The 140138-nt window shown below is 34.2% G+C and overlaps 17 protein-coding genes and 1 long non-coding RNA gene across 27 annotated transcripts in view; 7 read left to right on the top strand and 11 right to left on the bottom strand.

Moving 5' to 3' along the window:
• Window positions 1-42: 42 nt before the first annotated feature.
• LOC101249805 (CBL-interacting serine/threonine-protein kinase 1) lies at window positions 43-7122 on the bottom strand. Of its 2 annotated transcripts, XM_004252906.5 has the most exons (12): window positions 6703-7122; window positions 5275-5337; window positions 3494-3565; window positions 3007-3114; window positions 2835-2915; window positions 2356-2535; window positions 1813-2034; window positions 1229-1336; window positions 1028-1144; window positions 746-808; window positions 586-660; window positions 43-403 (listed from the first exon to the last, which is right to left on the bottom strand). In XM_004252906.5, exons 1-12 carry the CDS (start codon window positions 6922-6924, stop codon window positions 311-313), a joined length of 1404 nt encoding a protein of 467 aa, XP_004252954.1. In that variant the 5' UTR covers window positions 6925-7122; the 3' UTR covers window positions 43-310. The 2 variants fall into 2 exon arrangements, with proteins under 2 accessions (XP_004252954.1, XP_019067111.1); XM_019211566.3 differs by lacking the exon at window positions 1813-2034.
• A 6661-nt stretch (window positions 7123-13783) lies between these two features.
• Window positions 13784-15869, bottom strand: LOC101250584 (late embryogenesis abundant protein D-29). Its single transcript, XM_004252908.4, has 2 exons — window positions 15487-15869; window positions 13784-14507 (listed from the first exon to the last, which is right to left on the bottom strand). The coding sequence occupies exons 1-2, from the start codon at window positions 15773-15775 to the stop codon at window positions 14011-14013; spliced, it is 786 nt and encodes a 261-aa protein (XP_004252956.1). The 5' UTR covers window positions 15776-15869; the 3' UTR covers window positions 13784-14010.
• A 1846-nt stretch (window positions 15870-17715) lies between these two features.
• On the top strand, window positions 17716-20898 carry LOC101250874 (50S ribosomal protein L18, chloroplastic). The gene is made up of 3 exons (NM_001366384.1): window positions 17716-17975; window positions 19599-19760; window positions 20559-20898. Exons 1-3 carry the CDS (start codon window positions 17799-17801, stop codon window positions 20706-20708), a joined length of 489 nt encoding a protein of 162 aa, NP_001353313.1. The 5' UTR covers window positions 17716-17798; the 3' UTR covers window positions 20709-20898.
• Window positions 20899-21416: 518 nt separating this feature from the next.
• Window positions 21417-22363, bottom strand: LOC112940500 (uncharacterized). The gene is made up of 2 exons (XR_003244800.2): window positions 22163-22363; window positions 21417-22010 (listed from the first exon to the last, which is right to left on the bottom strand). It is a non-coding gene; the product is annotated as an uncharacterized lncRNA (long non-coding RNA).
• Window positions 22364-24628: 2265 nt separating this feature from the next.
• ABCB17 (ABC transporter B family member 17) lies at window positions 24629-30672 on the top strand. Its single transcript, XM_004253109.5, has 12 exons — window positions 24629-25010; window positions 25641-25695; window positions 25805-25980; window positions 26053-26274; window positions 26364-26602; window positions 26810-27335; window positions 27445-27718; window positions 27858-28732; window positions 28815-29081; window positions 29174-29437; window positions 29612-29905; window positions 30030-30672. Exons 1-12 carry the CDS (start codon window positions 24687-24689, stop codon window positions 30381-30383), a joined length of 3870 nt encoding a protein of 1289 aa, XP_004253157.4. The 5' UTR covers window positions 24629-24686; the 3' UTR covers window positions 30384-30672.
• A 610-nt stretch (window positions 30673-31282) lies between these two features.
• LOC101251457 (uncharacterized) lies at window positions 31283-43625 on the top strand. 2 transcript variants are annotated; one of them, XM_004252910.5, is made up of 24 exons: window positions 31283-31659; window positions 32237-32297; window positions 32402-32529; window positions 32613-32668; window positions 33591-33666; window positions 33862-33928; window positions 34740-34806; window positions 34924-34990; window positions 36010-36093; window positions 36167-36208; window positions 37648-37803; window positions 38720-38797; window positions 39376-39444; window positions 39557-39622; window positions 39712-39840; window positions 39914-39970; window positions 40366-40455; window positions 41160-41225; window positions 41865-41933; window positions 42001-42105; window positions 42248-42373; window positions 42936-42994; window positions 43099-43135; window positions 43226-43625. In XM_004252910.5, exons 1-24 carry the CDS (start codon window positions 31486-31488, stop codon window positions 43370-43372), a joined length of 2076 nt encoding a protein of 691 aa, XP_004252958.1. In that variant the 5' UTR covers window positions 31283-31485; the 3' UTR covers window positions 43373-43625. The 2 variants fall into 2 exon arrangements, with proteins under 2 accessions (XP_004252958.1, XP_025884482.1); XM_026028697.2 differs by lacking the exons at window positions 43099-43135; window positions 43226-43625 and having other exon boundaries at window positions 42884-42990.
• A 155-nt stretch (window positions 43626-43780) lies between these two features.
• LOC101251763 (thioredoxin (TRX)-like superfamily protein) lies at window positions 43781-45702 on the bottom strand. Its single transcript, NM_001366383.1, has 2 exons — window positions 45300-45702; window positions 43781-44807 (listed from the first exon to the last, which is right to left on the bottom strand). Exons 1-2 carry the CDS (start codon window positions 45654-45656, stop codon window positions 43935-43937), a joined length of 1230 nt encoding a protein of 409 aa, NP_001353312.1. The 5' UTR covers window positions 45657-45702; the 3' UTR covers window positions 43781-43934.
• A 1207-nt stretch (window positions 45703-46909) lies between these two features.
• On the bottom strand, window positions 46910-53188 carry ABCB16 (ABC transporter B family member 16). Of its 2 annotated transcripts, XM_069292285.1 has the most exons (13): window positions 53142-53188; window positions 52256-52605; window positions 51740-51794; window positions 51464-51639; window positions 51158-51379; window positions 50832-51070; window positions 50229-50754; window positions 49846-50119; window positions 48661-49517; window positions 48313-48579; window positions 47957-48220; window positions 47568-47861; window positions 46910-47442 (listed from the first exon to the last, which is right to left on the bottom strand). In XM_069292285.1, exons 2-13 carry the CDS (start codon window positions 52568-52570, stop codon window positions 47089-47091), a joined length of 3843 nt encoding a protein of 1280 aa, XP_069148386.1. In that variant the 5' UTR covers window positions 52571-52605; window positions 53142-53188; the 3' UTR covers window positions 46910-47088. The 2 variants fall into 2 exon arrangements, with proteins under 2 accessions (XP_069148386.1, XP_019066857.1); XM_019211312.3 differs by lacking the exon at window positions 53142-53188 and having other exon boundaries at window positions 52256-53079.
• A 3504-nt stretch (window positions 53189-56692) lies between these two features.
• LOC101252067 (uncharacterized) lies at window positions 56693-68871 on the top strand. 5 transcript variants are annotated; one of them, XM_069292284.1, is made up of 18 exons: window positions 56693-56846; window positions 57546-57645; window positions 59668-59762; window positions 60511-60630; window positions 61202-61291; window positions 61364-61479; window positions 61711-61810; window positions 62345-62416; window positions 62492-62539; window positions 62615-62692; window positions 62898-63017; window positions 63277-63382; window positions 65998-66161; window positions 66554-66688; window positions 67132-67262; window positions 67532-67594; window positions 67712-67790; window positions 68531-68871. In XM_069292284.1, the coding sequence occupies exons 2-18, from the start codon at window positions 57636-57638 to the stop codon at window positions 68582-68584; spliced, it is 1581 nt and encodes a 526-aa protein (XP_069148385.1). In that variant the 5' UTR covers window positions 56693-56846; window positions 57546-57635; the 3' UTR covers window positions 68585-68871. The 5 variants fall into 5 exon arrangements, 4 of the variants coding, with proteins under 4 accessions (XP_069148385.1, XP_010314732.1, XP_004252960.1 ...); XM_010316430.4 differs by having other exon boundaries at window positions 56727-56846; window positions 57537-57645; XM_004252912.5 differs by lacking the exons at window positions 56693-56846; window positions 57546-57645 and adding an exon at window positions 58269-58931.
• Window positions 68872-78166: 9295 nt separating this feature from the next.
• On the bottom strand, window positions 78167-85841 carry LOC101252374 (PTI1-like tyrosine-protein kinase 3). 2 transcript variants are annotated; one of them, XM_004252913.5, is made up of 8 exons: window positions 85172-85841; window positions 83500-83677; window positions 81505-81758; window positions 81274-81400; window positions 80910-81183; window positions 79320-79452; window positions 79098-79181; window positions 78167-78631 (listed from the first exon to the last, which is right to left on the bottom strand). In XM_004252913.5, exons 1-8 carry the CDS (start codon window positions 85208-85210, stop codon window positions 78509-78511), a joined length of 1212 nt encoding a protein of 403 aa, XP_004252961.1. In that variant the 5' UTR covers window positions 85211-85841; the 3' UTR covers window positions 78167-78508. The 2 variants fall into 2 exon arrangements, with proteins under 2 accessions (XP_004252961.1, XP_004252962.1); XM_004252914.5 differs by having other exon boundaries at window positions 85537-85803.
• Window positions 85842-87745: 1904 nt separating this feature from the next.
• LOC101252859 (chitinase-like protein 1) lies at window positions 87746-90981 on the bottom strand. Its single transcript, XM_004252915.5, has 3 exons — window positions 90341-90981; window positions 88567-88726; window positions 87746-88374 (listed from the first exon to the last, which is right to left on the bottom strand). The coding sequence occupies exons 1-3, from the start codon at window positions 90750-90752 to the stop codon at window positions 87960-87962; spliced, it is 987 nt and encodes a 328-aa protein (XP_004252963.1). The 5' UTR covers window positions 90753-90981; the 3' UTR covers window positions 87746-87959.
• A 2419-nt stretch (window positions 90982-93400) lies between these two features.
• LOC101249447 (uncharacterized) lies at window positions 93401-101446 on the bottom strand. The gene is made up of 5 exons (XM_069292266.1): window positions 100126-101446; window positions 98446-99956; window positions 95434-96595; window positions 93884-95304; window positions 93401-93780 (listed from the first exon to the last, which is right to left on the bottom strand). The coding sequence occupies exons 1-4, from the start codon at window positions 101318-101320 to the stop codon at window positions 93923-93925; spliced, it is 5250 nt and encodes a 1749-aa protein (XP_069148367.1). The 5' UTR covers window positions 101321-101446; the 3' UTR covers window positions 93401-93780; window positions 93884-93922.
• A 3620-nt stretch (window positions 101447-105066) lies between these two features.
• On the top strand, window positions 105067-108670 carry LOC112940454 (extensin-2-like). The gene is made up of 3 exons (XM_069292282.1): window positions 105067-106363; window positions 106693-108188; window positions 108303-108670. Exons 1-2 carry the CDS (start codon window positions 105172-105174, stop codon window positions 108147-108149), a joined length of 2649 nt encoding a protein of 882 aa, XP_069148383.1. The 5' UTR covers window positions 105067-105171; the 3' UTR covers window positions 108150-108188; window positions 108303-108670.
• A 1271-nt stretch (window positions 108671-109941) lies between these two features.
• On the top strand, window positions 109942-112986 carry LOC104645209 (extensin-2-like). The gene is made up of 3 exons (XM_069292283.1): window positions 109942-111159; window positions 111262-112700; window positions 112799-112986. Exons 1-2 carry the CDS (start codon window positions 110061-110063, stop codon window positions 112659-112661), a joined length of 2499 nt encoding a protein of 832 aa, XP_069148384.1. The 5' UTR covers window positions 109942-110060; the 3' UTR covers window positions 112662-112700; window positions 112799-112986.
• A 1694-nt stretch (window positions 112987-114680) lies between these two features.
• Window positions 114681-118115, top strand: LOC112940431 (extensin-2-like). Its single transcript, XM_069292281.1, has 3 exons — window positions 114681-116032; window positions 116155-117719; window positions 117817-118115. The coding sequence occupies exons 1-2, from the start codon at window positions 114790-114792 to the stop codon at window positions 117678-117680; spliced, it is 2769 nt and encodes a 922-aa protein (XP_069148382.1). The 5' UTR covers window positions 114681-114789; the 3' UTR covers window positions 117681-117719; window positions 117817-118115.
• Window positions 118116-122399: 4284 nt separating this feature from the next.
• On the bottom strand, window positions 122400-131592 carry LOC101253169 (clathrin interactor EPSIN 2). Of its 2 annotated transcripts, none has more exons than XM_004252916.4 (13): window positions 131396-131592; window positions 130655-130730; window positions 130277-130328; window positions 128755-128834; window positions 128585-128663; window positions 128284-128367; window positions 128031-128176; window positions 126203-126565; window positions 125743-125838; window positions 125430-125659; window positions 124362-124564; window positions 123296-124253; window positions 122400-123216 (listed from the first exon to the last, which is right to left on the bottom strand). In XM_004252916.4, the coding sequence occupies exons 2-13, from the start codon at window positions 130687-130689 to the stop codon at window positions 122753-122755; spliced, it is 2790 nt and encodes a 929-aa protein (XP_004252964.1). In that variant the 5' UTR covers window positions 130690-130730; window positions 131396-131592; the 3' UTR covers window positions 122400-122752. The 2 variants fall into 2 exon arrangements, with proteins under 2 accessions (XP_004252964.1, XP_069148380.1); XM_069292279.1 differs by having other exon boundaries at window positions 128755-129724; window positions 129811-130328; window positions 131396-131548.
• Window positions 131593-134430: 2838 nt separating this feature from the next.
• On the bottom strand, window positions 134431-136123 carry LOC101261798 (phospholipase A1-Ialpha2, chloroplastic-like). The gene has a single exon (XM_010316435.4). The coding sequence runs from the start codon at window positions 136026-136028 to the stop codon at window positions 134637-134639; it is 1392 nt and encodes a 463-aa protein (XP_010314737.1). The 5' UTR covers window positions 136029-136123; the 3' UTR covers window positions 134431-134636.
• Window positions 136124-139686: 3563 nt separating this feature from the next.
• LOC101253466 (uncharacterized) overlaps window positions 139687-140138 on the bottom strand; it is a 3696-nt gene continuing 3244 nt past the window's right edge. The window contains exon 4 of the mRNA XM_004252917.5: window positions 139687-140097. Coding sequence (XP_004252965.3) covers window positions 140031-140097 — 67 coding nt within the window. The 3' untranslated portion in view covers window positions 139687-140030. The remainder of the gene's footprint in view (window positions 140098-140138) is intronic.

Below are 140138 nucleotides of genomic sequence, written 5' to 3'. Positions count from 1 at the left end.
GCAAGATAACACCAAGTATAAAGTAAAGACATGATGTCTATCTAAGTTAACTTTTTTTGCCCTTTATTGATAGTTCCATTGTGCCTTCTTTAGCAAAATTATGTGTACAAAATAACAGCTGCTTCAGAGTTAGCAGAGGGGGAAAACAAAAGAAACTTATATTTACTGCGGAATTTTCTTATCCAACACCAGTTATATGAACATTACAATAGACTTATATTTATAGTTGCATCTCATTTGCTGTCTTCTACTCTGTTACTCTCAGTTGTTGAGGTAATTCTTGCTTCTCCGACGATAAAGAATGGGCTTGCTAACTGGTATGATTTCCATCTTTCACAATTAGATTAGTCAGTAGTTCTTCACTTTGCTGGACTCCCAGTTCATCTGATAATTTATTACACAACTGTGAAATGAAAAATATATTGATTAGTGTCTTGAGGTTTGAGGATAAGAGCAGATCTAGGATCTCGAGTCTATGGATTCAATGATCGAGCTGAAAGCAATGAGTTTAGTTGAATCCATAGAACCTGTCCTGGATCCGTCTCTGATTGTTACTAATGTTGACGAGGGTGTAGATATATGTACCTGTCTATATACTGCAGAATCCCCGGAAGATTTCTGTAACTCTACAACATACAAGGATGTACTAATCTCGAAAACCTGAAAATTTTGTAAAAATGTTGGATTTTTGCTACTTTGGTGTTCATGAAAAAAAGAGGAGTTGAGTATCTTAAATGTTACTTACCTCTACTACTATTGAAAGACTTGCTTGTGTTTTTTGACCTTTGTTCTCTAGCAATACTTTTAACTACAACAAAACACATAAACAAGGTTTTACAACGATGACAACAACAACATATCCGGTATAGTCCCACAAGTAGGGAATGGGGAGGGTAGAGTGTACGTGGACCTTACCCCTACCGTGACAAGTAGAGAGGCTGTTTTTGATAGACCCTTGACTCACGAAAGCAAAGACACAACATTTATGAAGACACAAGAGACAACATATGAACATATATGTACTAACCTTTCCAGGTTTTTTCTGGACTTGAAATCCCATTTGAACAGCTAGATTCTCAATCCTATCTAGCAGTTCTTTTGGAGAGAGATTAGATGTGAACCTGATCTTCCTCTCAGAAACATCCTAGATGAATTCCAAGTAATTATGTCTAGGTATTTTATCGATCGATCATCGTATGATTCGAATAAATTAAGGTTAAGAGCTTACCTCATTTTCAAAAAATCCAGATAGATCAAGGCATGAGGACATTCCTATAAGTTGAAAGGCATTATTGATGACAGAAGGTGATTCTGGATTTCTTTCTATGTCAAGTGGCTGTCCAAGGATATAAAGAAAGATCAATTAGTCAAAAATCACGACACTGTTGAAGATATAATTAAGTAAATAAACATGTTATCATAGTGAAGTCCAAGGTTCAAATCTCACGGTCAGCCATATCAAAAAGAATTTTTACATGCTCGGCCATCAAAAAGCGTATGATCAACACATGATGGAGGTGTGAGATGATCTTCTTAAACGAGATGGTCACACAATTCAACAGACACGAGCATAATGAAATAACGAAGTAAATGAAATTGTATCCTCTCTACCATGTATTTAATAGTAGACACAAGTCTTGGGATTCAAATTCTCATGGTCATGCATTATCAAAAAGAATTTTAACGTACTCAGCCATCAAAACTGAGCATGTTGAAGATATAACTAGGTTTTTAGATGAGATAATCACACAGTTCGATAAACACGAGATAATGCAAGAGATGGACAAACTATGTAAAGATCAAAGATCATACTGCTTCATGTATTGTCAACACTTCATCATCTGAGGATGTATCATCACTTTCCACTTCTTCTTCATCAGGATTTGTAGGAGTATAGTTTTGTTTAAACCATTCATCTTCTTTAATCTCTGCCATTGTTATTCTAGTTTGTGGATTTGGATCAAGAATCCTCTTTATAAGATTCTTTGCTCCTTGTGATAACCACTTTGGTATTGGAGCATCCCCTTTAAAAATCTGATTCACAATCCCTAAAAACAATATTAAAAACTTCTCTACCAAAGACGACTCCATATAAAACACATAGCAACATGTATAGTAGCAGATCCAACAAATAACAATACAGAACTTAGCTAGCGTTTGTCCATAGATTTTGGACTTGCTTCAGAAAAATTTCAAGTTCAAAATATATGGCCAAATGGGAGTTGGTGTTTTAGGATATATCTCTCTATATGTGCGCGAAAAACAAGTCAAACGCATACATCATCAAACTCACAACGTCTAAATTCTGGATTTGCCACTACACGCGTGCACGCACTAGAGAAGAAAAAAGCTAACCTTTTGATAAAGCACTGCAAGATTTCTATCATCAAAGGGTAAAAAGCCAGTGAGGATGACATATAAAATGACACCACAAGACCAAGTATCTGATGTTGCACCATTATAGCCTCTGTTAGAAAGAACTTCAGGAGCAACATAGTTGGGACTACCACATGTTGTATGCAACAAGCCATCATCCTACAGATGAATAAGAAGAGCTAACTTAGCTTGACAGCAAAAAAAACATGTTTTTATGGTAAAGTAAATGAACAAGAGGGTCGCTCAACTAATAGTCAGAGGCGGATCAAAAGCTAGTCAACAAGTTATGATTTGTGAACAACAAGTGTATATATTACAACAAAGTATAACGAAGGTAAAATTAAGACATTTCGTATTAGTCCCTCTAAATATATAATTGATTACATTCATTCTAAAAGTGTTGACTCTAAACGCTAGATTCGCCTCAACTATTAGTAGTCACAAGTTATGTACCATACCCTAAGATGTTGAGGCAATGCACTTAGTCCAAAATCTGTTATCTTTATGTTTCTGCCTCCATCAATGAGAACATTCTCTAGCTGCATTTTGTGAAAACAAGTATTAATATATACAACATGAAGAAACTATAATTTTAAAAAAGAAATGTTACATTTTTTGTTCTATATTTACCTTGAGGTCCCTATGGAAGACACCTTTGTCATGGCAATAACTAACACCATCAATTAATTGTTGAAATAATTTTCTGCCTAGTGTTTCTGAAAGTTTACCTTTAGTAGCCTATCAATGAGGATCAATGAAGATTAGTTGATTTAATGCAAAAAAAAAAAAAAAAACAAGCTAATGGCAAATTAAGAAAGATATAATACATAAATATGTATTTTAATTTGATCTCAACTGACATTTATGTCTTTCAACTTTCAGTATGCACAAGTAGACATTAAAACTTGTATGAAGCTGAACAAGTGGACACATGTATTCTACGTGGCATAATACACATAGGATGCAAATTGCCACGTAAGGCGCGTGTCTAATTGTTTATCTTTATACAAATTTAAGCATCTATTTGTGTATACTCAAAATTGAAGTGCATAAATAGCAAATCAGACGAAGTTAAATGTTACGTTAATGTATTATGTCATTAGAAAAATCTACTTACTATTCTGTCAAATAATTCACCACCATTTACATATTCCAACACCATATAAATCTTGGTTTTGCTCGCTAATACCTGTTTACACATGTCAAAGAAAAAAATATTTACACAATCATATCACTTGAAAACTACAATAAATTTGACTCGTATATTTACACAATCAGATCACTTAAAAACTATAGCAAATTTGACTTGTAATACTTATTTTTACATTGTCATTTTCTGAAACTTAAAAATTCCCACGCTCTACCAAAAAGAACGATACAATTCACAAATAGTCAATTTTCAATCCCGTGATAAAAGAAGTCATTATCATAACGTTTTACATGTGAAATTTGAAACTCTAGATAGATCATATTGCTACTAAAAAAAGTAAAAATGTAGTCAATGCCAAAATTAAATATAGCACCCCAAGTTGTTGGGCCTTTGATTATTGTGTGGCTAAATTTGTACCAAATGGTCTATTCTCATCTTAGAGATGAGAGTGGGACCTAATTACCCTTTTTTTTTTTAATAGACCTAATCACAAATAACCAATAAAGACTTTTATAGATAAAAAAAAATAGGATATTTACATAAAGTCAAAATGTGGATGATGATGGCTAGGGTATCCTCATCCATGTTTTTCTTCTCTCTAATCAACTAGACGAAGTGTCCGAGCCAGCTTATAGATAAAATTAATTAAATTTGACGAGAATTTTTGTCAAGATTGTAAATTTATTAATGATTTTTTCTAATTAAAAAATTAAGCTAAGTGAATTTCAGAATTTAATATTTTCTTCATTTTGAAATATACGATGTTGTATGTCGTATAAGAAAGAAAGAATTTTTTAAAAAATTTTGATTTAAAATAAGTCATAAATGTTGTATGACTATAATTTATGAATCATTTTATAAACAATAAATTTGAAGTTATAATGTTATTAAATATAAAAGGAATCATTTTTTTAAAGATGGAAAAAAAAATTGTGTCACAAAAATTGAGACAGATAGGATACTAATTAATCACTAAAGAATGTGGTGGGATAAATAAATTTCTATCGTTTCTAATAAAAAATCTCGTGTTCAAGCTTAGAGTTAAATAAGGGAGATATTTTTTATTTTTCACTAAAATAATATCCTTTTTATTAATATACAAAACACTCATTAATGTAAATACGAAATCGTTTTACAATTCAAAAATATATAAACCTTCTTAAATTCAAATTCAAATTATATTTACCTAATCCAATCATCTATTTTTTAAAGAAAAAAATTGAATAATCCAAACACAAATATATTTTTATTTATTTAAAAGTAGATTTTACTGCGCAAACAAATTTCTTTTTACGATAAGATCAATATAAACACGTATTACAAGGCACAATATTTCTATTTCAAAATGAAAAGATTCTTTCCTAATTAACTTCAACATTAAGTAATGTATTTTGTTAGTATTAATTTTTATCTATTATAATAATAAATATATTTTATTTCTAAGATTTTAAATTTCATATTTTAAATCGATTTGAAGTAAAGGAAGAAAAGAATCTCTTAAATGTAAAGTTGTGAACAAGTTATTCTTTCCTCAAAGCAAAACATGAATATTTTGCATTTTGTATAATATTCAAATAGAGAATAAAAAGATAATAATAAAAATAATATTCTTTTTATAAAAAAAAAAAAAAAGAAGAAGAAATAAACAAGAAGATAGAGATGACTTATTCAAATTCAAATTTGATATGAAAAATAATAGGATCGTAAAAATTTATCTGTATTAAATATTACTGCTAAAATTAATATACCTCGTATAATCTAACCACATTTGGATGCTTGAGAACTTTTAAAGTTCGGATTTCCCTCTTTATCTGTACAAAAAATAATATAATCATAAAGATTTAAAAGCTAACTAAATCGAAGAGAAATAAATAACAAAAATCCTATTAGATAGTGACAATAAAATCATTCTACCACTTACTATTTTAGTGAATCTATCATCATTTTTCCCCTTTAGCTACTTTTCATCAAAGAACACAAAAATAGAATCTTGTTCTATAATTTTTGTGGTTTCATTTTATATCTTTGTTCGAATATACAAATTAATTTATATTTGTGAATCGAAAGAGACCAATTATCTACCCCATCTTACCTAAGTAGTAGAGACAAAATTAGTGTTTAATTGTCAGATCTTATGTCTACGTGCATAAAATTTAATACAAATTAGCCTTTCGATTCTATTTAGCGTCATCCCAATAAAAATTTAAAATATCTGACTATTCAACTCGCGAAAACAAAAATGGAAGAATAAAGAAGGGAAAGAAAAAATTTCCCTCGTATCGAAGTTATATTATTCAATAATTCATATATAACCAAATAATTTCGATTTCTTCCTGCAATACGATTTTTGAACAAAGAGAATCCAGCTAAACCTCTTAGCTCTATCCAACTTCATCTCAATCAAAATTAACAATAACTAAATTTCGAAATTCTCATATATGATGAGACTAAAATTTTCATTAAAAAATTTAAAATATGAAAAAAGATAAATGCCCGAAGAAGTTTGATATATACAACAAATAATAATTAATTATATATAGTATATAAATAATGTAATTTTTCACATAGCTCAAATGAATCATCGGTTCTTCATGGATCCACTCGTGGACAAATACACAAAAAATATAAAATAAAAATAAAGGACAAGATGATTCAAACTTGACCCCTCGATTCTACCTAAATTCGACGCTAACCTAATAAAATCTAGAACAATGTGGAGTAAAGAAGAGCCAAAAAAAACTAATAATTCAACTAAACATCCCTCGACTCCACCTAGCTCTGCCCCATCAAAACTCACAACGTCTAAAATTCAAATCTAACACAAAAAACAAAGAGAAAAAGGACAAAAAGAAGAATGATTTAAACTAAATCTCTCGATTTTATCTAATTCTGATCGAATAAAATCCACATAAACAATCCGAAGAGAGAAAAACAGAGCAAGAAAGGAGAAAATGAAGAAAGGATTCAAACTAAACCCCTCAATTTTACATAGCTCCGACCAATAAAACCTAAAATAAACAATTTAGAGAGAGAAAAAACAGAGCAAACAAAGGAGAAAATTAGATTCAAACTAAACCCCTCGATTCTACGTAGCTCCATCACAATCAAAATTCACAACGTCTAAATTCAAAATCCGATCGAAAAAAACAAATAGAGAGAGAAGAACGATAACAGACCTGATCAGTAATTCGAAGATCCTGGATCCGATTCTTCTCCAAAATCTTAATAGCAAAAGATTTGGCTGAATCTGTATGCTTAGCGAACTTCACTTTCCCAAAATTACCTTCTCCTAGTGTTCTTCCAAGCTCGTATTTCCCTACTCGCATTCCCTTTTTCCCTCTTTCTCTTCGTACTATTTCTTCTTCCTGCTGCTGTTGTTGATGCTGAATCAGTACCATTTCCCACTGAATTCGAAAAATTGCAAAAAAAAAAATTGGGGGGATTTGTATAAACCCCTTTTGATTTTCTGGGTTTTTTTTTTGATTTGATTTTGAAGAAATTTGATATGAAGATAGAATGAGATGCACGATTTGGATTTTTGTGTTTTTGAAGTTTGAAGTTTTCTTCAATGGCTCATTTCGTCAATGGAGTGCGTTGAGGTTTTATACTAGTTTAATTGGGCCACTATTATAACGTGGAAATTTTTGCGGAATCTACAAATGGATAGGTCTTTAATTTTTTCGTTTTATCAATTAAAAATCTATTTTTAAGAAAAATACGGGATATATCTTGTGAAATATTGTAATGCATATATTGATGGAAAAAAAATTTGCCTTGAAAATTTTTAATTAAAAATAAAAAAATACGATTTGATCTAAGTTCAATCAATATGAGTTTTAATATAGTAATGGGACTGCTAATCCTAAACCAGAAGTCTCCGAGATGGGTATGGAGAAAAATTTATTAGAAGCGCTATACTCCCGAATATGTGTGATTTGAATTTAGCACAACCTCGAATACAGACTCTGAACATCATTGTGGAAAATAAAAAAAAATCTATATTCATGATATAAATTAGTATTTTTTTTATTTGTCATTTAGGTTGTGGTACTACATCGAGCAAAAAAACCGCATGTATTTAGCGAATTTGAGATATGCTTTATGTGAAATTTGTCTAAATTGTTATGTACTTTGTCAGGTTAAATCTGTTTAATTTATGCTCGATTAAAAATACCATACTTATCATTTTATCAAACTTTTATTGATACTATAAAAAGCCTCATCTTACACAATACAATAATGGGTAAGGAATAAACTATAATAAATACAATATATATTTCTTTAATGATCATGCACAATATTCATAATCAATATGGACCTAGTAATAAAGAATATTAAAAAATTATTAAGAATCAAACTACGAATTTCGATCTTATACGTAACGCAATACACTAATTTATTTATTTTTACTCAATGTCATTTGGACCACACCTTTATCCCTATGGATATAACCTAATGTTATGGCTATAGAATTGAAACACTAAAAATTTCATAAAATGAGTCTAAAATTTAAACTCTCAAAATTTAATGTTATTTTTTAACAATAAATACTTCTAGAATGCTGATTATTAGGAATGAGGATATATACTACTAACTATATTAATAACACATGACTTTTTTCGTGCCAATTAATTTGATTCTGAGATAACTTCTCCTTAAAAGTTATAAATAAATATTTTTTAAAAAATAAATGTAATTGTAGTAAATAAATATAATTTTTTTTCTCATATATATGACATTTGTGCACACACATTTTTATATATTATATATATAGATGTTTTGTCATATTTATATGAGGCTTTATTTAAGGATTCGTACTGGAATCTAATTATTTTAAATTCACGCTACGTAAGATTCTACTAATAAAAAAAGTGTTTTCTATGAAGTCCATATTCAAGACTCATTTTTGAGGCCTTTAATTAAAAAAAAAATTCACTTATTTCATCACATCGATTGACGATTGATGATAATGTAGAAAATTTCTAACAACTCATGGGGAAATAAATGGTCAAGTCAAGGAAAAGTGGCGGTACGTAGCCAAATAGTTTGTACTATTCTTACTATTCATTAGCATATATTTTATTTGTTTTAAATTAATTATCGTATTTCATTTTTACACGCTTCTTAATAAATAATTATTAATTAGGGAAAATTATGACTATTTTACTCTTACGTCTGAATAATATATATTCTTTCTTTATTAATTGTTTCCACTCTATTGACGTGTTTATAATCTTCAAGAATAATTATAATAATAATAATAAAATAAAAAAATAAAAACTTTATTTTATTTAAAACTTTTAAAATGACAAATAATTTTAATTAATCTACGATTTATCAATCGATAAAGCTCTAATTTTTATCATCTCGTATTAGATACAATATTATCGTCAAGAACTATTTTTAGAAATGAAACATAAAACATGAAACATGTGGCCATGAATAAACTATTATGAATCTTGACAATTTTTTCCCTTTGTTTTTTTTATAAAATAAAGTCAAATTGTTAGTATTTTTTTTGAATTTTTGTTATCAATGCAATGACATCACGACCCTACATGCTATTTTCCGCATATTTTTAATGAAAAGGAAATTTTATGTTGATAAAATATCATTTTATATGACAATATTTGGTTAAATATTAATATTAATAAATGAATATATATCTAGCTTAGATATTACTAGTATATATTTATTAATTGATAGTGACTGAAAATATTTATTAATACTAAAAAAATATCTCAAATCATTTAAAGAAATTAAATTAGGTTGAGGATTATAGCTCTTTAAATCGAGTAATTTTTAGTAGAAATTGTCATTTTATCGATAAAGATAGATTTTTTATTTTAATTTCAAGAGCCTCAAAATTAATACCAGGTGGGAATAAAATAAGAGTAATTATCTTGTTGTATGAAGTTATTTTAACTGGAGATTTTTGGTACAAGTTCTGAAAATAATTAAAAAAGTTATTGAAAATATCGTTTAGAAGTGGATCTTGCAACACACGAATTTAAAATCGAATTTCAAATTAGATTTAAAAAAAAGTGATATAATATTTGGACATATTAATGGAGAAAATGACTCCTATATTATATAGCACAATTAATTACAATAAAATGGAAGAAAACGACTATAAAAATATCTCATTACTTTATTTTCTAATTTACTTACGTGTTATATTTAATTTATTTAACTATAAACACTATATGAGGTATCCTTTTGTGGCCAGCTTCTTAACAAAAATTTCGTGTGCAAAATTTGCATAAAAATTATTTTTCAAATTCAAACTAATAATAAACGGAATTTCTTTTTCTAAATAATATTTTCTTATATTTAATTTTGTATTGGACAAAAAAATAGTTTCTACCAATGACGGTTTTGGTAGGGACTATAGCCTTTTAGGCCGCGGAAGTTTGAGACAATAGCATGTTTATAATGTATTTAGATTAAGACGTTCTTGATTAAATGTTCTAAACTCCACATACACATATCTATAAAAAAAAATACTGTAAACGCTACTATACATGATCGATTATATGTTTAATAATGACTAATTACCTACTCCCTTCGATCCCAAACACTTGTTGATTTTGTAAATTGAATTTATTTCAAAATATTTGATATTTTAAGAAAATAAATATATTTAACTCTTTTTTTTTTGTGGACACAATAACAACCTTATAAAGCAAGCATGGGCCAAAATGATTTCACTAATACTTTTACTCTATCTTTTAATTTGATATATAATGGCACATACCAATTATTACATTAAAATTGAGGAGTGGGACACATTCATCAAATGATGTTATATAAAATCAAATTTTGAATTTAAAATTTATGAATTTGTGTTTGAGGTATATCGATTTTCATCCGATTTATCAAATTTGAAATATATGACTAATTATTTAATAATCAAACACAAATAGATATATATTTAACATGTTTGAGATGAACTAACAATTTGTACACTATATCGACTCCTACAAATAAACTTTCGTCCCAAAACACTTGTTATATTTCAGTTTTCGATAGCCAAATATATATATATTTTATCTTCAAATTGATATAGAAGAATTGTAATTTTCCGTATTTTTCGTTAAGTTTGCAAATATACTCTTAAAATACTATTTAAAGTTCACATGTTGTGATTTGCTTTGATTACATTTTTTGAGTCAAAGAGTTTTTTATTGTTATTATTATTATTATAATCAAAGTTCACTTCATTTGATTTTTGAAAAATAAAATACGACAATTATACGTGAAAATGACAATAAGACACAGTGGAACATGACAGAGTTGCACTTAACCTGTTAATATTTTGTTATCCCTATTAATTATACTATCTTCGTTCGGTATTGTTTGTCATAGTTTTTATTTTTAGAGTTAAACTATAAAAACTTTAATTAACATTTTAAGATGCATTTTTTATCATATTAATATACAAAAAATTGTAATTTATAGTGCTTTTTATATAGTTTTAGAATATCTATTTTTTTAAAAAAAAATATCGAATTAATGTGGTCTAATTTACCTTTGAAAAATAGTCAAATTAACTTTTGATAAGTGTAACGTGACAAACATTTTCGGACGGAGGGAGTGTGAATGAAGATATTGTATCTATGTATGTGCTATATATAGACTAATTAATATGAATTGGATAGATTTGTCCATAAAGTATTTGCACATGGAAAAAATATCTTTTTTTTAATTAATAAGCAACTAATTAAGCTACTTAATGAATGTCTCTGTAATTGATTTACTGTATTGCTTAATATTATTACTTATTTCTTAATTAATGAGATTAAGATTCATTTAGTAAGCAATAAAAGTTGGTGTAATATTGAAGCCATTTCTTTTTGGTACTTTGCTTGCAAGTTGTAAAAATATTGGCGTAGAGTTAAGATTTTTTTTAAAAAATTTTAAAAAATTCATGCTCTAAAATAAAATTAATAGAAATTTAATATTATATAAAAATTAGATCTTGCAATTTTAACCCTTGTATTATTACATAATTTCAATATTTATGTTATATGACTATGCACATTTAAGCTTTAATTATTCATAACATTTCAGATAATTGAAAGTTAAATGTGCATAGTTAAGTAATGCAAAGGATTAAAATCGGATTTATGCATAAATATAGGAATTAAAATTGTTATTTTCCTTAATTTTCAAGGATAAACTAAAAAGAATGGATAATTGCAAATTTTATTGCTTTAGTGTTCCTTAAAAAAATCAGATATATTTTATTTTTGTGAAATTTTATTAAATATATTATTAGTTACATTAACAAGGAGCTCGATTCAACTCTTTACATTTAAAAACGATAATTTCAAGAATGAATCATTATGCTTCTTCGATCCTGACAGCTCAACCTGAAAGCGAACGTCTAATATCCAAAGAAAAAAAAGTAAGCGAAGAAAATAAAGAATGGTGGAGCACATATAATTTTGTGGAATCGAACGAGTTGCATGTCATTATATAGGGTCAATAAAATTATATATCCATATCACTTTATTTATTTCAGATGTCATTAAATAAATATCGTCGTATTTTTATTTTCAAGTAATTTATTAAACGAGAAAATGCTCAAATATACGATTGAATTTTAAAAAAAGACTTATTTATGTAATCCATTAAAAAATTATTTTATCTATATCATTTTCGTTTGAGAGAGCGAGCATTCATACATTAATTATGAATGAGCCGAACTTTTAATGAATGACTTAATAAGTCTTTTCTCAAAGTTTAATGACATATTCAAACCTTTTTCCTGATTAAATTTTAAATCCAGCGACTCAAACATTTAATGAATTAATGTCTCACCAATAAAATTAAATTGTGAATCTATCTGACTTGTGAATGTGAATGAAAAAACTTAATAAAAAATCATTTTTGCTTAAATAAATGGACACCATGCGATGTGATATCGATAAAATAATAATAATAATAAAGTGATATTATCTATAGAATTAGTCCCATGCTCATGTTCTAAGATCCAACTACTATCTTCTTTTTTTTTTTTTCAATTATTCAAATCTCATTTAAACCACAAAATGGGAAAAAGATGGGTGACCACGGAGGCACCAAACTTTCGTCATTTTAATTTATTTGTCTGATTTTATTTTGTTATGAAGGTTTAAAAAGTAAAAAAAAAATAAAAGTAGATCTTATATGCTTGTAAATTAAAAATATATAAAATGTAACTTTTGATCTTAAATGACAGTTATTCACATTATTGAAATACCTGCTTATATCAACGTAGTATATTTCTCCTAAGAAGCCCAAAAGATAAAAAATATAAACAAAATTCTATTCAATAATTTATAATCAAGGGGCCATGTAATTTTCAAAAGTCGTCTTTGTATAATATCAAGAGAAACTATATACGAGATAAAAGATCATGCATATTCAATTACTATCAAAGTTAGTGGCCAAAAGGTATTTTTTGAAATTCATTCGATACGGAGTGTTCAATTCGATCTACTGAATCTATAATTTGTACGAAATGACTTATTCATCACTTCAGTTTATCGTTAAAATTTATATAATTTGATGAAAATATCAAGACGGACTCTATTGTTTTATTTGATAGTGAAACTTACCAATTTCCTCTCAGCCATTATACATTAAAGGGAGTAATTAAATACACACATAAACTTGACCGAAGGGAACTGGTCACCCAAAAACTGTCCCTTTTGTATAATTAGAGATCTCGAATTTAAATTCTGAACGAAATCAGCTTTGATATAGAGTGTCTTATTCTTCAAAGTAAGATCTTCTTATGCAAATCCGAATTAGTCCAACCACAAAATGAATAGCAAATATCGAGAGAGAGAGAGAGGTGGGGGGGGGGGATTTGTATTGGGTCCCTATCTAAATGTAACTACCATTTTAAAAAATATATATGTATATATAATGGGATCTCAACCACTAGTTAAATTTCACTAAAAAAATAAATAAAACAAAGATCTTCAAAAAAATCTAATTTTGGGATAGAATTAAATATTATGAGATATGGATCACAAGTCACAAATAGATCTCTTTGTTGCATGGATAAGTTTCAATTACTAAATAATGTATCATTCTCTATACTATAGATTAATATTTATAGAACTAATATCCACCTCGAGCTTCAAAAATTCCGTAATATTCTATCGTTATGACTAAATCAAGCGACAAATAACTGAATCTCAGTGAATCAAAACAGCAAAGCCACTCGGCCGCTTAGCTTTATCACCCAAAGATAAAGTAAACTAAGGCCAAACATACTGTTATAAAAGAAAGAGTCCAGTTATACACAAAACAAACAAAAAACAACAGCTTTCTGGTTTACTTATTACATATATAAAACCTATGATACTCCACAAAATACAAACATATAGCAAGACAAACTCGAACTCTTCAAAAATATCAAACATTACGTGTAGTAAGTAACTATCCAACACGACGTGACGTTGAAAGTAGGGAGTCTGCACAGTTGATCATAACTCTTCATCTCTATTTTTCCCTTTTACTTTCTCCTTAGCTGATTCCAAATTTGAAGCTACACTTTCTTTGGCTCTCTCCAATGTCTCTCCCGCTTTGTTTTTCGCGGTTTCGTATCCTTCTTTCGCCCAATTTACATGTTCCTCTGCCTTTTCCTTCATTTTCCCCTTCGCTTCCTCTGTTTTCTCCGCGGCTTTTTGCTTTGCTTCCCCTGTTTTATGGTAAGCTTCTTGTGCTTTCTCGGAGGTGGCGTGTTTCGCCTTTTCAGCGTCTGAACAGGCCTTATCTTTCGCCTTCTCCGCTTCTGAGTAGGCTTTTTCTTTTGCTTCCCCTGCTTTTGAGTAGGCTTCCTCTGATTTCTCAGATGCTTTTTGTTTTGCTGCTTCCGCAGTCTCGTATGCTCTGTTTTTCGCTTCTTCACCTGTTTCGTGTGCTTTGTTTTTCACTTCTTCCGCTGCGTTCTTCAGATTCCCTGCTACGTATTGTCCGGTCCCTGACAATGCAAATTCAAATAACTATCATCTCAAAGGGCACCAGCTACTTACGCGTCAAAGTGATTGTCCACTTGATGTTCGCTAGGCTCGTGGCCTAATGGTTAGGCCTCGAGCTTTGAATGGCACAAACTCGAGGCCTCAGGCCACGAGCTCGTGTCTCACCTAAATGCGAGTGTGCCTAGGGTAATGTATATGAGTGCAATTAAAATTCTTAGGGAGTTCATACATTTAGGTATTGATAAGACCGTTCACCTGAACAACTAGCCCTTGAAATTTCGTCAATAATTGACGACTATACAAGTATATCCACTTGAATATGTATAAAATTGAACCAATAAACGTATTCATCCTGCCTGACACCCTACCTAACATCTTAGGTGTATTATACACACGTAAAAGACTTGTGTCATACTTGTTTAATTATCTACTTATGCATATTCATATTGCAAGGACATAATTGTTCATTGACGCTAAATTTAGATTCATGTTATTTATATTTCAAGGGCATAATCGTTCATTGACGCTAAATTTAGATTCATGTTATTTTAAAGGGCATAATTATTCATTGCCGCCAGATTAAGAGTCATATTATTCATATTTCAAGAGCATAATCGTTCATCGACACTAAATTAAGGATCATATTATTCAAAGTTAAAAAGGGCATAATTATTCATTGACGCCAAATTAAGGATCATGTTTTGCCATAAAAGAACCAACACCACCACTCTCGTAAGTGAATATTTCATAGTAACCTCATTGAACCGTACATCTTTCTCGATCACGAGTTCAAAATGAGCAACGATAGACTAGCATACATTAAAACAACAAAATATATGAAAGAAGGAGTATATAATAACAAATAACATTTGGTTACTTCAACATGTACACCAGAAAACTACACAAACTCTGAATTCATAAACTTAAAATTCTGACTCTGCAGCGCTGCAGAGAACGTATAAAAGAAAGCAAAGTACTAACCTGAAGCAGTATCAGTAATCTTATCTTTAGCATTCTTAGCAGCATCCATAGTTGAATCAGAAGCATATTTAACACTTGAATCATCATGATCATTAGATTTCAAACCAAGTCCTTCTGAAATCTTTTTAGCCCATCCTGCCCATGATGATGACTCTGAATTTTCATTTTCTTTACTAATTTGTTGTTCAACAACAACTTCATCACCATGTTTTTCTTTACAACTACTACTAAAATTAAACAAACATAACACCACAAGTAACAACACACAAATCAACTCTTTTGAACCCATACTATTGTTTTACTACACACAAAATCAACCTAATGTGAATTGTATTTGTATTTGAAAAATATGTGATTTTTGTGTGGAATTGTTTTGTTGAGATATATATAAGAAGAGTTGTGATATGGTTAGTAGACATGTGGCATTATACGTGGGTATACGTGTCATCTTTTTGTGTTTTTGCAAAAGAGTATAGTCAATATATGGGCTATACGTGTCATTCAATATCAAATTTTTATTTTTTGTTGGCTTTTTGGATAGCATTATTTTTGTTCTTTGTGCCTATGTTTACCCTTACCCTTTGCACTGTGTTTGGATGGTTGTTTGAGATTAGGTGATATTGTATTGGGATAATCGTATATAATAGTAAATTAATAGATTAAAATAAATAGTGTAATTATGATTTAATTTAACTGTGCTTCATAATAAATGTTTGTCAAAATTTGTCAGTCGTTTTTTTTCAAAAATCTCGCTCGCCACTCTCCCTTGCTCGCCTTTCGCTTTATACACAGAAGTGTATAAATTATGTTTATGTTTTGTATAAAGCGAGATAAAATTGTATATACACATGCAAAAACATATATCTTCGTGTTATACACTTAATTATTACAATTTACAAACATTTTACTTCAATTCAATTGTAGACAAATACAAATTCTATACAAATATATACAGTGAAAAAAGGCCAACGAATTATACAATTGCGAATTATATAATTGCAGTGAAATACAATTTTCTCTCGCTTTATACAACAGAAGTGTATAAATTGTGTTTCTGTTTTTGTATAAAGCGAGAGAAAAACATATATCTTCTTCATATACACTTGTAATTATGCAATATACGTACATTTTACTTCGATTCAATTGTATGCAAAGCAAATTTTACACAAATATTGCAGCGAAATAGACAGCGAATTATACAATTGTATATGTATAGCGAATTATACAGTTTTATGTTTGATATGAAGCACAATTATACAAACTCTGCTGTAGCATATAAATATAAATTTTTTATTTGCTATATGTAAAAGTTGCCTTATTATATTATATCGTATTGTTTTATAAAAGTATTATTATATTATATTATTTTATTAAAGTATATAATATATGAATAGTTTGTGATACGAGACTTTAGTCGATGTTCAGGTATGGTGGGAAGGGTTGAGAAATGTCGAAGAAGGAGAGAGCAGGCAGCAGTGTGAAATTTATTCTTTTCAATAATATCTCCATCTATTTCAATAAATTTTTAATTTTTTTTTAATATATTCGATTTACATATTAATATATTGAGTCAGTATAAAATTTATTTGAGTTACATATTTATTCTTGATTTATTTTATAATGTATTTGAGCTAGATTTTTAATATATCGGAGTTAATTTTTAATAATTCAAACTACATATTATGTATCTTGTTAATGTTATAATGTATTCAAGATACTCTTTAATGTATCTGAGCTACATTTTACGTATTCGATTTGTGTTATTTTTTAAGAAATCTATGCAATTACAAACTAAAGAGAGGTAGATTGTAAATTCATATTAAAACTATGTGATACCTAAAGTATATAAAAAAATAATAGGGTAAGTAATTCTTAAATTTATGAAATAATACGTAAAATGAGTAGAAAATATTAAAATATATATATAAATAACAATATGATTACACCAAATTGGTTGTTACATAAAATGAATTTCTTCGTCGTTATTTTATCACAATAAATTTTAAACGATATGATATAATAAAATTAAAATAATAATCAAAATAAATATTATATTTAAACTGACAAACGAAAACAAGGTGTTATATTTATTTTTGAGCTATATATTATAAATATGTTTAATATTCAATATTAATAAATACTTTTATTTAAATTAGTACAAAAAATTATTATCATCATTTATTTTTTTTTAATTTCATATATAAACTCATTCTCCCTCTTATCTTATCCTTTTTATTATCTTCAAAAAAAAATTCAAAAGAAGAAAATACAGTGACACTCTTTGAAGAAGAAGAAGAAGAAGAAGAGAAGCCATGTCTTGTGCTTCATTTTCACTTTCGTTTCTTCACAACGCTTGTGGTGATAGCAAGAAGATTGATTTTCAATTTCGTCCCAAATTGGTGACACCAATTAGGGTTCTTACAGTTGAAGCTAAGGCCAAAACAAGAAGGGAGGACAGAACTGCTCGACATATTCGTATTCGCAAGAAGGTAAATTCTATTTACAGTGTTGTTTTTTGGATTATTGGGGTCTTGAATTTGATGTTTATGCATTCTGGGTTGTGAATTCGTGGTGTAATGTAGCTAAGTCAATTGGGTTAATCTTGTTTTTTAGTGATATGGGGGCAATGATATCTGTTTGTGGGGTTTTGAGTTTGAGTTTTAAGCATTCTGGGGTGTGAATTGGTGGTGTAATGGAGCTATGTCAATTGGGTTAATCTTGTTTTTTAGTGACATGGGGCAATGATATCTGTTTGTGGGGTTTTGAGTTTGAGGTTTAAGCATTCTGGGTTGTGAATTCACGGTTTAATGTAGCTATGTCAGTTGAACTAATCTTGTTTCTACCAACATGTGGCAATGAAATTTGTTGGTGGGTTGAATAAAGTTGAAGTCTTTAATAATGAATTTGTGGTATTATGGAGGTATTTAACTAGTAGAGGAAACGAAAAAAGCCACCTTTTTCGATTGGGGGTTCTCTTTTGGTTTGGTTAGTCTTGTCTTTTGCTTAAATGGGGCAACATGGTAAATGAGAATTCATATAGCCGGCTTCAACTTGCTTGTGGCAGAGTAGTCGTTGTTAAGGTTAATCTTGTTTACCAATTGGCAATGCAATCTCTTCTTGGGGTCCTGAATTTGTGGTTAAATGAAGGTACTTTACTGGCTGAGGTAACCAAAAAGACCCGCCTTTTTCAGTTTTGCTTTTGTCGGGGTAACAATCTTGTTTTCGCTTATATGGGGTTGACATGGTTAGTGTGAATTCCTATAACCATCCACACTTGCTTGGGGTTGAGGCATAGTTGTAGTAGTCTTATCATCGAGGTTAATCTTATTACCAAAATGTGAGGATACGATCTCTTCTTGGTGTCTTGAATTTGTGATCTATGCATTGAGAGTTGTACTCCCAAGTCCCAAATGATGTTGTTGTATAGTGGAGGTATTTAACTAGCTGCGGAAATGGAAAAGGTCACCTTTTTCAATTGTTTTTTTGGGGAATAAGGTTAATCTTGTTTTCGCTTAAACGGAGTGATATGGTCCGTGGGAATTCATGTAGCCAACCGCAACTTGCTAGGGGTTGAGGCGTAGTTGTAGTCGTTTTCATTAAGGTTAAACCTGTTTACCACTATGTGGCAGTGCTATCTCTTCTTGGGGTCTTGAATTTGTTCTCCGTGAATTTACAGTTGTACAAATCACAAGTCCCAAATAATGTATTTGCTGCACGGTAGAGCTATTTAACTAGCAGAGCAAACAAAAACCATGAGGAAAGGAGAGAAGTAAATAGAGCATTGTGTTGAGATTGAAACCCAAAAATGTGACTAGGAGGGGAAAGAAAAATTGATAACCTTTCTAGAACTTTTAGGAATATGTTAGATTGACCTCCTTCTAAGAATTCCACTGTAAGCGCCTTCTTTACCATAGATTATGGGCAGAGGGGATAGATGGATCCTCTTTAATGTTTACTGTTATATGCTTTCTGGTTCGTTTTTTATTTATGTAAATTCATGAATTCTATTGCATATATATTAAAGGTGAATTCGTTGTTACCGTTCTCAAAAGAATCTTAAAGGTGCATATATCATTAACAGTCGATTCTACAACACATTTTTTGACTTTCAGGTTGAAGGGACACCTGAAAGACCAAGAATGTGTGTCTTCCGTTCCAACAAGCATATTTATGTTCAAGTTATTGATGACTCCAAGATGCACACACTGGCTTCAGCTTCAACGATGCAGAAACCAATCTCTGAGGAATTCGACTACTCTGCTGGTCCCACTGCAGTAAGTTCTCAAATATATTTTCTCAAAAGGGTTTAAGACCTTTTTTAGGAGTAATGATTAGCAAAGTTAATGAGTTGAGTTGTTGGGTCCTCATTATCCAGTTTTTGTATTTCCCTGCAAAGGTAAGCAGATATTATTGTAATCTTTGTTGAGTAGGTCGACTGAAATTGTTGCTCTTGTGCTTCGAATTCCCCGAGGCTCCATGCGTCACCCAACCTTTAATAGCTGCAATACTGATCAATTGAAGTACACCTACCCTCGTGAATGTAACTTCACATTATTTAGCCCCCGTCACACTTTATGTTCCTATATAGCTTGAGCTGAAATGTGTTATATCAAACAGTATTTGGCACCGTTTGTCTTGGTTATCATCTCTTGATTGCTCTTTCGTGGCACACGTAATAACATTTGCATTATCTCTCCGATGTATACATACGCTTTGCTATGTTCATGATGGAGTTCTTTCCACCTATTAGAATCGTGTTGATGCTATTAGATATTACGCCATAAAACATATATGAACTATCATCACATGATGTGGTCAGTTGCAGCATTGATAGGAAGATCTTATGAGGATTTTGTTGATTTTCTAATTGCATCTCTTTTCTGAACCTCTGAGGCATATCGCAACCATTCTTCCAGACGGAAATGATTAAATGAACTAAGAAACAGCAAACAGCAAAGAGAGCGTGGATATGTGATTCCCCTGGCAATTTTCTTGCATCAATACAGTTTCTTGAATACTTGTTATGCTGTTAGTTAACAGTAGGCTCTATCATAACAACCTTTTGTTTGCAGGAAGTGGCAAAGAAAGTAGGGGAAGTCATAGCTAAGGCGTGTCTAGAGAAAGGGATCACGAAAGTAGCCTTTGATCGCGGAGGTTATCCTTACCACGGAAGGATAGAAGCTCTTGCAGATGCTGCACGAGAACACGGCCTTCAGTTTTAGAAAGCGGTTTTCGTTGTTCCTAATTTTTTGTTGTGCAAATGTCCTTTTCCAATCTTCCTATTTGTTCCAGTTTGTAAAACTCATGACTAACAAGAGAGATGAACTGGAGTTTTAAATGTATGATCTGCAATTTTTGTCTTAGATGAGAACTTTGATTCCTTTCTTCATCAAATTTTTTAACTAAAACAACAAGATAATGGTCTAACTATTATTTTTTCGCGAGTTTTACACTCATTATTGGTCGTTCCCTTTATTTACTTTAACTATCACCAATTGGTCCGTCTTCGTACTTGAAAGATCACCATTTATGTATTAAAACACATTCAGCTGAATAGATGGTGATATTTCAGATAGAAAAAGCACACAACTAATCTATGGTAGTGTGAAAGTCGCAAAAAATGACAGTTCAGGTGTATTTCTGGTTGACTATGAAACAATAATTGTTATATAATGCAATGTTTGGTTGATCATATATATCAGAAAAATAGTATCTAAATAGCCAATTCAGTGTTTGGTTGACATTATTAAATAATATATCTATCAATTTATGCAAGAATCTGTATGTGAAAATAAAATATGAAAGAAGAATGTCTATTATGATAATTTCTTCAAATATCATTAATCATTACATAATAATTCCTTCATTATTTGACCACATCATAATAACCATATCATTGATATTTCATCACATAAACAATTATTGCATAATTTGTTTGTGAATCAAAACAACCCTTTAATTGTAAAATTACAATACAAATCCAAATACAATTGAAATCTCTCCATGATATTTATTGATCATAGGGATTGAACAAATTGGCATAAAAAACAAGTTAATAACTTGAATAACAACCAATTTGTCACTTGTTTTTTCTACCTAACCAAACTAAGAAGCATTAACAAATTTTACCAAATCTTGCTTTTGGGTGTCAAAGAGTATAGCCACACCACATCCACGAGACAATTAGCAACTAAAAAAAAAAAAACAGACAGTTCGGTACACAGAACATCCCGTTTTACAGAAAATTCAGAAAAAGGGTCGTATCAACTTGCACGGCTTGAACCCTTGACGTATAAATCACACGGAAACAAATTTATCGTTGTTAGCAAGCTCCCTTTCAAGACACTAGCAACTATGTACATAAATTGCTTGATTCTTGATACTTGATATATTGTCCAACAACAACAAAAAAAAAGTTCAAGTTCTTGTGTTTGACTAGTCTAAAATTGACCACATCACTTGAACATCATCATATGAACAAGCCATTACTTCCACTTGCAAATTTACCATATGGTTCTCCGGCCCTGAACAAGTTGATCGAGAATTTAAAGTTAGCATGATCGTAATGACTATAATTTTTACGTCTTAACATAGTTATTTATGTCTGAGTTAGTCGAACTCACAAAACCGAAATAAAAAATCGAACACATTACTATATAAATGTAAACATACATACCTTCTTGATGTGACTTCTTATCCCTCGATGATTCTTGATTGAATAAAGTTCGAGCTTTTCTAAATGGAGAAGTGATTGTTCGAACCCATGATGTAGATTTTCTATCACGATGATAAGTTGCCATGAAATTGTAAAAAATATTTTCTTTTTGTGTTTACTATATGATCTTATTCTATATGTGATATATCTAAATTTCTATTGGCTAACAACACAAAATTTGGTTGGTTTATATAGAATTTACGTGTCACATATAGATACAATACAATATTTTTTTTAAAGTAAAGATATTATATTGCCCATAAAAGGCAGGCAAGATCCGTGAGAATAGCACTGTTTCATTATGTAATCTCTTTTTCACTTCCGTTCAAGTTTACGTGACATTTTTCAAATTTCGATATTCAGATGAGTTAATCATATTTTTATTATACATCTTGAAGATCAATTATTCTGACTTATAATACTTCATATATGTAAAATTTATTTCAAAAAAGTTAGAAAATCATATCCAAATTCACAAACTATATATTTACTATCGAAATTCAAACAACGCCTGAGACAGAGCGAGAGTAATATTTTTGATCCTTTAACTATTCAAAAATTTTGAGTTTGGACTTCTTATGATATATTGACTTAACACATTATACTTTCAATCGGTAAAAATATATCCTTTTTGATCTCTTTTTTAATATACCGCGTTATATAATAATAACAACAGCATACTCGATATAGTCTCATAAAGGAGTTGAGGAAGGACGGTTTACACGTAAATCTATTCCTACCTTTGTGGGGTAAATATGTTGTTTTCGATAAATTATCGACTCAAAATAATCACCATCCACCCCACACCCCATTCTTTTTATTTTAAATTTGATTAGAAGTATTTGTGCACATGGCATTCACGCTCCATTGATGGCCCCTTCCATGTGAAGTTCATTAATTTGGGCATATGACGTTGACGTAAAGTTGATGAGTCCAATTATCAAAGTTATATAACTAATTAAACTAACAAATTATAATTTTTATTATTATTTAATTTGACTTTTTCTATAGCTTTAATATAATATAAATTCAATTATTTTTTTCTAGGATTTTAGTTTAGTACTTAGCAAGAATGCAACACGCGATGTATGTGTGAGTTAGATAGACGTGTATAAACATGCATGGTATAAACTCGGACTATAATGTTTTGATTTATGTACATTACATGTTGAAATTTCGTGTGTTTTGGTTTAATAAGAATGTAACACGTGACATGTGATCATCGATTTGACCGTCGAGAGGTTTTGGTTCTATCGTAAAAATACAAACATGTGGTTGGTGTTATGTAATACGTGTTAGGTGTTAGATGTATGTTACGAGTTCGAATTTCAAGGTATTTTTATTTAACGATAACGAAGCAAACATATGTGACGTGTGTTGGGGGCACAACTAGCTATTTATTACTAGGTTACTTATTAAAAATATTATCAAAAAAATTATTATAATTTTGCCACACTTCTTGTTTTTATGTTTCGAATTTTAAGGTAAAAGGTTTACTTTTTTAATTTTAAATTTCAAGTTTGACTTTTATTAAGCTCAATTGGTGGAGAAAATGGGATCCACAAGAAGAGAAAACAAGAAAGTTAATATAAACAAAACGGTCATGACTAATAGTAATGATTGACGATATATTATAATTGTTGATAGTAATGATTGACGATATTTAATGGTTAATGATACATAATAACTGTGGTGGTGACTGATAATGATGGTTGACGATACATAATAACGTTGATGTTGAATGTTAATTAATAGTGATAATTGACGATACGTAGTAATAGTTGATAGTAATGATTGTTGATAGTGAATAGTGATCAACACATTGATGTGATAATAACATTTCTTCTTTTACCTTCAATGAAACATTGTTTGGATTTCACTTTCATCCTAAAAAAACAATTAAATAAGAGATATTATTGAAGTATTTTAATTTTTTTGTATAAAACATATGAATTATTTTAATATGTTTGAAAGAGGAAGTGTCATCTATTGGATGAACAATGACAAATATATTTTTACTATACAAAATTTATTGATATCTGGACTATTTGTGTAATGGTAAGCGTAACGAGGGTGTATAACTCTAAATCCCAACTTTGAGAGGTACATCAGACTTTTTTTCCCTTAAAATAAAGACGTTGTGTTTTGTATGGGATAATTGTGCAAAAGACGAGTTTTAATAAAAAATGCGTTATTTTTTGGAGGATCCGACATACACCTGTCAACATTTTTGAAGAGTCCGAGCAACAGTCTTCAACTGCGAGAGCAGCAAGTAGTTGGAGTTGATTCATTTTTCAATTGTATGCATTTTTTTCATTTGACATAGTCAAAATAATCCTTATGTTCTTGTTATTATGCTCAACATGTTGCCATCAGATGGATATTTTTATTGTTATTAGCTATTGACCACATTGCTAAAGTTGTGTTCTTTTCTGACCATATTGCTAGTAATAAGCTAATAGTTGGAGAATCAGGCTGAAGTAGGATGATGGAAGAAGAGAATGCTACTGAACGAGGCACCGATAACATTAAAAATAAAGTTTTAGAATCCTCAGATGGCTCGAGTTGTGCACGAGGACAGGACAAGACAGAGAAACAGAAAGTGGCTGCTGCTGCTGCTGCTGAAGTTCCATACTATAAGTTGTTATCTTTTGCTGATACAATGGATCATGCATTGATGATTATTGGTTCGATCACAGCTGTTGGTAGTGGAATTAGTTTTTCTATGATGGCTGTACTGTTTGGAGAGATAGTTGATTCGTTTGGAATGACTCTGGATAACGATAAAGTTGTTGGTGAAGTTTCTAAGGTACAATGTATTTTCAATAGAATGCTATTCTGGTTATGTTTTCTTGATGATCTATCGACCGTCTGTCATAGTCCAAATTCTAGGAATGTATGGTCGTTTTGTCCCTTAGGATATGACACATCGTTTACTTGTCCTCTGTCTCATATAACACTTCAATTTTCATTTCATTTCCGATGTGTGATTTACCTAAGGTGTTATTCTGTTCCCTTTCTTCAGAAGCTTGCCAATCCTCTTCTCGACCCGTCCTCATTGGGCATCATAAACCCCCTTAAGAACATAGTATCCTAGTTTTCCCCCACCATAATAGGAGTCTAACTTTGATATCATATTTGTAACATCTCGAGTCCATGACAGGTAAGGAAGTGACGCCACATTGAGCCTGAAAGTGCTTATACCATGAACATTTGTATCTGGTCTTATATATATTGCTCTTCACTTTCCTTTCCCCTTCTGATATTGGATTTGCGTAAGGTGTTATATGCACCCTTCTTCGGAAGCTTGCCATCTTAAAATGTCCATATCAATCCATCTGTCATGAATAGATACGGGCGTTTTAAGCTGAAGAAGTTCTGATGAATTGACAAAGTGTTATGTCATTGTAATGCTTGCTTCTCTGTCCTGTTTTTTCAGGTAAGCCTTAAATTCATTTATCTGGCTCTGGGTTCAGGTCTTGCTACATTTGTCCGTACGTATACTTACCATGACGATATACTTGCTTCTGTTATCATGGCATTGTTAAAGTAGTTTCTCTTTAAGACCAAGAAAACTCAATACTCATATTAGCATCTTTTCAGAGGTGACTTGCTGGACGGTCACGGGGGAAAGGCAGGCTGCTCGAATCAGATGTTTATACCTGAAAACTATCTTAAGACAAGATATTGGATTTTTCGATCAGGAGACCAACACTGGTGTCATTATCGAAAGACTGTCTAGTGATACTCTTACTATTCAAGATGCCATTGGCGAAAAGGTATTTCTTCAATACAGGCTCATGTGTATCATTACCATTTGATATATAGCCTGCATTCACATTAAACTGCAGGTTGGAAAATTTATCCAGATATTATCTACATTCCTCGGAGGATTAGTTATAGCTTTTATTAAGGGGTGGCGTCTAGCATTGGTCTTGTCATCTTCGATTCCTCCACTTGTCCTATCTTCTGCTGTCTTGACTATTCTTCTGGTGAAACTAGCATCGCGTGCACAGACTGCTTATTCAGAAGCTGCAACTGTGGTTGAACAGACAATAAGCTCAATTAGAACTGTATGAAGAATTGGAAAAAAGACACTTCCTTTTTCAATTTCAACTATTTCAAAAGTTCTCATTCACTAAGCTGCGTTATGATCATGCAGGTTGCATCATATACTGGGGAGAGAAGAGCTATTTCTGAATATCACAATTCTCTGAACAAAGCTTACCATTCTGGTGTACAAGAGGGTTTGGTTTCAGGGCTTAGTATGGGTGTGTTCTTTTTTGTTTTCTATTCAAGTTATGCTTTAGCAATATGGTATGGTGCAAAAATGATATTGGACCACAAGTATACTGGAGGAGATGTGATGAATGTCATGATGTCTACGCTGACCGGCTCCTTGTAAGTTCTATTTGGATCTTCTTTGTTGTATGTTTAGTTTCTCTCGCTCATAAGACAGACTGGAGGCTACACTGACAGATATGGTATACAAACCAATAAGTTACCGAACATGTATTGATGACACTGATATGTATACTAAGCCTTACTTTTCTAAATTATATCTGCTTATTATTGGTCTTTTATTCTTTGTTTTCCTTGTAATTGCAGTACTTTAGGACAGGCATCTCCATGCTTGCATGCGTTTGCTGCTGGAAAAGCTGCAGCATTTAAAATGTTTCAGATAATAAACAGAAAGCCGGTCATAGATCCTTATGATATGAAAGGACGGAAACTTGTTGACATTAGTGGTGACATTGAACTTAAAAATGTTCATTTCTGTTATCCAGCAAGACCACAAGAGTTCATATTTAATGGTTTTTCTGTGTCGATACCTAAGGGAACAACGACAGCTCTAGTAGGACGAAGTGGAAGTGGAAAATCGACTGTGATCAGTCTTATAGTGAGGTTCTATGATCCACAGGCTGGTGAAGTTCTGATTGATGGTATAAATATCAAAGAATTTCAGCTTAGGTGGATCAGGGGGAAAATTGGCCTTGTTAGCCAAGAACCTGTGCTGTTTGGTTCAACGATAAAGGATAATATTGCCTACGGGAAGGATGATGCAACACTTGAAGAAATTAAAGATGCAGTTCGACTTGCCAATGCATCCAAATTCATTGATAAATTACCTCAGGTCAGGCTCTAGTGTTCTTTCGTTTTAATTTCCATCAAGTTATAGCTATCTAAAGTTCTTCTCAATAGCTTATAAAAAATGTTTTTGGCCATTATTCCTTCTAATTCAGGGACTAGACACCAGAGTTGGCGATCACGGAAGTCAGTTATCCGGAGGCCAAAAGCAAAGAATTGCTATTGCAAGAGCTATACTGAAGGACCCCAAAATTCTACTTCTAGATGAAGCTACAAGTGCTCTTGATGCAGAATCTGAGAGGATTGTTCAAGAGACATTGGATAGTATCATGATCAACCGAACTACAGTAATCGTCGCACATCGCTTGAGTACAGTAAAGAATGCAGATGCAATAGCTGTACTTCAGGAGGGGAAGATCATTGAAAAAGGTGTGTTGAATATTCAATATTTTCCAGCAAATTGGGTTGCAGATGATAAAGAAGACAGTAGAAATGCATGTATGTTTGTTTACTGGCGAATCTTGTCTTATTTTAGAATGCTGATTTCTTATACCTTCCAAACTTTTAGGTTCCCACTTGGAACTGATGAGAAATAAGGAAGGAGCATATGTTCAGCTTATACAGTTGCAAGAACTTAGCAAATATTCAGGAGAGGAAGATTCAAATGAATTGGATAGAGAAGAGATCATCATAAATCCTAACAACCAATCAAATCACCAGATTTTCGTGACACGATCATCAAGTAGGCACTCATCGGAAGTTGAGAATAGCAGCCATCATCCGTCATCCGTTTCAGTTAGTGCAGTAGAGAAAGCAGTTGGTGAATGTCATGATCCTAATTCAACAGTTGTATTGAGGAAGGATAAAGACAACACGTTTTATCGTTTGGCCTTAATGAACAGATCAGAGCTTCCAGAATTATTACTTGGTTGCATAGCTGCAGTGGTCAATGCTCTAATATTACCTATTTACGGGGTACTTCTTTCTCATGTTATTAAGACTTTCTATGAGCCAGCTCCTGAACTCAGAAAGCATTCAAGATTTTGGTCATTGTTATTTCTTGGTCTAGGATTCACATCTTTACTAGCAAAACCCTTGAGGACGTTCTTTTTCGCTGTAGCAGGATGTAAGTTAATCAAGAGAATTCGCCTAATGTGCTTCGAGCAATTAGTTTACATGGAGATTAGTTGGTTCGACAGAAAGGAGAACTCGATTGGTGCAATTGGCTCCCGACTATCTACAGATGCAGCATCTGTCCGAGGTATGCTTGGAGAGTCACTTGCTTTGCTTGTTGAGAATACTTCAACAGCTATAGCTGGTTTAGTTATTGGACTTGAAGCAAGCTGGCAAATGGCACTCATAATGATAGCTATGGTGCCGTTAATTGGACTACATGGATATCTGCGCATGAAATACACTAATGGCGGTGGCGCTGATGTTAAGGTTTGCTCCAAACTTCTGTTCTAACAAAATTTTATAAGTAAAAGTAGCAATTAGTGCTTATGCAAGCAAAATTTTCTTGTAGAAACTATACGAGGATGCAAGTCAAGTTGCTAGTGAAGCAGTTGGAAGTATCAGAACAGTGGCTTCTTTCTCAGCCGAAGAGAAGGTGGTGCAATTGTACAAAAGAAAATGCGAAGGTCCAGTTAGAGCTGGAATAAAAGAAGGGCTATCGTGTGGTGCAGGTTTTGGTTTTTCGATGTTCTGCTTGTACTCTGTCTATGCTGCCAGTTTTTATGCTGGTGCTCGATTGATTGAGTCCGGTAAGGTCACATTTGCTGAGGTTTTTCGGGTAAGTCTCGAGAGGTAAACAGAGAACTCTTTTCAAGTCTCTCTTTATAAGTTCCTTCTCTGTCATTTAACTTTCCTACTTCTGAATTTCAGGTTTTTTATGGTCTTAGCTTGACAGCTACCGCGATTTCTCAATCAGGTAGCCTTGCTCCCGACTCCTCGAAAGCCAAAACTGGTGCATCTTCAATCTTTGCACTTCTTGACCGACAATCCAAGATAGACTCGAACAATAACTCAGGAATGATATTGGACAATGTGAAGGGAAACATTGAGTTTCAACATGTCAGTTTCAATTATCCAAGTCGACCTGAGGCTCAAGTCCTAAAAGATCTATGCCTAGCCATTAGCTCTGGCGAGGTAAATTCTAATGCATTATTCATAGAACCACTTAGGGAACAACCACAACGTTACACCCCAAAACTATACGGAGCCCTTCCGAATGACCTAGAATATAGTCTACCTCACTCTTTCTTGGCTAGTCTACGCGATTTGACAACAATTGTGATGAAAAAATGTTATCTTTCATGTTAGACGGTTGCTCTGGTGGGAGAAAGTGGGAGCGGAAAATCAACAGTTATTTCCCTGTTGCAAAGATTTTACGATCCGAATTCAGGCCTAATCACATTAGATGGACTAGAAATTCAAAAGCTGAATGTGAAATGGTTGAGAGAACAAATGGGACTAGTAAGCCAGGAGCCTATATTGTTCAATGACACAATCAGAGCCAATATAGCATATGGAACAGAAACTGATGCCACAGAAGCAGAAATATTAGCTGCTGCTGAGTTAGCAAATGCTCACAACTTCATCAGTGGCTTACAACAGGTACGCCTCAGTCTCAAACAAGTGAGATCGACTATATAAATCTTCATTTCTTCAGTTAAGCTCAACATTTTCTAGAATTTGCACATATCAGACAGATAAAGAATCATCATGTAACAATGTGCAGGGCTATGAAACAGTAGTTGGTGAAAGGGGCATACAACTATCTGGTGGACAGAAACAAAGAGTTGCAATTGCAAGAGCTATAGTAAAATGTCCAAAAATACTACTACTAGATGAGGCTACAAGTGCGCTTGACGCGGAGTCTGAGAAAGTAGTTCAAGATGCACTTGATAGAGTTAGATCAGGCAGAACAACAGTTGTGGTGGCTCATAGATTGTCAACAATTAAAGGAGCTAATGTTATAGTTGTAATCAAAGATGGAGTAATTGTGGAGAAAGGAAATCATGAAACTTTGGTTAATAGACAAGATGGTATTTATGCTTCTCCAGTATCAAAGTCTTCTAGCACTATGAAGTAGCAGCTCGGTGCACAAAACATCCCGCATTCACACAAGTTCCAGAAAGGGTTGCAAACCAATGTTATGCGATGTGGCGGCAGTGACTGATTCTACGGCTTGAACTCGTGACCTACAAGTCAGATAGAGACAAACTATGAAGTAGTACATGTTATATAGAGATTGATGACTTTAACTTTTCCCGATGATTTTGGCTCCCTGAAGTATGACTTAAATCTAAAGTACATGTTTGTGTTATATAGGTGGAAAAAAACATCGTTGCATTATTCAAAAAGTTGCAAGATTCATTCTTCTATCTAGTTTAAGAAACTCACGCCACCAGAAAAAGAAAAGTATCAAATCGAATGAATATATATACACATGGTTAAGTTAGTCAAGTCGGGTGATTTTTCTATCTTTTACAAATTGCGGATTTAAATCATATTCATACAAACTATATTCAAATTCAAAATATTCTTTGTAAAAAGTATGACTAGATACAATTTCAGCTTCAAAAATTTTAAATAATGTAATTTATTTTTTATTTTTCATAACTAAACACCTACGTAATTTCACTAAATTTTCATCGTTTTTGCACATTGTATATAATGTACATACGTACTGAATATTTTATGAAAGAAAAATCTTTAAATAGTTGGACGTAATATTTTTTTAAATGAATTCTTTTACATAATCTTTCTAATATATATATATATTTCGAAACTTACGTATTGTTGCAAGTGAATTTACTTGATGATGAAAAAAAAATATAAACTAAAAACACACAAAATTTAAATTTTGAAAATGAAAGATTTATTTCCTATTCATATCCTTATTCTTAGTAGTAACTTTGATCTTCTCGTTATATCTAAGACATGATCAAATTAAAAAATATTTTTTTTTATTGGTTCAATAAATTTCTTAACAAAAAAATAAACCGGACGATGACTCTTGTTATTTTATTAAGGATGTTTTTTTTTGCCTATAGAAAGATGTATATTATTTGAGTAGTAGTCAAAAACTCAATATCTATCTCAAAACCCCCAAAATTTGGGGGGAAAAAACGCGGGCAGCAGTTCTTGAAATTCAAAAAATTGGAGTTTTGGAGAAGAAGAAGAAGGAAAAAATGGATTTTGATGATTGGGAATTGAGTGTAGAGGAATTGGATAAACTTGAAAGAGATGCCCTAAGGCAAATTGCTGAGCGGAATGCATCTTCTTCTTCTGCTACGACGAGTTCCTGTTTGCAATCATCTCGCCTTCAAGGAGATGTTAATGGTTCTGGGGTTTCATATAAAAGGGTCAGTTTTCATTTCTACTCATGTTTTCGGTGATACCCATTTGGGATTTTTCAACTTTGTTTGATTTGTGTGAAGTGTGTATTGTGTTTCGTAGTTCGATTATTGCACTATTTTGTTATAGTTACTGTTCTTTTTTTCTTGTTTAGAATGGTTTATGATTCTTTCTGGAGTATTTTGCTGTGTTCTCTTCAATTTCGTTATTTAGTTTTTCCATTTGCGTTGATATGCTTTTCCTTGAGCAGTGAGTTTATGGGAAGCAACCTCTTTTATCTCTGTTGGAGGGGTAAGGTCTGCATATCCTCATTAGATCCCACTTGTGGGATTATTACATTGGGTATGTTTTTGGAATTATTCCACCTACGTTCTTAAGGTTTCAAATTGAAAGGGTTGATTGTTTGACACATTACGTTACGGATATTTGCATGTTTTAGTGTGTTTTTGTGGTATCTTTGAAGAATTCAGCAACTTTGGCATCCATATTATGTAACTGTATTTATGTGTTGGTGCAACTTGAGCTAAAGTATTAGGCTTTTTCTGATAAGTAACTAAATTATTAGCTTTTCGGGTTCTGTTGCAGGAAGATGTGTTATCTGCTGCATCTATAATAAGACCTTCATCAGGATATGATAAGGGCTCTGGTGAGTTTCTTGCATTTTCCATCTTAAGGTGCTTATATCTGATTTTTCAATCTTTCTGACTCTCCTGTATGCCTGTCCTCCAAAACCCCATGACAAATAAAAAGGGAAAAGCTCTGTTGGAAATTCTGGGCCTCATAATGACAATCACTTGAAACAGCTAACAGAAAAGCGCTATGCTAAATTTTTCCTTCATGCAAGTGGAAATATTGCTGCAAAGTTTTCATATGACCAGGTAGCTATTGGCCTACTTGCATTATTTTGTTGAAGAGTTCCATTTTGGATTTTTGAAACAAGGTGGACCTTATTTTCTACCAGATACTTGTTGAAGCTTGCCGTAAAATCCCAAAAGCTAGTTGGAGTGCAAAAGAGAGGTATTCTTGTCCTTTTCTTTGTTATGCTTCCTCCACCCTCAGTCTTGATTTTCCTTACAAATAGGTGTAGGCAGGCAACAGAACTGCTGCTACACCCCCCCCCCCCCCCCCCCAACTTAAGGACAACAACACTACCAAACTAGTTAGTGTCAGCAAATGAATCCTCATTTCCAATAAACCCCGATAAAGAAGAGATATGGGAATTTAAAGTCTAAAAGGAACAAAAAGCAATGTTTTCTGCGATTCTACCCAAGTACACAAACTGATAACAAATACTTTTTCATTTTATTCTTTATTCTTGTGACCTGAAACTGCCTTATTGTTGATGTCCAAGTATATTTGCAATCAGAATCGTAAAAAAGGAGGAAAGGCTAAAGAATATTTGTTTTCTGGGAAGTACTACTCTCCCATCTCTTGAATAGCTTCATTCTTAACACAATGAATATTTGTTAAGTTTGTAGGTCGAGGATTAGGTAGAAGGGTAGCAGTTAGTTGTGTCTTTTAGTACTTTCCTGAATCCTGAGGGAGAGGCAGGGAGCTAGCCTCCTTTTCTCATCTTTTTCTTATTCAGTAGTCTTACCTTGTATTTGCATGCTATCTTTTTCTTCAATTTTACTACTAACTGTTACTTCGATTGTTTTGCTAATCTTGTTATTTGTTGTTATTTTCCTTTCTATCCTGTTATGATTACACTTCTTTTGACCCAAGGGTCTATTGAAAACAACCTCTCCACTCCACAAAGGTTGGGGTAAGGTTTGCGTGCATTCTACCCTCCTCATACCCCACTTGTGAGATTACACTGGGGATGTTGTTGTTCTGGTGCTATCCATATTAGAATGTGGGTTGGCCAAGAATCTTAAATTATGTTATTCAGGGATAATTTCGAAATTTAAATGCAGTGACGACCTCTTAAATGTTGCAGGTTGTGGATGTTTCCTTTGTCATCGTTGTCTGAAGCAGAAAAAGTTTTCCATGAAATTGCTGGCTCCAATCTAGAGGTAAGGATTTTAAATCCTTTTGGTCTCCCGGAATTACAGTTTCCCAACTTCAGATGAGACTATAAAACTATTAGGAGTTAGCTTCGGTGGACCTTGTGCATATTTTTCTTCCCATAGAAGCTGGAACTTAAACGTTAAATCCTTTTTTGCTCCTCATTCAAGCAAGCTAATTTTGGTTCATCTTTTACCTGCAAGTTGGAGAATTTAGATCCTCTGGTGCAACGTGCCATCGCTGCTGCTTCTGTGATGCCTGACCTTCGAGGTAAAATTCACTGCTACTCTGCTTGATTACTACCATGAAGATTATATGGCGATGCTTATCATTTAACAGGTTAGCAAAGAAATACCAGAAATTGCACCATCTTTCTTCTAGTGCTTGGAATGAGATTCCTGATCAGAATAGGGAGAGTAAATTCAAGAATTAGACGCTGCACAGGTTGAACAACTGGTTCAACCATTTTAAACAAATTCTTGTATGCTGGTTCTTGTGTCATTTTAGGCCCATGTATTTGATGTTGGTTTGCTAAATGTATTGCTCTCAATACCTATAAGACATTCCTTCTGATGGTATATATTGTGAAAGAAGTTGAGCATCCAATCAAAACATTAAGGCAATGGTTGGGTTTCTCAAGATCTTTATGCACCTTTGGAATCCCAATCCTTTACCCAATCCATTTAGGTCAATTTGTGACTCAACTCACTTCTGCAAGTATAAATTGATTTCTGGGTTCACAAGTTAGCTTCAATTTAGACTTATGAGAGTGAGAATTGACTTGGCACAGATTTACCATGATTCCATGTGAAAGAATCTTAATATGTAATCAAATGCTGAAGGCAACCAGTGGAATATCGTTAGACCTTCATAAACATCCTTAGTAGATCTTATCCAGTTCATATTGGAAGGGTCATGTTAGCATATTTTTTTATCACGCTCTTGTTTCCTAGAATTTTATAGAAGGACATCTTATCCTCATCTATGTAACACCTGCTTTTATATATCACGAAAATGTTCATTTTGTTTAAAAGGACAGTTCGTCTAGTATGCTTATTCAATTCCTCTTTTTTTTTACCAGATCATTATGAATTTATTCCAAATAGTATTGAAACAAAGCTGTTGCCTTTTCAACGGGAAGGGGTTAAGTATGTTGTACAACTCTTTTAAAGTTTTCAAGTTTTTCTCTCTATTAGTCAATATGACCAAGAGAAAGGGCACATTTTTCTTTGACTAGAAAGAAAGGCTAACGTTTTCCTATTTAGATTTGCATTACAACATGGAGGGCGTATCCTGTTGGCTGATGAGATGGGACTTGGAAAGACTCTTCAGGTTGTGGCTAAAACTATGTCAAATTGGATGTTAGTTTATAGTATTACCTGCTACATCATGATGTTTTCATATAATGACAATATCAAGTTTGTATTAATTATTTACTTAGGTTGCAGCCTTTCACTATATTTGATATGGAGTTGTTTTTTCCTATGATGTCCTACTTTATGTCCTAGTTCTAGCTTGATAGCTTGTTGTCAGCCTGAAAGGCCATATTGAAGTTCATGTGTAAACCCCAAAATGAGGTCGTAAGCACTGAAGGGTTTGAATTATGTAAGGGCTTCCAAAGGGTTTGTAAAGGTCTTGGGCCTTTCACCCATTGCCTTAAGGTTTCAGGTTGGTTGCTTAAATTATTTCGCATAACTAGTCGATATTTGATCCCGTGGAGAAATGGTGTTATTCGTTTCCTGACGTCTGTATGAGCACTTGCATTGCTTTTATCTAACCATAAGAGATACCTCGAGATGACATTGCTGCATCCAAATGACTAGATCTAACTCACACCAGCTAAACAGCAGCAACAAAGAAACCCAGTATAATCCCAAGAGCAGGGACTGGGGTGGTAGGAAGTACACAGACCTTACCCTTTCTTGAGGAGGGGGGGAGGTTGTTTTGGATAGACCCTCGGCTCAAAGAAATATGGTAGAAAATTAGGAAGATTCGAAGTAAACAAAGCAACAAATAGTAATACACATTTTCAACATTATCTTTGTCAAAAAAAAAACTATTAGTAAACACATTGGAGAATAAGAAACTATGCGGTTACTATATACTACCTAAGTATGCCTTGGCAGAAGATTATTTTTGTTTCTTTCAAATCACAACTATATGTGACATAGGTAGTTTGATTTTCAGCTAGCATGTGCTTATATTCCTCAATCCATAACTGAATACACATAGACCAAAAGTATTGACATATTTTATAATCAAGTTCCTGTAATCAGAATTTTCTTTGACATGCATATTTGGCTACCCTATCTCTGTATACCGTACATGCTGAATTTCTGCTTACATTGCAGGCTATCGCTGTGGTTTCATGTGTCCGTGAATCATGGCCAGTTCTTGTTCTTGCTCCATCTGCCTTACGGCTTCACTGGGCTTCGGTAAGTCATGTTAATATTTGTAAATTATCAGTAGTTTTGCTTTTTTCTCACCGTCTTTGGTGCTTTAATGCAGATGATTCAACAGTGGATGAACATCCCGTCATCAGAAATACTTGTATGGTTCAATACCTTTTTTACTTTTTTTGTGAAGATGGAGTGAGTTGTTTGATGTTTTAGAATTATCAATGATCTTGAGATCTAAATATAATGATTTTCACAAATACATTTAGTATCATGTTGCCTGCATTAGTCTTTACAATTCGGTCTGGGAAGTCAGGTGTACTTCAAAATTTAGCTCTACAAAATCCTTGTTTTCTCATGAAAAAGTTCACTCGAGTTCCCAGATATCCTCAATTTCATTTCAAGTAAAAATTTCACATTTTTGTTGTTGCACAAGGAAAAAAGATGTATATAATAAATTAGTTTAATTTGGTGGTATAAATATTTAGTATATTGCAGTTTTGTGATAATTCATACCATGGTGAATACTTAAGGATGTTGAATCATTAGAATATCTTGTTCTTATGTTTTAAATGTCAAAACTTTCTTCAGATATGATTAATTGGTTGATAGATTATGGAGAAGTTGTAATAGCAAGAAAATGAAGCAAAAAAACACAAAATGTTAAGGATAACTGAAAGTCAAGGACAGCAATAAGGTGCCAATCTTAAAAAAGTGTTGGTCAACCTGATTAATATGGCTTAATTTGTTGTGTTTCCGTGTTATTAAATGAGTATTTCCTTGAATTCATGAAATCAAGTTTTACAGTACACAATATTTGTTCTCTTCATTCTTTTTACCCTTCAGATTTTCTACATTGTATAAAAGCATTTCCTATTAGAAACCTCAGTTGCCTCGGCATATTAGCAATGAGTTTTATGCTTCTCGCCTAGCCACATGTTGCTCCTCTAGCCTTTATGTGGCTGATTTTGAAAGAGAGGAACAGGAGAACATTTGATGGGGTTGAGAATATCATTCTATACTTGAGGAACAACCTCATGTTTTTAGTTTCTTTTTGGTGCATACACCAGGTCCCTACTAGCGTAGATGATTGGCATAGATGCTTTCTTCATTTGGTATGAGCAATCTTTTCTATTGACAAATCTCTTTTAAGGCAGATGCTGCCTTCTAGTCTTTTAAGTTCATTCAATAAATTGGATTGAAAATACTACTTTTCCCTCTAAAAGAAACATTTATTGCACCCTATCTTCTTTGTCTACCATATTGTTTTATATGGAAAGAAACTAATTTCTAAGGGGCAGTTTTTTGATGTTTTTGTGGTGCAATAGTTTCTAATGGACTACTTTGCACGCATAATTCATCACCATAATCTCATTCTCTTACCCAGCCTACTTTGATGTGGATTATGATTTATGAGAAGCTTTTTGTTGCTATTCAGTCACTAGGTTAGTATGAGTTGATTAACATTTTTACCTATCCATGCAATGGAACCTGCAAGAGTTGATGCCACTAGAAGTGCATTTACTGTAATATTACAAGCTTTTTGCATTTCTAGTCTCCTGATAATTAATTTTTTTCTTTTATTTTATATAGGTAGTTTTATCTAAAAGCAGCGGTTCAAATAAGGGAGGATTCAAAATAGTTCCTCCAAACACTAAGAAGTCCATTCACCTTGATGGTGTGTTCAACATAGTATCATATGACACTGTACCTAAGCTTCAAGATTTACTTATGGCATCAACGTTTAAGGTAATTGTAGTACATTATATACATTATATACAAGGTTTGGCATCAGCTATATTCAATCTTCTTATACCTGAACAACCTGAACCCTTCGTAACTTATCTTTTGATAGACCGTGATGCATGGATCTATGTGTTTGTCTATTTCTTGTAAGTGATATAACAAGACAGAAAAAAAAGGGACCATTGAGTTATCTGGATTTTGCTCCATTCTTACTTGTTTGGATACCCTTTTGTTATATAACGATTGCAATGCGGTGGACATAAATTGCCATTTCATTTTACTAAGTTGAGGCTCGATGAATTTTGTTTGAGGTGTTTCCTTGTTATGTTGGGTGGACTACTTAGAGGAAATGATAGATGGCTTTGATGGGCTGTAGAACCCTATCCAGGAAATCAAAGAACCTTTTTGTTATCTGGAATTTTTTTCTATTCTTATTTGCTTGGATACACTTTTATTGCTTCAGTGGCAACACTTGATTGGTTCACTTTCATGTGCTGCTTTTACACTTTTATATTAACAACTAATGTCTTGAGCTGTCAAAAGACAATTGGAAAATCATGATAGTGTCAAGCATCCCTCATGATGCAGGAAATGGGTTATTGTTCAGCTCGAGTCATGCAGGGGGTGTTATCCCACATTGATAGTGGAAGTGGATTGTTGTCACCTTGTATGGTCTTGGCTAGTTATCACCTCATGAGCTAGGTTTTGGAGTTGATTTAGATCCTGGACCCATTTCTTAACAGATAGTAAATACAAGAGGCTTACTGGTCCCGTACTGTTACTTCAGTTCGATGTTTGGATATTGATACTTATCTATGCTCTTGATTATTTTGTTTAGGGTAAGTTCATTGTGTTGGATGTCACGGTTGTATTTTCATGCTATTTAATGATTGTTATCTATGATGATTTGTTTATTCAGGTTGTTATAGCAGATGAATCACACTACTTGAAAAATGCCCAAGCAAAAAGAACCAGTGCTTCCCTTCCCTTATTACAGGTCTTTTCCTTTATTCTATAAAGAAATGGTCTGCATGCATTTTCTCTGTGTTCAGGGGTGGGAGTTGGTCCATATTGAGATCTTATCCAACGGTAAGTCAATGGAAGTATTACTTTTCAGAAAAAAAGAAAAAATGTAGACGGCCATATCACCACAGTGACCTGTGTACGGTACATGTAAGGCATCTCTTGATACTTCTTACTGTTAACTTCATCCATCTAAATAGAAAGTAATTGGATGTATCACTTGTGAAAAGAGGCACACATCAATTAGTCTGGTGCACCACCCTGAACTGTATGCAATATATATTTCAAGATACAATTTACAGCAGAGAATTCCACACAACCTCTTCCTTTGTGACTTTGTCTAAAGCTATCTCCAGTATAGAACACATCGAAATGAACAAGAAAAGAAAAGAAACAAAAAGTATCAGTTGGACCATGGACAAATGGATCTTGAATAACGAACTTGCAAAACAAAATTGGTTTGATATTCCCATCCAAGTTGATCAGCATACATTTTCACCATATGTATAAGTTACGAGTGGTCCTGATGAACTTACACGTTGACTGCTGCAGAAAGCTCAGTATGTGATATTGCTCAGTGGAACTCCTGCTTTATCAAGGCCAATTGAACTATTCAAACAGGTATATGTTCAGCTTTTATGATCAATTAAGTATTAGGCTCCGCATACAGTTTATAATGGCAGTCGAGTTTCAAATTGAAGTTCTTGTGAGCTAAAATTTTGTGCTTTCACAGCTCGAGGCCTTGCATCCTACTGTATATAAGAACGTGCACGAATATGGCAACCGCTATTGCAAGGGTGTAAGTCAAAATTCTCCTGGATCAGAAGCCGCCTCCTGAGATCTTACAATAATTAAGAAGTGCTCTAACAGGTTAGCTGAACATTCTAGGGCATCTTTGGAGTTTATCAAGGTGCAAGTAATCACGAAGAGCTGCACAGTTTAATCAAAGCAACACTGATGATTCGACGACTGAAAAAGGATGTCCTTTCTGAACTCCCTCAGAAGCGGAGGCAACAGGTATAAATTTTAGGCTTACATTTGATGGTTCTAGCTGCATGACTTCATCTCATTCTCTCTCACTTTATTGCAGGTTTTCCTAAACTTGGGGGAGAAGGAGATGAGACAAGTTAATGCTCTATTTCGTGAGGTACTCCTGATTACCTTTGTGATTGCGCTTTTGTATAACCCTGCCCACCCTAAAATTTGAATGGGCTTTTAACCAGAAGTGCTGTTTCCTCTGCGTTCTTTTATCGTCTAAGTTTATGCGTTGAATGACTTCAATTCTTCCGGAACCTCTTTGACTTTTCAACTGTGAATACCTTAACACTTGCTGTGGTATTTTTCACAGTTCACTTAATATTCTATTACTCATTTCTGAAACTTCCTTTTCTTAATTTGAATTTAAAGATTGGAATTTAGTAAAGTAAATGATGTCTGATACTCCCTGTCCAAAGATTGTACTGAACTGTCTTCAATAATTATGCCTGATTTTCCTTGATTTCTGAGGACGATATGTACTTAATCTAATGTTGTGTCCTGTAGTTGGAGGTCATTAAGGCGAAAGGCAAATCAGCTCAGTCCGAGGAGGAGGCTAATTCTCTTAAGTTTGCAGAGAAGAGCCTCATCAGTAAGGTACATTTGCAAACTTCTGTCCTGATTTTTTTTTTAAATCAGTTTGAGAGTTGATCTCTATATCATGGACTCTTGAAAATAGTATGTCTGGTTTTTCTGCATAATATGCTTCTCTCTGTCTCTTGATCCTTAAGAATTGACTCACAAAATATCCCTTTCTCCAAAAAAATGCTGTTAGAATAGTGCTCCTGTGTGCAGGCGGTTTGAAAAGCTTTCCCTCTTTTGAGGCTAGTGGATCACATTTCCATGACTAGTCTCATGCATGTCTTACCTGTAGGTAGAAGATTCAAATAAGGAGGACCCTAGATCATAGAATCTCTTCTTATCTATAACTTATTTCAATTGGGAAGTTGAAAACCAGGTTGAAGGAAAAGCTATGACTTCTCTTCCCCCAAACATTAAAAGATCTGTTTTCGAACAATTCGTGTTCAATGCCAGCAGATACCAATGCTTCTCCCATATTCCTACTATCATTAATATATTCCTTTAGAATCTTCTAGTATCTTGTAAGTATATTAAGTATGATTTACTCCCTGTAATTAACTACTTATGTATTTGATTCTCTTTTTTTTCTTAGAACATGTGCACTTAGCTTTTTGGATTATTTTCTTTTTTTTTTCTAAAGCTTGATTTGCTGCTTTATTGCTAGAATTGATATATTTTACTAGAGTTGTAACCCCTATACTTTGCTTGTTGGGCTGCAGATTTACACTGCCTCCGCTGAGGCCAAAATTCCAGCAGTTTTGGATTACCTAGGAACCATGGTTGAGGTGAGATGATTTTTTGTGTCTTCTACATCCTAGATATTCAGAATACAAAGTGAAAGCATCTCCAACTTCTGTATTGAAGTGTTCTTTATTTATATCTTTCATCATGTTGGTTTAGAAAACAATATCATCTGCGAGGAAAGGGAATATATTGTTCTCATGTTGAAGAGCAATAGAGAAAGATAGCATCAGAAAATGTTGCATTTAGTTAGATAGAAGAAATAAACTACAGTACCAGATACATAACCTAATGACCTATAGATAAATTAGGATATAGGGAGCATTGTTGTAACTCGATGAGTTCAAAGCAACTAAGTTTCAACTTGAGTTTTAGGTGGCTAATGACAACAGAGGTCAACTAAGACTTGTCTAAATGTACAAATTCTATAAACTACTTTTGAGTCAAGTGCGAGGTTCAAGCTGTTAAGCAATGCTTGGAAGGTCCTCATATCAGTTCTATCATTTAACCAAAGAGTGCTCTGACATGCAAAATGCTACTGCCTTTTTTCTGACAACGATTTATGCTGTGTGTAGAGCAGTCGCACATCTTCTCCAATATGCTCACATCTTGCTTGTTCATATGAACTTTGATACTCTTTTTATGCTTCTTAATGTGGTAACATGGTTTCTTCAAACATGCAGGCAAACTGCAAGTTCCTGATATTTGCACATCATCAATCAATGATTGATTCAATACATGAGTATTTACTTGTAAGTTTTTCATATTTTAGTAGATTTTGAGAATTATAGACTACTTGAACATTCCCTTGTTTTGCAGAAGAATAAGGTTGGTTGTATTAGGATTGATGGCAGCACTCCATCAGCATTACGACAAGATTTGGTGACAGATTTTCAGAAAAAAGAAACAATTAAGGCTGCAGTGGTAATGTCATTAATGTGTTTATAATTAGTCAAAACAGTGTAATTTTACTGTCGGAATGATTTCCTTATCGATCCTTAAATACAGTTGGAAAGTGATATTATGTAGGATGGAAAATAATATTGTTATAACTATTGAATTGTAGCTTTCCATCAGAGCTGCGGGAGTTGGGTTAACGTTAACAGCCGCAAGCACAGTGATATTTGCAGAATTATCATGGACTCCAGGTGACCTTATTCAAGCCGAGGATCGAGCTCACAGAATTGGCCAGGTGAGCTACAGAATGTATAATTATTTCAGGATGACTTCTCTGCTTGAATTATTTTCAAATCTGCTAGGATTCCTGGCTTGGCTTGTTTTTTGTTGCTGCAAGCTCAAATATTCGATGGCCAGTATTGACCACACTATACTTAAAGAATCACCCTCTCCAGGACTCTCTTTCCACTTGAGCTTTGTATATTAAGAATGCGTGTGTGATTAAGCAGTCTTAGCCATGAGATTCATTGATGTCCAACTCCAGCTTCATCCATTACAATGCTCGTTTGCAGAGTCCTTAAATTCATCTTTGACATGCTTACCTCGTGATGGTTCCTTAGCACTTAATGCACCCAAAAATAGAAAAATAAAATGAGCATAAACAGCAAGACACTGATTCATTTGTCTTTATAAATAAAAAGTAAGACACTGATTCATTTGCGGTGTTTTGGTATTACCTGTCTGGATTCCAATACTTTTGTTTAACTACTGATTTTATGGGTGCCCCTGTGTGTCCATTTATCAGAAGAGCTAACCAAGAATTTCAGAGTCAGAACTTAAACAAACTTCCTTTCTAGGTGTCCTCTGTCAATGTGTGTTATCTGCTGGCGAATGACACTGTTGATGACATAATTTGGTATGTTCCCTTGTTACTAGTAGAGAATTCCGATTTATTCAACTCTGAACGGATACCAAATTAGAAACTACGGTGTAATGGTTATGTTTACGTCTCTTGTGCAGGGGTGTCGTTCAGAGCAAGCTTGACAACCTTGGACAGGTCTTCTTCTGTTTAATTCTTTATGTGCTTGAATACTTGAGGTACAAAACTGACACCCTAAGCTAATAAATCTACAACTGTATATAACAGATGCTTGATGGCCAGGAGAAATCATTGGATGTTTCGACTAATCAGTCCCACAGCAGCTCTTCAAAACAGAATACCCTCGACTCCTTCATAAAGCGCTGTAATAACTCACCACCTCAGGATCCCAGCAAAAAACATTGTCTTCAGTAAGCCACTCAAGAACAAATATTGAACCCCCATCTTGTATGCACATTACTGTATATTCGACTAGTGGTATGATACTGTTTTTGCAAGTAGTATGGTGTATTCCCTCATTTTTGTCTGATAGATGTAGGCTGTTAGAAATGCAGCTTTATGGTAAACACATTTTTTGTTTCAACTATTTTATCGCCTTTTTTTTTGTGTATGTTTTGAATATCAGATGATTATTGATATCGATCAATCAACTACGCCTTAATTTCAATTTTGGGTGTACATTTTCATGTCTTCAAATGAGTGTGTTTAGTCCCTTTCTATATGTTATATATGATATTTAGCATTTGTTAAAGATTTACATGCAAAGTTCAAATCATTTGTAGATTAAATCATACATCACAAGGACAAAATTATACCAAATATAAAAAGAACCATCTCACTATATAATGATAATATTCACATAAATAGCAAACTTTATCTATATTGCTGATATTTACATTACAAAAAAAGATTCAAACTCATTGCCAAAATCCCAAAAAAACCTACCTACTATATTGCTAATGAAAGAAAAAAAGATTTAAGGCAAAGCATTGGCCAAGCCTACTTCTTGATATCTGCCAAGTAAATTGGCTGCAATTAGACTCACATCCTCTAAACCAACCCCAATACATAGAGAGTTACTTGTAGTTGGAGCAGAGCTAACAGCAACCGAGTCACCGGCTTGGAAGGCGTCCGAGATGCTGCTGCTGCTACACCCTGAAACTTTGACATTAGGACCAACTTTACACTTTCCCATGCATTTGCAACCAGAGACTGCAGCTTCAATCCCAGCAACGCGTTGGAATTCTTCTAGTAACGCTCCAGCGCCCAATCGCTTGCATTTACCACCCATACATACTTCGATTCTCTTTGTACCCTCTGCTGTTGTCGTTGTAGCTGCTGCTATAGATGATACATTAGACCTAGTGCCTGGTGTGATACTGCTGCCTACATTGCCAATGTGACAATCACTAGCTTCCAAGCAGCATTCGCCTTTTTGTTCAGGGACTGAAAACTCAAAACTTGTCGTCTTCCCAGTTGATTCCTCCGTGGTAGTTGATGGCATGCTTGAGATCTCTACTGTTGTATCGACTTCTGGAGTTGAAAGGGAAGGGTTTAGTGTTGCATTATCAAGTGCTCGATCACACGCTTCAGGAATTGTTTGAGCAAGTGTTCCGATTTTCAGGCTTTTCATGTCAACCAAATTTTGACATTCATCATCACTTGAATCACTCGATTCTGAAGACGAGCTTGAAGATGATGACATTGCACAGCTCCTTGTGTTGCTCTGCACTTCACTTGCTGCTACTTTCATCTTCATTTGTGCTTTTTCTTCTTTTCTTTTCCTCTTCAACTCCTTCTCCTCTGCCTTCAACTGTTGAAGCTGTCCCAACAATAGCTCCGCCGCCTCCTACATAGAGATAAACAACAACATAAATAAACTAGAAGAGCAATCACTAAATGTACTAGCACGAATAGCCGCGCGCCTCTACAAAAAAATCACAACTCCATTGTCTTCCTACTAACTAAACTTAGCAAATCAACAGGGGAAGGAGTTAAACATTGGAGGATTAACCAAAACATGCTGTTAAAAGTGCTAATCATGTTAAAACAAAATCGATTACACTGCAACAATCATCCAATGTACCACTTCAAAAGCTTCAATCTTTTTGCCAACAATGTCTAGTAAGATCTAAGCGTTTACAAAATTGCTATAAGTTTCAAATGAACTTCAACATATAACAAAGGCTAAACCTATTCAGAGACGAATCCAGGATTTTTAAACTCTAGTCTAATCCTACATCGATCGAAAGTACTTGATTCAGATGAACCAGATATAACAAACAAGGCTATGTATAATTGCTAAAGCTAGTAACCATAATTCATAAAAAGAAAAACTTACCGAAATTGTCTTCCCTTGAACTTGATCAACCAAATCAACATCACAACCGAACCCTAATCCCATCCCATTCAAATTCGACAAATTCTTCGTCAAACCCTTAAGTAATTTCATCTTCTTCTTCGTTTTCTTCAACTCCGCCATATCCTTCTCTTTGTTCTTCTTCTTCCCACACCTAATAATTCCACCTCTACCAGATGAATAATACTCCAAACAACCCTCATCGTAAAACCCACAACCCATTGATTTCAAACTAACACGTGAAACACTACAACTACGATTCAACGGATTGCTGCTAACTCCGACACCGGCGCCGGTGACTGAAGGAAATCGGCGTAAAACTCCGGCAGAGGCTTCCATTATGGATGATCAAATTCTTGTTCAACTTTACACTGAACAAGAATTTTTTTTTTCTTTCCTATAAATTTATAATTTTTTTTTTGATTATATAGTTTGAATAACTGACGTAACTGTTTTCTGACGTGGAGGATTTTGATTGGTTAAAGATGAGGTGGATGATGATGTGGCATGTACACCCGCTAAATTGTGACAGTTTTAAGTTTCCCACGTTTTTACTTCTTCCCGCCACGCGTTTGTGGTGTTCGTTGAACCGTTCGATTGAGGTTTGGAAGAATCGACGGCTGTGATTGTGCCAGATAAGTGACACGTGGTGATGTGAAATTGATTACGTGGCATATTCTGCGGTCTCAGTTTTTTTTTCTTTTTTCATTTTGGGATGTTAAGATAATTATCATAGCAAATATTTTATCAATAGAAAATATAAAATACTTCCTCCATTTTACATTTTTTAAATAGATGTTATTTCTATATTTTAATTTTATTATTACCGGGAGATTTGAATTTGAAAGTTTTAATTAAGAGCGGAGGGGTTTTAATGATTTTATTACATATTACGTTGATAAATATTTATATCACCTTAGTGTAATGTTTATATACACTCTACTAAAAGAGATATTTAAATGCGATAATTTTTTTTAAATTGCAGTGTTTATGATCGTGAAAATATTTAGAGATTTTTAATTAATTATATGCATATTAAACCATAATAAACGAAAAGGCTAAAACATAAAAAAGAAAATTGTTGATTGTGTACATGTTTACTAGCAAAGTTTGAAAAATAAGATATTAATTAGAGATTTAAATTATTAAATTATTAAAATAAAGATAAGGTATTAAACTAATTAGCTTTAGAATTTGTTAAAAGTTACTGTAGGAGCAAGCAATTAATATCTTTTTGGGGTTTCTTTGCTTGGACGGCTTAAAAATTCTCCAAATTGAAAAAAAAAAGATTATTTATTCCTTTCCTTAATCAAGTGTGAAATTAACAATTTACAACTCTTAATTCTTTTTTCTTTAGTTAAGCTAACTTTTATTTTACGTCACGTAATTCTTTGTATCGAGCCTAATATGATAATTTAATTAAGTCGGTGTAATGCAATAATAAAAAATTACAAGTAATATATAGAACCAACCAATGATACTTGCACTATTCATGTTTTCGTGTGAGTTATAGATCACAGGTTCAAGTAATAGAATCAATGGTACTTGCATTATTCATGTTTTCGTGTGACTTAGGTCACAGGTTCAAGTAATAGAATAAAAAATACTTGATTTATTCATGTTTTCGTGTGACTTATAGGTCACCGATTCAAGTAATAACGTGAATGATGCTTGTATCGGAGTAAACTATCTACGTTACAGCCATTGGTTTGCGACCCTTTGGAACTTGCTAAATGCGAGATGTTTTGTGCATCGGACTGTCCTACTTAATTCAATTCATAGTGCTGGCAGACTTTGATACTAGAGAAGCATAAATACCATCTTGTCTATTAACCAAAGTTTCATGATTTCCTTTCTCCACAATGACACCATCTTTGATCACAGCAATCACATCAGCTCCTTTAATTGTTGACAATCTATGAGCCACCATAACTGTTGTTCTGCCTGATCTAACTCTATCAAGTGCATCTTGAACTACTTTCTCAGACTCCGCGTCAAGTGCACTTGTAGCCTCATCTAGTAGTAGTATTTTTGGACATTTTACTATAGCTCTTGCAATTGCAACTCTTTGTTTCTGTCCACCAGATAGTTGTATGCCCCTTTCACCAACTACTGTTTCATAGCCCTGCACATTGTTACATGATGAATCTTTATCTGTCTGATATGTGCAAATTCTAGAAAATGTTGAGCTTAACTGACGAAATGAGGATTTATATAGTCGATCTCAACGTGTTTGAGACTGAGGCGTACCTGTTGTAAGCCACTGATGAAGTTGTGAGCATTTGCTAACTCAGCAGCAGCTAAGATTTCTGCTTCTGTGGCATCAGTTTCTGTTCCATATGCTATATTGGCTCTGATTGTGTCATTGAACAATATAGGGTCCTGGCTTACTAGTCCCATTTGCTCTCTCAACCATTTCACATTCAGCTTTTGAATTTCTAGTCCATCTAATGTGATAAGGCCTGAATTCGGATCGTAAAATCTTTGCAACAAGGAAATAACTGTTGATTTTCCGCTCCCACTTTCTCCCACTAGAGCAACAGTCTAACATAAAAGATTACATTTGTTTCATCACATTTGTAGTCAAATCGCGTAAGAAGAGTGGAAAAGGGTTCTATGAATAATGCGTTAGGATTTACCTCACCGGAGCTAATGGCTAGGGATATATCGTTTAGGACTTGAACCTCAGGTCGACTTGGATAGTTGAAACTGATATGTCGAAACTCAATGTTCCCCATCACATTCTCTAATGTCATTCCTGAGTTATCGCTCGAGTCTATCTTGGATTGCCGGTCAAGAAGTGCAAAGATTGAAGAGGCACCAGTTTTGGCTTTGGTGGAATCAGGAGCAAGGCCACCTGATTGAGAAATCGCGGTAGCTGTCAAGCTAAGACCATAGAAAACCTGAAATTCAGAAGTAGGAAAGTTAAATGACAGAGAAGGAACTTATAAAGAGAGACTTGACAAAAGTTCTATGTTTACCTCTCGAGACTTACCCGAAAAACCTCAGCAAATGTGACCTTACCGGACTCAATAAACCGAGCACCAGCATAAAAACTGGCAGCATTGACAGAGTACAAGCAGAACATCGAAAAACCAAAACCTGCAGCACTCACAAGCCCTTCTTTTATTCCAGCTCTAACTGGATCTTCACATTTTCTTTTGTACAATTGCACCACCTTCTCTTCGGCTGAGAAAGAAGCCACTGTTCTGATACTTCCAACTGCTTCACTCGCAACTTGACTTGCATCCTCATATAGTTTCTGCCAAAAAAATCACTTGCATAACTGCTAATTGCTAATTTTACTTGCTGCATTTTGTTAGTACAGAAGTTTGAAGCTAACCTTAGCATCACCTCCAAAACCACTAACGTATTTCATGTGAAGATATCCGTTTAATCCGATTAGAGGAACCATAACTATCATTATGAGTGACAATTGCCAGCTTGCTTCTAGTCCAATAACTAAACCAGCTATAGCCGTTGACGTGTTCTGCACAAGCAAAGCGAGTGACTCTCCAATCATACCTCGGACAGATGCTGCATCTGTAGATAGTCGACAGCCTATTGCCCCAATCGAGTTCTCCTTTCTATCAAACCAACTAATCTCCATGTAAACTATCTTCTCAAAACACATTAGGCGAATTCTCCGTATCAACTTACATCCTGCTACAGCGAAAAAGAACGTCCTCAAGGGTGTCGCTAGTAAAGATGCCAATCCTAGACCAAGAAATGACAATGACCAAAATCTTGAATGCTTTCTGAGTTTATGAGCCGGCTCATAGAATGTCTTGATAACATTAGAAAGAAGTACCCCGAAAATAGGTAATATTAGAGCATTGACCATTGCAGCTATGCAACCAAATAATAGTTCTGGAATCTCGCGTTTGTTCATTAAGGCCAAGCGACAAATCGTGTTTTCTTTGCCCTTACTCAATACAACTGTTGAATTAGGATCATGACATTCACCAACTGCTTTCTCTGCTGCACTAACTGACATGGACGACAAATGATGGCTGCTATTCTCAATCCTCGCCGAGCCCCTACTTGCTGATCGTGTCACAGGAATCTGCTGATTTATGATTATCTCTTCACTATCCAGTTCATTTGACTCTTGCTCTCCTGAATATTTGCTAAGCTCTTGCAACTGTATAAGCTGAACATATGCTCCTTCCTTGTTTCTCATTAGTTCCAAGTGGGAACCTAAAGTTTGAAAGGTATAAGTAATTAGCATTCTGAAAAAAGACAAGATTCGCCAGGTAACAGAAGAATACATAAATTTCTGCTAGAGTGAAGGTTCAAAAACACGCCTAAAGTATTCCGATTTTTTAAGTTTCATATCTGAGCTATCAGGTAGGAAACTCCCACACCTGATAGTTCAGGTATGAAACTCGAAAAACCAGGATACTTAAGGAATGTTTTTAACCGTTAACTCTTTCTGCTATCATCTTTATAATCACATTGATTTCAGCATGAATAACTAACAATCTGGAATCTGGTTTACTGGAAAAGATCAGTATATATGACACACCTTTTTCGACGATCTTTCCCTCCTGAAGTACAGCTATTGTATCTGCATTCTTTACTGTGCTCAAGCGATGTGCAACAATTACCGTAGTTCGGTTAATCATGACACTATCCAATGTCTCTTGAACAATCCTCTCAGATTCTGCATCAAGAGCACTTGTAGCTTCATCAAGAAGTAGAATTTTGGGGTTCTTCAGTATAGCTCTTGCAATAGCAATTCTTTGCTTTTGGCCACCGGATAACTGATTTCCGTGATCGCCAACTCTGGTATCTAGTCCCTGAATTAGAAGGAGCAATGGCCAAAAATATTTTTTATAAGCTATTGAGAAGAACTTTCGATAGCTATTACTTGATGGAAATTAAAACGGAAGAACTCTAGAGCCTGACCTGAGGTAATTTATCAATGAATTTGGATGCATTGGCAAGTCGAACTGCATCTTTAATTTCTTCAAGTGTTGCATCATCCTTCCCGTAGGCAATATTATCCTTTATCGTCGAACCAAACAGCACAGGTTCTTGGCTAACAAGGCCAATTTTTCCCCTGATCCACCGAAGCTGAAATTCTTTGATATTTATACCATCAATCAGAACTTCACCAGCCTGTGGATCATAGAACCTCACTATTAGACTGATCACAGTCGATTTTCCACTTCCACTTCGCCCTACTATAGCTGTCGTTGTTCCCTTAGGTATCGACACAGAGAAACCATCAAATATGCTCTCTTGTGGTCTTGCTGGATAACAGAAATGAACATTCTTAAGTTCAATGTCACCACTAATGTCAAGAGGTTTCTGTCCTTTCATATCATAAGGATCTATGATAGGCTTTCTGTTTATCGTCTGAAACATTTTAAACGCTGCAGTCTTTCCAGCAGCAAACGCGGACAAGCATGGAGATGCGTATCCTAAAGTACTGCAATTACAATGAGAAGATAGAATAAAAGACCAACGATAAGTAGATATAATTCAGAAAATTTGAATGGAACCTACAAGGAGCCGGTCAGTGTAGCCATAATGACATTCATCACATCTCCTCCTGTATAGTTGTGTTCCAAAATCATTTTTGCACCATACCATATTGCTAAAGCATAACTTGAATAGAAGACAAACATAAAAACACCGAAACCAAGCCCTGAAGCCAAACCCTCTTGTACACCAGAATGGTAAGCTTTGTTCAGAGAATTCTGATATTCAGAAATAGCTCTTTTCTCTCCAGTATATGAAGCAACCTGCCCAAACAATGAGCAACTTAGTGAATGAAAACTCTCGAAACAGTTGAAAATTAAAAAGAAGTGTCTTTTTCCAACTCTTCATACTGTTCTAATTGAGCTTATTGTCTGTTCAGCAACAGTTGCAGCTTCTGAATAAGCAGTCTGTGCACGGGATGTTAGTTTCGCCAGAAGGATAATCAAGACAGCAGAAGATATGACTAGTGGAGGAATCGAAGATGACAAGACCAACGCTAGACGCCACCCCTTAATAAAAGCTATTACTAATCCTCCAAGGAATGTAGCTGATACCTGGATAAATTTTCCAACCTGCAGTTTAATGTGAATGCAGGCTAAGTCTTCCACATATATCAAATGGTATTGATGTACATAGGGCCTGTGTTGAAGATATACCTTTTCGCCGATGGCATCTTGAATAGTAAGAGTATCACTAGACAGGCTTTCGATGATAACACCAGTGTTAGTCTGCTGATCGAAAAATCCAATATCTTGTCTTAATACAGTTTTCAGGTATAAACATCTGATTCGAGCAGCCTGCCTTTCCCCCGTGACTGTCCAGCAAGCCACCTCTGGAAAGATGCTAGTATGAGTAGTGAGGTTTCTTGAACTTAAACTTTAACAATGGCATGAAAATAGAAGAAGGTATATCGTCATGGCAAGTATACATACGGATAAATGTAGCAAGACCTGAACCCAGAGCCAGATACACGAATTTAAGGGCTACCTGAAAAAAATAGCACAGGAAAGAAAACATTTTAATGAAATAACACCATGCCAATTCATCAGAACTTCTGCAGAACAATCCAAGTATCGGATAGTATGACACTCATGACGGAGAATGTGAGGATTACAGTCTCAATGAGGCATCAGGTACAAATCCATGAGATCTCCTTACATGTCATGGACTCGAGATGTCACAAATATGGTATCAAAGCTAATTAGACTCCATGGTGGTGTGGAAAAAAAAGTTTACTATGTCCTTAAAGGTGTATGTGATGGCATGATGTCCAATGATGAAGGGTGAGCTAATGAGTACAAGTGAACACGACACGCGCTATTTTGGACTTCATGTGTCTCAGGCTTACAGGCCACAGCAAAACAGCTGAAACTGTGATGTCTGAAGGGTCAAAACGACGATTTGGGCTATGACTATCAGAATAGCATCCTATCGAAAAATCCTTGTACCTTAGAAACTTCATGAACAATTTTTTCGCTATCCACAGTCATTCCAAAGGAATCAACTAACTCTCCAAACAGTACAGCCATCAGGGGAAAACAGATTCCACTACCAACAGCTGTGATCATACCAATAACCATCAAAGCATGATCTACAGGGTCAGCAAAGGAAAACAGCTTATAATATGGAACTTTATCAGCAGCAACCACTTTCTGTTTCTCTGTATTGTCCGATACTCGTGCACAATTCAAGCCATCTGAGGATTCTAAAACTTCATTTTCTATGTTATCAGTGCCTCGTCCACTCGCATTCTCTTCCTCCATCAGTCTGATTCTCCAACGATCGTTTTAATACCAGCCTGTAAGCAAGATAATAAAGCATAATGAACATAACTTTGAAAATGATAAAACAGAAAAAGTCAAGTCTTTTAGTGGTACAACATGAAGTAATACCTCAATATTTTTTCTTAAAAGTATCTATCAAATAGGAACATGTTGAGTATAATAATAATAATAATAACAAGAACATCAAGATTATGAAACCACCCTATAATTAGGATTATTTAACTATACAACAACAATTACATATCAATACGCAGCCTTACCCTTACCTTGTGAGGGTAGAGAGACAGTTTCTGATAAACCCTCAAGTAAAACATATAAAGAAAATAAACAGTAACAACAACAAATAATACGGTAGCAACCAACGCAAAGGATTATATAAGTATGTTAATGAAAAACTACAAACAATAACTTGTGAAGTCAAGAAGCATTGTCAATACTCTTGAAATAACTCGAAGAGCAGAGAGACTGTTTCTCATAGACCTCGACTCGAAGAAAAAATAAAAGAAGAAAAATGAAGCATGTATGCAAAAAAGTAATATGATTGTCTTACTAGTTTTTTACTCAAAAGAACTTGAAAATGAACTAAGAATGAAACATATAGAGAATAACAAACTCTCTTTGTATTTATAGTCTTTCAAATAGACTTTAGATATATTTAATGTCACATCAAATGATTTTTTACAGATAAATTAAAGATGTCTTATTCCATACTAAGACATAATATAATTAAATTAAAATATAACTTAAAATTTTATTAACAGTCTTTCGTAGAAATGCAAGGTAAAGATGGTACAATAGACCATGTGGTCTGCCCTGGCCTTCCTCGAACCCCACACATAGTGAAAACTTAGTGCGTCCTGTCTTTTTTTTAGGGTCACAGAGTTAAATATGGTATAAAAGTACACAACGCTAAAGAAAAAAAAAAGATATATTTTCATTATTCACATGTTTGACCGCTGTAAAAAAGTCAAAGTATGAATACAATAGGATGTGTTAAGATACAATATAAATAATATCTTGTGTGGCCAAGTTTCTAAGAATGACAAAAATGTTGATTTCAGAGATTAAGGTGTTTGATCAAGTTTCTCAAGAAAAAAAAATTCTTTTTTACTAGTAATAAAAATTGAAAAAAAATAAGTATTTTCGAAAAAAGATTTTTGTAATCACAAATTTCGATTTTAAATTAGCAAAGTGTTTGATAGCGCCATAATAACGCTCAAATCATCAGCAAAAGGTATAAATTCCTTTTAGACATCCTCCAAATTTAATTAATTCCTTAAACGAATCCTCACAATAATTTAGTTATTTAATTAAACATTCGTACGAAAGATTTAATATTCTTTAATTATTATATGTTTAAGCTGAAAACGTCATCTTAATAATTAGTGAAGAAGACTAAATAAATAACAATTCTTTGATTAGTACTGTATTATTTTTAAATATTTGCTTATTCTTTCGCTATCTCTCGTTTACGTGATTATCTCGTTGTTGTTATTGTTCCTTTTTTATCCCTCATTGAGTCGAGAGTCGATCGGGGTGGAGCTAGTCAAGAGAGTTTGGACAAATTAACAATACCTTTAACGAAAAATTATATTTTTTATATATCGTTAAAATTATATTTTTATGTATATAATAAATATTGTATCATTTTCGATTTCTTTTGTGTGTTACTTCTTTCATATTTTGAATTGTAAGTGCAAATTCCGCTACTACTATTAAGGTAATGATAAAAATTAAGAACCCCTGTATTAAATTTATTATTATTTATTAATAATGTTTATGATGGAACTACTTTGCAATTGATTATTATAATATATATTTCTCTCTATTAATTACTTAATAATGTAATAAATTAATAATTAATAATGTAATAAATTAATATAATTTGATGTAAACATTATATATATATATATATATATTAAAGTATTTTTGAGGACCACTTTGCCTAATACCATGGACAAGAAACTACAATTCAAAATTATATTACAAAGTTTCTTATAAAATATATTTAACCACTCCATTGCTAATATTGAGGTACTGGTTACAATATTGAGCCACCAAAAGTTAAGGAATCTTAATTGCATAATTTTCCAAATAGTAACAAACAAATCTTAAACAGGATAGTTTAATGCACAAAATATTTTATATTTATATAAAATTTATAAATGACATATACATAATTTATCATAATATAAGTATTAGTGATTATTTTACGTATTACGTATAAATAATTTTATCGTTACTTCGTAACTCCTTTGATTAGAAAATATCAGATCCTCTAGTTAACTAGGAAAATCAGTCAAACCAATTTTTATTTTATTTTTATATGTAAAAAAAAGACTGTCTTAAAATATAATAATTTATTGACTATGTATTTTAGAGGAACATAGTGGTAGAATGTTGGATATTCACCAACACATACCCATAATTCACTAAAAAAGTAATTAAATTAAGTAAATAATTACAATTGTTTTAACTTTTTTTTTGGTAGCATAAATGCCATATATTAATTAATTAATACATACAATTGACTTCTTGATCTTAGTTTCTATTTATATACACTCGAGTATAATATTTGTTCATATACGATCAAATCACCATAGATAAAATTGTAATTTATATTTTAGCGTTTATAATAACTTATAAAATTTTAGTCTTTGGAAATGTAACACCTATAATAGCATATTCAATATATACTTTCATAAATAATTTTACGCAGATAACGTGTTTAATGTGTTATTTCATGATATTATTTCTCTTATTAATAAAATTTCTAAGTATCTATTTTTTTAGTTGTTGAGAACATTTTAGTCTATGTATTTAATTAGATCTATAAACTATTTCGTATAGTTGTTTGTGCTCACCGTAAGAGGATCTAGATCCCAATATTTATCAATTGATGATCTCGATATATATGCGATCTTAGATTTGAAAAATTAGCTAGACTGAATTTTTGAGTGATTTTTGATGATTCGATAAATTAGGACGACATTACTTATTTTTGAAATACAATTTAAAAGAAGGTAAGTTATCTCTCCTCTTTACCTCTCTTAACACTTGAGATAGAATTAATTTCACATTAAAAAAATTCAAACGATAATAAAAAAATTCAAAACGATAAAATGATAGTAAAAAATAATAATAGATTGGGTGGCTTTTAGTCATTTTCTCTGTTATTTCAATGTTAACATCTTTATCTTAATTGATGTAGGGGAGGTGTGGTTTGCCTCTAAAATCAAGAATACATTTATCTTTTTTTATTTTTCTTTTTGACAATTTTTTTTCTAATTTTTCTAATTTATTTTTTAAAAAAAATCTACAAATTATTTTTTAATTAAGTTAATTCAGAAAACTGAAACATCATAATTATTAATTTAATAAATTTATTTAAAATTGCACAAAAAACTTATTCATCTCAGAGAAGTTGAAAGGAACATCTAGAAAAACGTCAATAACTGCTATCTTTAACACACTATACATTATTGTACGTAATCTTGACTTTCGCCTTTCGCCCTTTCAATTCGTCTTTCTTTTTTATTAAACCAAATAAGTAACGCATCTTCCATTCTTCATCCGTTTGCTCATTTTAGTCAACAATAATGTTAACATCTAATTAAATTGGACGGTTTATATATTCTCTCCGTTTCTTTTTAATTATCATATTATATTTTAAAGAATTTGACTAACTTTACTATCTAAACTAAATTATATTAATTTGATATTTTAAAATAAAAATTAAATGTTAAAATATTATATGAAAAATACTACTCCATTTATTTCAAAAAGAATAACTTACTTTAATTTCTTTTTAATCTGTTTAAAACAAAATCACGACTCCTTTTCTTTTTCAATGATACTTTAATTCAATTTTCCACATGATATGTCTAAGACCACAAAATTATTAAATAGTTAAATTTTTTTTCTTTATTTTCTTTAATTTTATGTCAAATCAAAATAAAACATTTTTTTAGCAAAAGAAATATATATTACAATTTTTAAATATCAATATTGATTAAAAAAAGATTGCATCTTAAAATGTTATCAAAATTCATATCATTTTTGTAGAATAAAAAAAATTATGATAACTAAAAAGTAACTGAGGGAATATTCAATGTCTATATATTTCTCTGTGTTCTTTCATATTTCTTATTTCTCTTTATATTGACAATTTATTTGTCATTGTAAAGCTTAATTCACTTTTGAAAATTATCAGGTTATGTCTAAAAGCTAAAGATCTATAATTTCACAATTTATGGTAAGTTGTTTAAATATATTACTTAGATTATTTTTGTAATTTTTTTTTTGTGTTCTAAATATAATAGGATTATGTGTTGTCAGACAGATCATACATCTTAAATATTCATATAAAGATTTAAGAAAATTGTTAGATTAAATATTTGTAAAAATTTATCAAAATATTGTTGGTTTATTTAGTATAATGATTTTTCCTCCAATTAAATTGCTTATTCTATTCATGTTCCCAATTATATTGATTATTTTCATATTCTCTATAAATTGAATATGTATAATTAATTAATTATTATTTGATATTCTTTTCTTTCTTTATTTCCTATCAAGAAAAATAATTAATTTTTTCTACACTTATAACTACACCACACAAATATTTATAGAAGACTAAAGGATTTTAAGTGATTAAAAATCACAGAGGAATATATATATTTGACTTTAACAATTAGGAGCCATTAAAGAATAATTGAATTGAAAATTAATCAGCGAAATACGATTAAGTTCATTAGTTAAAAGTATAAATTGAAATCTTATAAATAAATATATAGATTTCAAGAATCTATCTAATTATACATATTTTTCTATAGATAAATTAAGAATTTCGTAGTGTGTCAAAATCTAATATTTTTTAAATCTAAATATAAGATAAAAGAATTTTATTAGAAAAAAATTGATTAATGTTAAGATTTTTGCTAAGAGTTTGCAGCCAATCTATATGCATGCCTATAATATATCCATCAATTTGGCAAATTGAAGATAAATCAAAGGAGATTTTCTAACTCTGACAAATTCAATCATGACTAAAGGTATGTTGCTATTTTATTTTATTTTTGTAATAATTATGTATAATCACACGGGCGAAGCTAGGTGGGGATTGTTGATTCGGACGGACCCAATAGCTTTTTCGTAGACCATGTATTTTTACTAGAAAATTAAATAAATATATATGTATGTTAACTTTTGAACTCGGTTCAATTATAAAAAAGTAACGGTAAAACACTTGAGTTTTGAGTTCAAACCCCCCTTAATGTGAACTACTTTGAACCACCATCTCTTTTAGAATTTCTAAATTCTTAATCTTGAATTCACTTCTGTGTATACGTTAGTTTCTAACGTATGTAAGTAAACTAATTACATTAAATAAGAATAATTGAAATTTTGTACAATTAACTAAAGTTCGATGGGTGATAGTTTAATTTTTCTAAATATTTAATATTTACTAGTCATGAAGATTTACTTAAATTTCTTAGTAAATAATTGGGTTTTAGTTTGTATATTTAAATTTACGTATTCTATTTCTCGTTTGATGTATTTGAGAAAGTATCTCACTTTCTATATTCAGTAATGTAACAAGTTTGATATTCTATATTAGATTTTTTTAAAAAAAAAGTAAATCTAGTATTATCTTATGTAATCTTAGTAGTTTATTTGGTGAGAAATAATATTTAACGTATAGAATTAGTCTAGGTGCACGAAACATATCCCGAATGCTATTTATAAAAGGGCATTTGAGTCATTTACCAAATCTAAGTTAAACCCTAGGTGATGTTTGGTTTTGGTTTTAAAATAATTTCAAAATATCTTTAAAAAATAGTGTCAACTTTTTGACGAATAGAGAGAAGGGGAAAAAGACCCAATTTTTTGCGATCATTGGTCGATAGTGTTGCTTAATTGCTAAAAATTTTGGTAAAGTAGACACGTCACTGCCCGGCGGCGAACGTACCGGCGACGGAAGTACCGGCGAGTGGTAGAATTCGACTTTAACCGCCGGCAAACCGGAAGAAATACACACAAAAAACCACGCACATGAGCTGTTCGACAGTTTGCCAAGCTGTAGTAAGCTGTATGAGTATACCAAATAGTACTAGTAGAAGTACGGCCGTATTCTCTAATACCCAGAAACTCGATGGTGCATTGGTGTTTCGTTCATCTGTTTCGTATAATCGAGTGAATGTATTCTCCTCATGTCGCTGTAGCGCCGCGACATCGGTTCCTCCTGGAGAGGATGTGTTTTCTGTTGTCACTTCTTCCACAACGTCTGAAGTGGATTACCTTGGCGAAAGCACAAAAGGCGATTTGAATCTCAATTTTGGTACATTACATTTCCAATTTTGAGTTCATATGTTGCCCCTGCGATGTGGGGTTGGTGATATTTCCTGTTTTTCCTTGGCATATTTTAAGTGGAGTGGAATACAAACAGTGGTGTTCGTTTGTTCGATGTTTGATGAACTGAATACGAATTTGGTTCGTCATTTTCCGGACTCCCAAATTAAAAAGAGGGGATTTTGGCCTGTTTAGTACTTTGGTTGAGCTTTTGAATTGATTCTGAGTAGTTAAGTAAGTGTTGCTTATAGCTTAATTATAAAAAAGGTTTAGCTTTTAGAGTGATTATTATGGTTATTCAAATATTCCCTCCCGCCCCGAGCGTCTTCCAGTTTATATGATGCTCTTTCCAGTTTGGTTCCACTAATAATATTTTTGTATTTAACTTACAAGAATTCAAATTCATTTTACTTTTTAAATTTTATATTTTGATTTTCTTGATCGAGTTAATGTTTCAACCACTTAACTTTGTGTCCAGTCAATCACCGTGATAATATGGAAGAAATGGTGTATGTTTAGTAATCACATGCATTGAATAAAAAAGTTTTGTTGATCACTTGTATTTGAGAAAAACAAAAGGTGGATTTTTATGATAACTGAAGTCTTGGTTTTAATGAATGAAACTGAATATCCAATTAAACTTTTGATGCATATAGTATTGTGTTGTTTAACTATTATGTTTTGAACTTGGCAGTTCCTTACCATTTTAGCTGTAAATGATGCAGGAATTGATGGCAACACATTGCAAGGCCCTGTTGAGGAGGTGGCAAAGATGGAAGCTCAAGAAGCAGAGAACTTGCTTCAACACTTGGGCATTCCGGTACTTTAATACTGAACTTGTCTTTGTATTGCATTTGTCAAGTTGGCATTTTGATGCTGGTATCACTTGCTGAAATTTTTTACATTGGCTAAATGCTTTTGCTCAGTGTCGGAGAGCTTGTGTATCCCATGTTGCTCCAAAGTAGTGTTGATCATCTGTCCCTTACATTATCTTCCTTTCATCCATGAATGATGGAGGATTTGTCTGTCCTTTCATGTCCATTCACTTTAACATTTCTTGTTTTCTCTCTTTGGGCTATTTTTCCTTGTCAACACTTTAGCATTTTAAAAGGATAGATCTTATCTCTTCTATTGTACTCAACTTATATTTGAGTGTAATAGAAATGAAAATTGGAATAAAAGAAAACAGAAGGGAGAAGAGGTTGTATGTTTTTCTTATCAGTTCAATATGTAAGCAAAAATGTGAATTGCTCTTCTTTAAAAGCTTTTAAAAGCTTCTATTTTAGTTGCCAAGATAAATAACTGAAGGAGAATCATTAAAGGAAATAAAAAGATGGCCAGATCGTGGGTGGGGGTGGGTCTGCACGCTATACTCATTGAAATGCTTTACAGCATGAAGTGAGAACAGTAATGGAATCTTAGCATCTTATTAATGGCTATCTTCTTGCAGTGTTTATGTAGTATCTCTGATGCTTAAACTCAGTGAAAATTTATAACCTTTTATTTCAGAAGCAGTATTGGCATTGGCATGTAAATCTTAACAAATTTCTAACTCACATAATGTGCAGGTTCCATATAATGCTCGACATTCGCCACGTGGCATATTTTGCAGCCGCACATTAAATCTACGATCAATCAGTGCAATTGGATATGATATGGACTATACACTGATGCACTATAACGTGATGGTACTTTTTAGTTCTTGTTTCATGTGATGTAAGCTATTAGCTCATGTTTTCTTTGTTACAAATTGAGGCTAATGTTCATTGGTTACACATTTATTTCTTTCATTTGCCACCACATCTATTGTTTGCTTGATTGTTGAATTGCATATGACAATGTTGTGCTATAGGGGAACTAATCCTATAAGGCAGCGTAGGCAGTTTTTATCCATACATATGTTTTCTTTGTTACTAATCCTTTTATTTTGGTGCCTGATGAAGCTCTTATTTCATTTGTATTAAGAGATTAAATTCTGATGATAAGAAAAAGTGCTTTATATGCGTTATCAAAAAAGAGAAAGTACTCTATTTGCCTTAAATTCGTTTATCTTTTTTTTTGAGTTGAAATATGATTTTCCATTTTTATTCTCTTAGATTTTTGTTGGAAGTGCCATGACAGACTATCATTTAGACTGTTTAAATTTAAAATACATTGCTGTCTTGTATATTCTTTTTGTCGTCCCTTGAGGAGCTTTAAATTGTTTTTGTCTTTGGCATATGTTACTGGTGTAGTATGATTTAAGTCCATAATTTACAGGCCTGGGAAGGAAGGGCTTATGATTACTGCATGGAGAATCTGAGAAATGTGGGTTTCCCTGTGGATGGGCTTGCATTTGACCCTGATCTGGTATAGTCTGACCATGTGAGCATGCTAATGGTTTATTTAATACACATTTGAGGACATTTCATTATAAAACAGGTGATAAGAGGCCTTGTAATAGACAAAGAGAAAGGTAACCTAGTTAAAGCAGACAGATTTGGATATATCAAGAGGGCAATGCATGGAACAAGAATGCTTTCAACTCGAGAAGTGAGGTATGGCTTGGGCTTTTGTGTCTACTTGTCAGCTCAAATATAGATCCATATAACCGTAACTTCTAGCAAAGATTGTCCACAAAATGTTGCTTTGCAAATTGGGAAATAGAAGCTCACTACACAGCCAAAAGTTTTATTTGCTCCATGAAAATTTGAATGAATGTTCTACATTTTGATTTGGAAAATTGGGTAATGTTTTGGTTAGTGTCTCATATTTTCTATGTTTGGAAGTGAGATCTACGGGAGAGAACTGGTTGACCTGCGTAAGGAGAGTAAATGGGAGTTCCTGAATACACTATTCTCAGTTTCAGAAGCAGTGGCTTATATGCAGGTAGATCACTTGGCCTCCCTCAGTATACATGCCATGACTCAATACTAAAAGACATTATCTCTTCATGTTTGTCATATACATTTGTTAGTTTTTTTTTTCTTGTGAAGGGATTTGTATTACTTCTATCTCTTCTTGATGCAGTTCCTTTCCTTGTTAAAATAAAATGTACTGATTTAGTAGGTCGTGACTTGTGGGTTTTCATTATTATTGTTATGTTTCTTTCTTTAGGTTGAGACATTTTGGTTATCTATTTTATATTCGTTTTAGGTTTTCTCTTGATCATAAGAAGCACATGCTTTATTACTGAAGTGGTTCTTGTTAACCAAATTTATAGATAGTTGTCTACTCCTTTCTGTAGAGGCTGATATTTTGCTTAATTTATTTGGACAGAACGGTTCATCCAGTTGCCTGTTTCTGATTAATATTGATATTTGAATTGCATAAATTTATTGAACACCTGAGGTTTCAACTAAAAAGAATGTAATATTGCTTCTTCTGCACTTGCCCTAAATCCTAGACATGTCTCTTTTGCAGTTGGTAGATAGGCTGGATAAAGGAGTTATAGGACCAGATCTCTGTCCAAATGAGTATAAAGGACTTTACAAGGTATGGTTGGATGCTGTGTGTGAATGGATTGTGATGTGAACATTGAGTTTGCCAACCTTTTTGTATTCTATTTAGGCTGTTGGTAAGGCACTCTTCAGGGCACATGTAGAAGGCCAGCTGAAGGTATGTGTTTCATTGATCCATTGCTTCACATGCCGGGAGCTGCAAATATCACTCTAAGCTATTTCACCCATGCAGAGTGAGATAATGTCCAAGCCTGAATTATTTGTGGAACCTGATCCTGAGCTACCTTTGGCATTATTGGATCAAAAGGAGGTATTTCTAACTCTATCCATTTGATTGAATATCAGTCTATTTAGAGCCTTGCATAAGTAATCTTAATTAATTTAGCATAGCAAGTGTAGAAGTCCAATAGGACATCAATTGGGAGAATAAGTTGTCCAATTTCTTGTTAAGATTTATGAAGCCCCTATCAAAAAATGATGGCTGATTCAGCATCTAACATTTCATGTTTTATCAGGCTGGGAAGAGACTTTTACTGATTACAAATTCAGATTATCATTACACAGACAAAATGATGCAGCATTCGTTCAATCGGTACCTTCCCAATGATATGAACTGGCGAGATCTATTTGAGATGGTGAGTAAGCAGAACAGGATTTTGATAATAGCTAATCATTGAAGTCTTTATCTCATAGTGTAATGCTTTTGAACAGAAGTTTATAGAAAAGATAATTTTGTCAACGCCAAATGTCACTGTTAGAATTTGATGGCTAACTATTTTGACTCCTTTATTGCTTTCTACAAATTTAAATTTCTCAGTGAAGTGTTAATTTTATCGAAGTGTTGATTGTTAAATGACTCCAACCAAATGTATTTTCCTTCTTTACCCAATACAGGTTATAGTCTCAGCTAGGAAGCCAGAATTCTTCCAAATGGCCCACCCAATGTATGAAGTGGTGACTGGTGAAGGTCTGATGCGTCCTTGTTTTAAAGCTCGCCCAGGTGATTAAACTTCTAAACTGATGATAGGAAAGTCATCTCTATTTTGGATAAGTAAATGAAACTCGTCTTCTCCTCCTGTCTCATTCTAGCACAATTTATTTTTTCACATTTTTTGCCGTCTTTGTATATGGTTAGTTAAACGTGAAACTCTTTTTATTTCTTTCAACAAAAAATGTCATCTTATTGAGATATATGTATTTTGAAAGTTCGACATAAAGGGTCACTGTATCTCCTAAGATCGTCCTTAGAGTTGGTGCAAGTAATATCATGGAAGTATTCTCTAACCTGTTGCAAATTACTAAACTTGTGGTTTATCTTATGTAAAATTTGAGAAGAACTGAAGAAGAAAAGGCTTCTTTCATATTTCAGTATGTCTTTACATACCATGAGAAGGGGTATTTATATAAATGGTCCTAACTAATTAAGGAAAGACAATAGAAATATTTTTTTCCTATAGTTACGCTAGGAAAAGAAAAAATGGAGTCTCCTCAATCATGCTAAATATAAAAACAATCAATACCCTCCTCAAGTTGGAGCAAAGATGTCGTACACGCCCAACTTGCAAACAAGAAGTATGACAAGTCTTTTGGCTGAGGCTTTTTGTAAGCACATCCGCTAGCTGTTTTTCTAACGGTACATAAAGTAAACTCAAGGGTCCACTAATAACTTTCTCTTTGATGTAATGTCAATATGTTTTGTTCGATCATGCTGAATAGGATTCTTAACTAATTGAAACTCTGTTGTTCCAGTACAAGGAAAGTTCCCTTTCTTCAGACAATCTCAATTTTTTTAGTAGCTAAAGAAGCTCACAAGCACCTTGATCCATAGCTCTATATTCTGCTTCCAGACTTCATCTTGCAACTACACTTTTCTTCTTACTTCTCCAAGTAACTAGGTTCCCTCCTAAAAGTGTACAATAACCAGATGTAGACTTCATCTAGTTCTATTGGGAGGTGACCTTGTTTAGAGAAATGCAAACCTTTTCTTGGACCTGATTTCAGATACTCTAAAATGTGAAAGACAACTTGCATATGAGGATCTTGGGGATCATGCATGAACCGACTGGCCAAGCTGACTTCATAGGCTATGTCTGGTCTAGTATGAGAGAGACAAACGAGTCTTCCGATCAGCCTTTGATGTCTCTCCTTATCAAGCTGACTTCATAGGCTATGTCTTGGTCTAGTGTGAGAGAGACTCGCATAATGTCTTTCTATGTATTTTTTTTTTACAAGTAACATTTTTGTGTATTAATAACAAACTACATAAAGGGTGTGTAGTCCCCCATATTTACATCCAGATGAGCAAAAAAATAAGCGCCTAGTCCTTAATCTTCTTATAAGGAATCTAGTGCAACATAAATTGATTCTAACTCTTCCGTTAAGCTATGTTTACACCAATAAAAAGAAAAGCCCTAAACATTTCATCTTTAATTTCTGTATACTAATGGCTTTGATTGGAGTAAATTATCAAATCAGGTCATCCAAACACCCAACAGTCTCCCGTTGAATTCTTCTTCCAGAAACTAGGGAGAATTATCTATTCTTTTGTTACTCTTCCAACGAAGAGGTAATGATGCAGTATTCAAATAGAGCTCAAACTCTTGAAAGATAACATCCATGCTGACAAAGGATCTCTTGGAGGGAGGATGATAACATTTGTACCTTTAGGGGTCGTTTGGTGTGAGGGATAGAAATAAACACTGGTGGGATAAGAAAATAGTGTTGGGATAAAGTTTTTGTATCTTGTTTGGTTGCCATGTTTGGGATAACTTATCCCATCATTTATATCATAGTGATGGGATAAGTTATCCCATATACATATGGGATAAGTTATCCCGGGATAGCTAACGCTAGGATAACTTATCCTGGGATAACTTGTTCCCAACCAAACGACCCCTTAATGTGTAGGAGAATATCCAATAAAGACACATTTAAGGGCCCTAGGATCAAGTTTCTCAGAATTCCTAGTGTGAACAAAGCAGACACACCCAAACAGCTTCGGAGGAGCAATATATTAATTCTCACCCTTTAAAGTCTCTAGTGGACTCTGTAAAATGAGGATTTTAAGTGGCATTCTCTTGATTAGGCAACAACTACAATGGTATCCCCCAGTAAACTTTTGGTGGATTCATGGTAAACAATTTTGCTGCTAAAGATTTGCCTGGGGGTCAAGCTATGTTCCTGGTGTAGTTATCTTCTCATTGGAGAAGCATGCTGACCAAATTCTCGATAATGGGCTGCCATAAAAACTAATAAAGCACATTGCAGTGCCCATAATAACTTGCCCGGTATGACCCTAACAATGTATTTGGACTCCCAAAAAAAAAAAATATGAAGCAAAAATAATATAATAGAACATTCTCCAATTGCTTCATGCAAAAATGATTTTATATTTGTGGATGTAGGATTCTCTTTGTGCTTGAAATACATCTGACATTTCTTGCTTTTAATTTAGGATCAGAATTTTGTGGGTGTTAGGCTTCTTTGAATTTTCATTTGTGAGGAGTTTTCTCCAGCGATCACCATCACATTTTGTCATTAATGATATTTCATATTTTCTTTTGAACATGGACAAGACTTATCCATTCTAAGCAGCAGCTAATAATTTTCTTATAGGTGGATTATACTCTGGAGGAAGCGCTCAGATGATTGAGAGTTCGCTCAATGTTCATGGAGATGAAATCTTATATGTTGGTGATCATATATACACTGATGTAAGCCAATCCAAAGTTCATCTACGATGGAGAACTGCTTTGATTTGTCGAGAACTAGAAGAGGAGGTTAGTTAATCTTCATCAGGTCTCTGGAATGGATCACAATTGTTTATTTGCTTCTTTTTGCTCCGTTTGTTGGGTTTGGGGGTTCCATTCTGTCATGACCTTTGGAGTTTAGTGTCTACCTGCTTTGGATTTTGTGCCTTGGTTCCCCCCCCCCCCCCCCCCCCCCAACCCTAAAGAGCCATTTTAGAACTATCATTGTTTGGTTCATTTTTCGACTTCTCTGCTTCCCCCCTCCCTCCCCCCCACCCCCTAAAGAGACTTTGGTTTACACGTACCACTAATGAATAGTTATAAATTTAGCAAAAAACGAATCATAGTGAATTAGTGATGGCTCTTTGACGATTTTATGCTGTAAGACTGCTGCATGTGATGCCTTTATTCTTGTTCTGCAGTATAATGCGTTAATTCATAGTCAAGAAGAGAGAGCTAGTTTGATAGATCTTATCAATAAAAAAGAGGTTTTAGGTGATCTCTTTAACCAACTTCGGCTTGCTCTTCAGAGGAGGACCGAGGGACGTCCTGCACAGGTAAATGTACTAGATCTAGCATATGCATATTCTTGCGTTTCTGTAGATTAAACTTCAATTAAAATATTCTTTCTCCTGTTTCATGGTTGCAGTAGCATCTTCAATCTAATATTCACCGAGTAATTAATAAGTAGTTATTGACGTGTTGCCTGGAATTATGCAAATTAAGTGCAAAGAATAATCCATTAACTCTTGATATTGTATAACATACACATTGAAGGTGTTTAGCATCTTAGCAGTTTGTGCGAGCACTTTCCTTGTGGATTTCTCTCGTTGGTTTTTTTTTTTTTTTTTTGGGGGGGGGGGGGGGATGGAAGAAAAAGTTTGGCTCGCTAAAAAGCCTCATTGTAGTGTCTTCAATGACTTGCATGGGTTACTTTGTGCTATCAATTTTGTTACTTGATGTAACCAGTTTAAACCTGTATTTTCTTAATATGCATCAGACCCTTGCTGCCACACATATGGAAGATAATGAACTCACAGAAAGCATGCAAAAGCTACTTGTTGTTATGCAGAGGCTAGATCAGAAAATTGGTCCAATGTTGGATGAGGATGGAGAGCTTTTCAACAAAAGGTTATTTGAGGGTTTTTCTTTTGGAAAAACCTGTCCCTTCAATTCAGCCTCAGATTTGTTATACTATATTACTTTATTTATGGTTTCATTAGCTCTTAGTTGGCAATTTAATGTTACATCACCTTGGCTAAGTTTAACCTATAAATGTTGCCTGGAATATTTACTTGAACATCTGTGTGTTTTCTGAGATGAGCTCACAGGCATGGTTTCTTTTTCAATTGATGAATTTGGACTTGAGGGTCCTCAATCCGTCTTATTTTCTCTTTCAGGTGGGGTTATCTTTCACGTGCAGGTCTGTGGGATAAAAGTCACTTGATGCGTCAAATAGAAAAGTATGTCAATGTGCTGTGACAATTTCTGTCACTTTTTTACGACCTATTAATTGATTTAAAATTTTTCTTTAAGCACGTTCGACTGTTATTAATTTTTTTTTTCTCTTGAAACTGCAGATACGCTGATATCTATACGTCCAGAGTTTCAAACTTTCTCCACTATACACCTTTCATGTATTTCCGTGCCCAAGAACAGGTACTCAATGACAATTTGAAATTATGAGTGTTCTCTAATAAATAATATCAAGCAACAGTGAAATAGGTTGAAACTTATTATTCCCTCCAGTCCAAATTAGAATCTCTTTCCATTTTGGAATGTTACTGAATATTTGAAACCATTCCATCTCTGGGAATATGAAGGTCAGTGTTGACCAATTGAACTTGAGGTGAATTTGTTTTTGCTTTCCAAGAGAACATGTCTCATTCATGCTATAAGAAATCTGGATTTTAAATAATAAGTGGTTGCCCCTTGAATAAAGACTTAGGTTCCTTTCAAAATGCTTACAATGTAGTTTGCTGGTTGAGTTAATCTATTTCCATATCCTTGGTCATGCCTCATTTCAACCATGTGTAATCCAGAGTTGTCCAATGAAATCCTTGGCCTTTTAATGGTCTGTAGACTGTAGTAAAGGCTCACTTGAATGTGCAAAGCATTGCTAGTTCCATTCAAATTCGAGGAACAAACCAATCTCTTGGAATAATGGGTGAACTATTTCTTTAAGCTGCACTGATATTGTTCTTTAAATTGAAACACCTGTTCCATTTCTGGCAGCTCTAGCTCTATTTAGTAGCTTATTCTGTTCAATCTTGTCTTGTTTGTTGTACAGTGAGCTTGTGGTTACAATTCGGATTTAATAGTCTCTGCTAATTGCTGTAGTCTCTTTCCATTTAGACAGACATTTACTCTTTTCCTAATGTACTTCATTCTTCATGCAGAATCTTGCTCATGATTCATACACATTTGACCATCTACGACGTGAGGAGAATTAGCTGAATAACAGGAGCGGCAGATTTTCGTTACAACTCTATAGCCAATCCTTGTTGTATTATATGTAGTAGTTGTATTTGATATCTTCTCTAGTCCCTCCTCTACTGTTGTACTTAACCCCACAGCCCTGCTACAACTTTTTGTTGCAGGACTCTAGTATAAGCTATCGAATGTCATAGCTATGTTATTGTACAAGTAAACAGTTGAGGAAGGTCATAATAATAATCTCTAGAAAAACTTAAATTTCAAAATTGACTCATGTTTAATGAAATTTAGCTCTCTTTGATCATGTTACCCTTGCACCTCTGATTAGTAATTCCTTATTAAGTGTCAATGATGACATTTTTTATAAGGACCTTTGTAACAAGTTGGAGAACCTTCATGTATACTCACATCATTTTTGCATTTACAAACCATTTCAAAGAATCGCTCAAATTCTCTAATTTTTCGTGTATAATATTATTAGGCATGGACTTGTTGCTCGAGAACTCATGGATTTTTTCTCAAAAAAACTTTAAGAGGACTTTTGTAATGAGTTGGATAATCTTCATGTATATTCACACTATTTTTAATGCTCATTTACAAGCTTTTTTTAATAATCGCGCGAATTTTCAGATTTTTCATGTACATAAATAAGCCTATGGATTTGGCGCAAGGAGCACCAATTTTTTTCTCAAAAAACTGTGAGCACCTCCGTAATGAGTGGAGGGAACTTTCACGTATACTTTAATCATTTTTGAACTCTCATTTTCTCATTGACAAACCCCTTTTAAGAATCGCCCAAATTCTCCGACTTTCATGTGCATAAGGATTTGGTGCACAGAGAACCATTTTTTTTTCTCAAAACACTTTATGAGCATATTCATAATGAGTTGAGGAATCTTTACATAAAAATCAACCGATTTCATTTATATGGTCTTAATAGACGTTCAAGAAAATTTTTGGTCATTTTATTTTGGGATTTATAGAATAAAAACTCCATGGGCTATATATAGCACACGAAAATCGATAAAAACTGTCTTTGCTTGCTTTGCGATCGTTTGAACTTGAAAATGCACCATTTTTCCCCCGGGTGGAACTGGTTACATTTCTAAGGTCTTAATAGACGTCCATAAAAAATTTCGGCGATTTTATTTTGGAATTTTCGGATAAAAAAAATTCATGGGCTATAGCACACAAAAATCATAAAAAATGTCTGTGCCTACTTTGGGGCTTGTTTAAACTTGAAAATGCATCATTTTTTCCCGCGGGACGAACAAGTTCCATTTCAAAGGTCATATCGAACGTCTATGGAAAAATTCGGTCATTTTATTTTGGGATATCCGAATTAAAAAAATTCATGGGTTATAGCACACGAAAATCACAAAAATCACCATTTTCCCGCGCAGGACGAACTGGTTCAATTTCTAAGGTCTTAACGGATGTCCATAAAAAATTTCGATCATTTTGTTTCCTAATTCCAGGATAAAAAATGCATGGGCTATAGTATACAAAAATCGATAAAATTTGTCTTTGCTTTCGATGGTGCTCACTTGAACTTAAAAATGCACCATTTTTCTGGGCGAAATGAATTGGTTCCATTTCTAAGGTCTTAACGAACGTCTATGAAAAATTTTCCCAATTTAGTTTTGGGATTAAAAAAATTAATGGTCTATAGCAAACGAAAATAAGTAAAATTTTTCTTTGCCTACTTTGGGCTAGTTTGAACTTGCAAATGCACTAATTTTCTCCGCACAACGAACTGATTCTACATTTAAGGTCTTAACAAACCTCCATGAAATTTTTTGGAGATTTTGTTTCTGGATACTAAGATAAAAAAATTCATGAGCTATACCACACGAAAATTAATAAAATCTGTCTTTGCATGCTTTAAGAATCGTTTGCATTTGAAAATGCACACTTTTTCCCTGCGGGACGAACTGATTCCATTTCTAAGGTAATAACGACATCCATGAAAAAAAGTCGGCAAATTTGTTGCAGGATTTTTGAATAAAAAAATAAATCGGCTATAACACACGAAAAATAATATAATTTGTCTTTGCCTGCATTGGGGCTCGTTTGAACTTAAAATGCATTATTTTTATCTGCGGGAACGAACTAGTTCCATTTCTAAGGCTTAACAAACGTCCATGTAAAATTCCGGTCATTTATTTTTGGATTTCTAGATTTTAAAAAATCAGTTGTTATAAAATACGAAAATTGATAAAATATCTTTACTTGCTTTCGGACTCATTTTAACTTTAAAATGAACCATTTTTCCCGCAGGTAGAACTAGTTCCATTTCTAAGGTAATAAAGGACGTCCATAAAAATTTTCGATCATTTTGTTTTGGAAAAATCGGATAAAAAAATCTTGAGCTATAGCACAAAAAAGTCGATAAAATTTGTCTTTGCCCGCTTTGGGGCTCAATTAAACTTGAAAATGCACCTTTTTTTCCTCATAAGACGAGGTTATTCCATTTCTAAGATCTTATCAGACGTCCATAAATTTTTTTGGTTATTTTGTTTTGGGATTTCTAGATTAAAAAAATTCAAGGGTTATAGCATACGAAAATTGGTAAAATTTGTCTTTGCCTGCTTTAGGGCTCATTTAAATTTGAAAATGCACTATTTTCTCCCCCGATTGAATTGGTTCCATTTTCAAGAACTTAACGGGTCGTCCACAAAAAGTTTTGGCCATTTTATTTCAGAATTTTTGGATTAAAAAATTCATGCGCTATAGCACACGAAAATCAGTAATATTTGTCTTTTTGCCTGCTTTGTAGCTCGTTTGAACTTTAAAATGCACTATTTTCCCCCGCAAAACGAACTGATTTTATTTCTAAGGTTTTAACGGACACCCATGAAAAATTTAGCTATTTGTTTTGGAATTTCCGGATTAAAAAAGTTCATGCGCTATAGCAAACAAAAATAGATAAAATCTATTTTTTTGCTACTTTGGAGCTCGTTTAAACTTTAAAATGCATCATTCTACACTACAAGAGGAACTAGTTCTATTTCTAAGGTCTTAACGGACGTCTATGAAAAAATTCGATGATTTTGTTATGGAATTTTCGAATGAAAAAAATTCATGGGCTATTGCACATGAAAATCGATAAAATTTATCTTTGCCGGCTTTGGGGCTTGTTTGAATAGTAAAATGCACTATTTTTTTCCGCGGGACAAACATGTTCCATTTCTAAGTTCTTAACAAACGTCCATAAAAAATTTTGGCCATTTTGTTTTGAAATTTCTGGATCAAAAAAATTCATAGGCTATAAAACACGAAAATCGGTAAATATATCATTGTCTTTTTTGGCGCTCGTTTGAACTTGAAAATGCACCATTTTATCCAGTGGGACAAACTGATTCTACTTCTAAGGTCTTCATGGAAGTCCAAGTATATTTTTGGCCATTTTATTGATTTTCGTGTGCTATAGCACACCATTTTTTGGGTGATCCGGATTCCGACGTCAAAAATGTCAAATTTTTTCGTGGACATCCGTCAAGACCTTGTCTATGCATACGGTTGGCCATCACAGCTTGTCCGACCCATTTGGAAGGTCAAACGAGCCCCGAAGCGAGCAAACCGCTCATTTCGATGATTTTCGTGTGCTATAGCACACAATTTTTTGGGTGATCCAGATTCCGACGTAAAAAATGTCAAATTTTTTCGTGGACGTCCGTCAAGACCTTGTTTATGCATACGGTTGGCCATCACGGCTTGTCTGACACATTTGGAAGGTCAAACGATCCCCGAAGCGAGCATACCCCTCATTTCGACGATTTTCGTGTGCTATAGCACACCATTTTTTGGGTGATCCGGATTCCGACGTAAAAAATGTCAAATTTTTTCGTGAACGTCCGTCAAGACCTTGTCTATGCATACGGTTGGCCATCACGGCTTGTCCGACCCATTTGAAAGGTCAAACGAGCCCCGAAGCGAGCATACAACTCATTTCGACGATTTTCGTGTGCTATAGCACACCATTTTTTGGTTGATCCAGATTCCGACGTCAAAAATGCCAAATTTTTTCATGGACGTCCGTCAAGACCTTGTCTATGCATACGGTTGGCCATCACGGCTTGTCCGACCCATTTGGAAGGTCAAACGAGCCCCGAAGCGAGCATACCACTCATTTCGACGATTTTCGTGTGCTATAGCACACCATTTTTTGGGTGATCTGGATTCCGACGTCAAAAATGCCAAATTTTTTCGTGGACGTCCGTCAAAACCTTGTCTATGCATGCGGTTGGCCATCACGGCTTGTCCGACCCATTTGGAAGGTCAAAAGAGCTCCGAAGCGAGCATACCCCTCATTTCGACGATTTTCGTGTGCTATAGCACAACTTTTTTTGGGTGATTCAGATTTCGACGTCAAAAATGTCAAATTTTTTCGTGAACGTCCGTCAAGACCTTGTCTATGCATACGGTAGGCCATCACGGCTTGTCCGACCCATTTGAAAGGTCAAACGATCCCCGAAGCGAGCATACCCCTCATTTCGACGATTTTCGTGTGCTATAGCACACCATTTTTTGGGTGATCCGGATTCCGACGTCAAAAATGCCAAATTTTTTCGTGGATGTCCATCAAGACCTTGTCTATGCATACAGTTGGCCATCACGGCTTGTCCGACCCATTTGGAAGGTCAAACGAGCCCCGAAGCGAGCATACCCCTCATTTTGACGATTTTCTTTTTTGGGTGATCCGGATTCTGACGTCAAAAATGCCAAATTTTTTCGTGGACGTCCGTCAAGACCTTGTATGTGCATACGGTTGGCCATCACGGCTTGTCCGACCCATTTGGAAGGTCAAACGAGCCCCGAAGAGAGCATACCGCTCATTTCGACGATTTTCGTGTGCTATAGCACACCATTTTTTGGTTGATCCGGATTCCGACGTCAAAAATGCCAAATTTTTTCGTGGACGTCCGTCAAGACCTTGTCTATGCATACGGATGGCCATCACGGCTTGTCCGACCCATTTGGAAGGTCAAACGAGCCCCAAAGCGAGCATACCCCTCATTTCGACGATTTTCGTGTGCTATAGCACACCATTTTTTGGGTGATCTGGATTTCGACGTAAAAAATGCCAAATTTTTTCGTGGACGTCCGTCAAGACCTTGTCTATGCATACGGTTGGCCATCACGGCTTGTCCGACCCATTTGGAAGGTCAAACGAGCCCCGAAGCGACCATACCCCTCATTTCGACGATTTTCGTTTGCTATAGCACACCATTTTTTGGGTGATCCGGATTCCGACGTCAAAAATGTCAAATTTTTTCGTGGACGTCCGTCAAGACGTTGTCTATGTATACGGTTGGCCATCATGGCTTGTTCGACCCATTTGGAAGGTCAAACGAGCCCCGAAGCGAGCATACCCCTCATTTCGACGATTTTCGTGTGCTATAGCACACCATTTTTTGGGTGATCCGGATTCTGACGTCAAAAATGTCAAATTTTTTCGTGGACGTCCGTCAAGACCTTGTCTATGCATACGGTTGGCCATCACGGCTTGTCCGACCCATTTGGAAGGTCAAACAAGCCCCGAAGGGAGCATACCCCTCATTTCGAGGATTTTGGTGTGCTATAGCACACCATTTTTTGGGTGATTCGGATTCCGACGTCAAAAATGCCAAATTTTTTCGTGGACGTCCGTCAAGACTTCCGATTTTTGAATTAAAAAATCATGGGCTATAGCACACGAATAGCAATAAAATTTATCTTTACATACTTTGTGGCTCGTTTGAACATTAAAATGCACTAATTTTTTTCGGGACGAACTCATTTCATTTCTAAGGTATTAAAAACATCCCTAAAAAATTTTGGTCATTTTATTTTGGAATTTTCGAATCAAAAAATTCATGGGTTATAGCACATGAAAATTGAAAAAATCTACTTTTGTTTGCTTTGAGACTCGTTTGAACTTGAAGATACACCATTTTTCTCCGTGGAACAAATTGATTCCATTTCTAAGGTCTTAAAAGACGATCACAAAAAATTTCATCCATTTTATTTCGTGATTTTGGAATAAAAAAAATTCATGGATATAGCACACAAAAATCGATAAATATATTTTGCCTGCATTAGCACTCGTTTGAACTTGAAACTGCACTATTTTCCCACGTGACAAACTAGTTCCATTTCTAATGTCTTAAAGGACGTCAACGAAAAATTTCGGTCATTTTGTTTTGTAATTTCTGGATGAAAAAAAATTCTTGGGCTATAACACACGAAAATCAGTAAAGTATACTTTTGCCTCATTTGTGGCTCATTTAAACTTGAAAATGCAACATTTTTCTTCGCATGACGAAATGGTTCCATTTCTAAGGTCTTAACGAATGTACTCGCTCATTTTATTTTGGAATTTTCGGGTGAACAAAATCTATGGGCTATAGCACACGAAAATTCATAAATCTGTCTTTGCCTGCTTTGGGAATCGTTTGAACTTGAAAATGCACCATTTTTCCCTCTAGACGAACTAGTTCCATCTATAAGGTTATAACAGACGTATATGAAAAAAAATTTGGTCATTCAAACGAGCGCAAATGCACCATTTTAGCTTGCGGGATGAACTGGTTCTATTTTTAAGGTCTTAACTGACGTCAATAAAAAAATTCAGCTATCTTGTTTTGAAATTTTTGAATAAAAAAATTCATAGGTTATAGCACACGAAAATCGATAAAATTTATCTTTGCCAACTTTGGGGTCTGTTTGAACATAAAATGCACCATTTTTCTCCATGAGACGAACATGTTTCATTTCTAAGGTCTTAACGGACATCCTAGAAAATATTGATAATCTTGTTTTGGAATTTTCGGATAAAAAAATCAATGGTTATAGCACACGAAAATTGATAAATCTACCCGTGCTTGCTTTGTGGCTCATTTGAAATTGAAAATACACCCTTTTTTTTTCAGAACATATTGATTCCATTACAAATGTCTTAAAAAACGTTCACAAAAAATTTTGATCATTTTATTTCGAGATTTTTCTGATAAAAGAAATTCATGGGCTTTAACATATCAAAATCGATAAAATTTATATTTGTTTTTTTTTGCGCTCGTTTGAACTTAAAAATGCATTATTTTCCCCGCAGAGCAAACTAGTTTCATTTCTAAAATCTTAACGGACGTCCATGAAAAATTTCGGCAATTTTACTTCGGAATTTTTTCAACAAAAAATTCATGGGCTATTGCACACGAAAATAAGTAATTTTTTTCGTGCGTGACAAATTGGTTCCATTTGTAAGGTCTTAACAAACGTTCATGAAAAATTTCGATCATTTCGTTTTGAGATTTCAGAATAAAAAAAATTAATGGGCAATAGCACATGAAAATCGATAAAATATGTCTATGCCTGCATTGGGACGCGTTTTAACTTGAAAATGCACCATATATCCCCGCAAGACGATCTGGTTTCATTTATAAGATTTTTACGGACGTCCATGAAAAATTTTAGCCTCGAAATTTTGGATAAAAAAATTCATGTGCTATAAGATACGAAAATCGATAACTGTGCCTTCGTCTGTATTGGGGCTCGTTTGAACTTAAAAATGCATCATTTTTCTCCTCGGAGCGAACTGATTGCATTTGTAAGGTCTAAACTGACGTCTATGAAAAATTACAGTCATTTTATTTTGTTTTTTTTGCTACGGCACACGAAAATCAGAAAAACTGATTTGTGCCTGCTTTAGGGCTCCTTTGAACTTGAAAATGCATCTTTTTTTCTCGCGGGACGAACTGATTCCATTTTCTAAGGTCTTAAGACACGTCCATGATAAATTCAGTCATTTTGTTATGGGATAAAAAAAAATCCAAGGGTTATAGCACACCACAATTGATAAAATCTGCTTTTACTTGCTTTAGGTCTCGTTTGAATTAGAAAATGCACCATATTTCCCCGCGGGTCGAACTGGTTCAATTTCTAAGATCTTAACGGACGTCCATGAAAAGTTTTGGCCATTTTGTTTTAGGATTAAAAAAATTCATGGTCTATAGTACGCGAAAATTGGTAAAATCTACATTTCCGTGCTATGGGGCTTGTTTGAACTTGAAATGCAACATTTTTTCCTGCGAGACGAACTGGTTTCATTTCTAAGGTATTAACGGACGTTCATAAAAAATTTTGGTCATTTTATTTCGAGATATCCGGATAAAAAAAATAATTGGATGTATCAATTTTGGGTAAAAGAGACACCAAAAGTTTGGATTACCAAAAGTCCATGGACTATTGTACACAAAAATGGACAAAATGGGATTTACATGCTTCAGGCTCGTTTGACCTTGAAAATGGTTATTTTATGTGTCAGGGCCAACTAGCTCCATAGCTAACGTCCACAAAAAATTTGGGCAAAAAAGACATCAAATTTTGGATTACCAAAAATTCATGGATTATAACACACGAAAATTAGCAAAATGAGGGGTTTACCTGCTCCATGGCTCGTTTGACCTTTAAAATGGGTCGTTTTGACCGCCAGGGCCAACTCGTTCTATAGCTAACATCTTAAGGGACGTCCACAAATTTGGGAAAAAAAGCGCCGAAATTTTGGATCACTAAAAATGATCGTGGACTATAGCATACGAAAATTGATAAAATGAGGGGTTTACTTGCTCCGGGGCTCATTTGATCTTCAAAAGAGGTTGTTTTGGCCGTTATGTCTAACTGGCTCGATAGGTAACGTCTTAATAGATATCAGGAAAAATTTGAGCAAAAAAAAACGTCAGAATTCCGAATCACCAAAAATCCATGGACGATAGTATACGAAAATCGGTAAAATTTTTCAATATTTTTTTTGTGTATTATAGCCCATAGATCTAGCGTCGGAGCACAAAAAAAAATTCTCAAAAATTTTTATGAGAACCTTCGTAATGAGTTTGGAGTCCTCACGTATACTCGCACCATCTTTTAACGCTCATTTCTGCATTTACAAGCCCTATTTTAGTAATCGCCCAAATTTCTTGATTTTTCATGTGTATTAGCTTGGCACCCATAACATAAAGAAAAAGAAATTCTCAAATGAAGACCTCCGTAATGAGCTTGAAAACCTTCACATATACTCACACCATTTTGACGCTCATTTCCATGTTTGCAAACCGTTTTTTAAGAATCGCTAAATTTTTTAATTTTTCGTGGGTACATAAAACCCATGAATCTGGTGCCTGAAGCGAAAGCATCTTAAGTATTTTCTCAAAAAACTTTATGAAGATCTTCGTAATGAATCGGGGATCTTTCACGTTATGGTCAAGTGGATTTAATCCAATACCATCCAACATAAAAGTGTTTTCCTTTGATGGTGGATATTAGATTAATCGAACTAATTCATGGAGTGTCCCTAGATAAACGGTATTCATTCCCTATTCCATTAAAGAATGAATCGGAATCGATCTGCCAACATCAAGACAAAACGCCAAAATCCACTCCATCTCTAATAGAGGTAGAAAACACGACGAAGAAGGTTTGTTTTTTCTCCGAAGGGGAGATATTGAATATATCCTTCCGCCTTTAATCAGAGACTCGATTGAGCACCGACAAGGAGCACTACTCTAAGAGAGTATTTGTAAGGTTTCAAAACTCTCCTTGAGGTAATTGGTGTTACCAACATCTTGTGTATAAGTATAAATCCATAAATATAATACAACACCATTTAAGTACAAATATAATACACAAATTGAAAGAACATACCTCAGGTGTTCTTTTAGGAAAAACAAAATATAGACACCCCTATGTTCTCAGGGAAATCTTCTCAACAATCTCACCATGTAAGTTAAGCAATCAATCAATCAAATCCTACACACACCAGTTTCAATAAAGGAAAACATTGAAGTCTTTTTTTTTTCTTTTTTTTTTGTGAGATCATCTTAAAAAATGAAATACTGGCATGATATACCAAAACAGTTGCAAATTAGCAGTAGGAACTCCAGAACAAGCGAGCGACAATAGGCTCCCTATATTTCTGGAGCAGGTGCAGCAGGAGCCCTCAGAAGTGGTTGAAGAGCTTTGACAACAATACTCATGTTTGGACGGAATTCAGCTTCATATTGCACGCACAGTGCTGCCACGGCTGCCATCTATATTTAAGAGAAAAAAGAATAGCCAAACCGAAATTAGTTGCTAGTGAGTGAAGGTGTTGAAAAGGAAACTAAGGTAAAGACATAAATCCCATGGAACAAAGTTGTCTCGAAGGACCCAGTAAATATCAGAATAGATGCAAACCTACCGAAAAATAAGGCACACTGGAAGAAAGAGATCTATGTAGTATGTTTAGTTTATGTCCTATGATTTCTAGGAGTTTTTTAGTCATATCAGATTTAATACCAGTACAAATTAGCGAACTTCAAGTACTTACTATGTTCATAATTCATATTGTATAATATTAGTCTGAGATGAGTTCAAATAGAGTGACATAGCCAGTGAGAATATATATAACCTAACTAAAACTTGCTTGGGAATAAAACATAGTTTGTTGTATTGCGTCTGACGGGGAGACGAAGAGAGACAAAGTAGATATAGGACGACAAGGGGAGAAGAAGAAACCTTAGCCACTGCTTTCGGAGGACATCCTTTCAACTTTGGATCAACACATTGCTGCACTTTATCTTCACTCAGTCTCGGGGTAGCCTACAATTTAAAGAAGTAATTATACATCAGGAAATAGAATCTAAACATATTTAAGACCAAATCGAGGAGAAGACCACATAAGGGGAAAAATATTTAATAAGAAGATTTCTGATAAATCGAGCAGGAAGCAGTGCTCACCCAAGTAACCAGGCTCTGCTGTCCTCGAGGCATTGTATGATCTACAGGCTTTCTTCCGGTCAAAAGTTCAAGCAAGACCACTCCAAAGCTATACACATCACTCTTCTGTGTCAGTTGTCCAGTCATAGCGTATCTGTAATTGTTTTTGGGATACTTGGGTTAGATAATCTCCTGAAAAACTTGGGTTGGATAACTCTCCTGAAGCAAAACTACTTCTTAAGGCATCTTTACAAGAATAAAAGAGTAAAGCAGGTGACAGAGATGCCAACGGGTTAAACAGAAAATGGCACAATTGGATAAGAATGCTACTCCAGTAATTGAATATCTTCACAACTTTGCCATCCCATTTTGTAAAAAGAGCTTAAATACATAATTATTAATCATCATCTAGAAACACTCGTAGAGAACAAAACTACCTTCACTCAAGAACTTCGATATTTAGTCATTCACAAGAAGACAAAACCTTGAGTAGAAAACTGGTACTTATTCTACGGGCATGAACAAAAGTAGAATGTAAAAGGAACATCAAGATAACCATTATACATTTTATAACAAGAGATCCCACCATTCCACCTCAAATACTGTAATGGTTAATAGCAATCCCAGAAAAGTATAAGCAATACCCAATTTACTAAGTAGTTGCTTTTGCCATCCAAACAGATCAAATAACTAAAGATATGGCCTAAACAAACCAAGCTACTTCCCCATAACAAGCTAACTTTAGTGGCAAATTATATCTTGGAAGTTGTCAAATACAACATCCCCGATGAATAGGGGAAAACAATTTAATAGCAAAGATGGGCTTTTCAAATTTCCAAGAATCTCACAGCCTTTTACATTTAATAGTCAAAAACTTAATTCCAAAGCAGCTTTTGGCCTTTTGAGCTGTATTTAGCTTTTTATACCACAAGGGAGGAAGCACCTGAATTATAAATCGTTGTTTAGCGCCTTAGCCCCAATGGATTCTTAGGTCCCATAAAGTGGAGAAACCCTGTAAATCTGATGCATACACTATACACTTTGAGGTGTAGCATATGCATTAATAGCAACTACATATACTGTTTCGGTGGCTAAAACCTTCTTTTACAAGCTGATAGTTCGTCTCATCAGACTCTTATTCTAAAAAACTGGCACTCAATCTCATCAATAATTTCCAGCAAACATGCTTTACATAAGGAGCTCCCTTACATATAAATATACTTTTTTTAAGTCTTGTAAGTTGTCCTACAGAACTACATATATAAAACCACAGTTAGAAGCATCAGAAAACTTAGTAACTAGATTCTTTTTAAAATAGTAACAATGACTTAAGTGTTACTATATAGTTATTTACATAATGTATCACCAACATTCACCCATTCCTAGTAGATTCATTTCCGCCCCCACCTCCCACTTCTAACTTGGATTCTATTCCTAGTTCAAAATGTATCACACCAAAAAGGAAGTTAATCTAGCGCCAAGAACTCAAAAGGGAAAGAGTTCAGAATAACACCAAAATACACAACCATGTATAAAAAATTTGAGGAGAAACAGAGTACAAATTGAAGAAAACAAAGCTTAGTCAAAGAAGAAAAAGGCAGGAGACCATACTCTGGTGCATGATAGCCAAATGTTCCTAAAACTCGAGTAGAATGAAGGCGAGCAGCCATGTCAGGAGCCTGATTTGACAAGTTAAAATCTGCAATCTTTGCTTTGTAGTCTTCAAAGAGGAGGACATTGCTTGATCTGATATCCCTGTGTATTACTGAAGGTTGGACCTTCTCATGCAAATACTCAAGACCCCTAGCAGCATCAACAGCAATCCTTACCCGCTGCACCCACTCAAGTGTTGGGCCAGGCTGTGCCCCTTGTACTCCTTTCCTTCCTGTAAGCACATAAACAGTACAGAAATAATAGATTATATATCAAGCTAATAATTTCTCTCTCATTCAACTACATATATTTTTTTTCATACCGTGCAAAATATCATGCAAGGACCCCATCGTTGCAAACTCATAAGCTAATACACGAATGTTTCCTTCAACACAGTAGCCAAGCAACTCAACAAGATTGTCATGCTTCAATCTTGAAACTCTAGCAACCTTAAGATGAAACAGAAACATATATCAGAGAATATTACAAGTAATCAATTATCACAGCAATACACGGAGCAGCCAAAAAGAACCACATAAGAAAAGACCCTTGCCTGATTCAAGAAGTCAACATTAGTCTCAGGCTCGGATGAAACATCAAGCTTTTTCACAGCAACAGCCTTGCCATTGCTTAGATTAGCATAGTATACTCTCCCATAAGATCCTTCACCAATTAATGCTTTCGATCCAAAATTGTCAGTTTCCTGTTTCAGTTCATCCAAAGACAACGCAGGGACCTCTATAGTTGGCACTGCTTTATCCGCTTCAGCCCTGATAGGATCTGATACTCTTGACCCTTTCTGATATCCTGGTATCAGACAGAATTTTTTTGTAAAAAAAAGAAAAAAACTACCTCGTCTATTGGATAACTAAGACTTGTTTAAGAAGCACTAGAAAGGAAGCGCTGTCAAACATGACATAAATATTATTATCCTAAAATGATCCAGCTATATAGATTAAACGTGGCATGCACATGACATAGTCAATCAAAGGAAAATATGCCATACTCCTGTAAATTTTGATTGGTCTAAATGAACATCTTATAGTTCATTGCTAAAGGTTAAAAGTGAAAAGAAAAGACTACTATACTAGTCAGTTATGTAGAATGGAATTCGGAATATTCATTGAAACATTTTTTACCATTACCATTGAGCTTTTCTCTTTACTTTTCATAATCACTATTTTCATCTGGACTCTGTGACACTCATAAAATAGAAAGTTTAAATAGAATAGCTGGGAATTGTTCCCTGAAAGGTTGTATATACTTCCGATACAATATTTCCTGAGCCAACAAGCACAAGGGAATTGTTTGATGCACTTTTTAAGTGGAAAGTATTTATAACCAACAGATCCCAAAATAGATGAGCACAGAGAATCTAATTTCATATTTATTTATTTTTGCTGAAGAGAATAAATTTCATATTTGAAGTTGATATTTGGTCTTTCAGATTTTTTTTAAAGTCAAATCTTTTAGGAAAGCTATGAAAACTTCCTAGGAGGCTAGAATTAACAAAAGCAAATCAAAAGGCCTTCACTGATATCCAGTTTAAAGTATTCACAAGCAACTCTTCCTTATGCCACGATTAGACCATCAAGAAAAAAAAAACAAGGCTTCTATGGAGAAATTACAAGAGTTGGATCAAAGCAGATCTAATCTAATCTTTTATCTTGCAAGGAGACATCAAGATTATCTTTAAACAGAATCTTCTGTGATTCTTACAGTCCTGTTTCATTAGAATTTTGAGTAGATCTTAATTTCAGCAAAATCTTCATTTAGCCAGTCTACTTTCCGGATTTCGTACTGCTTGCATGGTTAAAACTTCTGAATACTGTGGTTTTGAATATCTTGGAAACTCTCTCAATTTTATTTTTATTTTTAACTGGTAAATTAGGAAACCCTATCAAATTGAATGCATATAAAATTTTAAAAACTGAACTAAGATTGACATCTATCATTTGCATAAGAGGCAAATGAATTGATGGTAAAATTAGAGTCACATATAAGGTAGCAAGTTTAGGATGCATCCGGACATTGGATCTCAGTGAAATCATTCTCTTGTCGAGTATGCTTACCAATCCATAACACTTGGTCCCACAATTTCACAGGATACCTATTTTCCAAACTGTACACAGTCTATAGCTTAAAGTTGTCAATTACAGTCACCTTAGGCGAACTGCAATTTATCTATAGAAGTACCCGGTTGGTCAACAAGTAGCAGATGATGCCTCACAAAAGATTTATAAGACATGTAGACTATAAAGACTAAAGAGAGAGACCAAACAGATATCACTCAGAAAAACCCAGTAAATTTAGATTTTTAAGACATTAAAGGCTTTGCTGACAGAATGACAATCTAAGATAATTATTTAACTTCAAAGCATCATAAACTGTACTCTAGTATGTGATGGGGATGCAACGACAAATTAACACTTTCAATCAGTTAAAAAATTGACATCAACGATTCAAAGACTCGTCTCAATGAAACAAAAAGGAGAGAAACAATTTGGTTTTCACTAAATAAAGCGTAAGCATAAATTTGAAAGTGTACCATCAGCATGACTTGCAGGGTGTTTCAGGTGCTCGGTTTCATGTGATGGGTAGGACTCCTCTACTTGACAGGTACAACACAGCCACCTTCTCATCCTTACTCTCTTTCTCAAATAAAGATCGTCTTCAGCCCTTCGGTTCTCCAAGCGTGAAAAGTAACCAGGAGGAGGAGCATGTGCCTGTGCAGTAAGTCAAATGTAAGAATGATTCAAAATGAACAAACATCATTGTATCATGCAAACCACAACACCTACTACCACTTCATTTTAAAATATAAATAAATTGAAAATGACATAACACTCTCTCCTTGTTTGGAGGGTGATTTACAAAGGTACTTGCAATAGTTGAAATGTAAATGACGAAAATGTATTTGACAAATGGAACACAAAAGCTGTGCATGCCTTTAAAAGTGCATTACCACAGAGTTTCTCTTTTTTTAAAAAATAAAATAAATTAAGAGTGTATTACTGCCGCGATTCCAAACCCAAAATTCAGTTTCAACAGAAATAAGGAAAGAAGAGCACCATTTCAAATCTATGGATATATCATTCTTTATGTAAGATGTCTAACCTTAATCTTTATGGAAAAAGGAAACATGTCCAGGCTTGCCAACCAAAAAAATCTCAAGTAAAAGCTACTATTTAAACATAACTTGCATTGTAAAATGAAGACGAGGAAAAGGAAGGTAGGAGCAGACAAATCAGAAATATTACTTTTCCCGGCCAATAAAATATGAAACTGATATCGAAAGATACAGAAATTAATACCAATTTATTGATGCAAGACTACAAAAATACATCAATTTTAATGCTTCCAATTTCATTTCCTTCTATACAAGCCTTAAAATGATACATTCCTCATCATTGGGCAAAAAGGAACAATTTTTTAAAAAAGAACTAGACATACTGTCATGGAATCAAAGCACTACAAATAGAACTCGACAATTAATTCCATTTCCAACAAGCCAAACTTCCACAATCCATATTTCAAAGCAAACTCACACATAGCCAGAGATACAATCAATCAACTAAGCTTCGATCCGAATATAAAATAAATCCTCTTTCGTAGCACGAAACTCGACTAAATAAGAAAATATACGTCCAAGAAACCTAATAGAGAAAATCTAATACAAGCTTTTGATGCAAGACTACAAAAATACATCACAATTCACTGCTGCGTCATTTGGCAAAAAGGGAACAAAACAAAGAGAAAACTGTCCTGTAATCAAAGCACTAAATATAGAATTCTACAATTAATTTCATTTCCAACAAACCAACTACACCTCAATCCCAATACAAAACAACTCCTCTTTTGCAGAAAATAAATGTGCAAGAAACACCAAAAAGGGAATTACTAATACAAGCCATGGATGCAAGACTCCAATTTCATTTCCTTCTATACAAGCCTTTTAAATGGTCCATTCCTCCTTATTTGGCAAAAAGGGAACACAACAAAGACAAAACCATCATGTAATCAAAGCACTAAACATAGAATTCTACAATTAATTCCATTTCCAAACAAACCAAACTTCCACAATCCACATTTCAAAGCAAAAACTCACACATAGCTAGACATCAATCAATCAACTATGCCTTAATACCAATACAAAATACCTCCTCTTTTATAGAAATCATCTATCCAAGAAACCCAACAAGGGGAACACCAAATCTTACCACTAGCCCTTGCCTGTGATAATTGCCATCCATAGCCATCAAATAAATCAACTACAGCTACAATTCACAAACCCAAATAAACAAAACAACACAAAGAAAGATTCTTTTTGAAATTTCCAGACAAGGGTTAGTTAGATCCAGAGGGTCCTAATAAAGAATATGGGAAAAGTTGAAAAAGAGAGAAAGAAATTGAAAATGGGTCAAAATTCAAAATTGATCCCTGAAACACAAATGAAACCCTGAAAACTCAAAAGGGGTTACGCCTCATAGACTAAACAACTCATTCAGATAAACTACAGCCATAGAAATCAACCGCAATTCAAGGGGTTGTTTGTTTGCTTCTTTTTTTTCTTAAATTTTTTTACCTGAAAAATTGAATCTTTTCTTGTTCTTCTGTAGCTTCTTGATTATGCTAAATCAAGACAATTATAAAGTGAAGAACAGGTAAGCAAAGACAGCGAGAACAAACGACACAGAGAGGAAAAAGGTAGGGGTGGATTTGCTTTGTTTGTATTGTTAAACTTTGAGAAATTGAAGGAGGGGGCCGAAGAGGAAAATATCAAAGTATATTTAGCTGTCACCAAAGGTGTAAACCCTTGGATAGGTTATTTTCATTCCGAGTTCGATAACCTGTATTAAAATTTGACTAAATTCAAGACTCATGTTCGATAATAAGATTCTTAATAGAGCACGAACATAATACTTTTGATTAGGACTGATGTGCTCCCTTCGTTCTATAATAGTTGTCACGTTTTATTTTTCAAGAGTCAAACGACGCCATAACAGATCTCGAACACGAAACTTCTTATTAGAAATGGAGTATTGCTTCTGTTCAAAATAGTTGTCACATTTCACTTTTCAAAAGTCAAACAATATAGTAGCAGAGCTTGAACACGATACTTTTGGTTAGGAACGAAACATTCCTCTTATTCAAAATAAGTGTTACGTTTCACATTTTAAAAGTCAAACGACATCATAACAAAGCTCTAAGATGATACTTCTGATTAAGAACGAAGTAATGCCTCCATTGTAAAATAATTCTCACGTTTTACTTTTCAAAAGTCAAATGGCACCATAACATAGCTTGAAAACAATACTTCTAATTTGGAATAAAGTACTCCTTTCGTCTCGAAAAAGTTGTCATATTTCACTTTTCAAGAGTCAAACGACATTATAACTGAGTCGAACATGATACTTCTGATTAGGAATGAAATATTCTCTTCGTTCCAAAATAGCTGTCGTGAGAGTCTAACGACACCATCACAGAGCTCAAACACGATACTTTGATTAGGAATGAAGTACTCTTTTCATTTTAAAATAGTTGTCATATTTCACTTCTCAAGAATCAAATTATATCATAACAGAGCTCGAACGATACTTCTAATTAGAAATAAAAGTACTTCTTTATTACAAATTAATTATTACATTTTACTTTTCACGAAATTAATTTGACTAACTTTCTGAACTAAATTTAATTTGATATCTTAGAATTAGGGTTTAAATATTCAAATATCATCAAAAGTACTATAATTGTATCTTTCCTTTTTAAATCATAATGTTGGTCAAAATCTCTTGTTTGACTATCAAAAAGGAAGTTTTGTGACAAATGAAATGAAACGAGTAATATATATAAAACCATATTTATCAGTATTTTTAGAGTTTTAAATTATATACATCACATTGTACATAATATATATATATATATTGTTAATATAAAATATTTATACCATTAAATCGTCTTTAATAAACGCTATTTGAAAGATTGAATAATGAAAACAAAAACTTTTTCTAATATATAATACACTTATTTGAGAGATTGAATAATGAAAAAAAAAACTTTTTCTAATATATAATACTCTCTATATTTCATTTTTATTCTTTATAATTTAATAATACAGAAAATTAAAGGTAGAGAAGACTTTCAAATTAAGTATTATAAGTTTAAATTTATATTTCTTTTTTTAAAAACGAACCATAAACAAAAAAAAGACACATAAATTAAAAATTAAAAATTAAAAAAATTTAAAAAAAAGAACAAGAAAACGTCAAAAAGAAAAATTCAAAGAGTGGATGGAACGTTTCTTGACAAATATTTTTTGATTGCCTTAACTTAGTAAAAAGAAAGAGGCAATCGTATGTTATTCTCAACTTCTTCCTATTTTTTATTGATCGAAAATTTTTAAAGATACGACATAATATTTGATAAGTAATAAAATCATTTTTTACTCTTCTTAACTAAATTTTTTTAATAAGATCACTCATTTACTTTTATTTACTTAAATACCGCAGATCCAACATTTAAGCTTCATTAATTTAATTGTTAAAAATTTTCAAACCAAACTCAACTCATTTTTAAACTCATTTTTAATGTAATGAGTTCATATCTATATCTATCATTTGTTGCCATTTTTTACTTTGGTATATTTTGCACATATTTTTACGTCGCGCTGAAAATACTAAGTTTAGATGAACCCGACAATGGACATTCTACATCCAGGTCTGATAATAGGCACACTCCTTTGCTCTTTGACCAAATTCGAACTCGTGACATGCGCCTAAACCAAAGATTATTACAGACTAAAGCTTCACACACACTGCATGTATTGCACTGATCAAGATTCACTTCAATAAGACACAACAAGAAAGGGGCAACACAACCTTAATCCTTATATATATGACACCCAAACAGACAGTTTACACCGGGAGCTGGACGACAACGTCTATCTTGCTCCACTTATTGGATGTTCAGCAATCATAGCTAGGATGTCTAGAATCCCATATGAGTTAATCAAGAAGAAGCAGCAGGGGAGGAAGATGGATTGAAAGGTTTTTGTTCCGCGCAGGTGAGTAGTTCGTGAGGCCCTGCCTCCTCCCGACCAATGCCCATCAAGTCGAGGTAATAGAGGTAGTGTGAGATGATGTTGTTCATGGAGTCAATATCACCTTGGTTACAGACATTGTCACCATAGAGGATGTTCATGGTGGTGCCAAAACCGGGGACTCGTTTAGACAAAGTATCATTCTTTGTTGGCTTCCAGTTGCCAACGAAGGCATCGTGAGCTGAAGGCTGTCCCTTTTTTACTGGGTTCATCCACTGCCACATTGCAGCTTGGAATGCCAAGGTTGCGTTTTGTTCAATGTATTCGGGATGATTCAACAGATCTACCTTCAATGCTTCGCCTATTTTTCCGTAGTTGTAGTTCCTAAGTAGAAGTATCAAGGGAAAAAAAAACATTTTTTCAGTCCTAATTAGAGGTGTTTTGATAACAAAATAACTATATTGCTTGTATCAGATCCGATCCAACACGCACACGGGGTATTTTTGAGAAGTTCAAGCAACATAGCAGAAAAAAATCAATATATAATCTTAGATATATAGGTAATGAAACATTTACCAGTAGATAGGCAAGGCACCACGACCATAATATTCGACTCCGGGAGAGCACGGGTAAGTTAATTTGAAGTAGTCATCACAGTAATCTTGGCTAGGACTCAATTCCTTGTTATAGCAAAGGCCCCAAGCCAATGGTCCACCGGTGGCAACTCCGTAACCACCTGTTTACGTTAAGTGATGAGAAATCAATTCAACTACAAGCACGTACAGCAGAATAAACCAGAGGATCGTGCTAAGTTTTGGTTGACGAATGATGATAGGCAGTAACAAGTGATCTCCAAAGGTCTCACTATAAAAGAGCTTATATGCACAGGCGCGGACACATAGAGATACATATCAACCAACAAGCTCATCAATTATCGATGAACGAAATCATAAGCGACTGCCTTAACTGGAGCTTACACAAGTCAGATAGCCAAAACAGAATTGGTATCCCATTTATTCTGATTCTCAGTATCGAGACCAAGCCAACTAAATTACTCAGACTTCAATATAATTAGTTCATCATATGTTAACTGGACCAGATTCTCAAGTTCTCTATTAGAGACCTCGAGACTCAAGATCCGAACTGATCTCAAACAGGATGAGTTTCAATCAATGATTTTATACAAGCTATTGATCTTTCCTAAGTACTATTATGTTTGATCAACTTAAAGTTTAATCCTTACGAGATCAAAACTTTTCAACAACTTGTCAATTCCTTGAGTTCTCTAAGGAAATGTTTACAATATTACTTTCAAAGTCTAAAGCAAATCAAATATCTCCGTGGTCTAATCATTTTTCCATTCATCTTTTCACCATTTTCGTAACAAGAAAGAACCAAAAAGCTATGTTGCTCATATCCTTCAAAAATGTCGCTGGGTGCATGCCCGGATCATCCAAAAGTTATGCATTTTTTGCAGATCCAACATGGATGCAACAAATTCCTGCAGGATCCGAGCGATACAACAAGAAAAAGGGAAATCATACTATAAAAGATGAGACAAGTAAATAAATAAGACACCAACAACAAAGTATGGCACAATCCCTAACTAGTCAAGATTCAGTAATATGAATCCTCCACCCTACAACAACAAGAACAACTACTACGTCTCAGCCCCAAACAAGATGAGATCGGCAAATAAATTAAATTAAATAGATACAAATACAAATAATAACACTCAAAAATATATACAAATACTAATCATCCTTGAACTAAGGGTCTATCTTTAAAAAGCCTCTCTACCTCAAACTTGCGGTAAGGTCTGCATATATTTTATTACATTAGAAATATTGTTTTAGTAATAATTACATACTCTCTCGATTCAATTTATGTGACTTACTTTCCTTTTTAGTCAGTTATAAAAAAAATGCCACATTTCTATATTAAGTAACAACTATAAAATGCATATTTTACCTTTACTGAAATGATTCACAGTCACACGTATTTGTATCATTCATTTTGGACCACAAGTTATACAAAGTCTTCATTTCTTACTTAAACTTCGTGTCGAATCAAATCATCTCTCGTAAAATGGGACAAAGGGAGTAAAATATGTAACTTCACTCATTTGTTCATGCAATGAGAAACAACAAGTCAACAACAACAACATACATAGTGTATCTCACAAAGTGGGACCTTCATCCTACTTGATAAGCAAAGAGGTTGTTTTCGACAGAACCTCGAATCCAAACTAATTCACAAACAGAACAAGTAACAACAAATAGTATCACAACAATCCTACAACAAAACAACCATATAATAGAGCTAAATTTAGAACAGAACAACAACTTACAAGAAGTTTTGCTACCAACATGACCAAGAAAAGCAGCAATTTCTTTCATCTGCATAAATTTACCACCAGTAGTACCAAAACCAAGAGGTTGAAAAAGAGCTGAAGCAATTATAAAAGATTTATAATCCCAAAAACCAGCAGAATGAGCTACAGGTGAATTCCTCTTTGAAAACAAATTCTCAAACTGATAAGTTTCAAAAAAATCAGAAATTGTCAAATTACAACAAAATCTTGACAATACATTACATTCCCAATCTTTAACACACATTTTTTTACCCTTTACCATTTTCACTAATATTGGTGGCTTAGATGATGATTCATTTTCATTTTCATTTTCATCCCCTTTTGCAATTGCAGAAATTGAAAGCATTATTACCATAAATCCTAACACTTTCATCTTTAAAGCTGACATTTTTATCACTCAAAATGAAAATTTTGAAATTTGAAAACTGAAAAAATTGAGAATTTAGTGAATTGGGAAGATGAATTTGTGGTTTTTGAGATTTGGGTATGGATCAAAATTGGATTTTTTGCTCTTTTTATATATTTTCTTGGGGTTTTGGTGAAGTTTTTTTCTTTGGGTGTGCAAGTGAAAGAGACTATCTTTATTAACCAAGAAGGAAGCAATACTTAAAAAAAAAAATTATTATATTAATATAAATTTTTATTCTAAAATATTAAATTAGTGTAATTTAATTTAATTTAAAAAATTAATAAAATTAAAAAATTACATCATAACAATTAAGAAAATAACTTTATTTTATATTTGCTCCATTGAGTATAAAAAAATATTTTTATTAAAAACGCATTATGACAACTAAAAAAGTAACTTTATTTAATATTTGCTTTATTGATTATTAGTTATCTACTTTTCTTTTACATAAAACTTAAAAAGAATCATAACAAAAAGATATTTTTATAAATTTAATTTTTTTAGCTTTTTTTACTACATTGTCCCCTTATATCCATTAATAATATCAAGATCAATAATAAAAGTTTTTTCTAAAGAACTTTACTATATTTATATTTTCATTAAAAGTTAATTAAGGGTGCTTTATTTGTTTTTATATATCAAAGGTTATGGATGATGTGACTATTATTAACTGAATGTAAGTGAAAATGTATGAGAATAAGAAATTTATTTTATATATATATATATATATATATAAATCTTGTTTTTTACTACTACTATTTTTATAATATAGGAAATAGATTCTCTGTCTTTTTATTTAATTTAATAAATCATTCTTGAACATTCTAGACTTGGAATAAAGCAAAAAAGCTGACATTTCATAACATGACAGGTCACCATTTTTAACATATTTGGTACTCACAACAATTTTTATGATATTTTAAACATATTTTTATTCGATATTCGATGTTTTACGTTAAAATTGAATTAAATTTAAATTTATTTATTATATAATTTATTTATAAAGATGATATTTTAAATAAAAAATTTACCTTGAAAACTTAAATGATATACTTTTAATTAATAATAAAGAGATCTCAAACATCTCATCACATATTTATATTATTTCATAGTCGGCATTTTGTTGTGAATGGTTCTTATATAATTGATTTTACGTAATTAAAATTAAATTAATTGAAAGCTTAAATATAAATATCAAATATTCAATAGAATTTTTTTTTATCCTTTAATGATTTTGTTATTTAAAATTATTAAATTGATTTAACTTTATAATTTAATTATTAATTAAATAAAATAGCAGTGTGGAAGCATCTACATTTAATCAGAGATTACTTACAACTGTGAGACCCAAAAGTATTAATTGCAGAAAATTACATATTAACTACCTTTTTTTTCCTCCAAATTTAACATTTATCACTAACCAAACATTTTTGTCTTTTTTTTAGAAACAAACCAAAAGTGCTCTAGCATTTGGTTGCATATATATATATATATATATATATATATATATATATATATATATATATATATATATATATATATATATATATATATCATTTTTAAGATGTGATTGAAGATAAAGGTTAATAATAATAAATAATAATAATTAGTAGTATTTTATTGGAAAAAATAGAAGTTTATTTAGTTAATAAATATACTTTTTTAATTTTTTATTTTGCTATTTCATTGTCATGTTTTTTTTTAAAAAAAAATTCTTTAAATAATATTTTTTTAAAGTTGAATCTATTTAAAATAACTTTTCTAGTTATAACACAGAAATAAGTATCGATCTTGTATATGTTAAGACGTGTTTCACATACATCTTTAATAACTTATTTTGAAAAGTTTAAATTTCGTTCCATTTTAGCTAGGTAAATTTCAACGCACTTCGCATATAAATAAATAAAAAAACATTCATAGTACTATTATATGATTATTTCCATTTGTATAATTGACGATTATTTATGGTATTTACTTGCGTCTAAGGAATAAACGCTTATCTAAATAACCAAAATACTATAAATAGATAAAAATTACATGACTTTATCATAATTAAACAATAAATATGAACAAATATAAATATTTTTCATTTCATTAATTTAATTTGATGGAAAAATAAAACCAAAACGATTTTACTCATTAACCTGTTCAATTTGCAGGTAATTTAGGGTTCCAAATTAGGGCAAATGAGAAGGAGCAAAGATAGCACCAATTATGCAAAAAGAGGTAAAGTTGCTAAATTTCCCTATTAGAACTTATAATTGTTAATTAAGCTGTTTTCAGATACTTATTTAGGGTAGACTATAATTGGTATTATATAGATCATTTTTGTTGTTGTTGTTGAATTGGAGGAGAAAAAGAGTAAATGAAGTAATGGTACGCGTGTTGATTAGTGTTTCATAGGTAGCTAACGTGATCGACCTAGTGGTCAATGAAGTAGGTTGATAATCAATAGGTCCTAGGTTCAAATACTAGATGATATAATCACACTCGGAGACTTCTTCTTGTGTGTGCTAGGATAGAGTAATCTAGTGTACCTGTAGCCGGCGGGAGGTAGAAGGTATCCAATGAATAGAATAGTCATACACAATGGAAGGCGGGGAATTGAAAATCAAGAAAATACTACATGTATCAAATTTGTTTCCTTGAAATTGATCTTCGTAGTGATTTGTGCACAAAGTACACAAAGGTATTACAAGAACAACATTCAATAATAATTGATAGGAAATGGATAACACGAGGACAATATCCTCAATACAACAATAAGTTACAAAGAAACAAGCTCTAAGAAGCATCAAAGCCTAGATACGTTCATGTGAACGCACTAAGAGAACAATGTGCAAGAAGACTGAAAGAGAAGTAGAATCAAATATGTCCATGTCATGAAGAATCAACCCTTCAATTAAAAGATTGTACATCTTATTCCATAAATTAATTGCTTTGTACCATCGACGTTTGATTCTATTCCTCAAGAATCCATCATTTATTTTGTGTTTCAAACTAATATCTGAAAAGAAACAACCAAATAGAAGATTAGAGACTTATTCAAACAAACGAAGCAAAAAAGGTTGAGTATCATATGAAAAATTACAAATTAAACAACTACTTACTTGATTGATTGTGGAGAATGACTAAACTCTTAAAGACTTTTAGTAGTGGACTGGTGGTGGTGGTGAAGCGTAAATGTATGCCGGTGGAGGAGGTGATTTCAGTGGTGGAGGAGGTGAGCTGTAGTAATAAGGAGGAGGAGGAGACTTTACGGGTGGAGGTGGAGAGTGATAGTAGTAGGGAGGTGGTGGAGAAGGTGACGGTGGTGGAGGCGACTTGTAGTAGTAAGGTGGGGGTGGTGAAGGTGATGGTGGAGGAGGAGACTTGTAGTAGTAGGGTGGTGGAGGAGATGGGGATGGTGGTGGTGGTGACTTGTAGTAGTAAGGAGGTGGCGGAGAAGGTGACGGTGGAGGAGGTGACTTGTAGTAGTAGGGTGGAGGTGGTGAAGGTGATGGTGGAGGAGGAGACTTGTAGATGTAGGGTGGCGGAGGAGATGGCGATGGCGGTGGGGGTGATTTGTAGTAGTAGGGTGGTGGAGGAGATGGCGATGGTGGTGGTGGTGACTTGTAGTAGTATGGTGGAGGGGGAGAAGGTGATGGAGGTGGAGGAGACTTGTAGTAGTAAGGTGGTGGTGGTGATGGTGATGGTGGTGGTGGTGATTTATAATAGTATACAGGTGCAGGTTTTGGTGATGGTGGTGGAGGAGACTTGTAGTAGTAAGGAGGTGGTGGAGAAGGTGATGGTGGTGGCGGTGACTTATAATAGTACACTGGTGCAGGTTTTGGCGATGGTGGAGGTGGAGATTTATAATAGTATACTGGTGCAGGTTTTGGTGACGGTGGAGGTGGAGATTTGTAATAGTATACCGGTGTAGGTTTAGGTGATGGTGGAGGTGGAGATTTATAATAGTAGACTGGTGCAGGTTTTGGTGATGGTGGTGGTGGTGACTTATAATAGTACACAGGTGTGGGTTTTGGTGATGGTGGTGGTGGTGACTTATAATAGTATATAGGTGCGGATTTTGGTGATGGTGGTGGTGGAGATTTGTAATAGTAAGCAGGTGGTGGTGGAGACTTATACACGTATGTCGGGGTTGGGGGAGGTGGTGACTTGTAAACATATTTTGGTGACTGAGGAGGAGGAGATTTGTGATAGTACGGAGCAGGTGTAGGCTTGGGTTTTAGGCATTTTGCATAAGGTGTCTTAGAACCATAAGCAAATGGTTTTGCATAGAGAACAACTTCGTATTTATTCTTTGACTTCACTTTGAGGTTAGCACCCTTAATTCCCCAATGAAGATTTGTAGGAATGCTACACTTTGAATCCTTAGGAGCACTGTGGAGTTTAGCCTTGCAAGCCTTTGCTCCATATTTGCTATATTCAAATTCTTCAATAGTGATGCTAAATTTACCATTGATCTTAGTGGTACCATAACTTATAATTTCCTTGTCACCAGCCTTGCAAGTCACTTCAACAACAGCACCTAATACATGTAAAAAGAAACATTAATTAACACAATAACAGTTTGTATATGAATTCTTATCCGAGCATAATGAACAAAGCAACATAAAATAAAATATGTTTGTAGTATAAACTGTAAAGATTATGGTACCTTTCATGTGTTTCTTGCTGTGAGACATCTCTGGGTGCTTCCAGTTATGGCATCTAAAACAATAGACTTTTCCGACAACTTTGACTACAAATTGATGATGTGGAGGATAGTAATATACTGGTGGTGGTGGTGAAGTATAGTAGTATGGTGCGGGAGAAGACTTCTTTGGTGGTGGTGGTGGAGACTTGTAATAGTATGGAGTTGGAGGTGACTTAACTTGTGGTGGTGGGGAATTGTAGTGATATGGTGGAGGAGGTGATTTCTTTGGTGGTGGTGGTGAGGAGTAGTAGTATGGAGGAGGTGGTGACTTAACCGGTGGTGGAGGAGAACTGTAATAGTATGGTGGAGGAGGTGATTTCTTTGGTGGTGGCGGCGAGGAGTAGTAGTATGGTGGAGGGGGAGACTTCACTGGTGGTGGAGGAGAATTGTAATAGTATGGGGGAGGAGGTGATTTAGCCGGTGGTGGTGGGGACTTGTAATAGTATGGTGGGGGTGGTGATGGAGAAGGTGGAGGAGGAGACTTGTAATAGTATGGTGGTGGTGGTGATGGAGATGGAGGAGGTGGCGACTTGTAGTAATAAGGTGGTGGAGGAGAAGGTGAAGGAGGTGGTGGAGATTTATAATAATATGGTGGAGGAGGTGAAGGAGAAGGTGGAGGTGGAGACTTGTACACATAGGGTGGTGGTGGAGACGGTGAAGGAGGTGGTGGGGACTTATACACATATGGTGGTGGTGGAGACGGTGAGGGAAGTGGTGGAGACTTATACACATATGGTGGAGGTGGAGATGGAGAAGGAGGAGGAGGTGACTTATAAACATATGGAGGCGGTGGAGAAGGCGAGGGAGGAGGTGGAGATTTGTACACATATGGTGGTGGTGGTGGTGGAGACGGAGAAGGAGGAGGAGGTGACTTATAAACATATGGAGGCAGTGGAGAAGGCGAGGGAGGAGGTGGAGATTTGTACACATATGGTGGTGGTGGAGACGGAGAAGGAGGTGGTGGTGATTTGTACTCATACACCGGAGGTGGTGGAGAAGAGTATACATAAGGCTCTGCCGACACTACATTAGCAACAGCCAATATGGCCAATGCCACTAAGATTTGTGGCAAATATTGACGACCCTTGGCAGGGCCGCCATTGTTAAGTCTCATTTCGCTGAAAAATTACACCACCTAGCCTCCCAAGCTAGTTAGAGGAAGAAGAAAGGAGATAACCTTTAGTTTTTCAGTTGAGAAGTGATGCCTTTTGGGGATTCATTGGCCTATGTATTTATAGTTACACACATTGAAAAGTAAAGAGCTGTCTAAAGGACCAATTCAATTGCTCTGATTGATAATCAAAGTATAAAAAATACATTAACATCTGGATCTACAGGTTTTCATTTTAATTATTTAACTCCATCTCTATATCACTTTGAATGTTTCCCCATTATCTTTTAACAAGTAGTTTGTTACCTGCTATGAGAAAACACATGCCATGAACTGGCTTAAGGGAAAGAAAGTGCTATTTTTTAATATTTCCACTCTCTTGCTTTTATGTTTTCAATAGCCAGGGTGTGGGCTGATAAGCATATCACTAGTGCTCAGATTCTGTGATATTGAATTTTGTAGTGTTCAATAATTACAACAACTTTGACATGTTTAGCCAAATTAATTGATCTAAATTCCTGTTGATCTGTAGTGAGTAAGGATATATACATATATTCTATGTCGTGGACTCGCGCTAGCTGGTAAAAAACAAGACTAATGTTGTTGGAGTTTATTACTGGTAAATGCTAAGGTGCGTTACTATATATATGGGATTGTCTGAAACTCGTACCAATTATTTACCCTATGCGACATGCTCAGTTATATATATTCCAGACCTAAGTGTGATACTTTTGTACTCCGAATCCCCCTATTAGGATCCTTGGTTCCGCCACTGATCACATGTATGGTTAAATTGTTCAACTTATTAGCAAATAGATGAATTATTTTCTTTTTGGAACACTAGTTGGCCGGTGCAACAACGTTGATAACTTAAAAGCACAAATAGCCCTTTTTATGTATGTTGATTGTTGATGGATAAAATTATATGTATGTTGATTGTTGATGGCTTCAAATTATAGATTGAGTAAACTTGCTACATCGATTAACTACATTAAGAAAGTAAATTTGTGATCGTCATAGAATATAAATCCTTTTTGTATTACGCATTTGCATAATCGTAAGTGTTGGAATGAGAACCACGAGGTCTCAGAGTGCAATTTCAATGTAGGTGGAAAGATTGGTGATTTTTGGCTTTTGTCCAAGCTTTCGTTGATAGAGTTATCCGATATAAGTATTGGTGGGAGGTAACAAGTATCTCGTGTAATTAGTCAAGGTACGTGCAAAATGGCTTGACTTAAGTTCATTAATTTATTCATTTCCAATTTGTTGATATATATTTGGAGAAGACTAATTTAATTTGTTTCTAACATGTTTACAGAGGTAAAAGAAAGAGGAATAGAAGAAGATAGTGAATGTAATAAAATTGATCTTCTTATTGATTAATGCACAAAGTACATAAAGGTGTTACGAGAACAACATTCAGTAATAATTAATAAGAATGAATAAAAGAGGACAATATCCTCAATACAAATAATAAGTTACAAAGAAACAAACTCTAAGAAGCATCAAAGCCTAGATACGTTCATGTGAACGCACTAAGAGAACAATGTGCAAGAAGGACAAAAGAGAAGTAGAATCAAATATGTCCATGTCATGAAGAATCAACCCTTCAATTAAAAGATTGAAAATGTTATTCCATAAATTAATTGCTTTGAACCATTGACGTTTGAATCTATTCCTCAAGAAGCCATCATTTATTTTGTGTTTCAAACTAAAATCTGAAAAGAACAACACATAGAAGATTAGAGACTTAATTCAAAAAGAAGAACCAAAAAAGGTTGAGTATCGTATGAAAAATTACAAATTAAACAACTACTCACTTGATTGATTGTGGAGAATGACTGCACTCTTAGAAACTTTTAGTAGTGGACTGGTGGTGGTGGTGAAGCGTAAATGTACGCCGGGGGAGGAGGCGATTTTACCGGTGGAGGAGGCGAGCTGTAGTAATAAGGAGGAGGAGGAGACTTTACGGGTGGAGGTGGAGAGTGATAGTAGTAGGGAGGTGGTGGAGAAGGTGATGGTGGAGGAGGAGACTTGTAGATGTAGGGTGGGGGTGGTGAAGGTGATGGTGGAGGAGGAGACTTGTAGATGTAAGGTGGGGGTGGTGAAGGTGACGGTGGAGGAGGAGACTTGTAGTAGTAGGGTGGTGGAGGAGATGGAGATGGTGGTGGTGGTGACTTGTAGTAGTAGGGAGGTGGTGGAGAAGGTGACGGTGGAGGAGGTGACTTGTAGTAGTAGGGTGGTGGAGGAGATGGGGATGGTGGTGGTGGTGACTTGTAGTAGTAAGGAGGTGGTGGAGAAGGTGACGGTGGAGGAGGTGACTTGTAGTAGTAGGGTGGAGGTGGTGAAGGTGATGGTGGAGGAGATGACTTGTAATAGTAGGGTGGTGGAGGAGATGGCGATGGTGGTGGGGGAGACTTGTAGTAGTATGGAGGTGGAGGAGACGGCGATGGAGGTGGAGGAGACTTGTAATAGTAAGGTGGTGGGGGTGATGGCGATGGTGGTGGTGGAGACTTGTAATAGTATGGTGGAGGAGGAGATGGTGATGGTGGTGGTGGTGATTTATAATAGTATACTGGTGCGGGTTTTGGTGATGGTGGTGGTGGTGATTTATAATAGTACACGGGTGCAGGTTTTGGTGATGGTGGTGGTGGTGACTTATAATAGTACACATGTGCAGGTTTTGGTGATGGTGGTGGTGGTGATTTATAATAGTACACTGGTGCAGGTTTTGGTGATGGTGGTGGTGGTGACTTATAATAGTACACAGGTGCGGGTTTTGGTGATGGTGGTGGTGGTGATTTATAATAGTACACGGGTGCAGGTTTTGGTGATGGTGGTGGTGGTGATTTATAATAGTATACCGGTGCAAGTTTTGGTGATGGTGGAGGTGGAGATTTGTAATGGTAAGCAGGTGGTGGTGGAGACTTATACACGTATGTCGGGGTTGGGGGAGGTGGTGACTTGTAAACATATTTTGGAGATGGAGGGGGTGGTGACTTATAAACATAAGTCGGTGTTGGAGGTGGAGGAGATTTATAATAGTATGGAGCAGGTGTAGGCTTGGGCTTTTTGCATTCGGCATAAGGTGTCTTAGAACCATAAGCAAATGGTTTTGCATAGAGAACAACTTCATATTTATTCTTTGACTTCACTTTGAGGTTAGCACCCTTAATTCCCCAATGAAGGTTTGTAGGAATGCTACACTTTGAACCCTTAGGAGCATAGTGGAGTTTAGCCTTGCAAGCCTTTGCTCCATATTTGCGGTATTCAAATCCTTTAACCGTGATGCTAAATTTGCCATTGTTCTTAGTGGTACCATAACTCACAATTTCTTTGTCACCGGCCTTGCAAGTCACTTCAACAACAACACCTAATACATGTAAAAAGAAACATTAACACAAAAACAATTTATATATAAATTCTGTCAGAGCATAATGAACAAAGCAACAAATTATGTACAGTTAAATAAATTTTTGATGATAACCTTAAAAGAAAATAAAAATATATGAGTGTAGTATAAACTATAAAGACTAAGGTACCTTTCAGGTGTTTCTTGCCGTGAGACATCTCTGTGTGCTTCCAATCATAACATCTGAAACAATAGACTTTTCCGACAACTTTGACTACAAATTGATGATGTGGAGGATAGTAATGAGTTGGTGGTGGTGGTGAAGTATAGTAGTATGGTGCGGGAGAAGACTTCTTTGGTGGTGGTGGTGGAGACTTGTAGTAGTACGGAGTTGGAGGTGACTTAACTGGTGGTGGTGGGGAACTGTGGTGATATGGTGGAGGAGGTGATTTCTTTGGCGGTGGTGGTGAGGAGTAGTAGTACGGAGGAGGTGGTGACTTAACTGGTGGTGGTGGAGAAGTGTAGTGATACGGTGGAGGAGGTGATTTCTTTGGTGGTGGTGGTGAGGAGTAGTAGTATGGTGGAGGGGGAGACTTCACTGGTGGTGGAGGTGAACTGTAATAGTATGGGGGAGGAGGTGATTTAGCCGGTGGTGGTGGGGACTTGTAATAGTATGGTGGGGGTGGTGATGGTGAAGGTGGAGGAGGAGACTTGTAGTAGTATGGTGGTGGTGGTGAAGGTGATGGAGGAGGTGGAGACTTGTAGTAATAAGGCGGTGGAGGAGAAGGTGAAGGTGGCGGTGGAGACTTGTAATAATATGGTGGAGGTGGTGATGGTGAAGGCGGTGGTGGAGATTTGTAATAGTATGGTGGTGGAGGTGACGGTGAAGGTGGAGGTGGAGACTTGTAGTAATATGGAGGTGGTGGTGAAGGTGATGGGGGAGGAGGAGATTTGTAGTAATACGGTGGAGGTGGAGACGGTGAGGGAGGTGGTGGAGACTTATACACATAGGGTGGTGGTGGAGACGGTGAGGGAGGTGGTGGGGACTTATACACATAGGGTGGTGGTGGAGAAGGCGAGGGAGGTGGTGGGGACTTATACACATATGGTGGTGGTGGTGATGGAGAAGGAGGAGGAGGTGACTTATAAACATATGGAGGTGGGGGAGAAGGCGTGGGAGGAGGTGGAGATTTGTACACATATGGTGGTGATGGAGACGGAGAAGGAGGTGGTGGTGATGTGTACTCATACACCGGAGGTGGTGGAGAAGAGTACACATAAGGGTCAGCGGACACTACATTAGCAACAGCCAATATGGCCAATGCCACTAAGATTTGTGGCAAATATCGACGACCCTTGGCAGGGCCGCCATTGTTAAGTCTCATTTCGCCGAAAAATTACACCACCTAGCCTCCCAACTATGGTTAGCTAGTTAAGGGAAGAAGAAAGAAGACAACTTTTAGTTTTTCAGTTGAGAAGTGATGCCTTTTGTGGACTCATTAGCCTATGTATTTATACTAAAAAATTTTTGATAAAATAATTGTTAGTAAAGAGCTGTCTAAAAGGACTAATTCAATTGCTCTGATTAATAACCAGTGTAAAAAAAAACATTAACAGCTGGATCATCTTATTTATTAAAGTCATCTTTGTATCACTTTGAATATTTTCATATTATCTTTATAACAAAGTAGTTTGTTACCTGCTACATAGAATATGTGAAATAACATATGATTGATAAATTTTAATATTTCCACTCTCTTGACATATTTTTTTTTTGTTTGGTTAACCTTTACATGTTGCCACATGGAAACATCTTAGATCATACAATTTGGTCTTTTGTATGTTTCCTTGTTATTTCTATTTTCTTAGCAGCCCTAATGATAGTGTGGTTGACTTTGGAAACGATTCGGAATTTGAATTTTATAAATTCAAAATGTTGTTTATTTTATCGATCATTTGTGTTATCAAGTCGTTAATATTCATACATATATATACACAACATAACATATACTCGAATGGTGAGTGCAAAAATGGACGATTTTAAAGCAGATTTCATATTTTTCACTCAATGTTCACTGATCACATTGGACTAAATTTAGAGTCACATCGGGATGTCTCACATTAAGGGTAAATCACTTCGAAGTTCACATTAAGGGTAAAACACTCTGTTACAAAGACGACTCCGTATCAAAGGAGACTTGAACTCGAGACCTATTGGTTAAGAATGAAGGAGTGCTTAGCATCGTAATAGCTTATACGGTGCATCCACCCTTAATTTTGGATTTCCAAATTTTTATTTATTTATATGTTTTTTTATATTGTCAAATTATCTAAAGATTAAAATACAGCTTGTAGAAGGCGGCTATTAGTTAATATATTTTAAACGCCAGTTAATCCAATGTCAGAAGCACCGTCTAATTAGTAGATTCTACTCTTAAATAAGAGAATAATTGTTTATGAGAGTTTTAAAAAAAAAACTATTTTGGTGGATGGCTTAATTGGACTTTTGCGTCGTAAAATTATATTGTATAAACAAGGTTAAAATAATACTAAAACCCCATTTGATTTTTTTCTCTTTTGCAATGCAATATGTGACGGTTCTATAAAGGTTTCAGAAAGAAATCGTCTAAAAATTATATCATCAAAATATGCATGTGTTAATACACATGAAAAATTGAGTAAGTCGTCTAATTTCTATAAATTACCCCTAAATACCCAAATGGACTCCAAAAATGTAATGAGTTGGAGAAGCACGGCGTATAGTCTTACCATTTATAAGGCATATTTTTACATTTACGAGTCAACTTTTAGGAAGTACGCAACTTTCTTGATTATTCGTGTGTATTAGCCCATGGATTTAACACCTTGGAGCACCCAAAATAATTTATGAGAACCTCTGCAATAAGTTGGGGAAACATTGCGAATAGTTCCATCATTTTTTAACGTAAATTTTTACATTTACGAGCTAACTTCTAGAAATTATTCTACTTTTTTATTTTTTCGTGTGTTAATATTAGCCCATCGATCTGGCGTCTTGGAGCACCCAAGAATTTTTTTTCATAAAAAAATTATGAGAATCTCTAATGAGTTGGAGAATTATAACGAATAGTCCCACCATATTTTTAAATTTACGAGCCAACTTTAGGAATTACACGAATTTCTTGATTTTTTTTTTTGTGTATTATCCCATGAATTTGGCGTCTTGGAGCACCCATTTTTTTTCCTGAAAAACTTTATGTGCATCTGTAATGAGTTAGAGAACCATTACGTATAGTCCCACTATTTTTAAGACATATTTTTACATTTACGAGCCAACTTTTAGAAATTACGCGACTTTCTTGATATTTCATGTTTATTAGCTCATAATTCTGACGCCTTGAAACACTCAATTTATTTTTGAAAAAACTTATGATGACCTCTATGATGAGTTCGGGAAGCATTGCGCATAATTTCACTATTTTCGCTATACATACGAAAAAACCAAGAAAATCACTTAATTTCTAAAAATTATATTGTAAATATAAAAATATACCTTAAAAATAATGAAACTATAAATAACACTTCCTCAACTTATTACGAAGGTCCTCGTAGAATTTTTTAAATTCTTCATTAGTGGACGAACATTGGGATCACAAAAGCCAAAATAATTAAATAATGAATTTGCAAAAAAGAATTTGACATAAAATCTTATTATACATTAATCATCAACGTTAAGGTCTAATTTTCATTATAATTCTTTAATATAGTTTTTCTTTGAATTTTTTTAAAAAAATGTAGTATCCAAAAAGTTGATCAATCCACGTCTAATATTCTTTCATGGTTTATTTATATATTAAAACTTTTTTAAAATAAAAAGAAGAGACGTATCAGTATGGGAGCAAAGTCAACTGATAATTAAATAAATGAATTTTATGTTTTATATTTGAAATATATATAGTGACAATCGAATTTATTTGTATTACCGAGCAAATTTTCTTATAGTTACAGAATTCGGGTAAATCTCATCTAATTTTACGGATATTTATTTATTTTCCTCATTAGATGTACTAAATACTTTCTATTCACCAAAATTTGTCAGATGAAAAGAATCGTGTAATATTTTTATACCCCGTAGTATAAAACATTCAACTCTTATCACGATATTTAAGTAAGATGAAACATACTATAAGCTTTATTGTAAAATTATGAAGTATATATTCTTATAATATTTTCTACAAAATATTACCAATCTGTGTTAAGCAAACAAAATTTTCCTATAATTAATTATATATAGTTATTTTTTACTCTACATATAATTTAATGTCTTTAACTTGAAAAAATTAAAATATGGAGTACCTAAAGTACGGATTAGTACTTTTTTCCAAGTCTCAAAAAATTAAACACTCTTTAATAAACTTATTAGGTATTAATAATTAGTATTAATTGAAAACGACAGAAATTGATTTTTAATAACTTAGTTCATGAACAAATGGTTCTGAAATAATTAATAGAAAAGATTTCAAAATTAAATAAATAGTCAAACTTAATTTTTTAAGTATATCACAAAATATAATGGAGTAGTTGAAACATATCAAAGAAATCAACATTTATAGTTGGCAACAAGTAAAATCCACATACTTGAAGCCATGCATCCATCATAGGAAGGTTCTTTTTCATTTCGTGTTTGGTGTTCAATTTTGAGTTCGATTTATCTGAATTCATATTGTAAAATTTTATTTTGGCGCGTAAATACTTTCTGTATTCAAAATTCAGAATTCGAACTCTAACTCGAGACATCTGATTAAAAACGAAGGAATATTACCAATTACTATTCTGCCACAACCTTTGGTTTTAAGTTTATTTACCACTAATTAATTAAAGAAATAAAAATACATTTTTTTTAAAACATGGAAATATACAAAATGGTAAGAGAGTGGAAATATTGAAAATTAGCAATCATTTTCCCTTGGCAACATTTTGTGGCATGTGAAGTGAAAATAATTCAATGGAAATATTCAAAAGTGATCAAAAAGTGGAGTTTTTATAAGTTAAATTAGAATATGTTTTATATATTTTTTTTAACATTTGAATTGGTCCTTTAGACAGAGCTATCTCTAAAGGTGTTTTACTATAAATACATAGGCAAATGAATCCCACAAAAGCATCACTTCTCAACTGAAAAACTATAGGTTATATCCTTTCTTCTTACTCTAACTAGCCACATTTGGGTGGTTAGGTGGTGTAATTTTCTGACGAAATGAGGCTTCAAGGTGGCGGCCCTACAAAGGGTCGTCAATGTTTGCCAAGAATATTGACGGTGTTGGTTATATTGGTTGTTGCTAATGTAGTGTCGGCTGACCCTTATGTGTACTCTTCTCCACCACCTCCAACGTACGAGTACAAGTCACCACCGCCTCCTTCTCCTTCTCCACCACCACCATATGTGTACAAATCTCCACCTCCTCCTTCACCTTCTCCCCCGCCTCCATATGTCTATAAGTCACCTCCTCCTCCTTCTCCATCTCCACCTCCACCATATGTGTATACGTCTCCACCCCCGCCATCACCATCTCCACCACCACCCTATGTGTATAAGTCACCACCACCTCCCTCACCGTCTCCACCTCCACCCTATGTGTATAAGTCTCCTCCACCTCCATCGCCATCTCCACCTCCACCATATTATTACAAATCTCCTCCTCCACCATCACCTTCACCACCACCTCCATATTACTACAAGTCTCCACCTCCACCTTCACCGTCACCTCCACCACCATACTATTACAAATCTCCACCTCCTCCCTCACCGTCACCACCCCCGCCATATTACTACAAGTCTCCACCTCCTCCATCACCTTCACCTCCACCACCATACTATTATAAATCTCCACCACCTCCTTCACCTTCTCCTCCACCACCTTATTACTACAAGTCGCCACCTCCTCCATCTCCATCACCACCCCCACCATACTATTACAAGTCTCCACCACCACCAGTGAAGTCTCCCCCTCCACCATATTACTACTCCTCACCACCACCACCAAAGAAATCACCTCCTCCGCCATATCTCTACACTTCCCCACCACCACCTGTTAAATCACCACCTCCTCCATACTACTACTCCTCACCACCACCACCCAAGAAATCACCTCCTCCACCATATCACTACACTTCTCCACCACCACCTGTTAAGTCACCACCTCCTCCATACTACTACAACTCTCCACCACCACCCAAAAAGTCACCTCCTCCACCATATCACTACACTTCTCCACCACCACCTGTTAAGTCACCTCCAACTCCATACTACTACAAGTCTCCACCACCATCAACTCATTACTATCCTCCACATCATCAATTCGTGGTCAAAGTTGTCGGAAAAGTCTATTGCTTTAGATGTTATGATTGGAAGCACCCAAAAATGTCTCACGACAAGAAACACCTGAAAGGTATCATGGTCTTTATATCATGCATGCTTTCTTTATTTTCTCTTTATTTTTCATAAGATAAATTATCCAACTATATATTCTCCTTTTTGTTGCTTTGTACTATATGCCTTTATCATAGTTCATAAGATTTTACAACGTCAAGACAATTTATAAGGCAACAACTATAAGCACTATTTTGACAATTTTGTAAAAAAGTAGTATTTATAATGAGAAAAACAAATTATTACAATTTCGTATGATGAATATAGGGCATAGTTCTGCAAATGATCATATGATAGCAGATCTATTAATTGTTTTAATGTATTATTTCTATTTTCACATGGATTTAGGGGCTGTTGTTGAAGTAACTTGCAAGGCTGGTGACAAGAAAATTGTGAGTTATGGTACCACTAAGAACAATGGCAAATTTAGCATCACGGTTAAAGGATTTGAATACCGCAAATATGGAGCAAAGGCTTGCAAGGCTAAACTCCACTATGCTCCTAAGGGTTCAAAGTGTAGCATTCCTACGAACCTTCATTGGGGAATTAAGGGTGCTAACCTCAAAGTAAAGTCGAAGAATAAATATGAAGTTGTTCTTTATGCAAAACCATTTGCTTATGGCTCTAAGACACCTTATGCCGAATGCAAAAAGCCCAAGCCTACACCTGCTCCATACTACTATAAATCTCCTCCACCTCCATCACCGACTTATGTCTATAAGTCACCACCTCCCCCAACCCCGACATACGTGTATAAGTCTCCACCACCACCTGCTTACTATTACAAATCTCCACCACCACCATCACCAAAACCCGCACCTGTGTACTATTATAAGTCACCACCACCACCATCACCAAAACCGGCACCTGTGTACTATTATAAGTCACCACCACCACCATCACCAAAACCTGCACCCGTGTACTATTATAAATCTCCACCTCCACCATCACCTAAACCTGCACCGATATACTATTACAAATCTCCACCTCCACCATCACCAAAACCTACACCAGTATACTATTATAAATCTCCACCTCCACCGTCGCCAAAACCTGCACCAGTTTACTATTATAAGTCACCGCCACCACCATCACCTTCTCCGCCACCTCCTTACTACTACAAGTCTCCTCCACCACCATCACCAAAACCTGCACCAGTATACTATTATAAATCACCACCACCACCATCACCTTCTCCCCCACCTCCCTACTACTATAAGTCTCCACCACCACCATCACCATCACCTCCACCACCTTACTACTACAAGTCTCCTCCTCCTCCATCACCATCTCCCCCTCCACCGTACTATTACAAATCTCCACCACCACCATCACCATCACCTCCACCGCCCTACTACTACAAGTCCCCTCCTCCACCATCTCCATCACCACCTCCACCATACTACTACAAGTCACCACCACCACCTTCGCCATCTCCCCCACCACCCTACTACTACAAGTCTCCACCACCACCATCGCCATCTCCTCCACCACCATACTATTACAAGTCTCCACCACCACCATCGCCATCTCCTCCACCACCATACTATTACAAGTCTCCACCACCACCATCGCCATCACCTCCACCACCTTACTACTACAAGTCACCACCACCACCTTCCCCATCTCCTCCACCACCCTACTACTACAAGTCTCCTCCACCACCATCCCCATCACCTCCCCCACCCTACTACTACCACTCTCCACCTCCACCTGTAAAGTCTCCTCCTCCACCCTATTACTACAACTCACCTCCTCCACCAGTATACATTTATGCTTCTCCACCACCTCCAACTCACTACTAAGTATTTCCGAAAGCTCAACCATTCTCCCAAATCAATCAAGTAAGTAGCTATTTGAATTGTGAATTTATATATATATATATATATATATATATATATATGACTCTTTTCTTATGAATTATGTCTCTAATCTTCTATTTGGTTGTTTCTATCCAGATTTCAATTTGAAGCACAAAATAAAGGATGGTTTCTTAATTGAAAGAATCAAACTTCAATGGTACAAATCAATTAATTTATTGAATGACATCTTCTATTTTACAATTGGAAGATTGATACTTCATGACATGGACCAGTTTGCTTCAACTTCTCCTCTGGCCTTCTTGCTCATTGTTCTCACTGCCACTTCATGGAGAAATAACTTAATTATTTCTTATTACAATAAGTTATCAATTATAATTGGTTCTTGAATGTATATGAGCTTTCATGTTTTTTATTCCTTTATCAATTCATTTCCTATTAGTTATAATTGTATGTTGTTTTGTACTTCGTGTACAAATCATGAATAAGAAAGATTAATTTTATTATATTCACTGTTTCTTTTTTCCAACAAACGAGCCACCTTATATACACAATGTAATTTAACGCGCAATTTATTAAAAAAACTTTGTACATATACATGAAGTTAAGATATTTTTGAACTTCATGCATAAATATTTGTCCAAAGGGCCAATCAATAAAAAAAATTTTAATTTGCTCCCTTACATATAGTTTGAAGTTAAGTTTTACCAAGTCAAACTTAAAACATATATTTGAAATTCAGACGACTCATATAAACTTGATATAAAGCGCTTAAAAAATATTAGGTCTTGAAATCGGCTATACATGTGTAGTTTGACCATATTAGGTCCAAATGCTTTAAACGGACCTAAATTTTAACACTTCGATTTTTCAGAGATTGATTTAAAAATACTTCAAGGTGTGAAGCTTCGATTAGGGTCTAGGGTAATTAGTGATACGACAAATGTAATATTAAATCAAAAGTTTAACGGATAACGAATAGTCCATAAAAGGTCAAAATCAATTTTACTAATTCAATTTGGATTTGACAATGGTATCAAATTATGAAAATCACATGGTGGTTCCATATATTTTCTTCATTATTTATCAAACTAAACCACGTAATTACCTAAACCTTGGACTTTGAAACAATCATTCTCTTACCTAATTAAAGAGGTGTTAATGACACTGTATTAACTGGTCTTCTTCAATTAAATAAAATAATAGAATCATAGATTAACACTTTTGGTCCTTCGATTATTGATACGTTTAAAATTTTAGTCCTGTTGATATATGACGAATTAGCATTTACAATTATGGCTCAAACTATGTAAAAATTCGTTAAAATAAATATGTTCAAAACATATATAAACTTACTAACATTTGAGATTGTTATACTAAAAATAACATGTTCTCGTAAAATTAAAATCTTAGATTCCTCTTCGAAGTCAACCACAACAGCTAATTAAACCAAAAGGACCATAATTATGAGATCTCAGTGATCATTGAGGCAACATGTGAAGGAAAAGCAAAATATATATTTAATGGAAAGAAAGTGGAAATATTAAAAGTTAGCAATCATTTTCCAATACAACATTTTATGGCATGTGTGTCTCTTTGTAGCAGGTAATTGTTACTACAACTTGTTATATAGATATTGTGGAAATATTCAAAGTGATCAATAAATGGATTTTAGTATAATTTAAGTCAATGATTATAAATTAGAACAATTGAATTAGTCCTTTAGACAGCTCTAAACCAAAGGCTACTTCCTATGAAGTGTTTGCTATAAATACATAGGATAATGAATCCCCAAAAGGCATCAGTTCTCAACTAAAAAAACTATAGGTTATATCTTTTTTTTTTCTTAATCTAACTAGCCACATTTGGGGATAGGTGGTGTAATTTTCAGACGAAATGAGGCTTCAAGGTGGCGTCCCTACGAAGGGTCGTCAATATTTGCCAAGAATATTAACGGTGTTGGTTATATTGGTTGTTGCTAATGTAGTGTCGGCAGATCCGTATGTATACTCTTCTCCACCACCTCCGGTGTATGAGTACAAATCACCACCGCCTCCTTCTCCTTCTCCACCACCACCGTATGTATACAAATCTCCACCTCCTCCATCACCTTCTCCCCCGCCTCCATATGTTTATAAGTCACCTCCTCCTCCTTCTCCATCTCCACCTCCACCATATGTGTATAAGTCTCCACCACCTCCCTCGCCGTCTCCACCTCCACCGTATTACTACAAATCTCCTCCTCCCCCATCACCTTCACCACCACCTCCATATTACTACAAATCTCCACCTCCACCTTCATCATCACCACCTCCACCATATTATTATAAGTCACCCCCGCCACCTTCTCCTTCACCTCCTCCACCATACTATTACAAATCTCCACCACCTCCTTCACCTTCTCCTCCACCACCTTATTACTACAAGTCGCCACCTCCTCCATCTCCATCACCACCACCACCATACTACTACAAGTCTCCTCCACCACCCTCCCCATCACCACCCCCACCATACTATTACAAGTCCCCACCACCACCGGCTAAATCACCTCCTCCCCCGTACTATTACAGTTCTCCTCCACCACCAGTGAAGTCTCCCCCTCCACCATACTACTACTCTTCACCACCACCACCAAAGAAATCACCTCCTCCACCGTATCACTACACTTCTCCACCACCACCGGTTAAGTCACCACCTCCTCCGTACTACTACTCCTCGCCGCCGCCACCAAAGAAATCACCTCCTCCACCATATTATTATAGTTCTCCACCACCACCTGTTAAGTCACCTCCGACTCCATATTACTATAAGTCTCCACCACCACCACCAAAGAAGTCTTCTCCTCCACCATACTACTATACTTCACCGCCACCACCAACTCATTACTATCCTCCGCATCATCAATTCGTGGTCAAAGTTGTTGGAAAAGTCTATTGTTTTAGATGTTATGATTGGAAGCATCCAAAAATGTCTCATGGCAAGAAACACCTAAAAGGTACTTAAAGCTCTAAAAGATCTAAAATAATCGATAATCTATTAACAAATCAATTATTTTCATTCTAACTAATGTATTATTTATTTTTTATACATGTATTAGGTGCTATTGTTGAAGTGACTTGCAAGGCTGGTGACAAGGAAATTATAAGTTATGGTACTACTAAGATCAATGGTAAATTTAGTATCACTGTTGAGGGATTTGAATATCGCAAATATGGAGCAAAGGCTTGCAAGGCAAAACTCCACAATGCTCCTAAGGATTCAAAGTGTAGCATTCCTACAAATCTTCATTGGGGAATTAAGGGTGCTAACCTCAAAGTGAAGTCAAAGAATAAATATGAAGTTGTTCTCTATGCAAAACCATTTGCTTATGGCTCTAAGACACCCTACGCGAAATGCAAAAAGCCCAAGCCTACACCTGCTCCGTATTATTATAAGTCACCTCCACCGCCATCACCAACTTATGTTTATAAGTCACCACCTCCTCCGACTCCGGCATACGTTTACAAGTCTCCACCACCTCCATCACCAAAACCTTCACCTATATACTATTATAAATCACCACCACCTCCATCACCATCGCCTCCACCTCCTTACTATTACAAATCTCCACCACCACCAACTAAGTCTCCACCACCTCCTTATTACTACAAGTCTCCACCTCCACCATCACCAAAACCCGCACCGGTATACTATTATAAATCATCCCCACCCCCATCACCATCACCACCCCCACCTTACTACTACAAGTCCCCACCACCACCATCTCCTTCACCTCCTCCGCCATACTACTATAAGGCCCCACCACCACCATCGCCATCTCCTCCTCCACCATACTACTACAAGTCCCCTCCTCCCCCATCACCTTCTCCTCCTCCACCATACTACTATAAGTCACCACCACCACCGTCACCATCTCCCCCACCACCCTACTACTACAAGTCACCACCACCACCGTCACCATCTCCTCCACCACCTTATTATTACAAGTCTCCACCACCACCATCACCATCACCTCCACCACCCTATTACTACAAGTCTCCTCCACCACCTTCACCTTCTCCCCCTCCACCATACTACTACAAATCACCACCACCTCCATCACCATCTCCTCCACCACCCTACTACTACAAGTCTCCTCCACCACCATCACCATCTCCCCCTCCACCATACTACTACAAATCACCACCCCCTCCATCACCATCTCCTCCACCACCCTACTACTACAAGTCTCCTCCACCACCATCACCATCTCCCCCTCCACCATACTACTACAAATCACCTCCCCCTCCATCACCATCTCCTCCACCACCCTACTACTACAAGTCTCCTCCACCACCATCACCATCTCCCCCTCCACCCTACTACTACAAGTCCCCTCCTCCACCGTCACCTTCTCCACCACCTCCGTACTACTACCACTCTCCACCTCCACCCCTGAAATCACCTCCTCCACCGGTATATATTTACGCTTCACCACCACCTCCCATCCACTACTAAGAAACTTCAAGAGTTCAATCATTCTCCACAATCAATCAAGTGAGTTGACATTTGAATTGTGATTTTTTTTATAGATTAATTTTGTATATTTTCTTTAAATTATGGCTCTAATTTTCGTTTTGGTTGTTTCTTTTCAGGTTTTAGTTTGAAGCACAAAATAAACGTCAATGGAACAATGCTTCATAGTGTTTGATTATTTGTAATTTATTGTTGTATTGAGGATATCCTCATTTTTATTCATTCCTACTAATTAAATTGTATTTCTTTAGTTTGTGCACGAATCAATAAGAAGATCATAACCATGATTATTTCTCCACACGCAAAATTCATCAATAATAACTAAGTACTGAATAAAATTTCGATCCAAAATTCGGAATCGTTATAATTATAAAGGAAAATGACTTTCACGTAAAGTGAAAAAAGGAATATTACAGAAAAAAATATTCGGCATAACATATAAATGTGTTTTTTTAACTTGACTTTAATTGGTATTTACGTACTCAAACTTTGAGTGTGCACAAGTAGACACTTAAAAACTTGTATAAAATTGAATAATTAGATGCGCACGTCTTATGTGACATATTACACGTAGGATACCACATGTATGATGCAAATTGTCCACATAAGACGTCATGTAAGAGGTATATATGTATCTGTTTGTTCAATTTTGAACAAGTTTGAATGACTACTTATATACATCTGAATTTAAAGGACATAGATATCACTCGAAGCCAAAGTATACATCATATTTATTTATGTATAATGCCAAAATATCTTCTTACAACCAAACATCAAAAAATTCAAAATAAAACATAAACAATTTTCCATCATAATGCGCCCTAAAAGAATAAAAATCCATGTCTAGTTTGTTCTATGCTTTTGATGATCCTTTTTTGCTCAACATATTGGACCATTAAAAAGCTGCAAAAAGAATTATTAAGTATTGCATCCACATGTAGTTAATTTCATCATTGAAAAATTCACATGCATTTTCAAATATTATTACAATGAAAATATAAGAAAAAAATAATATATATGTTATTTTATGAAATTATATTGTTACTCCATTTTTTCAAGATAATATAATTCTGAAAATAATTTATCCACTTTTAAATTCATTGAAAGTTGAATATATTTCGTCTAATATTATAAAGATCAAAATCAAAATTCATTAGTAATTGACAAACATACACTAATCCTCATTAAGAAATAATTAATAATAAAAAATAAAGTCAACTAAGGAAATAATTGAACTTATGTCGGCTTGTAATATTAAATTAGTATAATGTCAGGATTAATATCCAATATTCCCTGTAATTAAACAAAAATGACAGAAATGTTTTCTTGTATTATTAATTTTATGTATATACACTTACAATTCAGAAAATTGTAATAAACAAAACAAATATGATTAGGTAATTCTTAATTTAATTTTAGGGGGCGATTTTCATGTGGTATTTTCCATTATAATCATTGTATTAGAAATTTATCGACTCAACTAATTCAAATTTCCGATGTATAGGGCCTATTTCCCAACCAGTATTTTCTTTATTTCTAAAATTCAAACTCAAGAGCTCATTAATTTAAAGAAATATCTCGTCCACCTAATGATATTCCATAATGTTATGCAAAAGAACATGCTACATAAATAATTATTTTTTGTAAATAGAAAAACACAAATAATTGTGAGATCTCACTCTATATGAGACAAAACAAAAAGTTCAAAAAAATGCAAGAGAAGTGGAAATAATTTTAAATTAGCACTCACTTGTCTTAAACCATTTTATGATATGTTTATATTGTTAAAGAAGTTGCATGGAAAATTCAAAGTGATCTAGTAATGGACTTTAAAAATAAAATATTAAAAAATTTATCTAGCTGTTTTAAGTTCTTAATATATATTTTTTTTAATCATTGATTAACAATTAGATTAATTGAATTGGTCACTTGTTGACAACTCTATACCAGCTAGTAGTTATTCATAAAATGTTACTATAAATACTTTGTACATTCAATCAACTAAATTCATCACTTCTCAACTATAACACTCTAAGTCTTTCTCTCTTTAACTTTTGGAGATTTTTGTAGCCATATTTGAGGGGTTGGTGGTGGTGTTTTCCGGCGAAAAATGAAGTTTAATGGTGGCGGCCCTATGAGGGGTCGTCATTGGCGGCTGATCTTAGTGGCGTTGGCTGTGTTGGTTGTTGCTAATGTAGTGTCGGCTGACCCTTATGTATATTCTTCTCCACCTCCTCCCGCGTATGAGTACAAGTCATCACCACCTCCTTCTCCTTCTCCTTCTCCGCCTCCACCTTACGTGTACAAATCTCCACCTCCTCCTTCACCTTCTCCCCCGCCTCCATATGTCTATAAATCACCTCCTCCTCCTTCTCCGTCTCCACCACCACCATATGTATATAAGTCTCCACCACCTCCATCGCCTTCTCCACCACCACCATATGTATACAAGTCTCCACCTCCCCCATCACCATCACCACCTCCACCATATTACTATAAATCTCCTCCGCCACCTTCACCGTCACCTCCGCCACCATATTATTACAAATCTCCACCACCACCCTCACCTTCACCACCGCCACCATACTACTATAAATCTCCACCACCACCTTCGCCTTCTCCACCACCACCTTACTATTACAAATCTCCTCCACCACCATCACCGTCACCTCCACCACCCTACTACTATAAATCTCCACCACCTCCTAAGTCTTCGCCACCCCCACCTTACTACTACAACTCCCCACCCCCACCCAAGAAGTCACCTCCACCACCATATTACTATAGTTCTCCACCACCCCCGAAGAAGTCTCCTCCTCCACCATACTACTACAACTCTCCTCCACCACCAAAGAAATCACCTCCTCCACCATATCACTACACTTCTCCACCACCACCGGCTAAGTCACCTCCTCCACCATACTATTATATCTCTCCTCCACCACCTAAGAAATCGCCTCCTCCACCATACTACTACATCTCTCCTCCACCACCTAAGAAATCGCCTCCTCCACCGTATCACTACACTTCTCCACCACCACCGGCTAAGTCACCTCCTCCACCATACTACTACATCTCTCCTCCACCACCTAAGAAATCACCTCCTCCACCATATCACTACACTTCTCCACCACCACCAGCTAAGTCATCTCCTTCACCATACTACTACACTTCACCACCACCACCAAAGAAATCATCTCCTCCACCATACTACTACACTTCCCCACCACCACCTACTCACTATTATCCTCCACATCACCACTTTGTGGTCAAGGTTGTTGGAAAAGTTTACTGCTTTAGATGCTATGATAAGGATTACCCAGAAAAGTCTCATGCTAAGAAACACCTCAAAGGTACAAATATATACTTCAAAAAAAAATTCTTTACAGTTTACTATTCATCATTAGAAGTGTATTTGTAAATTCAATTTATTTTTAGTATTAATTGATTATTATTTCTTCTTTCTATGAATTAGACGCTGTTGTTGAGGTAACTTGCAAAGCTGGTGACAAGAAAATTGTGAGTTATGGTACCACTAAGAACAACGGTAAATTTAGCATCACAGTTGAAGGATTTGAATATCGCAAATATGGAGCAAAGGCTTGCAAGGCTAAACTCCACAATGCTCCTAAGGATTCAAAGTGTAGCATTCCTACAAATCTTCATTGGGGAATAAAGGGTGCTAACCTCAAAGTGAAGTCAAAGAATAAATATGAAGTTGTTCTCAAAGCTAAACCATTTGCTTATGGCTCTAAAACACCTTATGCAGCATGCCAGAAGGCCAAGCCTACACCTACTCCAACTTATGTTTATAAGTCGCCACCTCCTCCATCACCAAAGTATGTGTACAAGTCACCACCTCCCCCAACACCGACATACGTTTATAAATCTCCACCACCACCAGCTTACTATTACAAATCTCCACCACCACCAACTAAGTCTCCACCACATTACTATTACAAATCTCCTCCTCCACCATCACCAAAACCTACACCAGTATACTATTATAAATCACCACCACCGCCATCACCAAAACCTGCACCGGTATACTATTATAAGTCACCACCACCACCATCACCTTCTCCCCCACCTCCGTACTACTACAAGTCTCCTCCACCACCATCACCAAAACCTGCACCAGTATACTATTATAAATCACCACCACCGCCATCACCAAAACCTGCACCAGTATACTATTATAAGTCACCACCACCACCATCACCTTCTCCCCCACCTCCTTATTACTACAAGTCTCCTCCACCACCATCACCAAAACCTGCACCAGTATACTATTATAAATCACCACCACCGCCATCACCAAAACCTGCACCAGTATACTATTATAAGTCACCACCACCACCATCACCTTCTCCCCCACCTCCTTACTACTACAAGTCTCCTCCACCACCGTCACCAAAACTTGCACCTGTATACTATTATAAATCACCTCCACCACCATCACCATCTCCTCCTCCACCATACTACTACAAGTCTCCACCACCACCATCACCATCTCCGCCACCACCATACTACTACAAGTCCCCACCCCCACCATCACCGTCTCCTCCACCACCTTACTATTATAAGTCCCCACCGCCACCATCACCTTCTCCCCCTCCACCATACTACTACAAGTCTCCTCCGCCCCCATCGCCATCTCCTCCACCACCATACTACTACAAGTCTCCTCCACCCCCATCCCCATCTCCTCCACCACCTTACTACTACAAGTCTCCACCACCCCCATCACCATCACCTCCACCACCCTACTATTACAAGTCTCCTCCTCCACCATCCCCATCACCACCTCCACCTTACTACTACAAGTCACCACCTCCACCGTCACCTTCTCCTCCACCTCCCTACTATTACCACTCACCACCTCCACCAGTAAAATCTCCTCCTCCCCCCTACTACTACAACTCACCTCCTCCACCCGTGAAATCACCCCCTCCACCAGTATACATGTACGCCTCCCCACCACCTCCGACCCACTACTAAGTTCTAAAAAGAGCTTAGCCATTCTCCATAACCAATTATGTAAGTGACTCTTTCTATTTTCCTATGTGATCAACCTTTTATTCTTCTTATATTTCAATTAAGGCTCTAACATTGTGTTTTATTTTTCATTTTTTAGATCCTACTTTGAGGAGAAGCTCCAAACATCATTGGGATAAAGCAGTCAACATGGAGCAATTTGTTTCTTCTTCTCTTGTGGCTTTTTTCTTGCACATTGTTATCATTGTATCAACAACTTAATTAATTATTCCTCATAGGAAGAAAATAATTTGTTAGTGGTCCTTTAAGGTGTATCTGACTTTGATATCTTAAAGGCTTTATTTTATTCATTTTTCCATTAGTTATAACTACTTGTTTTGTGTATCTTCATGTGCTTTATGCACCAAATCAATAAAATATAAAATTTCTTCTTTTTCATATTCTTGTTGATTTATAAGTAAGTTTTCACTTTCTTGACTAATCCAATGTAATGCAAAATTATCAAGAATCTCCCATCACCCCAATATTTATATTGTAAATCTATCAAAACCGATTCACAATTAGATTTTTGTGAGGTAGAGAGGTTGTTTTTGATAGACCCTCGGCTCAAAAAATGTCACTAATAAAGAAAAAGAGAAAAAATATAACAACGTACAAGACAAGTATAGCAACAGATATTAACGCATATTGGCCTTAGTAAAGCTATGTCCTTATACCATGTCATACTTAATTCACCTCCCCCCCAAATTTCTATGGCCTACCTCTGCCTCTACCTCTACCTCTCCTAACTACGCAATACTTAAATAAGTTACATTTTTCGATAATAATTGCGTACTCTTTTAACTTGATTAATATTTTTTTTCAAATGCTAGTGTGCTTGGAGTTCAATATTGCTTAGAGTACGAGTTTTCAAACTACATTTGTATACTTAGATAATAATTTACAGGCATTATATGCGTAGGCAACTCATATTCCTTCATAAATTTTACACTAGGTTGTCACCTTTAATATTTTATCAGAGTAATAGTATGCAACTGCCGTTTTAATCAAACTTTTCATCTTTGGAGCTTCTCACTTTTAGTAAGACTACACATGCTTTGCACGTGAGTCTTGTCAAATGTATGAATTACTGTCGAAATCACGTTTTGATCACTATCGCAAGCTATTACAAAAATACTATATAATTTAAAATAGATGAATCAATCAATGTATTCAAATAACTTTCTTTATTGTATGCCAAATTATTAGACATTTGATGAAGATGCAAAATTTTGTTTGGTAACTAAAGTAATGAGATATTTTTAAGTTATGAGGTCCAAACATATGACTTGAATTTGTCAGTATGCTATCTTGTAATCTTGTAGAGCATTCAAATTTCACTCTGTTTGGATGAATTCTCGAGTTTTAAACATGTCTGATTCTTTCTCCTTTTGTAACTAGTCTCTATGGGTCTATTAACTCGACACGCGTATGTTTCTTTTGAAACCAACATAGGAAAACTATATGACTAATTCATGTTCATCGGAAAAGAAAAAGAGAGTAGGAAACTATATAATTAATTCTGCTTTGTTTTGACAAATGCTGCAACATTGGCACACATTCTGTTTATCTCCTGGCAAATCTTGGCCTGTTTGTTTGTTTACTTGGAAAACTCTCAATTTTGCTCATAGCTCAATTTTTACTGCAAAAATGAATAAATAATTCCCACATAGACGAATGCTTATTATTGTAAATGTTATTTCCTTCAATCTTCACTTCTTTCGTAAGTGAAATATGTACAATCTTACGCACATTCGTGTTATTTACTTTCAAGTTTCACAATATCATGTTTTTTTAATTATTTTTCGTATAAGTTTTGAATATATAATAATCTAAATTAACTTTGGAAATTAGTCAAATGACAATCAAAAGTGGATTGACAGAGTATTTCTTACCAAATGAGCATAACACAACTCATTGTTTAATACTACGATTTACTCTTCTTCTTTTTTCCGCTACTACTTTTTCTTCTTGATTATCAATTTTCAACATTTTTTCGATTATCCTCACTTGCAACTTCTAACTTTCTTATCTTCTCATGTTGAATTGTGCGATTTTCCTAATTCGATTTTCGATTGTGAGCTTCCATCTTTGTAAGTTAGTTCTTAAATAGGATTAAGAGATTTGCTCCATTATGAGATTTATGATCACGAATAAAAGTTATATGATTTCTACATTAAGGTTATGAATGACTTTCCATATCATAACTTATCAAATTCTTCCATTACGAAATTTATGATTACAATTTAAAGCAATATCAATGTACTCATTTATTAATTAAGTAGAGGGACAAAATGGTAATTCAACTTTGCAGTTTGAATCTTCCCACTTATAATAATACTAGCGGCAATTTTTAGTGACGATTATAGTTGCCCCAAATGCATATTTTTAGCTGTGTATATGATTTAGTGGCAATTTATAATGCCACTAACTGTACTTTTTGTTGTGCCTTTATAGGAATTAGGGGCAGTTTTAGTTTCCACTTATTCTTTCTTTTAGTGGCTAATTTATATGATTTAGTGGCGCCACAACTGCCGCTAAAACTTTATTTTTTGTCACTAAAAGTGACTTTTAGCGCGAATTTAATCGCCGCTAAAACCTTTAGTTTTTGTTACTAATAGTCACTTTTAGTAATAAAACATCAACTTTTGTTGCTAAAAGTAACAATTACTGGCGACTACAATCGTCGCTAAAACCTTTGATTTTTTTGTCGCTAAAAACCTTTTAGCGACAAAATTCATAACTTTTAGTGACGGAATTCAAGTCGCCGCTAATACATACTTTTAGCGATGACATTCATAAGTTTTAGCGGCAGCCAAAGTTGCCGCTAAAAGTAACTTTTAGCGACGAAATTCATAACTTTTAGTGACAGAATTCAAGTCGCCGCTAATACTGACTTTTAGCGACGACATGCATAATTTTTAGCGGCGATAAAGTCGCCACTAAAAGTAACTTTTAGCGACGGGATTGAAGTCGCCGCTAATACTAACTTTTAGCGACGATATTCATAAGTTTTAGCGGCGGTCAAAGTCGCCACTAAAAGTAACTTTTAGGGACGAAATTCATAACTTTTAGCGACGGGATTCAAGTCGCCGCTAATACTGACTTGTAGCGACGACTTCATACCTTTTAGCGACGGATATGTCGCCATCAACATTGACTTCAGCGTACATTCTTCATACCTTTTAGCGACGACTTTCATAAGTTTTAGTTCGCCACAAAAAATCGACTTTTAGCGACGACTATACTTGAGCCTTTAATTTCTGTAAGTAAAAGACTTCTGGCGGCGACTAAAAACTGCCGCTAAAACCTTTATTTTGGTAGCTAAAAAACTTTTAACTGTTGTGACTAAAAGAGACTTTTAACGGCGACTTAAACCGCCGCTAAAACCTTTAGTTTTAGTCGCTAATTGTTATTTTTAAGCGGCAACAATTTTAAATACCACAAATACCATCTTTTAGCGTCAATAATTCAGTCGTTATTTTAGTTGTCATTAATACAATCAATCTTGTAACAATAATTGTAATATGATTTTGTGGCGGTTTTGGTAACATGAATATGAACTTTTAGCGACGTTCTTTATGTGAAGAATTCTTGGCACGTTTTTGTTCCATTAGTTCTTTCTTTTAGCCGCGACTATAATAAGAATTAGTGTCTTATTTCTTTTGCAATAACAATAATTATAATATGTTTTTGCGCCTTTTTTAGTTGGTAACACACTTCTAATAAAGTGATATGAATAATATAAGCCCAATAACATACATACTTACGATAATGATTAAAAAAAATTCACAAAAACCACACAACAAATAGAAGAACACTAAAACATACACATCATTCGCAAGACTTAATTCATATAGATTATAGATGAAAAATAAATATAGAATTAATAAGCTATTCATATTCGGAAGCTACAAATTTAAAGAGGAAATAACAAAAGGCACAGACCATGAGAGGGAGGGAAGTATTTGCACGGACAAATCCTATGATTTACAAATTATGTATAACGAAGTATGCATCATATTTTTCTCCAAAATAAGATAATACTTATTTCTGACAAAAGTAAAGACGATTTACATATTCATTGCTTCATATATCATAACATATACATATACAATATAGAAAATTAGAGTAAATATAAAAAAGAAAAATGTCAATAAAGAGGATATAATATAATACGATTATGAAAAACAATAACAACAAAAAAGTGCAATAACCGAAACACCATAAAAATATTTGGTGGTAGAAAGCAAAAGGAAGACAGTACAAGAATAAGAGTACTACTACGACAGACACTACTAAGTTTAAACCCTTCAAAAAGCGAAAGAACACTCCAATACAACCTTTTACCTTAATCTGCAATCTTCGTGCTTAAGCATTTTGTATAATTGACGAAATCAATTTCTTTTTTCTTCTTAGTTATGGAAGACGAATTAGTTATTTGTCAATAATTATTTTACCTCAGGCACATAATATTTACAAGTCAAAAGTTATGTTGGAGAATGGAGAGACATACTTAAAATGTGTTTTAAAACACCTTGTCATTTTTAGTATTTAATATAATATAATATATCAATTATTTAATATTTAATTGCTTACATATATTATAACATTTTGAATTAAGATAGGGCAAAATAGTATTTCAACTTTTACTTTTGTGACTTCCCACTACTTGTAATAATATATGAAAATGAATATGAATGATATATGATCAAGTGGCAAAAAGAGGAACACCATAAACAAGTGATCCTCGAGTGTGTACAAAGGCACAACAGCAAAACATTACAAGGGGCCCTGTGAGCAATCTTTGACCCCAAAATGGCAGATAAAAAGGAAATGCAATTGCAGAACAAAGTTGAAGAAAAGGAATCAACATATACTCTCCTCTATAACTTTTATCATGGAAAACTACAGGCACCCAAAAAGTATCAACTCTACAACAGAGGGTGAGTGGTGAGTTCAATAGGCTTACCGACTAGTAAACATTCCCGATAATATGACACAAAGGTTTCTTACTTTCAGAATTGGGCTAAATTTCATTGGTATCCTCCACCATATGGTTGTTGGCCATAGGGACCCATGCCCATTCGCGGATTGTAACCTCCCTGCATGGGAGCTCCAGGTCCAGGGGGGAATCCGGAAGGCTGTTGCATCTGAAATCCTTGACCCGTGTTCATTCCCATGCCCATGTTGTTCATAGGTCTGTTCATCCCCATGCCGCGATAAGGCTGGTTCCCTCCTCCATATGCTCCCATGCCAGGACCACCACCAGCCATACCCATACCACCCATACCCATGCCCATGCCAGAACCTACCATTGGGTTTGGTGGAGCCCGTAGTGCACCTGCACCAGCTCGGCCAACTCCGGTACCTGAACCCATTGCTTTGCCCATGTTAATAGTTGATATCACGGGGGCTGTACTGGGTTTCTCCATCCTTTTCTCCTTGCGATTAATAGCATCAAAATCAACTCCGATATCAGCTAATGGATTTGTTTTAGCTGCATAACAAAAATTGCAATGTCATGAACAAGGGAACAAAGAAAGATATTCACATAGATCACAAAAGAAAACACTTACTTCCAGAAATGTTCAAATTGACCAGTCCACGGCTCAATGTATCTGCCCAAACGGTAGACTTTGTCTCGAATTTGTCTTTGGCTGGTTGGGTGTTGGCGACAAGAGCTGTTGAAGCTGGAGTAGTTTGTGTCAGCACTAGAGCATTACTTGTTTGATTTTGTGAAGATTGAAGATGCATCTGTGAGGGCATGTGGGTTGCACCAGTTGGCTGTGAAAGGTAGGGTTGTCCAGCAGATGTTTGACCCATTTGGTTACCAAATGGACCTGTAGATCCTAATCCTGTGTTGTAACCACCAGCATTGGCATTGCTCTGCACAGAGGAGCCGGCAGGAATCTGATAACCAGACTGTGGAAAGTAACCTGCTGCAGGTTGGAAACCAGATGTGGGTTGACCACCTGTGGGTCCAAAACCAGTCTGTGACGCTTGACCAGGTTGAGTTGGGTAGCCTCCATAGGATGGAGAATTGTTTGCTTGACCAGAAAAGCCCACTGAAGATGCAGTCTGACCTTGAATTGGAAAATTGGTTTGTGGAGACTGTTGGCCAGGTTGAACTGCAAAAACTGTCAGTGCTCCAGCCTGGCCAGGAGGTGCCATGTAACCTGTCTGTTGTGAAGTTGGTCCACCATAAGACTCAAAACCTGTCTGTGTTGCAGGTTGGACACTTGAGATTGCATGATCACCAGGAGGTGAAGGACCAGATGGTGGGAGAATATCAGCCAGTATATCGATCTCCTGGTTCGAGGTGGACAGCTCCTGCTGAGCATATTGCATATTAGTTGGATCAAACTGACTATATGTTGCATTTGAGATCTCAGCACCCTGAAGGGCTGATTGAGGAAGCTCAGGGCTTTGATTTGGATTTGGATGGAAAGATGGAGTAGTGTTCTGCAGATGAGTTTGCACATTATTTGAGGTCATAGCCCTAAAAGGACCATCACCAAAAGGATCCTCGAACATCTGCAAGAAAAAACACATATTTCATTAAGTTATATGTGGAAGGGCAGGATCATATATGTTGCAACACAAAACAGATGGTTAAGACATCAAATGTATTGTCTTATCCACCTGGTTAGAACCAGTAGATACTGATGATGCTTCCCCAAACGTGGTCTCAGTACCAGTGGTCCCAGATGGATTAACCTCGGAAGCACTCGAAGCTGCAGGTACAAGGGCTAATGCATTGGAGAATGGATCACATAAAGAACCAAGTAAATCCATTTCGCCGCCAGAAGTAGTTGACACGGGACCATTTGATGGAACTGGGGGCGCTGCGCATACAGGAGAAAAGTAACTTGCATTAGAATGGTGAACAAATCATCTTGTTGCAAGTACTAGTAAAATTAGCTTGAATACACAACAGAGCAATTTGCTTGTGCTCTATAAAGGAAATCTGAGCATCTTTCATTAAATTGCTACACCTTACAATCTTGTGCTCAGTACTGATGAAACTGGTTTATATACATGCACAAAATACAGGACATTGATCCTTAAAGTCACTCAGTTCCAATGCAAACTTCAGGTTGGTATTAATTATGCATTAAGGCTCTTTGCAGAGGGTATCCTCAAATAAGATTCTTTTTCTGCTGACAGAACTCAAGTTAAAGACTGATAGGGCTTTATTAAGATGAGAAGATAAAAGGTGCATGTAAATGAAGTGGCCATACGTTAATTTTGGTTTCTAAGGAACAGAAATTGAGTGAAAAGGTGGATCTTAAAAGATATATACTGTAATAATTCTCCTTATGCAAAAAGATGGACCATCTTAATCGTACAAGTTATACCTGTACCAGCACAGCCTATGTCTAAAAACATCCTGTGTGTTTTAATTTTCCTTCCTAAAACAAACATGCAATTTCCAACTTCAGCCAACTCTACCAAAAATGTTTTCACACATTTGAATTATCTAATACTTCTACCAAAATCATTACTTTTAGAGTCTGGTTGGTCCCAATTGTTTATTCAATCAAGCAACACTTCCTGCCGCAAGATTTGACCGGCAGATAAAGTGCAAGTTACTTTCTCAAAGTACCACATTCAAGGAAATCTAGTTACTGAAGACAAAATGGAAAACCAGTATCGACTCAAACATCAAGCACTAATTTGGCAGTTACTCCTTAGTGAGGGTTGTTTTACCTGCTGTAAAAGATGCACGGGGATCAAATTCATCAAAACTCTCAGCAACCGTGTTTTCTGGTGGTGGGGCAGTAGCTGCTGCTGGAGATGGTGGTGAAGCAGTAGCTGCGGCTGGAGCTGGTGGTGGAGCAGTAGCTGGTGCAGGAGCAGGCACAGTGACTGGGCTCGGACTGGCACTTGCATGAGGAGAAGAAGATTTGGGCGCAGATGCTGAAGAAGTTTCTACATCCCTTTTGACATATGATAATAACATCAATATAAAAATTTCAAGAAAATAAATGAGGAAAAAAAGATCCTTTTTCACAACTATTACCTTTCACTGTGTGTTGGGCTTCGTGAACCACCAACGGCTTCCTCATAACTAGGAGGTGCACTAAGGTTCTGCTCAGAAAACCTCCTTTCAAGCGGCCTACTCACAACAGTTGAATCAAACATGTAAACCTTGGCAAATAAATAAGAACATTTTCTATAAAAGAATACTTAATGACGAAATTATATTAGAATAATATTAGAGCACAGTAATAATACGATCCATCCTGAGAACGAGCCTCAGCCCTAGCACCACTTCCTTTGTTGGTCATGATGATCAAATTAATGTCACAGGCAAGGATCAAAAACTTAATAAATGTGCAGATAATACACATCAATTTCAGAGTAATGGCAACAGAAATTACCCTGGTTTGCAGAATTTTATTCATTTCTATTAAAATCATCTAACTAGTAACAAATTACAAAAACATGTGCCTATTTAAACAAAAGGTGAGAAGACAAACCTAGAAGAATATTGACCATCGTCATCATTGGTGTGATCCCTGTACCGGTCAGAACTTCTACTTCTTGATCCATAATTATAATCATCAGTGCTCCGACTTCTTCCACGATAATCATCATCTTTGTTTCCATCTCGGCTGCGGTCATCATAATCTCTACCATAGCGATCCCCATCACGGCTGTTTGAGTCTCCATATCTGCCATTTTTGTCTTCATCTCTGTAGCCCCATTCCCTTTCCCTCCCATAACCATTTCTTTCATCATCTCTTCCTCCATAACGATCCTCATCAAATCTGTCACCATATCCTCCTGAACCTGATTGTGAACCAGGGCGATACATACCGCCAGCTGACGTGTTGCGGAATCTATCAAGATGATAAAATTTGTCAGAACACGTTAGCTTTGTAGACAGTACCACTAAAATAAGAAATTAAATGGCTACGGTTGTCATCAGAATATAGTCATACGTATAGCTTAGAACAGTCATAGGTATAGCTAATTTTTTGTGATACTATTGTATCAATAAGAAATTAATTCCTTAAACTAAAAAAAAATGAGCACTTCAAAATGAATGTAGACTTCATAATATTTGTGATGTCCCTAAATATAGATAGCTAGAACTTGAGCTTTTTAACAAGTTGATTTTAATACTCTCCCTCTCTCTCCCTTTCGAGAAGTACCAGAAATTATTTTCATCCCTTAGTAACAGACAAAGCTTGTCGAAATGCACTTCTAAAATGTTGATCTAATGATATCTGACAGGCAAATTCAAGTACAAGGCAAGACTCCTTAAAATATCTGAAATAGCATTCAACTCACTTTCCAAAAGGGACCTGTTAACTCTCAATGGGTACATCAGAAAACAGAGGTACTTATATAAACAGGACATCACACAAAGACAAATATTGGATACAGAGCTGGGTGCACAAGTAGCATGTGAAAAAATCTTATTTTTCAATTATGGTACACTTGAATTAGGCATTCCAAATATTCACATGCTTGAGCATACATAGCGTGTAGACATTAGACAGGATGTTTCCTCTCAAATATAGAAAGCTTGAGAAAATCTTATTTTTTTAGTAATATATGTTGGTTTGGATAAAACACTATCAAAAATGTAGACATACTCATACACAGTTTTATGTCAAGACAATCTCACTTGAACCAAGGAACTCATTGGTACCGGGGCCAGTAAATTGAAGTACAGAAACAATATTTAACCAATAAAATTAACTAGGGAGAGAATATAGAATATCATGCTGGCAAATAAAGTAAGATGTAGTCTTAAAAAGGAATGCTTATAAAGGGGATAAAGTACAACTCCTTTATATTTTTAAAAAATCCTTTTTGTGGGGGGGGAAGGGGTGTGGTTTGTCGAAGGCGAAAAACGCAAGAAGAAACCTTTTCTTGTCGGGGTTTTGTGCAAGAAAATGCAACGAAAGCATACCCTAGCGTAAAAAAGAAGAAAATAATTTTATACAAGAGACAAACTCAAAAACAAACAACAATGATATTGTATGCAAATTAACATATTATTTTGACGGCGATTTTAACTACTGATGCCCTTTAAGCGAAGATCAAGAGCCCCACTTGAAGGTTTTGTTGAGCCGAGCTCCTAGCCTGAGCTGATCTAGGTGGAGGGTTAAAGAGCATATGAAGCAGCTGTTTGACAACACCGCATGGAAGAAGGGAGGGGAAGGGAGGGGAAGGGAGAAATGTGAAGTCTAGAATTCCTAGTTGTGGCAGAAATACATGCATGACTGGATACAGAAGAGACGGATATGACTGAAGCAGAATTTTTGTAGAAAACCAAGTGAATAAGTTACTTACTTGTCCCTATTAGAAGCTGCCTTTTGGCGTACTTCCTGAATTCTTTCCTTATCATTAACAAGAACCACAAGGCTCTGAGATTTCTTTCTGACATTGCTTCCCTGGTCTCTCCCACTGGAGTCGATATATTGAAAATCAGACAGTGTCTGGGCAAAGAGAAGATGAAGACAGTACTTTATTGTTTTCCCCAGATTCTACAATTTGGCAAAATATCTCATAAGACTAAAAATTTAACAAGAATGAAGAAACTTACAGATATTTGGTAAGCATGTTCCCGTATATCATCTACGACACGTTCAGACCCATGGGCTACCAAATATTCCAAAACGGTTAAACCCTGAAATTCATAGTCAAACATTAGATACAGGATTTATGAAGCACTTTTGCATCTAGTGTTTATTAAAATGCATGAAAGCAAGCAAGCATGTTGTATGTATCTTTGTCTAACAAAGAGGGCAGAGTAACCTTGAACAGAGAAAGATTCAAGAAACATTATCAGACATAATAAGTCCAAATTTAGCTAGAAAGAGTAAGCAAATTCAAGCAGCACAAACCTTGTAAACATGACGCCAATTTTTTCCAGTATCATTGATACGCTTCCAGACCACAGACATAATCATTTGGTACTCATGACTGCAAATTTCAAAAAATTAAATCTCACATATAGATAATAAATAAATAAAATAATTTTTTATATATATCGACTAAGATGACTTAAGCTTACTAGTTCCTTGAAGCCTGAGCAATATCTGCAAGAAGTGATCCATGGGGACCCCAGGGCTCATTGCTAGTTGCATCTAGAACCTTGAAAGAAACCAAATAGAAAGATAATCAAATCATTGAGAACAGTATCTTGACCTTCTACACATTTGGAAACTTCCGTTCTACCATCTAACATATTGAACACCAAAAATATTGAACACGAGGTCCGCCAAAGAGAGGAGAAATGAGATTTTCATGCGTCCACTTTGAACACTTATTCAGCAGCAAACAAATGTGCATACAAATAGGCTTTTGGGGCCTTAGTGCGGCACTGAAATAACCTTACATTCCATAAGGTAAGAAACCCAAGTAAAGAAAAATAACTTAAACACAACCACAAACCAGAAAGGCTACCAATGCTGGAACTAAGGAAGAGTCAATTATTGCAGAAGACTCAAGTTACGTAAAGATCTTTTCCTTCTCCTTAATCCTATCATTATACCAATATGTGTTCCATAAACTCAAAACAGATTTGATACTGCCATATCTTTACTACTATTGGCAAGAAGAGAGCAATCAGCCAAGCACTCATGGTTTTAATACTGTTAAAGCTATTCACATTATTTAAGTGGCATAAAAGAGAATCGTCTCACAGTTTCAGAAAAACAAACCATATTTTCAGAAAAAAAAGAATCATCTCACAAGAAAGGCTAGCCATGGTGACTAGGTATGTTTGGTGCATAACTAGAACAAGCACTTCAAAACAATATGCTCTACTTGAATGAAGGCATGAAACTCAGCTCCAGGCAACATGCCTCCTCAGCTATGTTGCCCAAACTCTTCAAAAATGCCAATGGGTGCATGTCGGATCCTCCAAAAATAGTGTACTTCTGGAGGATTCGACACGGGGTGAGGCAGCATTTTTGGAGAGTACGAGCAACATAGCTCTTCAGCAAACACAAGTATGTGCGTCACTTTCAAAGCCATCACCTCTGTTCCATGAATAAATAAAGCAAACTCAAAGTCTATCTGTGAGAGAGGTCAATAGGACTATCTAATATCTATATTAGTTCTTCACCTTGGAACATCTCTTTGATAAAAAGGTTTTGACCATCTCTTTTTTGTAGTTACTCCCCATGATTTCTTCTTTTATATTTCCAGAGGCTTATGATGTTGCTTTGCATACATATTTACTAAAACATTTCTCAAAGGATCAGAATCAAAATGCACTTCTTCGACGTGTAGGTTGGTGCACTCTTTGCCTACAAAGTAGTTAGTTGCAACCTCAAGCCTCACACTAAAGATTTGATGTATTCTTAATTTTGAATCAGTGTACATACTACATTATAGTACATGTACTTATCTAAGTGTTTCAAAAGTGGGATAATGTTGACGTAGGTCTATCCCTGTCCTAGATTGACCTCAGTTAAATAAAGTCTCTAACTTTTGCTTAAAACAATATATTTTGGCACTGCTGGAATATGAAATACATTGCACTGACAAAAAGACACAAAAGAATAAAGAAATGGACAAATAGAACTTACTTTTTGTTCTATTGAAGGGACTTTAAGAACCTTTTTATTCACTCCTCTTTTGCTGCAAGGAAAAAGTGAAAGCAACAAATGGCATATAAACAAAAGATTCAAAGTGAAAAAATCAACTATTTGCTTGGACTCTTCAAAAATACCCTTGGATTCGTGTTTGAGGATCCAACATGCGAGTTGTGGTATTTTTAAAGAGTTGGAGCAACATAGCAAATCAAAGACTAAACATCAACAAAATCAATCACGTGCTATTTTCTCCATACGTTACGAAAATTCGCAGATAGAGATATGAAAAACGCCAAGTGACTAGTCTGGCAGAGATATTTCTACACCAGTTACTTTGAAAAAGTGTAAGATTTGAATTGGCAAAAAACTTACAGGTCCCGCACGGTTTGATCAAATGCTTTCTTCATTTGGATATTGTATTCTTAACCCCCAATCACTCAAGTGATGTCTGCAGGAACAAAACAAAACCGATTATATCCACGTGTCCCTTTATCCTATTACTATCACCGAACACATTCAATTATTTCATTTTCCAGCATAACGCCAAAGAACCAAATGAATCCTTCTATATTGGCATACTAAATCAATCAACCAACTACACCTCAATCTCAAATTACTTAAGGATCAACTATACAAAATGTTTATTTCCATGAATCAACAATCCCAACAATTTCAAAAATCCCATTTCGCGTAAAATCATAACCAAACCACTCAACAAGCATAAACCCAGAATTCCATTGACCTAAATATTCAGAATGAACAATCGCCAACAATTCCAAAAAAAATCCCATTTTGCGGAAAATCATACACAAAGCACTCAACAACCATAAACCCAGAATTTCAAAACAAAAAATAAACATAATTCAGGTACCAACATAATTTCACACTTTTCATTTCATAAACAATTCAAATCAGCGGGAACAAACACAACCTAAATAACACAAAAACTCACAAATGTAAGCTAAACCCATTTCAATAAATCAACTAAATAGCTCAAATTACAGATCTAAATCCAAATCACATCAAAAACATAGTAATTGATTACGAAAATTGACAAAAATGATCTAAAAATACCAAATGAAAAGATCTAATCGAATGAATATGAGATCGAACCTGATCAGATCTGAGATGTGAAGATGTAGAGAGAGAAAGGGAGAGATATAGAGAGGGAAAAAATTTGAGAAAGAGAGAGAGGAGCTGTCGACTGTTGAAGACAGAGAGAAAATGGAGAAAAGGAGGGTGTAAAGGAAAGAGCAAAGACAGCGCACCTTACACGCAGGAATATCACGACTATATATTCTCTCCGTCTCAATTTATCTCGCCAACGTATCGAGCACCTATCGAGTTTCAAAATTTATTTTCTATCCTAAATTTTCTAAAAACTTTTTTTTTTATGTCTTCGAATTATCAAAATACTTAATTTTACCTAATGTAAACTTTATTTTAATAAAAATTTCATAATTAAATTTACGATTTAAAAATTAAGTTATTTCATTTTAAAATTTGAATTATATCAAGTAAATTAAGACAGAATATATTGGATGTGGACCAAAAAGAAAACATATATTATACTATATCCGATACTCATATTAAAATCTGACTGAATTTAAATTTGTGTCTTGATTTGATTTCCTAATCGCTACTTATTTTTTCTCTCTTTTTTTCCTTTTCTTTGAAGGTTTTCTTCCTCATTGTATATGTGAAATGATTCCAACTTATCAAAGAATATAAAAGTATTAGTAAGAAGAGTGACTGATTGACGTTGAAGAAGTAAATATCGAAAATTCTAGTAAATGACTAGTACTTATATCTCCATTTTTTTCACTATTGTGTTACTATTACTATTCATATTTTTATAAAATATTGAATTTTTACTTTTTATTTCTGGAGTGAAAGATTTTTGATTATCAAAAATAAAGTTTTTAATTATCAAGGCAAAAATAAAATCTAGTAGACTTTATTGTTGTTACAATTGTGTTTTTGTGAATAAGGTCAACCACCAACAATTCAATTAAAGTTTATATTTATTGGTTTCATTAAAGCCAAAAGGGGTGAGACAAGACTATTCTTTTTTGGCTAAATTCAATTTTTTGAATCATAGTATATCATAAATTTTACTATAAGATACACTAAATTCATTATATTGATCATAAAATTATGAACATAATAGTTTTTAAATAGGGATATTAGTTTGAAGTAAAATATTCTTTAAAAAACTAAATAATTTTATAATTGCATTTATATGTTCCAAAACAAAAAGATGATATTCTTTATTAATTGTGCTTTTATATAGTTATTCATAAATATTAATTCACAATTACTAATAATAAATAGTATTTACATTTACTATGGTTTAAATCTATCCTTCTTTAACTACTCCTAACGTAAATTAAGTCTATATAACATTAATTGATTTTAATAAACGGATTATTTAATTTGAAATATTTCAATCTAAGAAGAAGTTATATACTTTTATATGAAAACCTTTATGAATTTATTATAGTCAAATAATTTAATGATGTGAGGATGTATGTTAATTAATTACCAAAAATCGTTTGATATGTGAAATAAGATGTAAATCACAAAATTAAGTTCAAAACAAAAAAATTATATATTTGATTGATAATATAAATTATTAAAAATCTTACATTGACTTATTCTATGTGACTTTACATTAATTTTATCTTAACTTTTCAGGTAAACTAAATTAATTCAAAAACTATAACTTTAAAACTATTTAGTTCAAAAACTATATAATATTTAAAATTTATATGGAAATACATATTATTTATTTAATTGACCTAGTATAAATAGTAAATAAATAGAGGATATTGAAAAGCAAATGGAATATAGAATTAACTTAATTATATGGTGGTGGTTTTATATTTATAAAAAAGAAGACAATAAAAAAAGAAACTTAATATGAAAGGAAAAGTGATGTAAATGATGTTTATGTTATTCCTTTTAAAAAGCTCTATGTCGCTTATTTTTTAAAATAATAACATTTACTATAAGAAATTAATTATTAATTTTTATCATTTTTATTTTTGACGATTAATTTATTTAAAAAATATTTTAAAATAAATTTAATTTTTAAAAAATCCCACACTTTATAATAGTCATTCTATATTATTGACATGATCTTCGAATCTAATTGGTACATGAAAATAAAATGCAATTTTTTGACATAATATGAATATAATAATTTTTTTAAAACATGTGTTTTTCATATATATATAGAGAGAGAGAGAGATAGTCTTTATGAGAAAAAAAAAAAAAAACTTAAGGATTGATGTGACTTGTGTTTGGTACATATAAAATTTTTATTTAATAATAAAATAAAATATTTTCTTCTTTCTTCATGTTTAATCGGGAAAAAAATTGGTTAAAAAAATGAAAACAATAATTTTATTAATTAAAGTTGGAAAATTATTAATTAATTACTTCCACCTACCCATCGTCCCCCCCCCCCCACAGTGAGTTGTCGGTGATTTTATTTATTTTCTTTTTTTGTGATTTAGCTTTATGTTTTTGGATTTTATTGTTTGAATATTTTCTAATTTTTAAATATCTATTACAATGATATCGATATATTTATAAATAAAATACGACTTATAAAGGGAAATTATCAATGAAAGAAGAATAGTGTTACATCTAAGAAGATAAATGGAATATTAAATTTCACAACGATAATAACATAATTAGTAAAATCCGTATACTAATTAATTTTTTTACTAATGTTTTCTAAGTTTAAAGATTTTTTTTTAACTCAATTGGGGTAATTGTAAAAATGCAAAATTCATATTCTTTCATCCTCCCACAATATTGGAAAAAATTAAATAAATTGAACTATAGAACAAATTAAAGTTTGAATCTTTACTCATTCGAGAATCTTGATTTATATCAATTTGGTACGAGAAAAAGTAATTTTATCGTTAACTTTATATAATTAATAAGAATTTAAATTATATACGTTGACGATATATAATTTTTCTTAATACTATTTATATAGCTTAATTAGTTATAATAAGTTCTTACTCTATTTATCATGTTACCTAGCTTGATGGAAGTTACACGTCAAATTTGTCTTATGTTGACACCACTCTTTATGTATATTTTAAATCTAAAACTGATAAGGATATGTTAGATTTCGAACGCTATTAAAACAAAAAAATTAGAAAGATAGGACAAAATATGGACAGAGAAATTAGAAAAATTGAACGAAATAGCTTACCTTGAATACAAAATAAACTCTATCAAGTTTCTCTATGATACAATTAAGAGATTCTCTGGAAGAAATACGAACTTTAATTTACACTTTTTGACATAAGTTGAGATCAAGTTTTAGCCAACATCACCAAATGATCAATGGCAAAAACTCTCCATAGTAAAGCATTAAAAGGAAAAACTCCTTTGCTATATTAAAGAAAATGTCTTCATGTTCTCCTCTTTGAACTTGCAAGCTCTTGTGATGATGATGACGACGACTTTTGATCAAATTGAGATAAGTTCCTAAGTCATGTACACACGAAGGGTTTTGCATGTTAAAGAAATCTAACAAGATTTCAACTCCAATATGAGTATAACATGAATAACTCCAGGGCACCTCGTATCTCCCACCAAAAACCCTAAAGTTCTCGTTTAGAAGAACACCAGGAAGCTTTGTGATAGGGTCATTCACGTTCACGATTCTCAATACTTTTACACCTAACTCTTCACATCTCTCCTTAAACCCCGAGTTGCCAACTCTTGGACCTCCAAAAGAAAATACTGTAACTGATATGTTGCTACTTTCTGGCTCTGATACTCGCTCTGATACTGGCTCTGATACTGATGATTTATATAGTTGATCACGTCTTGTTGTGGTTGCATGTTTGTTCAACCCTAATTCCGCGATGTCATAAGCTAGTAAAAGGGCCAATGCACTCCCCATGCTATGTCCACCAATAGTTATACTCATTTCTTCGTTTTTATACATATTTGTAACTCTTCCTATCTCAGAAAGTAATTGTTCACGACAACTTCTTAGACCAAACCTTTCACCCTCCTTCGAGGTATACAAACTCAAAAATCCAGCTTCAACCTTAACCTCAGGCCTGAGGTTACTTGGATCAAGACGGGCAGGAGATAACGTGCTCATCAAGTTAGCTACCCATTCAGGACTAGTAACCGTTCCTCGAAACGTGATGAGCACGTCTCTCCTGCCCAATCTCTTAGTTTCTTCATCATTTGAAACTGCAACATAACCTATCCATCTACCACTACTAGATGGTGATGAATTTTGACCAATTGATAAAACATTTATGTTTGTAGTGGCATAAATGTACTTTGTTATTTCATAGCCTGATTTTCCTAACCCTACTTTACTTAACATACTATTTTTTCCATACTTACAATTTAAGTATCTTTTTGAATTTGGATCAAGATCAAAAGCATTGTAACATGCAACAACAAACTCACCATACCTAATAATCTCCTCTTGTAGAAGTGAATCCAATGGATTCACTAAATTTTCCCAATTTCTTGATCCTTGAATTTCTCTCCACATGGTAGCTAATTTATTATTATTAGTATTAGTAGTATTAATATTACTACTACTATTACTATGACTAAATGTGGTGGTAGGCATAGTACAAGCCAATAGTGTCAATCTTGATGTGGATAATTTCACCTCATTTCCTTTGACCAAACATGACTTAGGTAGAAACTCACTTGAAAACGTAAATATTTTCATATTTGGTAACATAACTTTTGTGGACGCTATGAAAAATAGTTGAGAGTTTCGAATATCAGATGGTTAAAAGATATTTGAAGAATCGAAGCGAAAGAATAAGAGAGAGAGAGAGAGTTGAGAGAGGTGTATATGAATTTTCTTTGATTCATATGTGTATATATATTTGAAGTGTGATGCCACGGCCGGTGTGGATAAGGGGGGGTGGGGGAATAAAGGCTTGTTTGGCTTGGAATTTTGACTGGAAAAATTGAGAATTCTATAATATATGATAAATTAAATTAAAGTGGTCGGTTATTTGTTTTATTTCAAATGAATTTATTTTTAAAAGTGTACTATTTACGAAGCTAAATGTATTGGAAAAATAAGTTGAAAAAAATTTATTAATTACTTTTATTAGGATAAATACTTAATGTCTTAAGACCTTTACATCCAAATGTCTCTTTGCATGTAAAAATTTAGACAAATGGCAAAACCACTTGTCATGATATCATTTTTTTCAACCAATATAAATCTTCACATTTTTTCTTTTAGGAAATTGTGAAAAGACCAACTTTCTGCATGGTCTCATCTTTTCATGAATTTTTTTTTCTTCTTATGGTTAAGTTATTATTTTGGCTTTATTATTATAGTTTCCGTTAATAACTTGCTGATGTTAATTAATTTGTTAGATTCTTATGTCCTTTATTCAAAATACAGAATATTTTATATCGTTGAGATAGTTTTTAGGATAATATCCAACATAATTCAAATATTAATTTTCTATGTTTAGGTATTAATATTTATCTTCCCAACAAAACATATGTAGTAATATTATATATATATATGATTGAATTATCGATGATTTTTTAAAATTGAAACAGTTTTTCACTTAGATATCTTAATTAAATTTTTTTTCAACCACCTCGTGTAATGTCCCAGTATGACACATTTTAGTGATATGATATAGTGATGGTACATAATGTACTCAATATCTGTGCGGGAAAGATTCATTTAATCATTTTTATTTTATTTTATTTTTGCCTTTTTAAGTCACCATATCACCGAACATGAATTCCTTTCATGAAAAAATAAATTTGATGATGCTAGAGAGAAATTTTTTTCCTCCATGTCATTAAGTCATTGGCTACTTTCTTTTTTTTATTAAAATATTATTTTTAGAATTATTTTTAATTTACATACAACGTGTTTTTATTTAATTTATCACTTTAACACGTCATCAATAAATGTATTACATATATCTTATATATTTAACTAATTATTAAAAAATATTAAAATAATACAATACAATATGATATAGAATATTAAAATAAATCAAACTTAATTAAAATATCTAAGTAAAAATTGATACTAATTTTACGAAATAAATTAGACCTATATATTTATGCAACATATATACACACAAAAGAACCTTCTAGTTAGTAGGTAAGTTATCGCAGAGTCCTCTTGTTGGCAATTGGATATTAGAAATACAACTTGTTACCAATAAATGATGATCACAGTCATATAATAAAAGTAGGTCATATTATTAAATTGTGAAGTTAATATATACAATTGATCATATTGGAATTTATTATTTTTTTAAATTGTAAAGTAATATATACAATTGATCATATTGGAATTTATATTTACGTAAGAAAAACTTTTATTAGTGATAATGATAGCCGATGCAAAAATATTTTAAATATATTTTAATAGGATAATTTTTTTATAGAAAAAAGGACAGATATATTTCTGAGCTATCGTAAATAGTATGTAGATACCTTTCGTGATGTTTTTGGGACATTGATATTCGTGCCATTAAAAAGTTAGAGTACATATCCCCTTCACTCTAACGAAAGACTAAGTAGGGACAAATAACACAATCTTATCTCGTAATTTGGTATTTAGTAAATGTCGGGACGGTGGATATGATTATAGCATGTGTATGTCCGTTAGTATAAAGTGTATATATGCACTAATTTTTAGACGGCAGAAGCAACAATATCTCAAAATATAACAAATGATATATGCATACTATTTACGATAGTTCGAAATATATCCATCTTTTTCCCATTTTTATTACCAATTTCCATGTTGAATTCAGACCTTTCTAATTTCTTTTCTTTTTTTTTCTTTGTCAACATTTTCTATGGAACAAATACGAATACTTTTCTAGTTTGGTTCTTTTCATTAGATTTTTTTTGTTATCTTTTTTTTATTCCTTTATGATATTTATCAAAGAAAGTTATAAAAAAAGTTTTATATTTCTCCTATTCTATCGGAAACCGTTTTTGAAAGTTTTTTTTTAAAGAAAATCAATTAGACAAAAAGTGGTGTCTTTTGCTAATTGATTATATGAGATAATTCACGTAAAAATTTGCATTTACTTTGTGATTCATTCTAATGAAAGACTAAATAGGAACAAAAAAAATTTAATTTTATTTATTAATTTGATATTTAATAAATATCACATATGTTTATAAGATTATGACAAGTGTATATTTGTTAGTATAAAGAGTATATATACTCTAGTTTTTAAACGACAAAGACATCAATATTCAAAAATATAACAAAAAATATTTACATATTATTTACGATAATTCAGCTACTTTTCCATTCAAAATATATAAATTAGTTTCTAAAGAAATCTAAATGACACATTGACACCTTAGGCAAATTATTATAATTATATCATCATGCACATGATAAAAGGTGACATAATTTTCCACTTTTATTCCTTCTTGAATATTGCTTATGTTTGCAAATTCACGTGATTTCTTTTTAGTGTACAAAATTTATTTCTTTCTGAGATGAACTAAGGTCTTGTTTAGTTTTATTAATTATTTTTATAAGCATAGAAGAAAATAACTATTGAATCACTTATCATATTATTAATTAAATTAGTTCAGTTATAACTTATCTCGAGATAATTTATTTTTCAATCAAACAAGTCACTACTATACTAATCCATTGATGATATTGTTTTTTGAATCATAAATAGGAAAAAGGACCAAATTAATCACATAATTTTGCTAAGTTTTTTACAATTAAGAGCACTTGTCTCGAGTTCTTAATGGAGGGCAAACTATCATATACTTTTGAATGATTCAAGGATAGAATTTAATCGCTTTTCTTATTTAGTTAAAATAATATTTTTGAAATCTGCTTTGTTAGTTGTTGGACCTTTTTCCTAGTAGCAAAATCCGTAATAACAAAGATATTATTTAGTAAAAAATGTAATGAATTGAGTAAAACTAATTTATTTTAAATAATTCAGAGATATATTTGATCCTCTGCGATCGTGATACGTATAGTTTGTTAAGCTTTTTTTTTATTTATTTAAAATGGAGGGGAAATGTACTCATCTAAATCCACCACATGTGTTCATTCTCTAATCATCAAACTTATATTTGTGCATATGTAAACTAGCCAAAGAAATTCAATTAAAAAACTTTTTTTTGGTCCATTTTTACTCGTTTTTAACTTTATTTTTGGAGCTCTAGTTTGAACATAAGACCATATAATAAAAAATGTTTTTGGTTTGTTTTCTTTTTCAACTTAAAAGTAAGCAGACAATAAAAATATTAATACTGTTTATGTACTAGAAAGTTTCAACAAGTAGGACCTCATGTTCTTTACTTTTCCTTCTTCCTTCACTCTTGTAGTAAAAATTTATCCACACTCAATAAAATTACGAAAAGTAAAAAATAATATGTTCATGACCAAGAGTTTAAACAAATACAACAATAGTTACGCCTCAATCTCAAACGAGATAAGGTTGGCTATATGAACTCTCATCGACAAATGTCGTGTGCTTATTGTTTTTCTTCAATAAGGTACTTAGTGTAGTCCAAGCGTATAAAGAAGACACCCTAAATGAGGTGAAACTAGTAAATAAGTTGTGAACATTATACAAAAAAAATATGAAATCAATGTCAAGCACATAAATAGTGATACAAGTGTGACTTCAAGTATTTCCCTTCACTCAAATAATCCACAAAAAAATACACGACGAGAGCTTCGGAGAGCGTTTTTTTACTCTCCTTCACTCAAGACTGGAACGATGAGTGGTTTCAGCTGCGCAAGGTACACGATTGCCCACCTATTCAAGAAAAAAAAAACACGAAACGATGAGTTTTCTTC

The sequence above is a fragment of the Solanum lycopersicum genome, chromosome 12, assembly GCF_036512215.1.
Source record: "Solanum lycopersicum chromosome 12, SLM_r2.1".
Taxonomy (NCBI): domain Eukaryota; kingdom Viridiplantae; phylum Streptophyta; class Magnoliopsida; order Solanales; family Solanaceae; genus Solanum; species Solanum lycopersicum.
Note: the sequence above shows the minus strand (reverse complement) of the source record. Positions and strands in the feature narration are given on the sequence as shown.

Excerpts from the sequence above, each read along its gene's own strand:
- LOC101249805 (XM_004252906.5), bottom strand. The coding sequence starts at position 6,924 with ATGGTACTGATTCAGCATCAACAACAGCAGCAGGAAGAAGAAATAGTA. Across the intron at positions 809-1,027 it reads TCCAGAAAAAACCTGGAAAG|TTAAAAGTATTGCTAGAGAA; the intron begins GTTAGTACATAT and ends GTTTTGTTGTAG. Across the intron at positions 661-745 it reads GTCTTTCAATAGTAGTAGAG|GTTTTCGAGATTAGTACATC; the intron begins GTAAGTAACATT and ends CAAAATTTTCAG.
- LOC101250584 (XM_004252908.4), bottom strand. The coding sequence starts at position 15,775 with ATGGGTTCAAAAGAGTTGATTTGTGTGTTGTTACTTGTGGTGTTATGT. Across the intron at positions 14,508-15,486 it reads GATTACTGATACTGCTTCAG|GGACCGGACAATACGTAGCA; the intron begins GTTAGTACTTTG and ends TTGCATTGTCAG.
- LOC101250874 (NM_001366384.1), top strand. The coding sequence starts at position 17,799 with ATGTCTTGTGCTTCATTTTCACTTTCGTTTCTTCACAACGCTTGTGGT. Across the intron at positions 17,976-19,598 it reads ATATTCGTATTCGCAAGAAG|GTTGAAGGGACACCTGAAAG; the intron begins GTAAATTCTATT and ends TTTGACTTTCAG. Across the intron at positions 19,761-20,558 it reads ACTCTGCTGGTCCCACTGCA|GAAGTGGCAAAGAAAGTAGG; the intron begins GTAAGTTCTCAA and ends TTTTGTTTGCAG.
- ABCB17 (XM_004253109.5), top strand. The coding sequence starts at position 24,687 with ATGATGGAAGAAGAGAATGCTACTGAACGAGGCACCGATAACATTAAA. Across the intron at positions 25,981-26,052 it reads AAGATGCCATTGGCGAAAAG|GTTGGAAAATTTATCCAGAT; the intron begins GTATTTCTTCAA and ends ATTAAACTGCAG. Across the intron at positions 27,336-27,444 it reads TCATTGATAAATTACCTCAG|GGACTAGACACCAGAGTTGG; the intron begins GTCAGGCTCTAG and ends CTTCTAATTCAG.
- LOC101251457 (XM_004252910.5), top strand. The coding sequence starts at position 31,486 with ATGGATTTTGATGATTGGGAATTGAGTGTAGAGGAATTGGATAAACTT. Across the intron at positions 33,667-33,861 it reads TTGCTGGCTCCAATCTAGAG|TTGGAGAATTTAGATCCTCT; the intron begins GTAAGGATTTTA and ends TTTACCTGCAAG. Across the intron at positions 43,136-43,225 it reads AGCTTGACAACCTTGGACAG|ATGCTTGATGGCCAGGAGAA; the intron begins GTCTTCTTCTGT and ends TGTATATAACAG.
- LOC101251763 (NM_001366383.1), bottom strand. The coding sequence starts at position 45,656 with ATGGAAGCCTCTGCCGGAGTTTTACGCCGATTTCCTTCAGTCACCGGC. Across the intron at positions 44,808-45,299 it reads TTCAAGGGAAGACAATTTCG|GAGGCGGCGGAGCTATTGTT; the intron begins GTAAGTTTTTCT and ends ATCTCTATGTAG.
- ABCB16 (XM_069292285.1), bottom strand. The coding sequence starts at position 52,570 with ATGGAGGAAGAGAATGCGAGTGGACGAGGCACTGATAACATAGAAAAT. Across the intron at positions 50,755-50,831 it reads GCTACACTGACCGGCTCCTT|TACTTTAGGATACGCATCTC; the intron begins GTAGGTTCCATT and ends TTGTAATTGCAG. Across the intron at positions 49,518-49,845 it reads GGGAAAGATCGTCGAAAAAG|GTTCCCACTTGGAACTAATG; the intron begins GTGTGTCATATA and ends TTCAAACTTTAG.
- LOC101252067 (XM_004252912.5), top strand. The coding sequence starts at position 58,646 with ATGAGCTGTTCGACAGTTTGCCAAGCTGTAGTAAGCTGTATGAGTATA. Across the intron at positions 62,540-62,614 it reads ATGTAGAAGGCCAGCTGAAG|AGTGAGATAATGTCCAAGCC; the intron begins GTATGTGTTTCA and ends TCACCCATGCAG. Across the intron at positions 67,595-67,711 it reads TTGATGCGTCAAATAGAAAA|ATACGCTGATATCTATACGT; the intron begins GTATGTCAATGT and ends TTGAAACTGCAG.
- LOC101252374 (XM_004252913.5), bottom strand. The coding sequence starts at position 85,210 with ATGGCTATGGATGGCAATTATCACAGGCAAGGGCTAGTG. Across the intron at positions 81,401-81,504 it reads ATGTTGACTTCTTGAATCAG|GTTGCTAGAGTTTCAAGATT; the intron begins GCAAGGGTCTTT and ends TTTCATCTTAAG. Across the intron at positions 81,184-81,273 it reads CTTGCATGATATTTTGCACG|GAAGGAAAGGAGTACAAGGG; the intron begins GTATGAAAAAAA and ends ATGTGCTTACAG.
- LOC101252859 (XM_004252915.5), bottom strand. The coding sequence starts at position 90,752 with ATGTCAGCTTTAAAGATGAAAGTGTTAGGATTTATGGTAATAATGCTT. Across the intron at positions 88,727-90,340 it reads TGTTGGTAGCAAAACTTCTT|GTGGTTACGGAGTTGCCACC; the intron begins GTAAGTTGTTGT and ends TAACGTAAACAG. Across the intron at positions 88,375-88,566 it reads GGTGCCTTGCCTATCTACTG|GAACTACAACTACGGAAAAA; the intron begins GTAAATGTTTCA and ends ACTTCTACTTAG.
- LOC101249447 (XM_069292266.1), bottom strand. The coding sequence starts at position 101,320 with ATGAGACTTAACAATGGCGGCCCTGCCAAGGGTCGTCGATATTTGCCA. Across the intron at positions 99,957-100,125 it reads CGGCAAGAAACACCTGAAAG|GTGTTGTTGTTGAAGTGACT; the intron begins GTACCTTAGTCT and ends TACATGTATTAG. Across the intron at positions 95,305-95,433 it reads CAGCAAGAAACACATGAAAG|GTGCTGTTGTTGAAGTGACT; the intron begins GTACCATAATCT and ends TACATGTATTAG.
- LOC112940454 (XM_069292282.1), top strand. The coding sequence starts at position 105,172 with ATGAGGCTTCAAGGTGGCGGCCCTACAAAGGGTCGTCAATGTTTGCCA. Across the intron at positions 106,364-106,692 it reads CGACAAGAAACACCTGAAAG|GGGCTGTTGTTGAAGTAACT; the intron begins GTATCATGGTCT and ends ACATGGATTTAG.
- LOC104645209 (XM_069292283.1), top strand. The coding sequence starts at position 110,061 with ATGAGGCTTCAAGGTGGCGTCCCTACGAAGGGTCGTCAATATTTGCCA. Across the intron at positions 111,160-111,261 it reads TGGCAAGAAACACCTAAAAG|GTGCTATTGTTGAAGTGACT; the intron begins GTACTTAAAGCT and ends TACATGTATTAG.
- LOC112940431 (XM_069292281.1), top strand. The coding sequence starts at position 114,790 with ATGAAGTTTAATGGTGGCGGCCCTATGAGGGGTCGTCATTGGCGGCTG. Across the intron at positions 116,033-116,154 it reads TGCTAAGAAACACCTCAAAG|ACGCTGTTGTTGAGGTAACT; the intron begins GTACAAATATAT and ends TCTATGAATTAG.
- LOC101253169 (XM_004252916.4), bottom strand. The coding sequence starts at position 130,689 with ATGAAGAAAGCATTTGATCAAACCGTGCGGGACCT. Across the intron at positions 128,664-128,754 it reads GCTCAGGCTTCAAGGAACTA|TCATGAGTACCAAATGATTA; the intron begins GTAAGCTTAAGT and ends TGAAATTTGCAG. Across the intron at positions 128,177-128,283 it reads AACATGCTTACCAAATATCT|ACACTGTCTGATTTTCAATA; the intron begins GTAAGTTTCTTC and ends CTCTTTGCCCAG.
- LOC101261798 (XM_010316435.4), bottom strand. The coding sequence starts at position 136,028 with ATGTTACCAAATATGAAAATATTTACGTTTTCAAGTGAGTTTCTACCT.